Source organism: Chelmon rostratus, chromosome 17, assembly GCF_017976325.1.
Source record: "Chelmon rostratus isolate fCheRos1 chromosome 17, fCheRos1.pri, whole genome shotgun sequence".
NCBI lineage: Eukaryota > Metazoa > Chordata > Actinopteri > Chaetodontiformes > Chaetodontidae > Chelmon > Chelmon rostratus.
In genome coordinates, this window is record NC_055674.1 from 17,798,843 (window position 1) to 17,902,853 (window position 104,011).

At 45.3% G+C, this 104,011-nt stretch overlaps 1 protein-coding gene across 1 annotated transcript; it reads right to left on the bottom strand.

The window, feature by feature from the left end:
* Positions 1-13,561: 13,561 nt before the first annotated feature.
* On the bottom strand, positions 13,562-58,140 carry LOC121621004 (glutamate receptor ionotropic, NMDA 2B). The gene is made up of 14 exons (XM_041957293.1): positions 58,009-58,140; positions 57,229-57,499; positions 49,860-50,052; positions 39,385-39,499; positions 35,478-35,686; positions 34,931-35,102; positions 30,129-30,282; positions 28,694-28,819; positions 24,822-25,051; positions 24,535-24,695; positions 23,714-23,901; positions 19,990-20,228; positions 13,806-15,853; positions 13,562-13,754 (listed from the first exon to the last, which is right to left on the bottom strand). Exons 1-14 carry the CDS (start codon positions 58,138-58,140, stop codon positions 13,562-13,564), a joined length of 4,431 nt encoding a protein of 1,476 aa, XP_041813227.1.
* Positions 58,141-104,011: the final 45,871 nt, after the last annotated feature.

The following is a 104,011-nucleotide window of genomic DNA, read 5'->3' on the forward strand; positions in this document are numbered from 1 at the left end:
ATGGAAAAATATCCCTCATGTTATTTTGCCTGAAATCGCAGTTAATCAACCGCTTTGAAATGTAGGCTTCTGAAGTTATGCTTTAGGACAATTTCACAGTCTTTGATCCTTTTTCATCTGGAGCGTTCTACACTATCACAATTACTGTCCCACAGACATGAAGTATTATGGCAGGAGAATGGGCCCAGCTTTGATAAAACATGGTTGAAAACATAATTCTGAGGACAGAGAGAAATGAGATGTTGAACTTTGATTGCTACTAGGTGTGGTGCCCCTCTTACAATCTCAGTGAAGCTCTTCTTGATCAAAGAGCATGATGCAGTGTAGTTGTAATACACTTGCAAAAACTCTAAAACCTGTGACCTTAACGAAGCCTGATTATGCAAAGAGGTATGTCCCTCAAAAGGACATGAGTGCCACATAATCAGTATTCCCTCTTTCCACCACCATTAAAGTTCCCATCGAACGAATGGCACTTATCAAATCTGTGATAGCAAAACATAAACTGCAGACACTCCACCTAAACACACAAACACACATATAAAGTCACTGCTGTGTGATCCCTTTGCTTGTTCACCAAACACAAGCCTATTGATCCACTGTAGCTAGCAGTGGCTGCTGGGGGCCAGCAGGGGGCGCTCTCTTTCTCCTGATGTCCCTCGCAGCTCCCACGTATCTCTCTCTCACACTGAGGCTGGCTGCCACACTCTCCTCGTCTCCTAGCAACCCCAGAACCCTGCCTCCAATCACTACGGATACCGGGAGGGATGGAGGGAGGGTGGGAGGGTGTGAAAGAGGCAGAGAGGGGAGAGGGGAGAGGGGGAGGAGGAGGAGGAGAGGCTGGCGAGGCATCAGCATCCCAAGCATGAAAACTGAAAGTGTGCTAAGGTAAAAGAAAAAAAAAAAAAAAAAGTTGATGTCAGGCTTTTCAGAGGTGGAGCATGTTGGGTGGGGGGACCTGAGAGGGAGAGGTGAATCATGAAGCCAAGGTTCTCTGGGACATATTGAGATCATAATTCAAATCAGCCATATTACAGAATGTGAAGCAGAGGAGAGTGATTGCCCCAATTAAGCCTGTTTGTCTTGAGGGTACCCTTTGCTTTGCCTCCACAGCTCACGCTCACAGCAGCTCCTCCCGTCCTCTCTTCTTCCACTCTCAGCCACCCATTAAATTTGATGGTGCCATCATCATCATCTCCGGTCTGTCCTCGTGACTCTTGGCGGGCGTCTGTGCCTTATTACACCACTCTTCCTCAGGGGGTCCGTACTCTTCTCTCCGGTGATCTATGTTTCTGTCACACACGAGGCGTGCGAGCATGCATGTACACACAGGCACACACAAAAATAACACACTCACACACAAACAGACGTGTTTACATCATTTTTTGGGGACTTGCATTAATTTCCTGGAGACTTAACTGAACCCTAACCTAGACCTAAACCTAACCCTACCCTGACCTTAACCCAAGTCTTCACCCTAAAATGTAATGATGTATGTTATGGGGACTTCATTTTGTCCCCATAAGAAGGGCAAGTACCCACAATGTGACTATGGGTACTATCACACACACCGGTATTCCTGGGCATACCACACACTCACACGCCACATATCAAGCCCATATAACATTCTGTGTATGTCATGCATAAAGAGCAGAAAGAAAACACACACACGCACACACACACAAACACACACGCGCACACATGCTTGTCACTCACAGTCACAACACACAGCCTTTCACACAATCCTCGTGTGATGCGACAGTGACCTTAGATACTGGATTCCCCCCCCCCCCCCCCCCCCCCCCCCCCCCCGTGGCGGCTGTCATGTGGGGAAGCGCCACACAGATACACGCATGACAGGGTTCAGTCGGGAAGACTGAGCCATGTTCAACGTCAGGCTGATACACGACAGGAGCCGCCGGAGTGAAAGCAGACAGGTTGTGTGCGGCTCCTAACAAATGCAACATCATGTTTAAAAGTAATCTGAACAGTGTAGATACAATATAACCATTTATTGTGCAATATTATTGCACATGTGAGCTATTTCAGATGTCAGGACTCAGTATATGAGTTGCAGCAGAGTGGAAATATTTACCAAATGTGAGCAATATTAAACTGCTATAATGTTAAAGTGCTGATAAGAATGGATATGGATGATACAGGTACAGGCATGTAGGTAGAAAGGTATCAGGCTAAACAAATATATGTTACCATGTTATGATATATGATATGAAATGTGATGATTTGATGCACGATATGATACATGATGTGATATGAAATTATGACATATGATGTGATATATGATATGAAGTCATGATATACATGATATATAATATATGATGTGCTATGATATGAAATTATATGATATGATAGAAACTCACTGGCTGACCACACAGTCCAGCACCATTCATTGCACAGTACATCCTGTGCTTCCGAGTGCTGCCACAGCATCAGACAAACACATCATCCTTTGAAGAAATCTGTTCCAGGAAGAGCAACACATTAATATACGCCTGCAAAAACTTTAACTCTGAACCACAGAGGAGAGGAGAGAGAGGAGGGGAGGGGAAGGAGGGGGAAAGGATGTGTATGTGTGCTGTATGTGTGTGTGTGTGTGTCTGTGTGTGCAACAGAGATTGAGAAAGAAAGAGAGAGAGAAAATGCTGGCTGCTGTTGCCGAGGCAACCATCTCTCTCTCTCTCTCCCTCCTCTCCTCTTTAACCCTTTTTTCTCCTCAGCGCTTCCTTTTCACGTTCTGTCCTTTCCCATTGCAGCGATCTCTCACTTGTTGATGTCCTATCACTCCATCTGCCCGTCTCTTTATCTCCACGCAGCTCCACCGCTCTCCATCTCGCGCCCTCCCCGTGTCTGTTCCTCCCTCTGCAGCGCAGCATCTCGACGCGTGAGCCATTCAGTCTCACCTTCATCCTGATTATTCACCCTCATGTCGGCACACCTGTCATTTCGTCTGCACACATGTGCTTTGCTAGCTCTGAATCACTCCGCGCTACAGTAGAGTGATTCAGCAACAGTTTGTGCTAAATTGTGTTTTGGGAAGCAATTGTTTGGCTGCAGGTGTGATTGATGATTTGAAAACTTTAACACACTGTGCAACAACATGGCTGCGGGCGTGCAGGAGAGCGACTACCCTGAAGGGATAAATGCTGACAAAATATTGTGAGGTCAAATTGTAGGATGCAAATGTTCATATATTTGGGGTTTTGAGCAAATGTTGAACTTTTCTTTTGGACATTTTCTAACATTTTATTTTCTGATGATATAGTTTTATAGTTTGACTTCTTGGAAAATACACATATTTGTTTGCTTAGTGAGAGTAAGATGAGAAGATTGACACCACTCTATTGTCTGTACACTAAATATGAAGCTACAGCCAGCAGCAGGTTAGCTTAGCTTAGCACAAAGACTGGAAATAGGGGGAAACGGAACTGTCATGTTTAAACTTTGGGGTTTTTTTTGCGTGTGTACGGATTAAATAAACTCAGCCAAAGCTATTTAGATCTTATTTCCAGTCTTTTTGCTATGCTAAGCTAAGCTAGCCAGTTGAAAGTGAGTAGTGTGAAAAGTGGAAAGTGTATTTCCCAAATTCAAACTATTCCTTTAAAGTATGCATTTCCCTTATCGCCATTCAATTCCAGCCCTGAATTTGCAACTTAAGCCAAAATCAAAGTAAAATTCACAAAGTTCATTCCTGCGTAACCATGTGATATGATGGGCGTCTACCAGCGCACGCCCGGACATTTAGAGGTCAGGAAAATAAAATGCCAGCGTCAACAACCTTCCTCGGCTCTTGCCAGTGCCCAGCGCTCACTCTCCAAATGCTGCATCGTGTCATCTGCTGCTCAATTCTATATGCTCCCGTGTGCATTGATCACAGTCTCCCTCCACTGTATAGATCATGAAAGCTGCCCAGCTGCTGTGTGAAATCAGAGGCTGGTGTTCCTCCACGAGGATCTCGACGCCCACACACACACACACAACAATCGGTGTCCAGCCAAATCAAATCTCAAGGAACAGTTTGCTCACAGTGTGCAGAGTCAGTGTAGCCAGTGTGTGTCACACACATGCATCTGCCTTCTATCACCACGCTAATGCCTGAATTAAGTTGAATTTAACAGCTCGGCTGCTCTTATTCAATCTCCCAGATCCTCTGTCTTATATTTACTGAAAGATGAGCTTCAAATGCATTATCGGTATGTAACAATATTACTGTAAATAATATACTTTATATCACACTGCTGCCTCAGACCCTCCTGCTCTCTGCTTTTTGAAATAATATATCCTGTTGCTAGGTAACTGTTAATTGTTAAAATGTAGGTACTTTCTGAAGAGCAGAAAGAGAAAGGAGAGGCAATGATAGAAAAAAAAGAGAGCAAGAGAACGACAGAGCAGTGCGCCACGCGCACAAAAACAGCTGATCAATATTCTGCAAACAAATGAGTCTTCTAAGGTCACAAGTTTCAAGGATAAAGTGAGCTGTATCATTGAAATGGAAGCTTGCTTTATGGCACTCTCCACCACAGTCATCTGTCCTTTCTACCCCTCTTCTCCCTCCATCCTGCTCCCTCTCTCATTTCTCCATAATCCAGTGAACTCTCATCCATAACTCACAGGCAAGTCTTCCTTTTATTACCGCGATGCTCCCACCACCTCCACCACCACCTCTCCCTCCGTGCCAATAATTCAAACTGACGCACAATAGAAGGGGGCGTCGGAGAGAGAGGGAGCGAGAGTGGGAAGAAGGGAGTGAGAGAGGGGAGGAGAGAGACGGAGAAGTGGGGAAGCAAAAGGGAGGAAGGAGGGAAAAGAGTGCCGGAGAGTGTCAGGTGAGGGAAAGGAGGATTGGAAGTGACAGGGCAAAGCAATGCTGAGAGCAAGGTTTCGCCTCCGACTGGCTGTTGAATTAGAGCTGTGGAAGGTTTCGGCCTTCAAATACGCTCCTGTCGGACTTCTGTTCAGACACTCGGACTGTCCAGCGCTCCGAACCACAAAAATGTCTTCCATCTTCACCTTGACAGCAGCAGGAATAACAAAATGCAGCGCAGCTAGCGATATTTCACACTTAAGGTGGTGTGCAACCTCACACGTGAATCTCTATCTCACTAATATATCTCATCCTTTTCCCCTCACACCTCACTCCCACCATCAATAATTTAATAAGTCTTGCTTGCCGGTGTGACTGAAAAATTAATGTGAACTAGGAGTGATGGGGGGTGTGCTGTTTCAGGGATGATGGATGAGGAGGTGGGTGTCATCGTAGCTTGGTGGGGGACAGGCTGTGTGCAGGTATGGGCAAAACGCTCAGAGGGAAGAGGTGGGGTCAGATATGAAGCATGCATAGCGGAGATCAAGTCCGTTCTAGCATAGTCCAGCAGGTAGCCTCGCTCCCAGCATGCTTTGCATCGTTCACCACTGCAGAGCCTGACTGCCCTTGTCAGCAAGTTTACCGTCATGTCTCTGGACTTGCAGGTTTCTTGGCAGACAGCTTTCCCCCAGCTGTGGCGTGCAGTGTGAGCACAGGTGAGGGAGTGATGGGAGAAACTGCGCAGAGACGCAGTTCAGCTACCTCGTCTCGTCCTCACTATTTTGGGAGGAGGTTGAAGTGGCCTGAGTTTCTAAATGTCTCTCTCCCTTCACCTCACCTGCTCTCTTTCTGCAAACCTCCATACCCCTCAGTCTATCACTCTTTTCTTCACCCCCTCCCTCATTTTTAGCCATGCTAGTGTCGTGGCTCTGTGGGTGACAATGTCGATCGAGCAGTTGGTCTGGACACTTTTGTCTGGAAACCTCAACACTATTGGATGGACTGTCAGAAGATTTTGTACAGACTAGGGTTGCAACAGTATGAGATTTCACAGTATTACACGATTAGTATTGGTAACATTATCAGTTACAAGGACCCTTAAAGGAGTGAAAATGGAAGGGTTTCTTGGCTGAACAAAAGCTTTATTTTAATTCCACAAAATATTATGTCCTGATAGACATTAAACTTGACTTGAATTTTTTTTTTTTTTTCCTAATACTATAAAGTTCAATACCATAGATAAGCAAATGTACATGGTATGATAACCATCAACTTTCATACTGCAGTAAAACTGCTGCAACCCTCGTCTAAACATCCAGACGATGAACCCATGTGACTTTGGTGATCCCTTCCTCTTCTTCCACCAGTCACATGAGCCTCACACGGGCTTCCACTAAAACAGCTCCACAACTGCTGAATGGATACTTGGTGTTTAGAGCTAATTAGCAAATGTTAGCATGCTAAATGCTTAAAAGGCAACTTTGCAACTTGTAACTTCTGCCTTTTCAACCCTCAGTAATGTCTGACAGGTGGAATTCCATGAACGCCGGCAGGTGTGAGGCAGAGACTGAGCTGCTCTTACACTCGTGCACTAATCTCATTCTTACACTTGAAGAACAGAAAGCTATCTAATGAGAGCAGAAATGCCACGGACATGTTGAGTGAAGACATGATGCATCACGGAGCAAAACAACACTATTTTGCTTTTTTGGCTCCAGCACGAAACGTGTTCGTGGTGCTGGTTTACTCACGCACCGCACCCGCACTCCATCTCTGACGGGCTGAGAGGCAGTCAGCGGGGAGGAAAGTCCAAGAAGGCTACCTGGCAAAGTAATAGTCGAGTCATTGGTATTGATCAACAACCCAATCAAACCCTCAAAGATATATCATTTGGTACTGCGGGGCAATAAAAAATCTTAATGCATCTTTAAGTCACTCTTGATCAGATCTGCTTGTTAAAATGTCAAAATGTAAAATTTACAGACTGCAAAGCCCAGCTTGGTACAGTAGTGAAAGGTTTTTTTTTTTTTTTTTTTTTTTTGAGGTGGCTTTGTAACGAGGGAGGTCAAAACAGTATCATGACAACAGCTAATCACCCTTCAGTAAGGTATGTTGAATCTGGCTTTCCGTCTCCATGATGCATCATAAACTGTGATTGTACAACTAAATACACACTAGAGTCTTTAATGCATAGTGCTGAAAAATCGCTTATATATCTGAGGACATGAGCCTAAATGCACATGATATAAGCTCTGCTTTTCTCTGGGATGTTTTGGATGTGTCCCCCTCTGCAGAACGCCCTGCTTATTATTCATACATTTAAATACATTTGCTCAGTCCAAGCACAATATTGCACTATTGGCAGCTGAACAGCATTGGAGATTGCTGGAAGATAAATGCCCTTCTCAATGTCAGTTTGATGGCAACTCCTGAGACAGGGGTGGGTTTTCGTCATTTACTTTCACCGTCCAGATTTTCCAATCTGTCCCGCTTCCCTGGCCTCAGATAATTATTATGCAATTTGAACGACGAATATTGATCTCTCTCGGAAAAATAAAGGTTCAGTCTGAGTCTCTTTTTAAATCTGAGGACACACATCAGTTGTCTCACTTTGGCAAGGACTCCGGCAGGTCTACTGTACTGCTGCACAGTCCAGCAGGAGCAGGGGGAGAGGAGAGAGCAGCCTGGGAGAACCCTGAGGGGGCTGGACGGCAGCGTGGGTTGTTGAGGGGACAGACCCAGACCCAACCACTCCACCATACAGTCACCATATGGCCCTCGTTTCTCAGGCAGGCCTGCTTCTCTTCTCCCTGGAAATTCCTGTCATTGGGAGAGCCAGCTCGTGAGCGAACGGCAGATCATGTATTTGAGAGAACCGCAATGAAGGCAGGTGGCAGACAGAACACAAGAGAAGGCGAGGGGAGGGAGGAAGCAGGTAGAGAGCCGGATGGATTATCTCTGTGTCCACTGCAGTGGGCAGGACCATGCACAACAGGCGCAAGAATGGGGGACTTCTCTGGCACATGAATGCACCATTCAAATGAAGTGAATCAAGAGGATGCAGAGGTGTGTGTGAAAGAAGATGAGGTGTCAAAATAGGTAGGAGGTAAACACAAAAAAGCTTAAAAAGACTCAGTGCCATATGCGTGAAACTTATAGTATTTTATTATTAATACTCAACACTTCATTTTGTTCATCATGTACAAAGAGAAAGAATAGTCTTATTTGAGCACTTATAATTATAGATATCAGTATTATCCTTATTAGAAGTACCTTAATGATGTTTTTTTTGCAATTTTGTCATGATGTGGTTAATTTCGCTATTGAGATTACTTCGATCGTTTTCATACAAAAAAAAGAAGGTAAATGTTTCCCCCAATATTCAGTATTTACACAACCTGTACATTTATTTGTTTTTGTGTCGTTTTCTGTTCGTATGGTGTAAAAATTTGGGGATTATTTCAAAGAAAAGGGCCACAAAAAGAGAAAAGAATGGCCAAGAATAATATTATGTATATCATTATGTGTACAATTGATGCAATTCATATGTTACATTTTTTGTCAACCCACAGTAAATTTAATCAGGTTATGTAGTTTCAGTGAAGATGTGTGTGTTCATCAACCTGATCGCCTCGCGAAATACATTTAGTAGCAACCCCTTACGTCATGTTATCATCAGTTTTCATTCAGGTAATGCAAACCATTCTCAAGTATGAATGACGAAGATGGAAAATAGCAATATTAACAAGCAAAACTGTACACAATTTAATAGAAAAATTTGTATGCATCAATATAAAGCAATATCAATACATATTAATACACGTACGCACAAGGTACAACTTTAAAATAGTAGTAAACAAGTTCTGCAATGAATTCAGGTGAAAATTATAAGCAGCTAAATTACATGGACCTTCACAACAAATCAGTCATATAATATCACAGTAGAATTCTTCCTATCTGTGTGAGGAGTGACTCACTGATTAAAAAAACAAAACACGATTAGCAGTTTTAACTCAATATGTTAGAAATACTGATATGAAACAAACAATATCTTTCCTTCAAAACACAAAACGCAAAATCACATTTTCACAAGTCAGTTTAACCGGTGCGTCGATCCCTGCGGCTGACCGTGTCATGCTGTTATTTGGTCCCATGCGTCAGTATTCCTGACAGAAAAACACACGTCAGCTGAGGTGATATTTACATCCTCCACCTTCAGGATGTTCCAGCCCACTAACTTGCCACAGCCGTTTTCTTGCGATGTAAAAAAAAAAAAAAAAAAAAAAAAAGTGACACAGTGTTTTGCTCAACATGAAGCGTTTGAACAAATGTGTTGTGGCACGCTCGTGTGCAGAGAAGTGAGGCTGGGACCAATTTGGCCGCGAGGGAAATAAAGACTTCTGACGAGCCGTGCTTTCTCTGCATCGCCAGCCGACCTGCGCACGCTGGAGGTGGCGAAGGCCCGATGATGGCATGTTTACCACAGTGTCAGGTGCACCATGACTTCCCAACCAGCAGCTGTAAACTGGCCCTATAGCTCTCCGTCCGATAAAGCAGGAACTGGTAACAGTGTACAGTAAGAGCGCTTTCTGTTGGTCATGCAGTTTATTGCAAATGAAGAGGCAAAAGAGAAGCGGTGGCTTGTATGAAAAATACTCAAACCTGACAGAGTTTACATGCACACTGATACATTTTTCACTTTTCAATCAACCCTCCAGACATGTAAGCAGCTGAGGAGAAAAACAGAAGAGAGATGAGTTTCTTCTCTCAGGGCTGGAGAGAAAATTATAGAGACTTATTGGAATCAGTACCATACAGAAGAAGAGCGGGGGAAATAATTTCTGACTGCATGGGGACAGAACTGTACACAGCAAATTGCAAATTTCCCGTCTCATACAGAGAAACAAGCGGTGCACAAAGTTGCACAAACTAAATTAGAATACAAAGCATTTAACTGTTTTCAGCTGTCAAATTATGCGGTTTAGTAATATGTGAGCTAAAATATAGCAACAGTTGATTCCCCTGAAGCAAAACTCCACATAAAACGAGACATGACAGAACAAATGTTGCACCTTTTAATAAGGGGTTGCACAAATGCATTTCAGCTTCAACTGGATTCTCCATCAGATGAAACTACACTCGTTTCTGGTTTGCCGCCATATTGTGCTGAACTCCTCAGCGCGTCAACAAAACGCCAGCGCTGGGAAACATCCAGCGCGCGTCTGTGTGCGCACATGTGTTTATACATGTATGCGTGTGCATGTGCGTGTACGCATACGCGCACATGCGTTTTCCTTTTACCACAGTGATGTCTATCCCACACGTAGAGAGGGAGCAGGATAGGCCGGGCCGAAGATGGCTCTAAATTCTGTGTGCAATCACCATTAGAGCCCAGGTCAAAAAAACGGGCAACAAAAAACACAAATATCGTCTAAGTTTTTAACAAGGATTGCTGCTTAGAAATGAAGGATCACAATATACTGCCTCTAAATGCAAATATCATCTATGAATACATGTAATATTGTATTACATAAATGTGTAGATAATTGACTTTATCTCAAAAAGCATGAAGAAGAGCTTACCTTAAAAAGAGAGAATCTAACACAATTCAAGGGAAACTTAGCAAAGACTCCTAAAACTAAACTTTCCCCTTTTATCACCAAACGTCTACACCTACAGTAAATTATCCTCGATTTCCAACACTTTAGTGAAAATATGAAAAAGCAGAATTCTTAACATAATCAGTATACTGATTGGTAAACTATCATAATTAAGTAAACATGAGATTGAAAGAAAAAGAGGTTCAATTATATCACTTATGATTAGTAATATTTGTGTCTTAACTATATTTTGCATATTTTTGTTCATGTGTTTTTTTGTTTTTATGCGTTTTTATTATTGTTTTGTTTATTTCGTAAATTGCTGTAAAACATATTGAAAGTTACATCCTGTCTGTCTGTTTACTGTACAAAGTGAAAAGAGTTTTAAATATATTATTTACAAGGAAAAGATCGAACATACAAATGCTGACGCTGACTGATGCCTGCTCCGAAGGCTTTCTTCTGCTCCGTCTTATTTCCCCGTGCTCCTGTCTCCTTCTTATACCGTCTTGCTGATAATGGTTTGACCTGAACTTTCAAAAGGTGTGCGTATAAAAATTCCAGAGATCCCAATCTATTTATTAGGAGAGTGATGGGGGGATGGGTGGATGGACGTGGTTGATTTAAGGCTAACTCGATCAGTCTCACTTTACCGCTGTTGTCTGTGGAGCGAGGGAGGAGAGGCTGTTGGATTTAGGAAAAGTTATTGGCAGGATAGTGTTGGGGGGGGCAAACAGCTGGTATCACTCAGTCGTGATTTGCTTCCCTCGACACACACACACACACATTCACACACACACACACACCCGCACGCCAACCTATTACATTGGTGCATTTAGATTAGGGTATAAGATAGAAGTCCGCAATGACACTTGTTCACACTCTACACACTCCAGCAGCTTCAATCTCAGGCCAGCACTCCGGTGCAATCTCCCGCAAGCCCTTGAACTTCTGAACCACCGGCTAATCGAAGATCAAACCCTTAAATAACTAATAGAGGCTTCTTTATTCTGTACAGTAAAATGATGAGTCATCATCAGACAGCTCGTGGGTGGTGGTGGGGGGGGGCAGGGGGTGATGGGACGATAAGGCATGTCTACTGAGTGCCTGAACCTACACTGAGTAAAAGGTCCTGTGCAATAAACGAGGCCTCTCCTGCTAAAAAGACTATCTACATCAGTCAAAGTAAAAAGCCGCAGAGCTTTCGCAACATGGCCGCCCCCCGGACGCCTCGGGTCGGCGTTTGAGAGGCCTCTCTCGAACAGACCCCCTCCTCGGCTTGTCGTGCGGCAGCGACACCTCTCCTACGCACTCTGTAGCGTTCCGCCTCGAGCGAGCGACAGTGCATATATTCATCATACGCAACGTCCAAACAAAGCTTCGCGTGTGCTCTCGGGCTGCTGACGCGAGCGAAAAGCGACGCCGTTGGCGAGATACTAGTGAGAGGCCAAAAAAAGTAAGTGCCTGGTGACTGTCGTCGTGTAACCTGAATAAAAGAAGTGGTCTAAAGGCTGCCGTGTTGTGAAGCGAGACGTCTGGCCGTGACTGTGGGACATCCTGAATACAGCTGCTTCTTAAAGCTCTGCCCATAATTGACATATGAAATCATTTTACGGAGTTATAAAACATCTCCGGCGGCATTCTCGCACCCAAACCATCAGCAGCGGCGCCTCGAGCCCGCCGTAAACCTTTACTGCGGTTTTTGGCTCATAAACGTGAGGAGACCGCCGGGCAGCCTCGGAGCACGCCGGTCCGTCCCGGCGCTGCCGCGTGACGGCCGCATGCCAACTGGAGGACACATCCACTGGAGACCGTTAAGGCACGTCCTTCCTCTCAGTATCTTCAGCTTCGGCTTGTTCACAGTAGCACAAGTTCAGGCCGACAAAAGCTCTGCGTGTTGCAGTGTGTGTGTGTGCGCTTGATCTGCAATGTCTCGCAACATCAAATCAGGATCTGTCCGCTCTAAACGTGTCGTCGAGATCCTGTTTTTCCACGAGGAGCAAATAAGTGTATGAGCATGGAGTAAAATATTCTACAGAGGACAGAAAAAACGGGAGTCGAGGACTCAGTCTCTCTGGCTTGTTGGTTGAACTAAAAACAACTTTCCTGCCGCCGCCAGGGGCAGACAGGAAACAACTACAGCTACTAAAACAGTCGTGAAATATTATACCAACAGAACATAAAACAAGAAAAACTTAATGATATCATAAGCAGTGTTATCATAATCAGTACTAACAGCTTTGTTATTCACAATGTTATCAATATTATTGTTGTTCTTATACCCTGTTTTTTTCTATAAGAATATCTTATTATCATTCATGATTGTATTTCTCATAGCAAACAAGATCAGCTCTTTTGGCGTCAGGGATGAGGAGGAGGAAGGGGAGAGAGGGGGGAGAAACAGAGGGGCCGAGGAGAGAGATGGACAGGCTCTCCTTCCGGAGAGAGGGGGAGAGAGGGGGGAGAGAGGGGGAGAGAGGAGCACCAGTCATCTCCGGTGTAAACGTGACAATGTCTCCTTTCTGCAGTGACAAGGGGGGGGGGGGGGGGGGGGGGGCAGATGGGCAGTTCGCTCCTCTCTCCGCTCTCGCAGCCGTTCTTCGCGAGCGCTCAGTGGGAGCTCGCGGGCAGCCGTCAAATCGCACCAGGCTCACATGTCCGATAACTAAGATGAGGTGTCGCCTCTTTTGCGATAATGACCGAGTGCATTGACTTCTGCCTCGCTGCCGGGTGACACGATGGGCTTGGAGTTGAGTGCGTTTGTGATGCGGAGGGAAATTGACTGTGTTTGGGCATAAAAGTAGAGTAGCTTTGGCCATTTCTGAGAGAGGGTTAACATCCCACACCTCCTCAGGGAGTCCTGATTTTTTTTTTTTTTTTTTTACCCAGATTTTTCTCGCAAAAATTAAAGATTTTCTTCCTCCTTACTCTTAGTTTTCACAGTCTCTACCTTACAGTCTTGTCCTCCTCCAGCTCTCTAGTCTCTTATTTCTACTCATCTTGCTGTCCCAATATGGGCTCGGGTTGCAGTGTGTGGACAGTGTCTTTAAAATCATCCCTGATCTCCTAACACTACAGGCCTGTATTCCTCCCCTCCTCCTCCCTCGCCATCGTGCGCTCCTCCTCCCCCTGTTCTCTCTCACACGTCAGACTCAATGCTGGAGAGTTTCTCGTACACATGGCCATTGCTTCCGTTGAAGGGACGCGGGGGGCCGACCCCCAGCATGGAGCCGTGGTGGTTCATTCCACCGAGGCTGAGCTCTTTCGGGAACCGGGGGGCCACGTTGGACATCACCCCGGCCGTGGCGGACGCCGGCAGATACGATGCCGTGCTCATCTGGCTCCTGAAGTCACTTCGGCTGTTTTTGGCAACTTGTTGCTGCTGCTGTTGCTTTTTCATGTAATATTGTTTGGCTCCGTGCATCAGACACTGGTCATCGCCAAAGGTGGGTATAAAGGGGTTTTGGTTTACCCGGTCAGGGTAAAGAGATTTGGATAAAGAGAACGCTGCCCCACCTCCGCCTTCCATCAAAGACCTATCCCTGTCTCTCATGTCTCTCTCTCCGATGGAGCGGCGGTGGAGGCCCTCGCCGCCTCTGAACAGGCCGAACGGCGAGCCGGGTCCTTTACGCCCCTCACCTCCGTAAAACAATGGGTCCCTGTCTCTTTCCCTTTCTCTCTCCGAGCCCCCGTGGCGCTCGAATATGTGTGCGAAGGGGCTGGTGCCCTCCATGTAGCGCTCTTTCTCCTTCAAGCTAACACTCCTGGGCGGGGGCAGCATCCCTCCCATACCCGCACCACTCATCCCTCCACCTCCTCCTAGACCCATCAGACTTCCCATCCCACCTGACTCCTCTTTCTGAAGGTCGACAAATGTGTCATACGAGTGCTGCCGTCTAAGTGGTTTGCCTAACCCTCCACCCTTCCTCCTCTGCTGACCCTGAAGTTGTGGCTGAGGGCCTGCACCCATACCTCCTCCTCCACCCCCACCTTGCCCTCCCCCCATTTGTTCCAAGAGGTGATTGTTGTCCTCGCTGATATCGTAGAGGTTTCCTGTCTTTTTACAGCTCTCGCAGCGCATGCAGGTCGCAGAGCTGGGGCGGCTGTTTCCTCCGCCTGATGACCCGCAGCTCATACCACCATACCCACCTCCTCCTCCATGGATGGACATCTGCTTGCCACCTCCTCCCCCACTAGCCCGACAGTTCCTGCACTCCCACTCTCCCCCTGCCAGCCCAGATCCTCCCCCACTCTTTGAATCTGACTTTTTGGGTTTGCTCTTAAGAAAGTCATCCACTGGAACCAGGGAGGTGCAGGTCCCCACTCCTCCATCTCTACTCCCAGGGCCCTCGGTCAGGTCCACATGTTCCCACTGAGGGACGCCCTCTTTGGGCCGAAACTGGTCCAAATAAAAATCCCTAACGCTCTCCTTTTCTCTGAAGAGATAGTTCCCATCATTGTTCCCTCCTCCTCCACCTCCTCCTCCTCCTCCTCTCTTCCGTTCAGAGGGCAAAAGTGGTGGGGAGGTAGAGCGGTGGCCATGGTAGTGGTGGTGGCTGATGTGGTACGGTTTCCTCCTGTAGCCCAGCTCAATCTCGTCCAGCTCCCGTCTGGACTTGGCAGAGGCCGGCCTCTTTTTCAGGCTATCACGGTATTGTTTGCGCTTCTTGGCGTTACCCTCCAGGTTGCCATAGGTTACAGTGTGCGTGGAAATGTCCGAGACATCTGAACGTATATTCCCATCGTCGTCTCCTCTCCCGCCACAGTAGTTATGCCCGGGGATGTACGTGGAGCTGGAGGCACCTCCCTTAAAGGAGAACTTCCCGTACAGGTCCGGCAGGCCTCCCTTGAAGCCCTGGCTCGAGGGAGGAGTCTGTCCGGACAGCAGGTCGAACTTGCTCATGTTCCTATGGGTCAGCGCTGAGCACGGCTGGGTGGTGAAAATAGGGGCCACGCCTCCGCCCAGGCTGTCACAGTCGAACATGCCACCCTCCAGAGAACTAGCGCTGCCCAAACTATGGGGCCTGTTGGGAGGAGGTCCGCTGAGCCCTAGTGTTGAGCCATGGTGGTGCAGGTAGTGGTCCTGGTACAGATTACTGTCCTTCAGGTGGATGTTGCCAAACGTCCTCTCCACCTCACTGATGTAGTCGCTGAACATGTTGTCTTCGGGCAGGTACGGTGGCTTGCAGTCTGAGTGGCCCGCCAAGCTGCGCCGGTGTTCAGAGATGTCATAGACGGAGGATTCGCGGCGGATGAAGTCCAGAGCGCTGTGTGGAGAGCCGTTCACCCCTGACAGGGAGGCCATGTTCTTGGCGGTGCGTAAGAGGCGCATGATGTTGGAATGGGTGTTGTTCATGGTGGCCGACGGGGAGTTCAGTGCCGAGCTGCTCTTCTCCTCGATCTGCACCCCGTGGATACAGCTGTAGATGCCCTGTGAGGGGGAAAGACAGGCGAGAGGCAGCATTAACAAGTGAACATTTTCAACGTTTGGTACATTTAACCATTATTACTCACCAATATTGTATTCTAGGTTGAAAAAAACAGACTGCAGCTGCACATAGTTCATGACTCGGTGCAGCTTTTTCTGCCGATGCTGTCAGTACCTTGCTTAATAAATACAGCATATAGTACATAAAAACGCTTGTATACTTGTATTATAGACAGCAACGTGCAGCTGGGGTGATACAGTGAGACAGTGCAAGTGAGCATAGCATATGAAGATTCAGAGAGGACAGTGTACAGTAGCTGGGTGATGGATAAAGGCAAGGGGGCTGTAAAAACCCCTGGGTCCCAGTGGTCAATACCCTTAATCAATGTGATTAGAATTCAGCTGAACAATATCCTCCGGCAGTTATTAAACACCTCGGTTCCACTATCCCTCCACGCCACAGGCCACAGCACAATCCCCTCCGAAGAGAAAGGCCGAGCCAAGGAGACAGAGGCTGAGCGTCACAGTGACAGAAAGATAAACTGCCCCATTTGCATTCAGTGATGTACGATACAATACTCAGATAAAAATGGATATACAGAGCAGAGCGGACCAGGCATGACAGATGGGGACGGTAAAGGATCAGATCAATTCCAAACAATGATTTTCCTCAGTTTTTCTGGACGTCCGCAGATGACTGACGCAATAAAGGGATGCTGTGGATGCTGTTAAGAGATCAGAGGTCAGCTGACCTCCATCCCGCTCACCACTGCAGAGGTCGGGACTCTGCTGAGAGGTCAGGGGTCAGCCGGCTGTCAAATGTTCTCTGCTGTTAAACTACGACTCTTCCCAAGCCCCTCCTTTTATCCACTAATGTGACTCGTTGACCCTCACTTCTCCTTTCCCTAACCACTTGTTTCTGCTAGTTAATTAGCTACATGGACAGTGCCTGCATTGCAGCAAAAAAAAAGCTGTCATCCTCATTCCGGTTTTATAGATAATGTTATTACTTCTTTCAATTTCACAGTCTGTTAACAGCCAAGTATGTAAAGCTTGACAGTGGCTGAAAGCGAGAGAGGTTAGCATAAATGACTCAACAGTATTGGAGAAATATGGGATTTGGATGGAGCCTTGAAGTGGAGGATAAACGTATACACCCACCTGCGAGATTTTCAAGTTGTTGTTTTTTTCCAATTAGAACCATCTTTCAATGTTTATCTGGTCCTTCTCTGTCTCATCTGTGTTTCTTTTTTCCATCTGCCTGTTTATATAAATTGTCATCACTTCGTCTCTTTTGTTTTTCTTCCTTTATTGTCCCGATTACACCGCACCTGCTGCCAAATCTGTCACAACCTCCCTCCCATGACATCCATGACATCCTCCCGTCTTGGGCTGAATTTCATGGAAGCGTCCACCCTAATCTTAGGATGATCTCTCCCCAATAGGTTTTCACCTGTATAGACAGAGGCGCTGTGCTGTATTGAGCTATGATGAATGTCTGCACAATTTTTCACTCAAACACACACACAACCATGACCGGGAACAACAACTTAATACTGTAGTGCATCAAATCTTGGACACTTAACAAAGTGATTGCTGCTTCGTATTCAACAGCAGATTTTGTCTACTCCACATGCCCACATAATGTAACAGTTGGCAGATTGCTGCCGGCCCAGTGCTACAGTAGCTGATTATTTGGGCAGGATGTGTGAATAGCAATAACTGTGGCCTGAGGGCTCCGAAGAATTTTCAATCCACCAGGGGATCAGAGCAAAATCTATAAGTGATTACACTGGTACAGAGGGGCAGGAAATCAGCAAATAACTAGCAGCCGCCTATGCGCAATTGCATATAGGGCGCTTTCTGTACGTGCAGCAGCTCATAATTAAATACTGCCTGTGTGTGGTGTAAGTATATGGCGCTAAATGCAAATGAACTTAGCCATGATGTGATGTGAGGGCTGCGAAAAGAGGAGTGATTAAGCCTCTAATAAGTTTACTGTTCTAAAGTAATTAGAGGCTTTTTAAATCGATATAATTAATTCGTTTCAGTGTTGCAGGTGGGACCCGGAGGAGCAGGTAGCCAGGGGAGCGCCGCTCACAAAGCTACCGAGGCCCCTCCGACGGAGGCGACGCTAACCGACCGTGAAGCCGTGACCGAAGCCACGTGACCCACGCCAGCCGTGACAGATGTCTCATTTTTTACACCGCCGAGCTTAAATGTTAATTGCGGCAATAACAATAAAGTTTATTGGATTATGCTGTGAAATTAAAAAAGCGGAATCAATCTGAGTGGCAGAGCAAGAGGAAAAAAGAAAGGGAGAAATGGCTTGAGAGCCAACACTTGAGCAAATGAGACAATGTGAGGCTGTGGCCGAGGATCGTGGAGCGATAACAAACTGTAATTTCCACTGTTGTTGTTTAGCAATGCCCGAGCTCTGTGCTACATATGCAAATGAACCGTCTCAATGAATATTTCCCCTGAATATTTTAACATACTGAATCATCTGGCTGTATTTGTGGACACGCAGGGTTCATTTATGCTGTCACATTGCAGCAAAGACAGAGGTAATTTCTGTAAATGAGAGCAATCACTGAATGTTATACAAAGCATAATTGCTTTCAGACCGAGTTCCCATACAATTTATAATGATGTAATAATCAAAAACAACCCCGAGCAGCCTGTCTTTGGAAATGAGAAGTCAACTGACATTTTAACAACCGATATTTTATGCTCCCTCTACACAAACAGACGCGGACACGCACACACAACCATAAACAAGGCGACAGCAACAACGTAAAATTAACACCATACAAAACAATCAAAGTTGGGCACTGGAGCGTAATATTAGAGCAGAGAGGGGAAAATGTTCTGTTTTTTTTCTGTTTCTTTTTTTCTTCGCAGCCTTGCTTTCTTGGCACAAGCAGCTCCGGCACCACAGCAGCATATCAAATGCAGGGAGAGCGCAGCAATGTGTGGCTCTCCGCTGTAAATTAGCCACGTGGTTCAGCCTGCAGCGGTTCACCTTCAGAGGCAGTGAATTACACCGAAGCCATGTCAAAACAATTGGAATGCAAATCAAATACCTCGGGGGTGACTTTGGTCTCCCGGGATCCAGTAATCTACCCTCTCCGGGTCTGTGGCTCATTTTTGTTGAGTGAAATATTGATTTGGGCTCAACATTTTGTAAATATTTACCCCGTGGATGTCAGGAAGGCCCAAGCACCACAACAAAAGGAAATAGCTCCTGTGCCCGTTTATGCTTTGGAAGCGAGCATTTGGTTCGGTAACGTAGGATCCATGCTCATTTATAATTTCAGCATCTTGAAAGCCTCTGAGAATAAAGTGCTTTCACTTGAGAGATATTACAGAGTGAAGCTGATGATGCAGGGCTGAATGAACGAGTCATAAAGGTGACTTCACAGACGAGGACGCGTCAGTGTCGCAGTAACAGGAAATTGGAGAATTACAACCTCCCTGGTTGTTTTGCTATCATGCTAGCATCTCTCTTTGATTATCTGCCTGCCTATCGATCCTTTAATTCTTCATAGCTTTCTCTACACCCGCAACACATTCTGTCCCATTTACCACCAACCCCCATCTCCTGTCCTCCATCCCCACTGAGAAAAGACCAAACAGAGTACAAACAATCTATCTCTTGCTTATCTCTTGTTAACCACCATTATGAAAAACTATTAAATGCTAAAATGTGTGTAATTCATTCATGGGAGGATGAATCTTTCCAGATGTTGTCACCTCTTGTATTTGTGAGAGGCAAAGATGGCAGATTAGTTGCCTGGAAGTTGGCGTTCATTCATGTCATGCACGGCGGACATTTCTTCCGCGATTTTGACGCTTGAAAACACAGCCGTGGTGTGAAATGTGTCAGCTCCAGTGTGCCTTGAAAAGCATTTATTGGCAATCTGAATCTGTCAATCAGGATATTTGTAGGAAAAGCACAAGGCACGACAAGCTGATGGACATTTGAAGTGGACGGTGTCTCCAACAGGGAGGAAATATGCTAGTTTCTCTGCTTTAGCATACTGATGCATATATTCATGATTTATTAATTGTGACAACATTTTGGACATCAGATCACACACTGTCGTGCCTGTCGTCCCTCCCCCGCCCTGCCTCACCCTGCTGATGGAGAAGACGAAGCCAGGCTGGCCGGAGCAGACGCCCATGAAGCAGAAGCGCAGCTGCCAGTAGAACCAGTGTTCGCAGATGAAGGTGATGAGCGACAGAGCCATGGCGGCTCCCAGCATGTAGAAGACGCCGGCCATGTTGTCCACATCCAGCTGGCTGGACATCACCTCATTCTTCTCGTGGTGGCAGATCCCCGTCAGCCACAGGGACTCCAGCTCCTCCATCTCACCTGGATGGAGGAAATGCGATGGGCAGAAGAGGGGAAGGGCAGAGGGAGGGAGTGGAAGGGCGAAGGGAGAGACAGATGGCATGAAGAGGGAAGGAGGCAGGGAGAGGTGGATGAGAGGGTCGGAAGGAGGGATGGTAAAGGGTGGATGTGGCGGCAACGAGAAGGAAGCAGGCAAGGAAGGAGGGAGGTAGACGGACAGAAGAAGACAAGGAGACGAGACGGAGGATAGGGACGTGACGACGATGTGCAGAAGTGTTTTTACAATTCATACGGGAGTTGAAATAAAGAAAGGGGTGCGAAAAAAGTGGGAAGGAATGTAGAATACAAAGGAGAGAGGAGGGATATGATGTAATAACAGGATGGGTATTGGAGGACACGAGGGATGGAGAGATGATGCAACAGAAGAAGAGAGGAGGGAAGATGGCGGGCAGGCGGGGTGGGGGGGGGGTCAGGGGAGTTAGAAGTGAAACACAGCCTTGAATTTTGCAGCAGACTCACGCTGATCTTTTTTGCACTCATTTCTTTTTGCGTATGTAAAAGATTTTGCGCCCACACGTGCATGCATCTCTGCAAGCTAAAAAACAAGCGTTTGCTATGTATGCATGTGTGTGTGTGTGTGTGTGTGTGTGTGTGAGTGTGTCTGAAGCTGGTCCCTGAGCTTCTGGTCTCTTTTGTGGGTCACCTTCTGTTTCATCACGAGCTGTTCTCTATCAAAGCCGACCGTGGCGGGAGAGGCGTCGCTTAATTAATCATACAATCAGCCGCTGACTCCTGCACCGGAGCAGTGGTCGGCCTCCGAGCGTCAACGAGATGCTCCGCGGCATACAAAGTCACGCTAATTTTATTCTCTACACCTGCGCTCCTCCTGCCGTGACACGTCAAAATATCTGTAAAAACAAAAGGCCTATCAGAACAAAACTAAGACCAAGTGACTGAACACGAACTGACTGAGGAAAATGAACTCAAGGGCGCCCCTTTGGCTTTTCCAGAGCTTTCAACTGCATTTAACAATCTTTGTAATCTGAAGTTGCACACTCAGAGCAGGTCACATGATGACAACTGAGCTCTTTCCATGACAAGCGAACAACTTTTTAAAGTAAAGCTGCAGTTAAACATTTTGGGAAATGCGCTTTCTGGCAGAGAGCTGGTCATGTCTGTGTGCTAAATATGAAACTAATGCCTGCAGCCTTTTAGCTTAGCTTAGCATAATGACTGGAAAGGTGAAACAGCCAGCAGGGCTAAGTTAAGCTAACAAAACCTGCCTACTGTACCAGCACCTCAAAATTCACCAATTAACACGTCATATCTTGCTTCATTAATTAAAGCTTATCATTGATGGCTGGCATCTCTGACATAACGCAACAGGTCTTCTATTGGTTTTGAGGGCGAAAGGTCATGAAACTCAATGCACGGTACATGGCTTCAAACTTTGCGTCCAATCACCAATCAGGACTGCTGTTTCTTTTTTCACGACAGCTGTGATATATTTTTTGCTCCGGCCTGCGTCAAACCACCCAGACTCCCTTCCAGCCTTCGCACCAGGCCACTGGGCTCTCCACGTGAGTCTGACGGCTTTCTAGGCCACCAGGAGGGGAGTGGATGGCGAGGCGTGGCAAAGTGACATTGGTTTCCTGAGAGGGGGGAGACGGGGCCGCCTGGCTCCTGTATGAATGCTTGTGCAGCGGCACAGAGGGATGTTACTGCGAGCCGACCCATATTCACGAACACGCACACATGTGGAGTGTGCTCGTACAAAACGCGTGCAGACATGTGCAAATCAGTGTTTGAAAAATATCATTTGGAAGTGAAACATATAGTAAATAATCAATTTAAGGTCAATGAGTCAGAAACAATACACACTTGAATTGTATGTAGGTTGATAAAAATAAACCTGTGTCATAAATAGTCAGAATCTCTGAACCACTCTCTCTTTATCTCTCTAACACACACACACACACACACACACAGTCCTCGCTTACACACATAGGCCCTCTCATTTTCAGAGGCCTGACCCATATTCACATGTGCACGCGCCATACACACACACACAAACACAAACCCGCGCACCCATGCACACACGGTGTTGAAATACACCAGGAGCTATGCTGGCACCCCTAACTGGGACGCACTATAGTGGACCCCGGAGGGCCCTTGGTTCAGGATGCTCACAACACGCTGGACCATGCCCAAGTAAACACACACACACACACACACACGCACACACACCAAACTTCCATTACATCTCCCAATCCGGAATTGAGCTGTATATCAAAACAGGACATTGTGAAATTAGACTGTTAAAGTCGATAAACTCGGCGAGCAGCCGTTGTCTGTGACATTCTGACTTGTTTATGACGAAGAGTTTTTGCTTGAAAACCATAAAGCATGTACTACACGGGTTAGGAGTGGACGCGCTGAGCACATTTCATTTCATTCCCTGCCCGTTCTGAGGCCTATTAATGCTCCGGCTAGAGCTGACAGGAATGAAGTGTTTCAAAAGAACAAGCCCTGGAGAGCTTGGACAGTCTCCCATAAAAGGCGAGCGTGATCATAAAGCACGGAGCCGTGCTGGAGCTAAATCTCAACATATATTCCTAGCAGCTCTGTCTTACCTCCTCTGTCTGCTTTCATTATATATGAGAGTGGAATTACTGTTCATTACTGCGCAGGTCGCAGGCGCACATATTCTTTAGAAAAACAACGTTTGTCGCCTCCTTCTACCCGTTCTTCCCTGAACAGATGGGAGCAGGTGAAACCCTAAAATCTCACTGTCTGAGGAGACTATTTTTGCCTGAGTTTAGAGGACACATTCTTGAAAATGGTGTGTTTTACACTAATAAACATGAGAATAAACTTCGCCACTGTTATTTGTCCCTACAGCATGGCCCGAGGCAAGATTTGTTCACAGCATATTGGTGGGTAAATCAAGCATCCCGAATTAGCTCTTAAAGGATCATTCAGGTTTATTACAAACCGGATCTTACTTTTCCAGGACTGACCATCATTTCTAATGGCTGATGTAACGCTGTACTCACCAAGTTCATTGCTGAGGTCTGGGAATTGGGGTCATGATGAGACAGGTTTTGAACAAACCCTCAGGTTAGCCAGACTTGTTTAGGCCACTGGTAAAATTCTGACCAAAACTGTCTTTTGTGTAGTTCAAGGCCTGATTTCAAACTCTGACCTACCACACAGAACTTACTGTAGCACGCACACACGATCTCCCTGTGCAATGAGATTATTACCACATTTCAGGTGCCTACAAATAAAGTGGTTTAAATAAAGCAACTACCTTGGTGAGAACAAAGTCCTTAACATGTTTAAAGAAGCCAAACCTATCCTTCAACGTTTGCTGCAAGGCCGTCAGTTATGGCATTATCTCAGTGACTATATGAGGCACTCAAAGAACAACTCATCACATGAGCACAGCTGTGCCTCTGTTGGCGTGGCGCGCATCAGACTGAAGAGACGGCGTGCTGCCTCACCGTCTCCAAAGAGCTGCAGGATGGCCAGGTCCACGTGCCTCTTCCAGAGCGACTCCTTCTGGATGGCGATGCCGTAACCCGTGGTGGCGAAGATGTAGCCGCTGCCGATGGTCACCAGCTTGCAGCCCTCGTCCCTGCCGGCCATGTAGTTCAGCACGGCCGCATCGTAAATGAAAGCGTCTAGTTTGCTAATGAAAAAGAGAGCGAGGGAGACAGAGAGGGAGAGATAGGTTACAATTAATTAGCACTTCGGAGTCAGACATCACAGCTACAACATTCCAATTAACCTGCTAAATAGCACTAAGCTGCTGATAAGTGTAATAGACTTCCACTTGGTTTGCCAAAGGCTGGAGCTGGCACACAGACTGGTGAAAAGGCTCACTTGATGAAAACTGAAGAGTGGGAGTGAAAGTATTATTGGACTTATTCAGACACAATATGTTTACATGAAGACAAGCAGGAAAGACATAAACAGGGGTCTTTCTCACTATTTCCCCCACGATTTACACTGTCTGTTACAATATGTGACCACAATGGACGGCCATCATTTAACGTTTGTCGTTACTGCTGCACTAAAACTGACTTTAAGTCTTTAAATTCAACAGAATGAATAGAAATACGATATGACGTTCACATGCCTAAAGTCAAGACATAAACACCTGCCAAAACACAATATCTTGAGATGAAAGTTTTTCAAACAGGGATCTCAAACATTAAGGACGTCATACTTTGAATTCATTTTGCTATAAAAACCTTCTTGCTTGGAGTGTAACTGTACATTTGGTTTTAAAGTGAAGCCACTTCAGTGTGCAGTTTCTCACCCGGCCTTCAGACTCTGCAGAGCCTCGTTGACGTTTCTCTGGTGGAACTTTGTCATGTAGGAGTGCATTTCCGGATAGTTGTTCCTAATGTTTCTCTCGGTGCTCCCGTTTGGGACGGTGCCAAACCGAAACGGAGGCGAGAAGTCGTTAGGGCTCTGGAACTGCATGGGGAGGGGGGAGCACGAACAGAAGAGGCACGTAAAAACGTCTGCTTTACCAAATTGAGGGTGCAGATGAGAAAAAGAGGACGGGGCGGCACGGCGTCAGACAGACGCCTTTCATCTTACCTTCTTGTCTGAGAGACCAGTTACCTGGTCCACATATTCCTCCTGGATCATGAAAGCAGCCAGGTTGGCAGTGTAGGAGGCCAGGAAGATGACAGCAAAGAAGGCCCACACTGACACCATGATCTTACTGGTGGTGCCTTTGGGGTTCTGCACCGGCACGGAGTTGTTGAAGACCAGACCCCACAGCAGCCAGATGGCCTTTCCGATGGTGAATGACGGGCCGTGAGGCTCTGAAAGAAGCACAGCCGCGCTTAAATAATGCGTGACAGATCCGTCTAAACCAGCGCGTGGGACACACGGTTGGTCTGCTTTTACTGGTGAGTCTCCAGCTGAGCAGTGATTGTGTTTATTAGAATGTGACTGAATGGAAAAGTTCCAGTGGTTTTGACAGGGAAATGGGCTGTTTGAGTTCCATGAAAGCTACCCTGCTCTGACAGCCATTCAGTCTTAATGTGGTTTCAACGCCGTGCTCGCTGTCAGCCGGTCCGTCCAACCGCTGGATGAATTTGCGTGAAACTTGGCTCGCACATTCATGTCCTCCTCGGGAGAGATTGCAATAACTTTGATGATCACTTAACTTTTTCTCCAGCACCATCGTCGGGTCAAACATTCAATCCCTCCCGTATTTTGGTTAATGAAATACAGCACTCGACTAATAACATTCCCATCAGCCTCGGCCCTACATTGTGTCTAGCGCTCATTAGCAAATGTTAGCACGCCAACAAGCTAAACAAAGCTGATGAACATGGCAGACATCACACCTGCCAAACATCGCCATGTTAGCGTGATCTATGCTAGCGTTAGCATTTAGCATTTATTACAGCCTTAGAGCTGCTAACATGGCTGCAGACTCCTGTTTTATGTAACTTATATCAGCTCGATACATTTTTCACACATGCAAATGTGATTCATATCTTTTTTTGTCTTTAGGTTATGAACTGTGTAGGTTCGATTCATGCATGCAGCAGACTGGTTCATTCCAGCCATTATTCTGTGTTTAGCAGTTGGTTCATAAAGCTTGTGTGGGTATGTGTGAGTGTGTGAGAGAGAAAGAGAGTGTGTGTGTATGTGTGTGTGTGTGTGTGCAAGCATGTGGGCATGTATTGTTGTATGGGGGCTTTTGTTCACGGACAAACTGACTTTATCGTGCCAAATATCTCCTTTGTCAAGTTTGAAAGAAAGTTGGTTAAATGAATCGGGCAGAGACTTCACAAATCTGCAGTCATGCCATTGATGCGTTATTGCGTCCAGTCCTTTGAGTCCAAGCTTCGATCTGCACTCTTCATGATACCAAACTCCCACAGCGCTACAAGCAGATAAAACAAGGAGGCACACAGAACAGAGCAGCGCTTTAGGGAGGAGTACATCTTCTCCAGAACATGATGAAGGATGAGAGGAATGAAAAAAAGATAGCCACTGTCTATATATAGCCACATCAGAGATAGAGTTGTGGGAAGACATTGATTTTTTTTTTTTTTCTTATCTTTTTTGGCTGGGGAGATCTAACACGAAACTAGCCCCTTGCTGTCAGGGCTGACACGTGATTCGGGGAAATATGGAAATGAATGCAAATGGCTTGTTCGGTGTGAAGGAAGCAGCGCTGGAGGTGTGCTGAAACCCATGCAGTGAGGCACACCTGTAAATGATAAGAAGAGAGCAGCGTGGAGGAGGAGGAGGAGGAGGAGGAAGAGAGCAGAATGAAGTCATTGGGTCAGCGAGGACGGCTGGTCTATATGTGGAGGCGGCCCGCGGTGTGTTTGTGCGTGTCTGTGTCTCTGTCAGTCTTTGTGCACAGCAAAAGACAATGCGTGCACGGCGATCCGTGCTGGCATTGTTACAGAGAGAATGCATTAACCTGCGAAGCTGTACCTGCGCTTGCTTGTTTGGTGCAAATTACTAGTTGGAGCATTACTCATCGAGCACTCTTCCTCTGGAGGACCAAATTGCTCGCCGCCATGTTCTTGGCTTACTTTGGATGCTCTCTCGCAGACTTCACCAGCAGAGATGAAAGCAATTTATGTTTTCGTCTCTCTTTGAATGCTGAAATTTGGTGGACAGATAGCACTTGGCTTGATTTCGATGCACAATTGCGCCGTCAGATTGTTTTTTTTCTTTGCCAAAGCTACTACACTGCTTCCATGTGCTGGCGGTGGTCTCACATCCAGGACTTTCAAGTTGGCTGCCGAGCGTTCTCTCATTCAAACGCTATTCAGATAATCAGAGACGCAGAAAATGCCAGAAAATTAAACACGACGGGCGACCGAACACTGGGGAGTGCTGGTGCTGGAGTGCGTACGACCCAGCAGCAGTCAGGTTTATCATTTCTTTAATCGATTCATCAGCGCAAATGGTGGGAAGTAGCTTGGGAAAAGGTGATGCTACAAGAACGGGACAAAGCATTGTTCCTGGAATCTGCTCTGTTAGCATGTGTGTTAGCATGTCGTCCACTAAAACCTCATCACTGCTCATCAAAACACAACCCTGTCTTCTACAAAATGTCTTCATATACCATATATTCATATGCCTGCGTTAAAGTCACAGTTTTCCAATCCAGGGAATGCAATGAGTTATTGTGCTGTTGTAATGTTAATGTACTTTTAACAAACTAATAATGTAATATAACAAGAATATTTTCTTTTGATAGTATGCATTTTGCTAAGAATTTTTCTTGTAATAAAGTTGTTTTTTTTTACAATACTGCACATGCACTATCTATACTTTCACATAGCAATGCATATGATACCATAGTCCAGGCATGTCAAACTGATTCCATAAAGGGCCGTGTGGCTGCAGGTTTTCGTTCCAACCAAGGAGGAGCACACCAGGCTGGAATCAATTAATCAGCTGATCTCAGTCTTCAGCTGATAACTAAGTGATCCCATGATGTTGATTGGTTGGCTTGGTGTGTTCCTCCTTGGTTGGAACGAAAACCTGCAGCCACACGGCCCTTTATGGAATCAGTTTGACATGCCTGCCATAGTCCATTCTGCATATATCTATCTATCCCTATAGTGTATTCATAATCATATTGCTGTTTACTATACATATCTGACCTATAGTGCATACACATCCAGCTGTTTACTCCGTGCATAATGTCTACTGACATTACTCCTTCTTACACCTCTCTGTATATTTAAACTTATACCTGCACATGCCGACTGTAACTGCTGCACATGCTGCATGTATCTTAGTGTTTTCATTTCACGTTCATGTTTATATTGTTAATACTGTTCATTTATATTGGCGTATTCATATATACCCCTCACTATTATTTACATATATCTCAGTACATGTGGACATTACTCTGCACCTTACTGCTTTTTGCACTTCTGGTTAGATGCTAAACTGCATGTGTTTAGTGCTTGTAGTCTGTGCACTGACATTATCTAATCGAATCTAATCTAGCTGTATTGGTGCTTTTGGAAAAGAGGAGGAGAAGAGTTGGAGGTGGCCGGCTGTGGCATACAAAGCACAGGCATGTTGGCAGTGAACTCTTTGCATGTGCGCTCACTGTAATGAGTAAAGAGTAGCCTCACATTTCCTACAAAACAGATTCACTGTGGAGCGCTGGAAAGTCCAACTGTAATTCCAAAGTAATGCGTCGCTTTCAGCAGATGCTGCAAACGTATAATTTCACTGGTAAATTCAACCTCAGCATGCCCTCCCGTGTGGTGTGTTCGGAGCAAAAAAAACGAGAGATGAGGGAGGCAACAGGGCTGGAAGACTGGAAGAGAACTGTCGGCATCAATTTACATCTATATCCTCAAACAACAGTGCAGTTCGCCCCCAACAGGTACCATGCCTGTGTCTATATGCTTGCGTGTGTGTGTGTGTGTGTGTGTGTTTGTGTGTGTTGAGCCGAGGCCTCTCACCTTTGCCGTCAGCCAGACAGCGGTTGTAGCCCACAGGGCTGAAGTACTCGAATATAAACACAGCCATTGCTGACACCAGCAACAGCATCACGAACATCATCACCCACACATCCGCACTGAAGGGCTCTGGAGGGGAGAGAGAGGGAAGAGAGGAGAAGGAGAGATGAAGGGAGACAAGGGAGATGGGGAATTGAAGGAGGGAGCGTGGACGGACAGATTAGGAAAAAGAGAAGAGAGCGGGGGAAAAAAAGGGTTGTGAGGAGGCAGAAGATGGGGACGAGATCGAGAGACATTAGGAGAGAGAGAGGAAGAGAGAAAAAAAGAGCGAGGGCGGCGGAGAGAAAGGGGGAGGGAAAATGAGGAGAGCGAGGGAGCGGGCGAAGAGAGATATGCAAATGTGGAGCGGCAGATTGAGAAGAGGAAGGAAGAGTCAGAGAAATGGAGTAGGAGTGGGAAATGTAAGAGGGCAAAGAGACAGGGAGTGAAAGAGAGAATAAATAAACAGTTAGCCATATTATCATGCACTCCGGTCTGCCTCCTCATCACACAGATGTATTCAAACTTGGCTCTAATCACTCTGTGTGTCCACTAAATCACTGTTAGCTCAGCTTCTAAAGGCGGAAAAATGGATGTCAACCGAAAGTGACCTGACTGAGATCCAAACTAACGCTCTCAGTCTCGCAGGTGGCGAAAAGACGGCTGCATCAGCCTGAAACAACTGCTCAACTCATTCAAAAGACTCTTTGAGACCGGTCTGGTGCCTCTGAGTCAGAAAAATCAGCACTAAAGTAAAGTAAAGAAAGATTTATCGGTGGAAACGGGCGTGGCCCACGCAACATGATGGAGTTCAATGTGCCGAACATGCAGATATAACAATTTGAAAATGCGATTCATTGGATTTATGATGGAAACTGATCATCCGCGTTTGACTGGATCTCCACTCATACTACCTATCTTGCAAATTTTGCCTTTGCACCTTGCAAAACCAATTTTTTGCTAAATCTGGCAGAATAATAACATGAAAGTCAGATCAAACTGTGAAACTAGGCATTGGGGATCAAATATGAATCAAGATCCTCTTACTGCACTGTCTATTTCTGGCTTCAAATGTTTTCAGAAACTTATTTCTCTGTCTTAGCTGTAACATGAGTTTGTGACCTGGCCAGCAGGGCTTGAAACCAAGCACCGCCCAACTCGCAGCACGTTGACCACCGGTGTGAGCCAGTGTATTCTGGTTGTTGTTGGTTAGCTTAGCACAGCTGTTTTTCTCCATTTTCTTGGGTCATGTAGCAGCAACTTCATAAATATTTGTGTCTCTAGTTTTATGAAAGGACCATCTGTCCATCAAACAGGGCTTAACTAGTGATTTCTTATCTGGAGCCTGCAGAGAAGATGACAATCCTACAAGACTGAGCAATGCCGCTGCGCTCCTCACCTAAGAAGGCAGAGGGTGAAACGGTGCCGTTGCTACGGGAGACCATGACGCTGATGCCTGTCTCGATGAAGGGGACGGAAAAGTCGATGACCTCTGACCTCTCCTCGTTGATGGTCAGGGAGCCGACGGCCATGTGGGCGTTTTTTAACACCACCTAGCAGAGACGGCGGAGAGCAGAAACACAAAAAGCACCCTTTAGTCAAACATCCATCATCCAGTAAAAATCCACTGGAGCACCGTGCGCTAATGAACGGAGCGCACTTTAAAGGAGAAATCTGTTTTAAAACTTCAGCTTTTCCCTGAGGGGGAACGTCTGGTGCGCTGCAGCAACAAAAACATTCAGAAAACAAATTCAATCAAGATAGCTAAGAATAGCTTACAGTCAAATAAACAGCGTTAAGACGCACGCACAAAAATAGCATATCACACCATCAGCTCAGTCGAAGGTGATGTGCTCAGAGTCTTTCCAAATGTAGGTGATTCTTGTTAATTCTAGCAATTCTAAAGGACATCGTGCAAATATCCTAGCATGGCTGAAAAACAGTTTTTGATAATGTCCCTTGAATTTCTTTGTCCACTTTGTTGTTGGACCCGTTCTTATTTCACTGGATGAATGAATAAATGTGACCGGGCCTCTTAGCGGGAAATGCTTTTCAGCAATCTAATACATCAACAGTAAATATTAGGTTTTAGTGTCGGGCCTTATAATCCAAGAGCAATAACCTCCGTCTAGACTCTAGACGCTTCGCTGTACACTGCTGCTCTGCGATCATACAGAATCCATCGCAGAAGAGGTCCAAATATCAATTTTTCAACCGACCAGCGTGCACTTCAGCAACCGGTTTGTTCTGAGTGGAGAGGGAAACTCGTCGCGCTCTCGCAGTTGCCTGCCTGCCTTCTCTATTAACGTGTATAAAGCATGCAGCAGACACGAGCACCCTCTCTGTTAGCTGTCAAAAGGTATTTCGGGAAAAGCAGGAAATCAAATCTGACATAACAGAAGATGGGCCAGGTTGAGGGAGAGAGGATGCATTCACAAAAACAGTGGAGGGAGAGTAACAACGAGGCGAAGGAGCGCTTGAGAATGGAGACAAACACGGAGACAGGAGGCCAACGCACACGCAGCGCTCGGGGTGGACACTCGTGATGTGCACCCGGGGAGGGAGAAAGACAGAAAGCGGGAGGGAGAAAGTGGGTTACCACAGTGGGTCATGGCTGCTTGAAATAGCCACCCCAATGCCTCTCCTTCCTCTACCTGCCTCCCTCCCGTCAGTACCTCCGCACAGGTATATTTAGCCCCAAATTTCAGAGCCCTACAGCACAGGGGTAAAGTGGGACGAGACTGTCTTACTGAGTTAATAAGGCGTTTGTGACTGTGTGAGTCAAAGCTCCAGTATGTGCTTCAGCGTTACAGAGTGTGTGTGTGTGTGTGTGTGTGTGTGTGAGTGAGTGCATATGAGTGAGTCATAAAGGGAAAAAGACAAGAGAGAAAGCGAAGGGAGCGAACCTTTGTTCTCTACCTGTGAAGTGGACCTTTACAGGCAGGGAGAATATTACACATCTACTCTGCACATTATCTGCAAGTGTTTGTGTCTGCTGGCGAGCGGGCGCGCACGTACGTGTGTGCATCTGCAACTTCTCAGTCCTGTTTGTTCCGTCGGCACGCAGGCCCGGACGCGCACGCTCAGCGCCTGAATGTGCGAATGCCTCCCCGGGGACGAGAGAGCGAGTCCATCCAGCAGTGTACTCACTTCCTCTCTCTCCATTCGCTCTCTCCATCTCCCTCCTACGACTTGTTCTCTCCGTGTTATGAAAGTGACCCATGTGGGTGTTATTGAGAATGAGTGAGCGAGGATCCGCGTTTGTGTGTGTGTGTCTCAGCTGGTGGACGTGTGTGTGTGTGTGTGTGTGTGTGCGCCAGTGTCTTTATGTGACTCTGCCAGCGAGGCCAAACTCATGTAATCAAGTGTATTGGCTCTAATATTTTAGATTAGCAGTATTAGGGGCAGCACAAGTCAATGCAGCCCATGAAATCTGACACTGAGTGCTGGAATCGAGTTAGGACAAAATGTAGGCCTTCTTCAAGCGTTCATAGATTTTTATTTTTTTTTTCTTTTTGATCTTTTGTCTTTCCAAGCTGGGGAAATTGCATAAAGGCCCTCAGTGATCTCGGTGAGTGTCCAAGAGTGTGCAGAAGCACGTCCTAGTGTGTGTGTGTGTGTGTGTGTGTCATCATCAGTGTAGATGTCGGTCCATTAAGGGTGTGAGATATACTGTAGCTTTGGCTGTGCTCCAACTGGAGAAGGACACAGGTTGGTATTGTTAGATACAGCAGATATGGCAGAACTACAGTGGTGTGTGTGTGTGTGTGTGTGTGTGTGTGTGTGTGTGTGTGTCCTCTATGTGCACATATGCAAACAGTCTGGATGTGTCCACGTGTCCGCATTCATGCATGTATTCTCTTATTTCTGTGATCATTCACGCATAAGTGTCCCCTGTCTGCATGTGCGTCTGTGTGGGGAAGGGGTGCCGAGACGAATGCGCCCCCTCCCTCCTCCTAACGACCATTCATCTGTGGAGGTGAGAAGGAGACACTACGGCGCTTTTAGTCAGGGTGATCGGGTTTATTACAGGTGACCACGCTTACAGCTCCGTGCCCGCTAAACACAGCGGCTGACTGGCGGGATGACTTAAATGGTATTATATAATGAAATGGGTCAACTTAATGTAAATTAAACAGCAAAAGTTTGGACCAAATGGACACATCGTCCTGTCGGTGACTTCTGAAGGTCCCTCAGACTCAAACTCAAAGACGTGTCGCGGCGTGTTTACGACCTGCGACCTTTGGGCTGCGATCGATCTGTTTGCCTTTTTCCTTTCATCAACAAACAGCCAAAGTCAGTCACCACCAGCACAGCGCGTTCTTACAGGCTGAAGTATGAGAACTGACAACGACCTTACCTTGGGAGCAGTGTCGATTAGGGAATGTTTAGAGCCCAAAGTGAATTAATGCAGCTGACTGATCTGTCCGCACCCTCGGGTGAGGTGCGCAGCCCGTCTGACATAAGTGTTAGGTCTGTTGGGCAGAGGGTTGACCCGGAAAGCAAAGCTCATAATTCAAGGTATGAAAGCACACTTCAAAGAGGAAATGAACCCTTGAGGCTGCTCCGACGGAAGCTAAATATAGCACAGGGGTGAACACAGACTGTAACTCTGTGTCCCCTTTGATCTCTCTTCACCTTCAGCATCACTTGGGATGTCAATCCAAGAGTCTTGATGAACTCTTGGCGGGACTGCACACACTGACTGCATGTTGATGGACTCATTATTTTGTGGCCATGATGTCTCAAGCCTGCAGTGTCTCAGCAGAAAGGGATCTAATTGTGAACTCAAGTGTGAATGTTGGGTTGAAATGTGTTTCATTTGCAGATGATACGCATTTATTTCAGTGCTGAGAATTTGAAACAACTTTTGCATATTGTGAAAACAGTTGCAACTTCTGAAGTTAAACTGGCGATAGGCAAGTTTTTTGTTTTAATGTATCATTATATAGTAAATGTTGATTGCACAGTGTAATGGCTATAGAATAAAGGCACCATCTGTGTTTAAATTGGTTCACTATAAGGCTCACTTTCTGTCTGCCATCGGGCACGATCTCCTGGGTAAATGAAGGCTGGCTGCTGATCCAGTCCGGCTGGCACATTTCTGTCTGCTTTCATGTCTCCATTATAGATTAAATGCATGAATTAACTCATGTTTTTTTCTCCTGATGTTTTCGTCTACCTCTCCTTATGTAAGAAACCATTGTATTCCTATTGAAGGGGTGAATTTATGGAACTGTTGCTGTGAAAATGCGTGGCATACTTTGTTTCGGCCTACACCATTTTCAGTCAGTAGGAAAATAAAGTCTTCCTTGTTTTCTGCTGTATTGTTTTGTAGTGCTACACCGATCGGCCGATCAGCTAAGAAGAGCAATAGTAGAATAAATAACTATGGAAATAAAATGACTATATGTTAAACTTGTTGTACAAGTCCTAATTGTTATCTGGATGCTGCCCAGTAGATATATAAATAATGACCGAATGGTTTACATCGTTTAAACAAGACTGCCTGCATCACACACAATGCTTCAGTCAGTTTGATTGACAGTTGCTTAACCCGCCTGCCTGATGACATCTGAACTTGTGCGTGATCGTGGAATAAGATGTGCTGTGATTGGTTGGTTTGATCCTGGCATTAAGTTATTATCTCATGTCTCATTTGTTATTATTATTAAATTGTTGGGATTTGTCATCAACATCAGCCACTGAAATAACCCACATTGGTCAACCGCTATAGTTCTGTTGGGAGTCATTTTCAATATCAGTTTCAACTTCTGCACCAAAGCTGAGTCCTCTGTGGCCAAAGCCTGTTTGTAATTGGATCATTTTATGTTTAGTCCTCAATAGGGAGGGAAAGAAGTCATTCTCCTCTCCTTGCTTGAACGTCTTTCTGCAATTAACGGCCAAATGTCTTTACACCACTGCTGCAAAAGCAGGAACATGAATAATGATGCGATGGTGTTGTAAAGTGTGAATTAGGTGAAATCTTCATTTGCAAGCTTTGGCAACAAACTGCCGTATAACTGACACATGCATGATCACGACCGGCACAAAGAGGCTTTCAGATTTGGCCGCTTCGGGTATCTGTATCTGACCGATATGTTACACACAGTTAGTGACAGAGCAGGCTGCGAATATAAAAGTAAGAGACCGACGTCTCCACGGAAAGCTAAGCACAGAGACGCAAAGTTATCTCCTCACCTCTCCCACCATGCCGTTCCACGTGCCATTGATCTTCTTGCCATGTTTGCCATTCGTCACCAGGTAAAGGTCGTAGGTGAACTTGACCGTCTTGGCGATCTTCTTCAGGATGTCAATGCAGAAACCCTTACAGCAGCGCTTTATGTAGATCCCGGACTCCTTTGTCTGATTACTGCGTAGACAGATAGACGGACAGATAATCACTGAATCAAATATGTACTTCTGTCTGACTTTTTAATTGTAGTCGTGATTTGGTGTTTCTGGCACTGTCACACAGATGAAGTGTGAACTGATTGTACCTCTGGCTCTGTGCAGCTGCCATAGGAAATTAACATCATTCACAAGCAAAACTTAGCCACTTGCCAGGTTTTTTCTTTCCAGTGCTGCAGAAGGTCTGCAATAGATCTGCGAGCCACTGTGGCAGAGGGACAGTAAAAACTACTCTCTATCTAAGTGTGCAGAGCTGAAGTTTTCTTCTTGTTTCTTGTTTTACATTTTTACCCCTGATTCTGACACCGGTTTGATCTATCTGAGCTTTGAGTCTCACAGTGTTTTGATCTGTTTCCGGCAGGGTACGGTGTTCCTCATGCAGGTCCCGCTCAGCGGATCCACGTCTTCCACAATGACGAACGGAGCCTCCTCCAAAGTCACGATGGACAGGTGGTCATCCTCCCTGGTCGCTGCCCCTCCGTATAGTTCATAGCGAGGCCACACGTGGTACTTCATAGACAAGGAACCATTCTCCCATTTACCCACCTGCAGAGACATGCAGCAAACAAAAGACATTCAGACTGCCTTAAAATTGTCATACACAGATTGTGTTCCTTGTTTTTACCAGTAACCATCCGGCCTTTGTCCAACTGGCAGTGATGAAAGCATGACACCCAGGTGCTAAATTACAAATCCTACCATGGCAAAGGGACGACCTGCCCTCCTCTGCCTCTGGTTGGCTAGTGCTTGTTGCCTTCGTTGGTCGGGTTGGTTCGGTTTAGGCATGAGGAGTCATGATTGATACTGTCAACTCGTTAAACTCTGCTTCCACCTCATCATCATCGTCACATCAAAGATAGAAAAAAGAAACCACCATAACATTGGCACTGGCCTCCATGCTGTCTACTGGCAACGGAAAAGTAGCCGATTAAAAAAACGACAAATACGCATTCATGTTGGTGTAAAATGGAATTAGCCTTCAGTCTGGACAAGTAGCTCATCAACTCAATGATAAAGTGTAACTGCAAAATACACACATGAAATGAATCACTGGGCAGGAATCGAATTCCATCATCATCAAAAATAACTTCGGCTCTGCTTGTCTGAGTTGAAACACGCCAACAAAAAGAAATGAGGTGTTTGCATGCTTGTTATGCAAAAACATCTCACTCTGATCAGGACTTAATAGCCTAATTTCCTGTTTTCTGAATTTAATTGTGATGAGTCCATCTGCCAATAAAAGGACATATGAACAGGAGAGTTTTATGACTGATAATAAAATATGTAAGTGTGAGACAGTGAGAGAGAAAGTTAGTGAGAGGAGAGGAGAGGACTGGGACCCAGAGTGGAGAATGAGAGCAAGGTTAAAATGAAGGACGAGACTGGAACGGGGGAAAGAGCAGAATTCAGATCAAGAGGAGAGGGTGGGGAGAGGAACAGTGAGACGGAGGAGGTGGATGGAGAGATTAAAGAGAGAGAAAGAAATAACAAAGAGTGGTGGTGGCGGCAGGCGCACTGGGACATGGACAAACACGGACATGCATGAGGTGAGACAGAAAATAGCGAGCTGCATTTGCAGAGAGAAACTGGACTATGGACGGAGCGAAAGAGTCGAGTGTCTGTGCGACGGAGACAGAAAGCCGGAGATGGAGCTCATTCAGATGCAAAATGCCGGCTCTTCTGTGGAGGAGCATCCAGCTGTACGTCTCGAGGGCCCTCCAGCCCTTGTGGCTCTACTCCACCGAATAAGCGTCATCAATTAGTCAATTTCCCCCAGATGGCGGTCACATGAAACCATACCTGGAGACTCTGCCTGCGGCCTCTCCTGTAGAAGTGCCCAGCAGGGTACTCTCACTGAGGGGAAAGATGTGGGTGGAAATGGATGCGGACCATCAGCTAAGTGGACACACGACAATGGGAAAGAGGGCAGGACGGGGAGCTGAGGTGCGAGTGTGTGGAATCAGGTTTGTACACTCGTTAAATATGTAAATGTCCACACAGACACACACAGTGCACTCCAGGGAACACAAACCAGGAGTGGACAAGCTAAGGCACAGCCTTCTCCTATGTGGAGAAGACAAAGAGCAAGCGAAGGTAAGTGATAGAGACAGACAGGGATGGAGGGAAAGAGAGAAAGGGGGGCGAAGGTGGAGAGAAAAGGGTTAAAATCAGCCTGGAGGGGAGTAAACTGGGCTGGACACTACAGAGTCTTCACACTACTTCAAAGGTGCGGTGGAAGGATGGTTGCAGGAGCTGGAACTCATTAAGAACCAAGAAAAGTGGTTCAGCTGGAAGTCAAGCTAAGAATTAAACATGAGTGAGGGAGCGGGGGGGAGGAGGAGGAGGGGGAGGAAAGAGAAGGGGTTGTGCAGGCTGCAAGGGGAGAAAGAGATGGGACGGGAGGGGCGGCGGGAGGGGAGCGATTCACCTTGTTCTCTGATCAGAGGACAGAATATAGATTAGAGAGGCAGAAGAAAGAGAGGAACACTGAGAATAAAGAATAGGGAGAGTCAAAGGAGTCAGACGACAGGACACAGAAACAATGGAGGGGGAGCATCAGGAAACACAGATGCATGCTGGTGACTTTGCAGGTGGCGAGGAGCATCGGGTTCATTTGAGGTTGGTGGTTCAGAGTTTGACTCAGGGTTTTTGGTTGCCCTATCAGCTCCACCGCCTTCTCTTCCAGACGCACTTGGAGAAGTTCTAGCGGCTTCACCAGCTGCTTTCACCTTCAGAGAAAGCCGACTGAGTGCGCACAAAGTTTGACTGAAGTTCGGTTTCCATGCATTCGCATGGAGAAGCTGCTTTGGTCATGGGGCACAGTTTTGCACTTAAATCGAGCATGTGCTTATTTGTTTGCGCAGAATCCAATAAGCGATTTTCTCTTGCGTTTGTTACGTTTATTACACATTACAGACACACAAATTAACTGTTGTTTTAGGGGATTTGTGTTTTCTATTCATTCGGTAATCATCTCTGTCGGAATGAATCCCTGCCATTAATGCCTCTGCTTCGTGATGATACTTCTTTGTAATCAATCTGCATTAATAATGTTGAGACTGAAGGTGCCAATTTAACTCAGGATTAAAACAAAAAGGGAAAATTGAAAATTAAAAGAGAAAATGCTTCACTGTTATTGTTGATAATGATATTATGAAATTGCCACAATATCAATTTATCATTTCAATATCAACTTTCCTTTTTTAGTTTCCTAGTTTAACACTTAATTATGCCCTGATTATTCTGAAAAGTTAAATTAAATAATTTGCCATATTTTCTTTTAATTTTGATTCTGGGTAAAACAATCCTCCCTATTTCTTTACCATAATTTTAGTTGACTGAACTAAATCGGGTATTTTCTGTCACACAGAAACTGTTTAAAATTCAAAAATTTAAAAGCTAATTAGAAGCCAATTTATCTCAGCGACCACACGGGGTCCTATAACGATAACTGGCCACTGGTCTCACTGGACTACAAGTTCTCTAAAAAGCGCACCACCCCTTGTCAACACTACAGCCCATATGCTGTTTTCTAAAAGTCACAGTTAAAACAAATCCAAGCACAAGTTCTGTCCTCGTTGCACTGTCTGAGCAGCTGCAGGTCCGACTATTACAGACCTTACTTTTATTTTTCCTGTCTTTTAAGCATGTCTTTTTGCTGCAACACTTACTTGGTACAGGATGATCCTCGGACCTACCTTTGTTCGAATACTAAAAAGAATACTGAAATGTAACCACAATTACACAGACACTGGTGGTATTTTGATAAGCACTTGCTCCACATTAGTTGTGACACTTTCCGTATAAACTAGTAAAAAAAATTTTTTTTTTTGGCATACATGCTCTGAGTGCGGCATCAGCGAACTGAAGGATGACTTTGCAAAGAAATACTAGATAAATGATAGCTAGTATCTAATAGCTTCCCAAACTTTTAAAATGAACAGATGCAGACATTGCTCCTACGTCTCCACTTTGGAGCCTGTGCTGCAGTGTATTGCTCAAAGGCACCTTCGCCGAGTTGATAATATCTAATCAGAGCAGCGCCCATAAAGCTTAAGGCTTGAAATGCTTAAAAAGTGAAAATCAGATGATAAGAGGTTCAGATAGAAAGACAGGCAGATGTGCCAAGCAGGTACTGTACTTACATACATACAGCTAACTCACTGGCATTGCTACCAGCCTGACACGGCTGCTTTACGCCACTCATGGACACTCTCTCCTTTTCTCCCCCATGCCTCTCTCACCCTGTCCCACTGTCTCTCCTTGTTGAGCAGAATGATGACCAGCTTGGGGTGCATCTGGTATCCGTCCTCGCTGAACGACAGATTACGCCCCTCAAACGTCACATTCATCAGGTACCTGTGCAGGGAAACATTGAGGAGAGAGACAGAGAAAGAGACTTATGGAGGCACCTGAAAAACATCTTTGTCAGTGACGGCTGCTCGACATATCTCTATCACGTGTTGTTTGCTGACTCAATTACCACCAAAGTTCCATTGAGCATGAATTTGTTTTTACGAATACAAATAGATGAATACACGTCACTCATCAGTTACGGATGGTGTAAAACAGCAGCGACGATTTTAAGGCAAGACTGAGTAAAACTAACGTCAGCAATCATCTCTTAAGTCGTCTCAGTTTCAATGTGCTCATGCTCAATGATGTGACAGCAAAGGAATAGTTTGACATTTCAGTAGAGTTGATACAGCCCTTATGTCTGTCCTCTGAATATGAAGCTACAGCCAGCAGCATGTTAGCTTAGCTTAGCACAGAGACTGGAAATAGGGGGAAACAGATAGCCTGGATCTGTCTAAGGGAAGCAAAATTCAACAACTGGTACTTCTAAGGCTTGGATATACTTGCTTTTTAACTGCAACCGACTGCGTTGTGATTGGAACCTTGCCTGCGTTCTATGTGCGTTACTGGAGGATACCACTAGAGGGCACTCCAGAAAACTCAGTGTTTCTCTCATCCTGCCAACGTGACAAACCGATGTTGAGAAATGGCACCATTATTTCCGAATATCAGTTCAGTAGTGGGGCTTGCCGTCACCCTCTGCTTTCTAGCAACCCATATTGTACATGTGCGTACTGCATCTTTTGTACGTGTCGCGTTAATATCTGAGGACAGGGTACGTGAGACAGACATCCTGTGCACACAGACACACAGCTAAATGCAAGTATATCTCCGGCCTACAGCTCACTAGCTGTTATATCTTGTTTGCTTAAGGTGCACAAAAATTGAAGAGTAAAAATCACAATTGGCATTATTACTGGGGATTATGTGCCAGACTTCTTCGTGTCCGGGAGCAGTTGCCAGGCAACCAGTGGAGATTCCAGGAAGTTATCTGTCAGCCAAGAAAGAGTACATAACCCTTTGAAAGATGGCAAATTGTCATTTTTACACTTGGGTTTTGCACAGATTAAATAAACTATATACAATGTGTTTATCAGTGAGCTTTAGAGGTGTTGGTAGGTGGATTTTGGACAGAACCAGGTTAGCTGTTTCCAATCTTTGTGCTAAGCTAAAGTAACTGCCCTCTGTTTGCCTGGCTGGATGGAGATTTTTTTGCTTGACTGATTATAGCCAATCAAAGAAGTGAAAACACAAACAATAAAGTCACCCACCCTCCTCATCGCCACATCATCATATCAGCAAAAAAAATGTGAAAATGTTTTTTTTTAATTAATAAATTGACACTTTAAATGTTTGTTTTTCTTAAATCAAATACAAATTGACATGTATGTATTCTTCTAACACAGAACAACTTAATTAATTTGGCAACAGGTACCAATTTTACACTAGAATGCAATTATCAGTGAGGTAGCAATAGGATGGAGCACCACAACAAATGATCTAGCCAGACACAACAGCTGAAACTTACATCACTTTAAGAATAAACTGACCAGTTTTTACACTAATCTTGTTGTGTCCCATTGACAAATTATACAGCGAGCTCTGGGGAGAGGGACAAAGACAGGAGGCACAAAAATGACTAATGCACTTTGTGTCTAAATGGAACAAAAAGTATTATATGAGACACCAGCAGCAGCTTGTCAGATCACTGTGTGTTGGTGTGTGTGTTTGCGTCTGGCTCTGCGTGTCTGCTTCAGTCGGTGTGTTTGTGTGGCGAAGGAGAAACCGAGAGAAAGCAGCATTGTTTCTGTCAAGTGAAATCATTTCACCTCCCATCAGCTATACACAACATACATACACACACACACACACACACACAAGGAGACACTCAACACTATTCTCTTGCAGTGATTATGGTGAATGTGAGTGGGAGTGTATAAGTGTGTGTATATGAGAACAGGAATGTTTATGTCAGGTGAACTCAAATCACTTCACTGTCATCCCACACACACACATATACACACACTCACACACACACACACACACAGACACACACACAGAATCTGTAACTCTTTCACTCCCTCACCCCTTACTCTCTCTCTATCTATCTCTCTGTTTCCATGGAAACACTCTGCCTCAAAACCGCGCACACCATATATATGTAGATGAATATATAAATGACAAAAGAAGGTGCATGTGTGTGTATGCGGCTGTGTGTGTGTGTGTGGGACTGGCTCGGTGCCCGTGCGCTGATGGGTTCTGTAAACACTGGACTACACGATCAGCAGCAGAATCAGTGCGTCTTCAGCCATCGTTTCCTCAGAAGCGAGCGGCGAAGCTCGGCCTCACTGCAGCTCTACATCAACGTCACACACCGCCTCGCTGCTGCACTCAAAGTTCAAACTGCTTCAACTTTAACCCGGCTGACATTTTAGCTGGAGCAGATCAAGAAACCTAAACACAAAGGAAGCTGATTTTCTTTCTGTGTTTCTATCTATCTATCTATCTATCTATCTATCTATCTATCTATCTATCTATCTATCTATCTATCTATCTATCTATGCAGGTCCTATGTACAGAGGGGATTGATTTACGTAATAATCCAGCAATTACTCTAATGCCAGCTTCCTCATTCTATTTCCTGTATTAAATATTGATATTTCCAATGGGTTGTGATGAGTGAAATCACCCAGCATCATACCATCTCATGCAGCCCCATGTGTCCAGCTAACCGGCCCATCCTGTTGAGCCTTGGCACTGATACAAAGTGCATAGAATCTACTGCATAAATCATAAGCCATTTACAAAATGACTTGACGCGCTGTCCCGTTTAATCTTTACTGAGCGAGGCATTGTTACGTGCAACGACGTGGGGCCTTGGCACGGGTCTACAGCATGTGTGTGTGTGCTTGTGTGTGTGTGTGTGTGTGTGTGCATCCTACACACGTTGACAGCAGTAACAGAGCGAGACACAAGCATACGTGTGTTGCCATGGCAGCCACAACCACTGTGACTTCCAAGCCAATCTGCTGTGTTACTATGGTAACGGTAATCTCGCAGAGGGTGGGAGGGATGGAGACAGAGAGGGGGAGAGAGAGAGAGAGAGAGAGAGAGAGAGAGAGAGAGAGAGAGAGAGAGAGGTGGAATTCAAAGAAGAGGGAGGGGATGGGACATATTACTACAAGACTGCAGCGCTCTCTCCCCTCACCTCCCATCACACTGTGACTACTGTGGTTACAGGAAATCACTTTGACTTTGTGTTCCATCCATCAGCCCATTTACACCTGCTAATAAAATGGAATCTGTATCCGGGCGGCATCTGGATAATAAATGATGCGATCCTGCCTTTGCATTTTCACCTGGTATTTTCAATGCGCTCTCGTTTTGCTCGTTGAGATCGGATCTCTGTCCTCCAGAGCGAAACCTGCGCGTAATCTGAGAGTTACTGTGTGAGTCGTTGGGTTCGGGGAAACTTCATAAACTTTGAGAAACAAGACAAATTCTTAATTATTTGTCCCTACATTCGGAAAATGCAATACATTAATTTGTTCCTTTCTGTGTATAAAAAGTGTTGTGTCATCTTGTCGCGGTGTGTTGCACAACTGTGACTATATAAACTGCACAGGTGAGATTAAGTCACACACAGTTATTTCTTAGTGCATAGCCTTCATTCATTTCCAGCCTGTATCGCTTTAATTTTTCACACAGTTCTGTTGAAACATTATGGCCTCTTTCATGACACAGAATAGACATTCTGTATGATGAGCGATCAGCGGTGTGTCTCTTACAGCCTTTTTGTTTGCCCGCTCTCTTAACTTGAACACTGAATATTTCTATCAACGCTATGGTGTGTACAGATGCCAGCATGTCCGGATTGCGTTTACACCTACCTAAGATCAGAACACAATGCGAGCCACTCCACCTTCTGATGTGGTCAGTCAGATCATGACCATGACGCATTCACACCTGTATATTCTTATTTAACACCAAATGTAAATGGGGTGCATGTGATCTTATCCGCTTATGTCAGCTCCTCTGAACTTCCTGGATCGCTACCATTAAAACTGGACACAAAAGCCCTCCACACTTTAAGCCGTGAGGGTTTACTCAGCATTCACAGGGGTACATACATCACATCTACAACTGGAAGCTGTCCAGAAAGTCGTCTTAAGGTCCACTGGGGCAAAGCTGGATGACAGACAATCACCTTCACTGCCTTCCTTACCAAGTCAGAGACACAAAATACACATGTGGACACAAACTTACACGCCGATCTCCTCCATCTGTTGTGTAACTGTATTGTATGTGTCATGAGGTGACATTAAGCATGCTAAGAACACAATGGACACCATAAAAACACACACCCACTAAACCTCTTGTTATGATATCCTGTTGAACCTGTCAGTTTCCAGCTCCTGCTAGAGGAGAGCATCTCATCCACACTGTACAGCAGGTGAATTAAAATTCAAACAGCGGCAGCAGCTGTCTCCACCTGCCGAAGGAAAGCGAGTGACAGCGACTCGGACTCCAGCAGGCAGAGCTCCAATCAGATCTACAGCGAAACATTCCTTCACTAACTGCCTCGCATTTTCTCAGTCGTTCCTTTCTACCGTTTTCTTCATTTGAGGCAAATTCTTACCGCTGTAAATCAGAACAACTTGGTGCCCCACACACACACACACACACACACACGCACAGACAAATACTTGCCATGCTAACTCCATGGCCTGACACAGATACGTTTTAGCGCATGTTCTGGTGTGAATAATGGAGGAGTTGTGTGAAATATTGATAAGTCATTTTTAATAAATTAACCCTGGCATGAATTAGTCATGAATTACACTCCTTAGCAATTACTGTGGCGCAATGTACTTATTGGATTTCCAGAGGATGAATCTATGTATATGGAGAATGATAACATGCCCCATATGGCACTGGGGCAGACAAAAATAATCTTTGCTGCGTGTGTGGTGGGGGTGTGAATTTGGTTTGTGTACATGCGTTTGCACAAGTACGCATCTAGTGGTATCCATATGTGTGTTCAGACACGGGAACTGAATGTGTAAACAGTGTAATAAATTGTGCTAATGGGAAGAGAGCGGCGAGATGACAAGACGGGAACAGAGCTCCAGAAAGGACGGGAGGAGGGAGGGCGGCAAAGCAGCAAAGGGCCCTTGATATGTGCTTTGATTTGACTCATTTTTGACAAATGATGGACAGCATTTAATTAACAGTAACCACAATATTGAAATATTTGAGGAAATATTCTTCTTTGCTTGTTTTTTTGCGAATTTCTGAGCATTTCAGAATAAAACTTAAGCTTTAAAAGACATTTTAAGAATCAAAAGTAGCCTCCAGATGAAGGAATTTGGGGGGTAATGTAATGTTATTAAAAAGTGGGGGGAGAGGCAATGATTATGTGAGAACAGAAAAGTAAAGAAGTGAAAAAAGCCGGCAGGGAAAAGGAGATTTAGTGACAGATGAAAAGATTTAGGTGGAGAAAGAGAGACGGCAATAAAAACGAAGAGGAGGGAGAGGGAAGAAAGATGGGAGAGAAAGCAGGAGCATCCTGACCTACTTCCAATCAAGTCCCATCACAAACAGGTACCTTTTTAACGCCTCTCACTGGCCTGGCCCATAAACACACACTCCACTGGCCTTTATAGACTCGGCCTGAAACAGCTAGAAGCACGCACACACAGCTCAGGTGGACACTCTGTCCGTCGAGCTGGCGCACACTCATCCCTCAGCTCAATAGGGTCAAAATGCTGCTTCAGAGTGTGCTGCACGCGCGCGGCGGAACACGCACACACATGCAAACAGGCGTACACTCTACTGAAAGCCTCGCCGGGGCCGCAGAAGTTCAAAAATGTCCACAGAGCTTAAAAGCACTTGACACCTTTCCAACTCCAAGCTCATTTGGAACCTGTCCACGCCGAGCAAGGTCAGGGCCACTGTTGTCAAACTCATGATTCTCACACTGTTGTGTATTGCTCAGCAGCGGCCTCTCTCCGCCTCCCCCCGTCTCTCCCTCGCTGTGTCTTTTTCCCTCTCTGTGCTTCGCTCTCTTCTTCCTCTTTCTGCTATCTTCATTTGTCAGGCTCATACTGTAGCATTAGCTGGAATGTCACAGCGCTGGCTACAGTGGACTTAATTTACTTAGCGGAGTGACGCGTCCTTCTCTTGTGGTATTCTATGAAGCTCTGAGGGCCGGACAAGGGACTGCATCGGCATAATGTATGGCTTATACAGTCGAGCAGATGACTGTGACCATACAGCAATTCTCCATCACTCAACCGCTCACCAAAATGTAAACTAGACATGATTTACATATTTCCATGCAGCTCTTACGAACCCGTTTGTAATCTGCAAGACTGGAAAACATGTGATCATCTCCAATAGTCACAATCCCTGCTGGAATGAAGTATCAGACTGGGATACGCGGCTGAACACTCAGTCCCAAAGCCGCCCCACAAGTGTTGCTTCATTCATTGCGGTTTGGCGTGACAGCATTTCACTCGGCTGCGGAATGAATGATTGACAAGCGCCGTCTCTTTTTCCTTCGCCACTCGCTGTGCTGCCTCAGATTACAATTTGATTTTTCAACTTCAAGTTTGCAAATACGATGGCCGCTCTGGAAAAAGAATTTAAAAAACTGGAATAAATCTGAAAAGATTAATAGGCCACGCAGTCCTCGAGTCATGCTGACCCTTCTCTGACAGTGGTCTTCCTCATGAGTTGGTGATTTGTTTTGAGGGGGAGAGCCCATGGAACGGCCAGCTTTTGTGTAACAGCGCGACTGCAAACCTGACCAAACCGAACTGAACAATGACAGTTAAACTGTATGAAAATATTGAAACGTCCACTCCTATATCCATGTGTATATGATCAACAGCTAAAAAGCATCCAGCTTGAAAAGGTCTCCATGAAAATTTACAAACAATGTTTGAATTCACCGGAGAGTGTCACTAAATAGAAGGTTTCCTACCCGCCAAAAGAGCCTTTTGATTGAGTTGCTTCCCTTTCCACCCATCTTTCATCCGTTCATCCATTGATGCACTAAGGAATAAACCAACCAGGCAGCGGGGCCTCCATCCAGCCAACCAAGCAGCCAGCAAGCCGGGCAAGCCAGCCGTTCATTCAGTTTCTAGTATATAGACTATAGGCCAAATGCTAATCTCTTGATTGAACACTTGAAGACAAAGGTTATCACCAAACAAATTTAGTTAAGGCAGCGAGGGGCGAAGGATCTTAGCAGCACTCGCAACTGATCTAATCAACGACACAGCTAAGTTGATTATAAAACTGCAGGTCTGGAGCGCAGACAATGGCTGGAGAGGAGAGAAGAGAGGAGGAGAGGAGAAAACAGAGGGGAGGAGAAAACAGAGCAGAGCAGCGCTCGACAGAAGAGAATAAAGTGGAACAAAGCAGAGCGGAGGCGAGCAGATGCATAAAAGCAGACCAGGGCAGAACAAAGGGGAAGACTATAGGGCAAGAGAGGACAGAGAGGAACATGACGGAGTTAAGAGGGAGCTGAGCAGAGAGCAGCACAGGATGTGGCAGAAAAGACCACAGCAGAGTTGAGAAGAACAGAGCGGTGCACGGCAGACCGCGGCGAGGAACAACACGGCAGAACAGGGGAATTGCATTCTGGGGCGGCGGCAGCTGCCACAAACTCCAGCGTTATCTCAAAGCAGTAAGCAGCGGTGAAACAAATGCAAAGCTTCGGAGAGGAACGAACAAGCAGACAGGGGTTGAAATGACATCTAAAGAGTTTACTGGAACGGACAACAAAGCCGCGCTGCCTTAGTGCAGGATGCAGTTAAGCTCGCAGCGGCGGCGGAAAAAATTATCCCTCGTGCACAGTGCAGTCCAAAAAAAGGTGAGCACGTGTTTGTCCAGGAGGCTCCTGCTTTCTCCTGCCGCGGCATGAGGCTGAACGGGTCTGCTGTGGCATGAATGTGTGATTGTAGTCAGCCTTTACAATACCTGCACATGCTCACACACACACACACACACATATGTGGCCTTCACTGACAGCCTGCCCCTCTTTAGCACAATAAAAACACACATACAGCTGCAGCAGACACGCAGAACGGCAGAGGGGTGAATCTGGCCCCGAAAATAACGCTGTGCTGAGCTCTGGAGCACAGCGCGACAGGGGCTAGTGTTCGTCGACTGAAACGCCATTGGGACCAATTAGGCAGTGCGCAGAGCAAAGCGCCGCCGAACGCTGCGCTTCACAACCAGTTCAAAAGGCCTGCTGCTGAGACGGACAGCTGAGGGGGTGGGGTTGGATTTTCCTGAGGAAGGGGCATGCGAAGGGGGTGTTTGTGTGCATAGGGTATTATTATGGGGTGGGGGGGGGGGGGTAATCACAGTATGCAGGGGATGTGTGTGCGCAGGCATCTGTTCCATGGTTGTGCTGATCTCCGCCAGGATGCTCGTGTTGATGTCGCACCACCTGAACCCGTGCACCTTTTAAAGCTGCTGCGTGGAGCTTTTCAGCATCCATAAATCATTGCCACATTAATTTGGAGACATTAGAGTAATTGCAAATAAACGACTGTAAACAAATGAGACCACTGCTGGGACGTGCGGCCTCCATACTTTGTTATAGAGCACTCTGTACATCATAGGGCTAGTTTTCACGGGATACGTGCTGGATTGCTTTAGGGCAAAAAGTTAGCTTGTTTTACTGCACAGAAGGCAGGAGAAAGAACAGTGCCCCTGCAGTGCAGACTCAGACTTTGTCACAGTGAAGTGGCGACATTCAACAGGAAGCTGAACGTCTGACGATTAACTGTCAGCAAATCCTAAACAGACATTTCAAGATGCAAAACTGGCGTCTCCCTTGTTGCCCTCAGCATCTCAAACCCAACTGAACCAGTTACGTCTCGATTCAGGCAGCCCTCAAAGAACTCATACACTTTGAAATTGTCATGTGATCATGGTGTATTTCACAGGTATTGGTAGGGTTTGTTTTCCTGCTTTGTTTGCTTTTTGAAGGAAATGGTAGGGTTTGCTGCTTCTTGAAGGAAATGTTAGAAGAGGCTGTTAAATCTAGTCGGTGGTTTAGGCCTCCACCTTCAGCACCCTCTAAATTTTCCACCCCCTACCCGAACAAGGGTCTGTATCCAATCCCTACTTTCATCTTTTGACTCTACCTCTTTATTTTCTATCCCCTACCCGAACCAGGGTTTGTATTCCCACCCCGCTTTTTCTTGGTGCAGTTGGTGAGAGGCAGGGGTAGATGATGGTAGTGTGGCAATCGGCAGTTACATGTGGCATCTAGGCCTGTGGTAGCATTGTAGCAGCTAACAATAGCTAAAGCGGTGAGAGTATGATAGTATCTTAGCAGTTAGTATTGGTAGCTAGCAATTAACATTAACAGTATAGGTGAATCTAGCTTTATTGTCTTCTTCTGTTCTCTTAGCAGGTAGCGGTTAGCACGTAACATTAGCTAAATGGTAGCATCGGAACTGTATTGTCTTCTTCTGTTCTTCCTAGCGGTTAGCATTAGCATTAGCAATAGTTAAATGGTAGCATCGGTACTGGCCACTACCTGGAGCATCTCTGGGTCAGTTGAACGTGGCGGTGCTGTTTGGATTGTGTAGGAGCAGTGTGAACTGGCACTAGGGGGGGTGACTCTGGGACGCCGGAGTTCACTGCCTAACCTCCTGGAGGTGTAGTGGGACTAAGTAGGCGAAACACTGTTGAAGGGAGGTTTCCACCTGATGACCCCCAGAGACGTGTTAGGAATCACTGCTCTTTGGCAGGTATAGAGGCAGATTAGAGCTCCAAGGTTCTTCACTGAGAATGAATCCTCTTTTTGAGCACAAGTATCTTGTGTTTAAATTAACTGTGTTCAGAAGGTCAACAAACACCAGTAAATATAGTGTATTAAAGGAAGAGTTCCTAACAGTTGACGTGCACGCTGCATAAGTGCCAGACTGGAAACAGCTAGCCGGTCAGAAGGTAATAAAATCTGTCTGGTAGCACTTCTAAAGCTCACTGATTAACACATAATTTCTGCTTTGCGTAAAAAAAAAATCACTGTTTTCAAGAGGTTTGTGTGTGGGACTATTTATTGGCTGGGAGCAGCAACTTCCTGGAGACCTCGTTTTTTGTTCCAGTTAAAATTACTAGAAATGTTAATTCGTGAGCTATAGAGATGCTGATAGGCAGGTTTGGTTAACGCTGGACAAAGCCAGGCTAGTTGTTTTACCCTGTTTGTAGCCTTTGTGCGAAGCTAACCAGCTGCTACCAGCAGCACTATTCCCTTAACCAAATAATTAAACTGAATGTAAAGCCAGTGTAATGTGTGGGTGAAGCACACAGTCCAGCCTTCGCCTTCACTCACCTGAGCACTTCGTTGGGGTTGCCTGAGATGGGAGTCTTCTTGTCGGGGGCTCCGTGGCACTCGGACTTCAGCAGGGTGTGAGGCCCGCGGTCCATCATCATGGTGGAGGTCGCCATAGTGATGATGGCCACGCCGTCCCGGACGCGTGCCTCGAGGCCGTAGTCCCACTCGTCGTAGGACACGGAGAGCAGACCTGCGTGGGCAGAGCCAGAAGAGGAGAGGCGAGGATCAGAGGAGGCGCGGACAGAACAAAGAAAAGATGGCGAGAAGGAAGGGGACAGATGGATTAGTAAAAATAGAGAGGTGTGTAGGGAAGGATTCAGGAATCTAAGGCAAATAAAGCATGAAAATAAGAGAGGTGAACTATATTATAATGGTAAAAGTGAAGCGACAGAGAGACAAAGGAGAGAGAGACAGATGGAGGAAACTAAAGCGGGTAGAGACAGGGATAACTCTGTTAGGGTATACAGAGTGTATGTTTTGAACACACTCCAAGTGACAGAGCACACACTACGTGATGACTCAGAGAGCAGTCCCATCCTGCCTGACTACCGTCTATCACCTTGCTGTGTTTGTCCATCTGTCTGTCTAAAGCACTGTCTGTCTCTGTTTGCTGGCCTTTGCACTGTCTGTACGTCTGTTTATCTGTCCTTCTGTCTGCCTGAGTCCTGTTCTCTTTTGACAATCTGTCTGTTTATGAACAGTCATTTGTAGATCTCTCTCTCCCCCGGTCTGTCTCCATGCCCATCTCTCCCGATGCCCTTCCAACCATCCATCAGCCCATTCAGCTGTTTGCCAGGATGCCCGTCCTTCCTCCACACCGCAGTCCCTGTCTGCTATTGATTATCGTGGAAAGAGTAGTGAGTAGATGGATGTGTGGATATTTTCAAGTAGTTTCAGGTTTCCCACTTGTTTTACCTGCAGCTATCCAGGAGAGGCTGGCTGAAGATGTTCATGCTTGGATTCACACTACTAACACAAATGTGTAGCCAGGTGAAAGCCAACTGATCACAAATGACACTGTTTTACCTGTGTGCTCGCAGAGGGCCTGGCTTAGTTTATTAATATGTTTCTTAATAATTTTTTGCTATATTACCAATCAAAAATAAAGACAGGCCAACACAGAGAAAAACTATGCGAAGAGTCTCATTATGAAACTAAGGCTATTATGCGTCAATTAAAACAGTGCTGACATTTTGATAATGAGTTTCATTGATATTAAACTGCTGTTATTGATAATATGATTAACTCGTGACAAATAGTCGCCATCAATTGATGACACAGTGTGTTCTGCCCGGCACTGAGCCTAGTGCATAATGTGCAATCTCTTTTTAATGACCAGTCATTTAGCTCTCTTGTTCACCGTTGTCAGGATTCTATCAGGTTGGAGCTCAGGTTGGAGCTTACAGGTGGGACCGTCCTTGAGCTCAGCTGTTAAAAAATGTAAACAATGAAGCTTGACTCTCGCCACTGTGCCCTTGTCAAAGTCTTTCAAACCATTTATTACATTTCTTTAGCAGAAACGTATATCTGACACATCTTTCAATAAGCATATTCAACCATGTGGATACAACCCAAAACAAGTCACTGACTTTTGGTGTTCGCATTTGCCTACATTATATCGCTCCAGCTGATGAAATCTGTGAGGGGTAATCCACAGCTATCAGCCAGTCAAGGCTGCTTTTGTTTACTTCTGTGTGAAATCAAGCCTTATTGAGAATTTCAAGTAGAAAATGCCCCTGCTATCATGTAAACTGCATATGTGTTGTGCTGAGGCTTTAAAGCTTGATGGTAGTGACAACACTAAGGAGGGTGGATTTAGTGAATGGTCGATTTAATGTGGAAACCTTCCAGATCAAAAGCCTGGTTTTATCTCGACTCTCAGCATCAAGTGCCCTCATGACTTCTGAAAATGGGCAATAAGTGATCTTTCCGTTTGGGGCGGATTGGACGCCTCTGGGTTCAGGTCACGCGGCTCTCAGCGAAGCGCGGACTGCCTTCAAGTCAATTTATCTGGCTATCTGTCTCTCTGTCTGCCTTTTAATCCACCCCTCTCTGTGTCCATCAGTCGCTCCGCGTCTATCTGACAGAGTATGACCACATGTCAGCCAGTCCACTACCATGTCAGTGGGCAGAAATAGACAAGCGGCCTGGCAACCTGCCTTCCCAATGGGGCCTCAGCACTGACAGCTCCAGCCCTCCAGGACCACATCTAATGTCACACACTGTTGACACTTTATCAACACCCACTCACCCGCTCCCATCGCTTGTTCCTTTTTGCACATTTCACATTTATTGTTTTATGGGGAAGATCCCTTCATAGGAAGATGCATGCGTGCAGGCGTTGGCAGCATCTATGTGCTGCACATGTGCATGCACCGTGAGGTGTACTCCTCTGCACATCTTGGAGACTGCTGCGTATATGTTCATACATCTCCCAGGACATGTTTAACTGTCACAACACAGTCATGTCAACTGGCAAAGTTATAGCTGAACAGCAATATGGCAACCGGAAAGCCTTTTTTTTCTGGCCTGCAAGCTGGTTACTGCCTCTGTTTGAAGGCAAAAGTTGTCTCCCTGTCACAGATACGCACAAATACAAAGAAAATCACAGAGACTGCAGACAGAGAGTATCCACAAGTAGCCAAATTGATTGCAGAACGTAACAGCAGAACTACCGTATCACTGGGTATTTTTGGAAACTGCTTATTATTGTCAGTGATGTCAGATGGGGTGGTTACGTTAGCACAGTCTGTGCAGCAGTGGTGTGTGTGACTCTGATCAGGAAGAACAGAGAAAGGAAAGCTGTTAGTAAGAGAGGGAGAGAGCTGAGAGCGACGAGGAGGAAAAAGAGGGACGGAACGAGCAGAGAGAAAAAGTCAGACGGCAGCCGAGACGCAAAGATGAAGAACCAAGAGAAACAGGAAAAAAAACTGACGGCAGGAGAGCGTTAGCAGAGAGTCAGAGGAGGCTGAAATAGTGAGAGAGAAAACAGGGATGGGAGGGAACAACAGCATGAAATCAGGAGGAAAGGAAAGGAAAGGAAAGGAAAGGAAAGGAAAGGAAAGGAAAGGAAAGGAAAGGAAAGGAAGGAGGAGGGTGGGAGGAGAGATGGTTCCCCAGAGCGCCACTTAAAGGAAGCATCAGTGGAATTACCCATGAGAATTGGAGGCCCTTCATCACATATGGTGCAAATTATTAAGTGTGCCTAGTAAGCAACTTCACCCCACAGCTAGCATGCACCTTCTGCTGAACCATGAACTGCTGGATTCACCCAGAGCAACACACCATCAGTCACATGCTGTGCCATGGTGTCATATCGTTCAGAGGCGCAGGTTTCATGTGGCTCTCATGATGTTGAGGTTAAAACTCAGATAAAAGGCTTGGTTGAATCACTGAGTTCGACTGTTTGAATACCTAAAATCCACAAATATCAAGCCACTGTGGAGTCTTCATCCTGGTGAATTCAGGCAAGTATTTTGTTATTATCTAACCTTTTTCATGGCAAAAAAATGCTACCGTCAGGATATCAATGTATCTGCAATAATACAGCTAAAAACATCAAATCGCTCGTCGTTCAGATGCTTTAGCAATTGGTTATGAAGGTGAGGCTGCTCTCAGTGCATGTTTTACAGACTATCACTGCTGAAGCTGTTAAGTAACATCCTTGTATTCATTGTATTGGCAGTGGACAGAGCCGACACGCACAGATCCTGCAGCAACAGTGCTGTGAGCAGAAGCTTAGCCATCTGCATAAGCACTTATAGAGCCATTTACACCTGGTGTTAAAATGTGACATACACCTTATCTGGATAAGGAAAAATTCATCTTAATGTGTGTGATCTGCCTGTGCACATTTGGAGGTTTGCATTGTGTTCAGATTTTAAAAGAGACAGGTTGTTGTTCAAATTTAAAGAGCAATTAAGCAAGAAGGCTAAAAGAGACAGGCCTCTCATTACTGATTACATCTATTATGTGGCAAAAAGCGACCGAAAGATGCAAGCAAGACAGGTGAGAATGAGTGATGGCTGTACAGTAAGAAATGACCTCCACTGGATCAATATTCGGATCTCTGTATGGATCTGATCATTGAGATCAAATCATCAACATATAAATGATCTACTCTATCTTACATCTGTCAGTTTGTTGTTCACATTAGACTATAGGCACATCCTCTTCATCGTGCATTCGGTGAGTAGATGACATTTGGCCCACTATCTGTCATTGTGTCCCATATGATTAATCCCATGATACGACACTGTTAACTGAAAGAGGTTTGTGTGTGTCCATCAACACAGCCGCTCCGGCAGCCCCGCTTTGTAATCATCCAGGCAGTACATGAGCAAGTCACGATTATCTCTGTGGCAACATAAATCACGAGGGAAGTTGTGTGATTTACATAACTGATGTGGTGATACATCAAACTTTATAGAGTGGAACCCTAATTTGGAACAGACAATCCGATAGAAACACACACACGCACACACACACACACACACCATAGTTCGTTCACCCTGGCCTACATGTAAACACTCTGGCCCTCTGCCATATGAGGTGCACACAAAAGCGAAAACACACAACCCATTTGATTACACTCACCCATTATTTTCTCATGCAAATTAAACCATGAACCAATCGCACATTTCACACACAAATGCACACAGACATTACACAAAAAACAGGTACAAAACACACACTCACTGGCACACACGCCCAGGCTCGCAAACACACTCCTAACTCCCATTTAGAGTAAATCATCCATGGATGCCAATAAGGGGGAAGGCAGAGGTAAAAAGTCTGAGTTACGGTGCTTGAGCGGCACAACGATCCCAGGTTCCGCCTGGCAACCATTTCCCAGAAACTGCTGAGGAGAGGCGGCAGTGTAATATCTCCCATTTACTGTAAATCAACGAGTCAAACACCAACAAATTATCACACTTATCTCCAGTGTAAATACACTACCTGCTCTAAAGTTCACTGTCCTGCAGTGAGTAAAACAGACTAGACTTCCACTGTCGTGCAAAGTTAGTTTTCATGCTGGCAACATCATTAACAGTTAAAGGTTTGATTCCCACTGAGAGCTGGCCTTTCTATAACCGTCTGTCCACCCCCAAGTACTGAAAGCCGAGTTACATGAAGGCAGTCTGACAGCTGTGCCCGACAGATTGCGTGAGCAGGTCGTGTGGTTAATGCACCCCAACTTAGATGTCACTCTGGTTCCACATTTGACCTTAAAAGGTTAGAATGACCTCCAGTGGTGTTGTGGGGGGAGCGCAGAGGAGAAACGCTCGCTCACTTCTTATCAGGAAAGGTCAGTTTGTTTCTCGTCTTGCAGGGAAAATCCAAACAGCTGACTGAAAATAAAATTTGGAAAGTAACATTTCAAAAGCTCTGTGTTCATTCTGTGGTGTCAAGTATGCAACTGTAAGACTAAGATGATGGACTGGATGAGGGTACGTGCCTTTGTCTTTGTTCTCATGAGCATTTACGGGAATTTTAACATTTTGGCTTTCTCCTCATGATGGCCAAAGTTATCATTTTTAGGGAAAAGTATAAGGATAGTGTATAGCAGGCTAACATCACTAGAGTGACCAGCTACAGCACCAACATGACATCGCTGCTTCGAGCTAGCTGTCGGTGCTCGGTCGTTAGTGACCCAATAAACACCTTCCTGAGTGTGAAAGCTCATTCTTGACCTTGGGGTAGCAATTTGACAAAATAAGGTCAACTTAGCCTTTTCCACAGCTTTTAACTCCAACTCACATTTCCCCTTAGCTGATGATAAAAACTGCGAAACAAAGGCCATAAAACTGAACGTTTTTGCTCACAAGACGACCACATTCTTCATCTAACACCGTGAAAGCTTCTTAAGCAATAAAACTGCTCAGGTTGAAGCGCTAAGGAGTTTGCTGTTACAGCCTCACTTGGTCTGCTACGACTCGAGGCTTATGGTTAGCTAATGTTAGCTAACGTTTGGCAAACTCAAGATAAAAACAGCTTTGAACCCGACATTACTCTTGCGCTACTACTGTTCAGCATTTACCTTGATCCACACAAGTAATTGGCACATTTTTCTCAAATGTAAATAGCTAGTTGAGTATATGTCGATTAATGATTTTTTAATACCGCTGCTGACCTCCTTAGCTGGGTAGTCATCCTGTGGAGAACAGCTTGGTGGAATCAAGGAACAGTGTGAGGGTTAGGGATTTGATTCAGACCGGGGCCACCGAGAAAATGTAATTGTTGCTCTTACAAAGGGTTTAGGATTTGAGCTTAAGGCAAGCAAGCGTCTTTCCACACTGAGATTATGTCAGATAAAAACGGGATCAAATTTTAATTCCTAATTCCGATTCAGCACCCACACACTCAGCCAGACTTTTGGCCGAATCCGGACAGACAATTTAAATGTCGGACCTTTAACAAAATTTTAAAGCAACCTGACCTGGGCTGCAAGTGACACGTCGCTATTATGTCACCTCACCTGTCATGAAGGGTAGTAGCGCCTAGCATTTAGCAGATCTGTTGTCAGATGTAGGAGTCAAGGTGAAAAAAGTGGAGGCCATCTTTAAAACTAGTTAAGCAAACAAAAGAGAGGTTAATGGTGGAAACGTGCACTTGAGGATTAGTAGACTGAGAAATACTTGTTCATTGTAGCAAAGAAAAGGGCAAGACCGGTGTGCACAATTCGCCCTGAAACAGTTTGTACTGCCCTTCACAAAGGCAACACCGCCCATGCCCATTTCAGCCCAAAGCGTCCTCAGAGTACGGAGGTAAGAACCACAAAACTGAACCATCTGAAAACATCATATCAAGCCACCAGCAGTATTGTAGAATTAATTTCACAACAAGACTGAGCTGTCAGCATTTTTAACAGTAAAAGAGTCAGCCGTGGCCTGGATTAGATCTCCTAGGTTGGAGAAGCGGCTTGTGATTGGAAGGTCGCCGGTTCGATTCTCCCACTGGACTGGCAGAAAAATTTGGGTGGAGTAGCCCCACCCACACCCCCCCCCCCCCCCCTCCATGAGCCGGCTGGTGTGCCCTTGAGCAAGGCACTTAACCCCCCCAATATGCTCCCTGGGTGCTTGAATGCAGCCCACTGCTCCTGTGTGTTTCACTGCATGTTGAGTCAAATGCAGAGAAGTAATTTCCCAGTTCGGGATTAATAAAGTAAATTTTAAAAAAAGCACAGCAAACTCACCAATGAACCCTTCCATCAGTGTGTCCGCCTGGCCATCACGCCTTTTGTGCCCAGTGTTTAAGGACTTGGTTACACAACAAAAGTTTATGTATGCAGCTTTTACCCATTTATTTGCAAGTGGACACCTCCACCACTCATATTTGAGTAGCTCTGCTATTGAAGATTTCCTACCTGTGGGGAACTCTGCAGGCACTACGACAGTGTCTCCAGCAACCAGCGAGGGCACTATCCATGTGTAGCCATAGCCAGTGATCCCAACAGAGTGGGCCACCTCGAAGATGGTGTTGGCCTCTTCTTTTGTGCAGTAGAGAAGAATGACGGGGCTCTGGAGCTTCTTCAGCTGGTTTTGGATCTTGGAATCTCCGTCATCTACGGACATGTCAAGCAGTAAAACTTCTTCCAGTTCCCAGCCCACAAAGCTGTTCTCGATGGTGCTACGGATCTGGATGGGGCAGAGGAAGAAGAGGCTGATCATAAGGCCGTGGTCTGCTTGATTATGTACAATTCCTAAAGACTTTTGTTAGTTGCCAACCAAATCTTGAAAGCTTTCCAGGTGTATGTCAATCCTGTCATTCATGGAGTTGTACAAGAGACTTTTACTGACTTTATTTGACACTTGTTTAACAGTAGCTTTTGCATTGTTGGGTGAGGATGTTGTTACGGGCATCATTTTAACATTACAGAACTGTTGATGAAAATCCTCCAAATTTGGATTATTAAAAAGGTTGAGATGTTCAATCCTTGGGTTCATACCGACCATCGATTGCTTTGCAAACTCACCTCTAACCAGAATGAATAAAAAATATGTATTTATACAGTACATTTCCCAGTAAAGGGCTGCAATATTTCTATTGTGACACTGATGAGAGATGGAAGCTAATACATCTGTTCTGTATATTCTGCCTTTACGTCCTGATTTTTGTGCATGCCATCTCGGCTGAGGGCGGCTACCTTGGTGACGAAGTCCTGGTAACCCGGGTAGTACGTGGTGACGATGGAAAAGATGTACCAGTCGTATTCCTCCATGATGTTTAGTATGACCGAAGCCTGCTGCTCGATGGAGGGGCCAAATTGAAAGAACATGGAGTTGTCATCCTGAAATGACAGAAGCACACGGAGGAACAAAGAAGCAGAGTGTAAATGGTTATGTAACAATATTGGCCTGAACTTTAATTTAGTTGGTTTTACACACAGAGGAGAACAGATACTACTTAAAGGACAGTGGTGGTTTTGTAACAGTATTGGTGTGAACATTAATTTAGCTGCCTTTATTCTCTCGCTCACAGAGGAGAAAGGCGAGAGGACACCGGTGGGCTTGTAATGATACTAGTCATGATTTTCATTAGTTGCCTTTATGACTCCTTTAATGAGTTTGCACACGGGGGCGGCTGGAGCAAATTCTGGGGACTCAAAGCTGCTGTCCTTAATCTCATCGATCATTTTCATTAATTTGTTATATTACAGCCGTGTCGGAACAATGCAATTTCAACATAACCTACAAGGTGGTAGATATTAGGCCATAAATACACTAGAAAGGGCGCCTAGAATGGGCACACTGTGCATAAAACATTCACTAAGTCCCTTCCCTTGGAGAGGCGAAATCTGAATACGAGAGATACAGAATGTACAGCAAACCAAACAGCAGTACAGTCAGAGCCAGACTCCAGTAAACATCGCTCACAGACTGATCCAAGCCTGCGTCTTGCCACCAGTGTTGAAATGGAATATTGAGCTGGACAGAAGAAGAGGAGGAGGTGAGAAACGCGAGTCTAGACAAGACTGCAGTTCTGCGACATGAGCTTGTTACTGTGCATGGGTGAGTCAGTGTGTGAGCTCCTGTAACACAATGTACAGCAGCGCGTTCATGTGCTTGGATATTCAAACTTCAAATGTGGAAAGTGATATTAATGACAACGAGTTTGATGTGCGTCTCATGTTTGATTGTGGCAGCCAGAACAGACAGACAGACAGACAGACAGAGAGAGAGGCAGGCAGAGAGGCAGGCAGGCAGGCATGGTGTTGAAATCCCCCTGGCTTCTCAGGGTACAGAAATCACAGAATCCGAACGCACTGAAATCTCCGGCTGGTGGGTGACATGCTGCGAGTTGGAGGGTGCTTGGTTTTGGCTCATCTGTTTTCAACATGGCGGCCAGGGTCACAAACTTTCTTACATTACGACTAAACAGCACACTAAAACGTGTTTCTGAAAATCTTAATTTATATTTTATCAGCTCTGCATAGTTTGACAGTTGGATCTGCTTTTCACGAGACTGGTGTCCTTTGCATTAACCGGTCCGGCTTGCAAAAAGGTTCCCAGGTGTGTGTTGAATATGCACAAACCGACATTAGAGGAATGCATGCGCGATTCGGCTGCATTGTGGATTAAAGCGGCATGATGCAAATTCGCGACAATCGGCGTTAAGGGGCTAAGTAGCGGTCAAGTCAACTCAGATATGGCGACCGGTCCATCCACTTGCCGTGTCGTATCCATCATGCGCCGTGCAGCCGCGTCACCTGCTCCCCATAGAAAATGAATTGAATCCATTGACCTGGCGTCCGGCAACGAACCCAGTGTGTCTGTACCATTAGGACTCTCTCTGTGCTTCAACATCAAAGGCTAGCCTGCCCCGTCCCAGGGGATGCACATGGGTTGATCCGTTACCTTGTTTCTGCATTGATGAGATCAGGGCTGTACCATTCAGGTGGCATGTTTAGAACATGCGCATGTGAAACACGTGCTGAACACTCTTTCAAATAACGAATGTAATGTGCTGCGTCTGTGAGTGTCAAAACATTATCATTCTGTGCTGCGTGAAATATAAATTGTGCGCATCCAGTGCTGAGTTCAATGCAGCAGCTGCGTTTCAAAGTCATGAAATAAAGATGTGCACGCTGATGTTGTACTCCTGTTTCGCGGCCAACTTGGATCCATTCGTTCCTCAACTTATCTATCTATCTATCTATCTCTTCTCTGCCTCTTTCCCTCTCATCCTTCATCTACCTCCATCCATCTCTCCTCTCTCTCTGCCATCCCATTTATACCAGTGGAATTACTGCCAGGGCACAGTTATAATTGAATTTCCCGAATCGCGCACTCCCGCTACCCCCCTTTATCCTCTACGCAGCACCTCGCTACCCTGTTTGCCCCCCATTTCCTCTGGCTTCCTCTCTCTATCGCTCTCTTCTTAAGAGCAGTATTAATGTACTGTCCAACGCACTCATTCAGAGTGCCAGAGGTCTGCAGGATTTTCATTAGCCTTTGAGAAAAATACATGCTAAAAGAAGAGCGAGGCAGACGCAGAGGCCAGTAAAGAGGCAGGGTGAGAGATACGGTGGTAAAATAAAATAAAATAAAAAAATCACTGGAGGGAGCAGGTTGAATGATAAGAGACCTTGAATAAAATGAAGTGCTGCAAAACACCGCTTCATTTACAGCGACAATAATTAGGCTCTGGCCACATTATCACCTCTGTTGGCACAAGGTGATCGATTAGTGAGTATTAAAATTCCCAGAGGGGGTAGCAAGGCCAGCGAGTCAGTCAGCCAGACGCAGGAAGCCAGCCAGCAAGGCTTTGAAAACGCTTCTGAGCCGGTCACTGTCTTCTCTGTGGATCCATGGCTGACGTCAGCGCTGGCTACTGTACACAGACAACAATACACTACACCACACAATACGGCAGGATGAATGGCCGGTGGAGGCAGGGGAGGGAGAGATGGAGAGATACGACGGGAGATGGGAAAAGAGCAGATAAAAACCGTAGGGGAGGGAACGGATAAGAGAAAGGAGAAAAACAGAGTGAAACTGAAGGGAGGGAAAGGAATTAAGCAAGCGAGAATAAAGGATAGAGATGTACAAAAAGCAGCGAGGATGTAGCTGAGATTTGAAGCCTCCGGAGGGACAGAGGAAGAGGACAATGTGGTGACAATAGGATGAATGGAGAGGAAGAGGGCAGGCTGGCAGACGGCTGTGATCCTGTGTGTAGCGAGCGAGCGGTGAAGGGGCAGGAAGCCAGGAGTCAGTGAAGGAGCGGGCAGGCGGAGGTGTGTGTGTGTGTGTGTGTGTGTGTGTGTGTGTGTGTGTGTGTGCATGCACGTGGCCGTGCGCGTGTGTCACCCAGCCAGCCAGCCATTTAGGCAGGAGGAGGCTAAGCCTGAGCTGTTCAGCCACAGAGGACTGCTGCTGTCAGGGAGAGGAGGAGAGAGACGGGACACATGTGTGCCGTCGTCTACGGGAAGTGTGTGTGTGTGTGTGGAGATAGAGACATATCAGTACCTGTGTGCCCTTCAGTGTGTGTGCGTGCCAGTTTGTGCAGTTAGTATGTGTGTATCAATGCACATGTGCGTGTTCATGCCTCGAATTTTTGCCAAATACGTGCCTGCATGTCCGTATTTGTTTGGCCTCAGTGGGGCTCTGTTACATACGCGTGTTCTTGTGTGTGTGTGTGTGTGTGTGTGTGTCTAGTCTATGGCTGACAGGCCTTGGTCTGCCAGAATTGCCTGCTCTGCCCCAGAGCCTCCAAATGAGTGCACTCATACACTCCTGAAGCAGTTATTTGACTTGGAGGGGAGAGAGAGAGTCAATAACTCAGGTATTTCAATTACACACACAGGGGCACATCAGTGACTGCAAAAGAAATAGACCCACTTCCAATCTTGCTCTGGAATATGCACACACACACACACCTACAAGCATGCACACAAATTTGAAAGGTTTTACACGCAGACACTGACAGCCTCACACACACGTGTACACACATAAGTGTATGCAGGCACACGAGCTCACACACAAATAGCTGCATTCAAAACCCACTCTCAAATAGAAGGGAAACACACGGCACAACACATAAAATGACAAATCAACACAGCAGTCACAGACTAATACTGGGGTGTTGCTGTAGACCCACACAAGCACTCACACACACACACACACAAACACAACACGGTAAAACACCATGAGGCACACTGCTAAACTGCAAAGTGGACTGTAAAGTGATCAGATAAAACAAATAAAGGGGAATATGGGAACACACTCTCACAGGTCAAATGTACACACACACACACACACACACACACACACACAGATGTATGTACCTCACACACTAATGCTGTGGCATTGCACATAATCATAAGTGTTTATTGGATGCACAGACGCTGCAGTATCATCCAGCATTCATGTCAGAGAGTGACGTGAGAGGAGGGAAAACGCCAAAAATAGAATTTCAAGACTTTGCTCGTTTTTCTGTCGTCATCTATACGATGCGAGTATTGTTATCTCCCTCTCACCTTGTTAACATTACTCTCCTCCTGCTCCACACACATTTGCACTCATAGTCGCTGCATTCTGTCCAAGTTCAAATGCGACCACAGGAAACATCACAGTACAGCAGAACACACCGTGCCACTGTGGGAGCTACAGAAGTCACGTTTCCTGACTGACAGCTGACAGACGAGGTCGTTTACATCAAACTGTACAATAACAGCAGAGAACACATCATTTAGACACATAGTGCTCATGTCAGCTGGTACAGAACAGCAACACATTTTCCAAGGTGGACAAAAAGAGAGGCGAGATTTAAAGTGGGTGTATTGCCCCAGTAGAGAAAGAAATAACAAATATTTTAATTTTTACTGAGTAGTTATGTTTCTTGCTGTTGTAATCGAGCATTCTGATATTCACTGTGGGGCCAGTTTATACTCATGTTATTTGGATTTGAAAGATTTTATTGTTTTTTGTCTGTCTTGGAAAGTATGTTGAGAGTAAGCAGAGGCCAAATTCAACACAATAAAATACATGAATACATAAAAATATATATTTACAAATATATCTGTGTAGAAAAAAAGGACTACAGTGTATTTTTGGAATTAGATTCACACATAATAAATTGGTTAGAAAATTATTAACCTAATGGCCAGTTGCCTATATTTATGTTTTATTGGAGGTGAAAATAGGACTTTCAATTATTTCTACAAATTAGATTTTGAAGCATAAAAATTTCTAATTTTTTAAATTATAGTTTCTATGTCTTCACAATAGTTTTGTGCATGCCTGCATGTAACTGATGACACATGCTGCTGCTGTCGGTGTTCTCTCTCTATTAGGGTTTGTTTGGGTCGAATGCATTTTGGATCGGGTCTAATTATCCCCGGGTCGATTTGGATCCGGTAAACTTTTTGTTCTTTAAATGCTAATTGATGCACAGATTCAGGCTCATCTCAGATTGGGTATGACTTGGTGGACCTATGCAGATCTCTGCTTGGATCTGGGTGGATGACACCTTACATACATGCTATGTGACTACATATCCTGAAATACTGACATAAAATACAAGAACCACCACAGATAATGTGGGAGAACGTGCAATGGGGGCTTACATCTTAATTAGCCCTTTAAATTTACTGGATTGTCATTCCCTTAGTGACAATATTGATTTCAAAGCAGTTTTAATAAACCTTAAGTGCACTGTACACCATATAGGTATTTTGTCTTTGTGAGGAAGTAGTGAGGAGGAGGAGGAGGAGGAAGCAAAGACAGGAAGAGACAGTATGAGTGTGTGAGAGAGAGACAAAGACTGAGATAGAAAGGTAGAGCAAGCCAGAGAGAGATGATGGTGTCTGTTGCTGGGAGGTTTTTGGCAATGCATATTTCTATCCTTCCTATAAAGGCTCCTTTGAACTTGTGCGAGGGGGGGTGCTATTGACTGCTGCTGCACTGCCTGATGGAAAGAGAAGCCAGCCAGATAGAGAGAGAGAGAGAGAGAGGATGGAGGGATGAAAAAAGAGAGCTGGAGTGGGAGGCAGGAAGAAAGGGGGAACAGCTGGCCTTCACTTGAATATAGTGAATTTAAAAGACAGTGGGCTGGAGATATAAACTCACCACAGCCACAGGCGTTCTCTCTCTCACACACACAGTAGAGATGGATGCAGGGCTACACACACACTCACGCAGGCGCACACACACACACGCACACACACACACACACACGCAGCTGCTCAAGCGCGTTCATTTCTGATAAAGCCTGTGTGCACAAGCCGCCATCGCCAACGCGCGCTGAAATTACGTATTGATGACAAGCCCTCCCCTCTGCACCCCCTTCATTCCTCTCTGTCCCTTGTTCGCTCTCTGTCGCTTCACACACACACACACACACACACACACACACACACACACACACACACTTATCATCTCTGCCTCAATTAAACCTCCCCGCACCAGGCGTGTCTCTTTTTCCCTCTACTTTGCTCTTCTCGTGCCTCATCATCACATTTCTTATCATGGAAGCCTACTTATCTTTAATCAAACACATACTAGCTTAATTAGCTGGCACATTTGTCAGACCATCATCTAATTAACAGTGACCTTATTTTAAGTACTTTTTGAACCTTAATTAAGTAAACCACAGGTCTTCATTAAAATATTTGACTAATTTTGCCTCAACGTGATTTTGATTGCACCGCGCCCTTCCAGGAGGAAGGGAAGGTAAAAAGAGGAAGAGAAATGAAAGCAAAAATTCAAACAGGAACTGGAGGGAACAAATGAAACTGGGTGAGAAACTCAATGCTGGAGAGGGTGTTTCGTTTGACATCTCGACATAATCAGACAGCGTCTGAAAGGAAGCTAATACCACTTAACACTCAGACGCAGGCAGAGACACACGAATGCACAGATCGCTTCTCTCTGGCCCATTTCTGCTCTAAGTTTAGCAGACGACCCACCGAGGGGCCTCTGCAGTCTGATGCTTTTCCTGCTGCCGCTGCTCTTGTTTGTCCCCTGGTCCTTGTAGAATGGTAATAGTTCTTTCTCTCTGTGTGCGCCTGTGTCTGGTAGAGTTAGGCTAAGGAGGCTAAATAGGGTGGCTGCAGGGCAGGGTGAGTCTACAATATATGTGCACGTAGTCTGGCTTTCATATGTGTGTGTTTTTTCTCAGGAAATGTATAGCTGGGCGAGGCTAAGTGATTAATAATAATTTGGAAAGTGAGTCTTTAACCCATGCACGACTTTAAAGAATGTTTTAGACTAGAGAGAGACAGAAGTGTCCACATGGTGTTAAAACTTTATTTGATCATTAAGCCTAATGTTGCTCTATCCTTCTGTGGTTTATCAGTGTATAACTACACTATGAAACGTCCGGAAACTATGGTGGTGCCTCTCCCTCTTCATCTCCTTGCAGGCTTCGTGCTTCAGTCCGATGTGGTTGACAGCGGAGCCGCTGTGGCTGCTTCGACATGAGGCGTGTCGGTGTTCAAGTTCGCTGTTTGCTATCGTGTGAAATGTTTAAAATGCATGCGCGCTAGGCACGACGTGTCAGGCATACAAATCTGCTGCCGTGCATATCATTGCTCTTATGTTTTCGACCATGTAGAATTTCCGGCTGGAAACGTCTCAGATCGCTGTTTTCTTCAAAGACGGCCCTCTGTGTTATGGTTAATATGCTGATTATGCTCAGATTAGCAGCCCATGCATATAATAGCTTGAGAGCCACAACTCAGTAAACAGATCCAACTTGATGGTGCTTTGAAGTCGTTCTGGCTGATACCGGCTGTGGATGTGTAATGTGACATGTTGTTTTAAATGTTGCTGCCACAAGGAACTGCCGGACAGCATCACCTCCTTTCCTTTCGTAAAGGATGGCCCAGTGTATCCTGTGCTGAAGGGTATGAAAGGAAGTGCCTTTCTTCAACAGAATTCAAACAGCTCTCATCATGGCTGCCACTTAGATACTTCCTTTCACTCAGTTAGGAACGTTTCTAATCAAAAAAGCAACTGCAACACTTACTAAAATCATGTGTCCACAGCCACACCAGACCAAAGACCAAAGCAGAGATTTAAGAGACTCTTTCTTTTCTCAAAGGAGAATAAAGCCTCACAGTGCTAATGCAGGACATAGACACACGGATTTGAGAAGAATGATCGTAACCACTTGCAAAGCTTCCTGTTAAGATGGACTCCAAGGTTAAAATATCATATTGGTGAACTTTGAGTATTTTGTTGCCTCTCAGACGTCCTGTTTTCAACTAAGCCACTCTCACAGAGAGTTGTAAGTCTTTCCTCAGTCAGGACGGGGGATAAGTGTCTGGGTTGGGAGTGGAAGTGGGGACAGTGAATGTGCTGGGGTTCAGGAGGACCACACAGTGTCCCAAAGCGGCTGTAAAGTGGTTTAGGGAGTCAGGGAGGTGAGCACGCTTCTGTAGTCAGACATCTTCCTTCCTGTCCCTTGCCCCAAGCGGGTTGAGCGGGTGGGAAGAGAGACAGAAGTGGCGGGGAGTGAGGGAGTGGGGGACTGAAGGAGGGAGGGAGGGGGGGGCAGTAAGGTCCAGATGAGGGATGTTATTAATCCATTTATTCCCCTTCCACTCTCTCCGTCTGTCCTCCGCTATCTCCTCCACTCCTGTCATATCTGCTGATTTCAATCTCCTGCTCCGGCTTGCCCTCAACTCTCAGCTCTCCGTCTCCCCCCTGCTATCCCCCCTCTCTCCCTTCACTCCCTCCTTTCCTCCCTCCTCCACTCCATCCTTTGACAACCTCTGTAACTTTTCCCTTCCTTCTCGCCTCAGCCTCTTCTGCTAAGTCTCTCTCTCCTCCTCCCCTCTCTTCCTCCGTCTCCATCTATCATACGTACATCCCAGGGAGCACCTGGGCTGCGCTGTCAGTTGTAGGCCCGGAGCCATCATCACGCTGGGGCTGTTTCTCGCCACTTCACACTATGAAAACTGAATTCCATCTCACACACACACACTCATCCCACAGAAATCCACTACCAGGGTTTCATCACCTCATCCCCAATTTTACAGCTTGACTACGATACACCTGCGTATGCTACAGCAACAAAGCCAGGCATCTGCAGCCTGTATAAACAAGTGAAACACACAACCACCCGTTCTTCAGAGGGGAGAGGAAGAGCGAGGGGGAGGAGGAGGAGAGGTGAGCAGAGAGCAAAGGGAAATAGAGTGAGAGTACAGTTGATATGTGCTTCTGTGTTCTTTTCCTGGCTATGCGATAAAGGCTCGCTCTCAGTCACTGTCAGTGGCTAGACCACCCTCCCTATCTCCCATCTCCCTCCTCCTCCTCCTCGCCTCCCCAGTCCCATCCCTCCCAAAGCAAAGACTACCCTCTCTATCGCCCTCTGCTTTTATCTCCGCCGCTCTCGCCATCCCCTGCATTTTACATTTACATTTCAGGCATTTAGCCGGCGCTCTCATCCACAGTGACTTAACAAGTGGAGCTGCAGAACAAGCCTCGAGTCTTCGTTCTCCGACACCTCGAGGAGCGGGGGCGCGGAGGTCGACGCCGCGGCGGCTCCATGACAGATGTAACAAATGTTCTGTACCGCTGGACTGATGAGAAGGAGAAATTACTAGGAGGCACATGCTGAGGAGAAAGCTGAGAAAGGTTTATGTGTTCCTCCCCTCACAAACGCCTCAGTCTCTCTCTCATCTGTGATTCACGCAGACCACCCCGTCTCCCTCCCTGCTACCCCATCCCTCACTCGCGAGGCTCCCCCACTGAGCGCTCCTTTCAATTCACTGCGATGAAAATTAAAATTCAAATCTGCTTTATTGGCGTGACAGTGGCGGGGGGTTGTCTCCACAACAGAACATGTTAGAAGATGGGCTAAGACAATAAGCCAATCTGTATGCTCCTCTTCTCACACCTCACTCGTTCCAGCCTTTCCTCCCTGACTAACAAACCCTGTTTTTGCTGCGTAAAGCCGTGCACAAGCACTTAAAACCCTCCCCTCCTCCGCACGCCGCCCTCCCTCCTTTTCACAGTCTCTTAAGACACTAACACGTAGAGACACTCCCTCGTTATGTCACCATCAGATCCTTTCTTGGTGTGCGCTTGCGGTTACCTGTATCCATGTGTGTGTGTGTGTGTGCACCTGTGTGTGTTTGTGTGTGTTTGTCCTCATTAAAAGAAAGTGGAGCCAGTGAAGCTTCAAAAAAGACAAGAGAGCAGAGAGCCGGAGTTGCATGTACCAGAGACGTGAGGGGTTGTTTAGCTTTAGGACAGATGGAGTCAAAACTTGCCGCTGGACTTATAAATACTTCAGACTGTTTCACTCCTAATCCTTGGATTCACTCACAGCCTCTGCATCCTTCCACCTCTTTCTCTCGTCTCTCTTTCAAATTCAGAAGTGTTTTATTGGCATGGCCGTAATTTAAGTTACTTATAGTCTACTTATAGTCTGCTTTTTTTCAGCATGTACACTCTGTTGACCTCTACATGTAGTAGTTTGTTATTGTTAGCGGCGGAGTCCGCCATTCCAGCACAGCATTCAGATTCCCTTCAGACACGCGATGGATTCACAGGAAACCATGCAGCATGTAATCCAGCACTCCTTGTCCTGTTGACGGCCTCGCTGTTCACTCTCCTGCAGCCTTATCAGAGCTGCATTCAGTGGCTGCTATTGCAAACTGAACATTTCCTACTGCTGCTGTTTCAGACTGAAGTCATTCAACTGCCAAAACAAGGGGCGGCTTTTATAAAACCTTGGAAAATCATGGTTTCGGCCCAAATTCTGTATTAAAACGACGCAAGTTTGTTTGTCTACGCTGTAATCTGATACACCGTTCGCTCTTCTGCTGACAAAGTAGCTGCTCAAGGAGTGATTGCTGCTGTAGTGCTGCTGTTACCACGGTAACATTATATAGCTGGCTCTACACGCATGACAATGTCAGCTCTTTTTCCCAAGTAAATATTGCTTTTTGCTTTGGTCTAAGAGTGTGTCATATTATTTGGATTTTTGGTAGATTTTGCAAAAACAAAACAAAACCAAAAAAAAACACTGTTCTTTTGTTTGTATATATGCTGCAGTGTAGCTGGATGTACTCTTAGTACTGTCAGCACTGACACAGTTGGTTTTTCTTGGTTTGTCACGAGTCTCGATAGCCTGGTTGGGGTAACTCAAGCCGAGTTTTCATGCAAGTGTCAAGTGAATTTGACAGTTTCCTCAACTGGGTTGGAGTGAGTAAACTTGGTTTCATAAAGCAGAGCGTCTTCATAAGTTGGCAGTAAAGGCAACATTATGCTTGTCTGTAATAAACAAAGTAGAAGAAGAATAAAACAGCTGATCAGTCAGAGTTAAATGTTCACTACGTCAGAACTTATCTGAAAAAGGTTTTCCAAAAAGGCATAAACCTCCTCAAGCGAATGTAAAAACTTTTTTTTTAACTTCTGCCATTTGATGGAAACACGATTTCGGCCTATATTTAGTTCATGTCTTCCCTCTTTCTTGGATGCAGAATACACATAATCTGCCACTTGGTGTTGTCTGATCACTGCTAAATAGCGCTAAAGTTTACTTTGAGTAAACCATTTCTACCATAGCCCAGAACGGATAAACCAAACATTGGCTCTAGCGCTTTTGTGTTAGTTGTTTTTGTGGAGTTTGGCGACCACCGTATGTTTTCCCACACACTCAGAAACAGAGGGGTGAGGCAACGGGTATTCATTTGGTTGGAATCTGCAACCTCACTGCTATATATGACTAAATCCTACGTCCTGGTCCTTTACAATCATTTAAATGTGTGATTACACTTGAACCTCTTGCTGTGGCCGTCAGACTGGATACAGTCACTGTGATAAACGTTTTAGCATATTAAAAACAGTGTGCTTCACTGTGGCTGTGATAACATGCAGGTAGAGCGCGAACATGTACTCATAGAACCAGAGTTACATCCACTAACTACTATTTTCCTCGCTATGATGCCAAAGATATAGAAGGTGACATTATGAGCAATGCACGCCATTTTCTCTGTTGATGGCTGCAAGAACCAACACAAAAGTCTTCATTTGGTCCCACCATCTGAGGGAGTGAAGAGCCAGTGGATTAACAACTGGAAAACTCTATGTGTGCGCTGATCATTTTATCTCATACTGCTTTGAGAAAGCAGAACCTGCTTCAAAACCGAAGCTCAAGGATGGATCGATATCAACTTGGCGTATTGAACATTGAGGAACAGTCGTATTGCATCACTCATACTGCAAAGCAGGCTCAGCTGGCTTTGTTGTTACACTGAAGCTGACACTACATGTAGGCCTAAAGCTCATTTTCATTCCTTTTTGGAGACAAATGATATCAGTTTTAGGTCATATTGCCCACCTGTAGTCAGTCAGTTGACATATTGACACTAGTAACTCATCCTGAGAAATCAGTTCCCTCACTTTTCTCTATAATCACTTCATTTCAAAGATCTCTGGATCTAAAACCAGCTCATGTCAGGCAATTCCATTAACATTATTTCAATTTTAGGGTGACTTCAGATGTCCGGACAGTGGTTGCAGTGGTATCCAGGACATCTAATCTGATGCTTCCACTGTAACACTCAGTTTCATTTTCCCTTCTCCCACGCTCTTCAGGTGTACACGCACACATGTCCACACTTCACCTGGGAGCGACTCTTAACTTACTGTGCTCTATTCTACCTGTAGACGCTGTGGACATGTTTTATACAGAGGCTTTCTGATGTGTGGGCCCACGGGCGTACAAACCTGGATATGCATGCAAAAAGGTTGACTTCTCCTTTCGTCCGCAGATACTGTGAATGCAGAGATGCACAGTACACAGCATGTGTTCAGAGTGCTCTGGGGCATGTACAACCGTACGCATATGTAAGTATGTGTGGTATGTGATCTGCAGAGACTGAGAGATACATGTACCTGTTTACTATTCCATTATTATTAATGGTCTTGTCTGCTTTTTTTAGTTGTTGTTGGTTGTTGACGGTAGTTAAACATGTTTACATGGTGTGTTGAAGTGAAGTCTTAAGCACCCACCTGTGTATATATTCTCATGAAAACTAGAGAAATAATTGAAAAAAAGATGAAATAACTGTACTTTCTTCTTCTCACATTTGCCATTCTTGTCTCTTTGTTCTCTCTCTCTCTCAACACACACACACAGTTAGACACACGTGTGTGTGTGTGGCTCGTCTTCCCTCTTCCTCTGCGTGCTGCCGTGACAGGCATCCTCTGTGGCTGCCAAAGCTTTTTAACCACAACAATATCTAAATGGCACACAATGGCCCATTAGAGTCATCAAGCCGTTAAACCAGCAACCGGCAACCTTCAGCCTGGCAATTAGGAATATTTCATTCACCCTCCCACCAGTGCACGCACACACACACACACACATACAAACACACACACACACACACTCGCCCCATCCATTATTCTCTTCCTGTCTCTCGTCCACGTGCTCCCTCTCTCTTTCATCTCTTCCTCCTCTTCTGTTTCACCCGTCCTCTCACCCTCTCTTGTGCACGTGCACACTCTCACTCCATGCACTCTCGTGCTCCACCCCCCCCGGCCTCTCTTTCTCCCTCTCACTCTCGTCACCCTACAACAGTGGCCCACAATCGGTGTCACGATCGATAAACAGATTTCACACCGCTGGACACGGCATTTACAGAGAACCAGATGAATTGAAAAGAAGGAGCAGGCCAAGATAATAAGGAGAACACAGAGACAAGGTTCAGCACGCTGCCGTCGTGTGCCGTGTCAATAGAAAGTGGATACAGTCGCCACAAAAGCTCCTCTGACTTGTGGAGGTGCTGCAGGACATGAACACGAGGGAAGAGAAACGGGCTTGGAAATAAGAAGAGAGCCTGCTCTGTAGGATACACACTGCTGATCCAACAGTGGCTTTGCAAAGACCCCCGTCGTCTGTCACGCCAATAACGTTCACCTTTGAACCTTTGAACTGAGGGTGAAAAGGAAGGGGAGGGGGGCAGTGGACCACAACAAAGACTGGCTAAAAAACTGCTGAGATTCATACAGCCATTGACATTGACATTGACAGCCAAGTAAGAGGAGAGATCTTAATTCACTTATGTCAATTCATTGACATATCTGTACTTTGCAATTTCCAATTTCCTATGTTATTTGGTACTGTTACAGAGGAAATAGTTGCTCCATTTAAATAAAAAAACATTCAAAATGAATTATTGTGTTACTGGGAACTTAAATTCTTCATACATGTTGAATTGCATACTTGTTAGCAAATTACACATTCTGAATATTCAGCTGTCGCCTGTGAACTTACTTAAAACCTCTCCAGGTTCAGAGGGCTTGAGACGTTCAGGGGTTAACACGCCGACCATGAACAAGACTTTGTAGCATCTCTCTTTACCTATTTTCCAGGTACATGTAACAAAGGCTGAAAGTGTCCAAAAACTACAAAGCTCTTTAGATTATACTACAAAATAATTGCAATGATTTATTGTAATTGTCTTAATTACACACTGTGTCTGTTTCCATATAATTAGTATCAGATAGATCTTCCCAGGAGCTTTTTAATGAATTTATATTTTTGAGTTGCTTTGTAAGCGACTACAGGAGATTATGGGGACTGGAGCTTTTTCGTCTTTTTACATTGTGGTATTAGTTTTGGAGCTGAAAATTTGAGCCTGGTCTGACCGGAGCCGAAACACTTCTGGTCAGACGTATGCATTTTCAAAGTGAGTGAACTCAGCTAAAGCCTATTAACCAAATGATTTTTTTAAAAATGCCATTTTCTCTGTGTTTTTGATCCAAACTCAGCGGCATAAAACATGGAAAAAGTACCCAGCCTGACCTGACTTGAGCATTTCTGATCCACTTTGGTGTAAATATCAAGCTACACAGAGTTCACAGCTGAGAAATATTTGGATTTTACTCAGAAAAACAGTTAGGAATGTGGTGATGTTTGAGCCCAAAGCACCAGGGATGAGAATATTAACCACAGGTCCTGGGCATTGACTCAAACATTTTGATGAGGATGGTTTGATCATCCTGAATGATGATGGTTAAAAATAATCAATCCCAGCACGTCTTTCCAGCCACTGATGCACAGCTGGGTTTCTAACGAATGGAAGCTGCCTATAAACCCTTTACTGGCCGATTAACCCCCTTGGCTGTGATTTCATACACATAAGCACCTCTGATGTATGGTTTTCTACATCCATGAGCACTGGTTATGATTTCACACCTAGTCAGCCTGCTCCCATCCCCCTCCTTGTCTCCTCCCTCTCTCCTCTCTGCCTGACAGTTGGTTTCAACAGCAGCCACAGAATACACACTGTGGAGGTGCGAGCTATTCTTCCTCTCCCTCGCTGTGCCCCTGCGCGCATGCACACACGGATGAATGCGCATGTGTGGCTTCCGTGCTGCAACACGCGCATTTGGAAATGTACATACACATGCGGTGCACGCTGTGTACGTTCAGACACACGCGTGCACGCACACACACACCAGCTGTGGCACTAAAGCCAGCTTTTGGCAGTCGCATCCGCTCTCTCCTCGCCTCCCTGTGCGCTGTGTCACTGAACAGAAGTTGAATCCTGCATCTGGAGACTGAGCTGGTGACTCACACACACACACACAGATGTATGTACCTCACACACTAATGCTGTGGCATTGCACATAATCACAAGTGTTTATTGGATGCACAGACGCTGCAGTATCATCCAGCATTCATGTCAGAGAGTGACGTGAGAGGAGGGAAGACGCCCAAAAATAGAATTTCAAGACTTTGCTCGTTTTTCTGTCGTCATCTATACGATGCGAGTATTGTTATCTCCCTCTCACCTTGTTAACAATACTCTCCTCCTGCTCCCACGCGTCTCTGTTTGCTTCGTCATCTCTGTTCTGTATCTTTCTCCGTCCAAAGACTCTAAATTCTTAATTAAAAACTATTAATTTTGAAAAGATGCTAAAAATATCTGCCGAAACACGGTATCACTGTGGTGCCAGAAGACACACACGCAAACACGCACATACACACACACATTAGCAACTTAACCACTGGGTTTGTTTGTAACAGAGGAAAAAGCTATCAAACATAGAAAGCACATTATTTCCAGTACAGCAAACACTGCGCACTGAGATTAAAACTGTGGAGATTCATTGCACCTTGTTTCTCACCTAAAGCGTGAAACTACCAAAATAAACACATAGAACCGAAATGCAGGTAAGACACATGTGACCTGTTAAGCCAAGCAGCGCCTTCGACAACATGAATTAGATAGAGACAAGCAGGGCAGGCTACCTTCACCAGACAAATCCCTCAGCAGGTAATGGAGGTACAGTGCTGCGCTGTAAGGCGGCATGCTTTGCATTATAGTGAGTTTGCGTGATGAGTTACCTCGCCTCTGAGTGTACTTCAAGGGTATGAACTCGGAAAGCACGCATTATATATTGCACAATCACTGGCTGAGGGCGAGTGGAGTAACAGTATTTCCGGCACAGGTAAGCTGGCTTTCAGTCCAGCAAATGAAGTCCCATTACAGTAATAACACACTCGTGCACATATACACTACAGCACACACTCTGTTAACGACATAATTAGAACAACATGCAAAACACTTGCCCACCGTCCCATCATTGTTCAATGTTTTATTAAACAGAAAAAGTTGCAGTAAGCTAATAGGGTCATTAAACATGTTCATTAATGCCTTAATTAGCAAATTTGTCTATGTCAGAGAAACTTGTCCTCACATACTAAATGCATGCTATTAATATATAACCATGTTACAAATTATCAAAAAATCTGCATTAAAATGCAAGTACATGAAAATCTACACAAACCACCATGATTATTCTTGAGTTGTGAATAAAGACAAAGACAAACTAACTAAAATAATGAGAGTTTACAAACACTGCTACAAAGTTAGGTCATATTACACTCCATGCCAATTAGCAGCATTTGTCAGCTATGAAAGAGGGTCTGGCAACGTGCACTTTGATATGTGAGTTTTCAAAGCAACACGAGACAACTCGCGGAGCTTCAAAGAGGCCCAAACATCTGTGTCCAAACTGCAGGTGCACCGGCCGAAAAACTGCAAATCTATTTACAAAGCTGGAGCCGACCAGCTGGGACATGACGGACATTCACAGTACATGGACAGACACACGCGGGAGGGAAAACTACAATTAGATTGTCTCTTGTTGATGTTGTCTTCAACAGTGGTACTTTTATTTTACACTACTTTATGCCCTACCCTGTGTAAGACATGAATAAAACAGAATGTGATTATTTGCTGACCCTTTGTATGTCACTCACAGGCGCCATTCTGCTTGTAATACTTCTGCACTTTCACGATTTTGCAAGATTTTGAATGCAGGACTTTTCCTTGGAATGGAGCATTTGCACACTGTTGAATAGGCAGTTTCACTTAAACAAAGGATCTGAATACTTCTTCCACCCCTGGCCTCCAGACGGTAGATGCCAGTGTGTCGCCATGATCGAGGGACATGCTAACGTTTCTAAAGGTGAGGTCAGGAAAAACGGGGATTACCGAGAAATCAATGGAATTCTCGTGCCCACCGAAAAACTATAATCCGACATAACCTGAAAAATCCCCGTGCTGATGCGCCGCGTCCTGGCTCCACCTCTGCCTCCTCCTCCTCAGCGATATTAAATTATCACCTGACCGGGATTCTCATTAGACTAAAGAGGCAGGTGCTCCATCACTGGCATTTCGCTTCCACCAGGCCGCCGCCATGTCCTCCTCGGAGTAATGCACTCCGCATGCAGCGTAAAGCGTGACTTAACGTTTGCTTTATTTGTCTGGCCTGCGCAGTCAACAGGGGAGGGGGGTCACTCCTCTTCAATCCGGAGGAGGTAGAGGGAAGGAGGGACGAGAGGGGGGCGGGGCAGGAAAGGGTAACGGGTAAAGGAAAAGTCAGATCCCAGAGGGGCCGATGAGTGAAGGCAGGAGGGACAACACACAAATGCTCCACAGCTTGTTTAAGTTTGCATGACTTTCTCTTTTTTTTTTTGTGCCACTACACATTTTGTTCCTCCAGCTTTGTCGCTTCACATCCGTCTCCCTTCCTCCCATCTGCACTTTTCCTGCACACGTGTCACTCCCACCCCTCAGCTTCTATCAGCCTCTTTCTTCTTTGTGCGTTGTTATGCCCAGCACACACGCACACACACATACACACACACACACCCTCTCTCTTCCTCTTTTCCCACGCTCAACCTTCTTGTGTGTCCTTAACTGTCCTTTCCCTCCGTCTCTGCTGGTGATACAGCCGACACCGTTCCCCTTTTTGTCTGAACTTCATCCAAACCCATCTGTCCACTCTCGCTCCCCTGTGTTATCTTTTCCTCCTGTTCCTGATTGGATTATTATTATTCCCCAAATGGATTTTTGTTCTGACGATTCAGCATTTAGAATGAATATTTAAAGGGGAATTTCTGAAGTTATTATCCTCCAAATGGATTATTATGCACAGCACCCAGCTGGAATTTATAAAGTAGAGTTTAGCGTGTTGATTTTTTCAATTTGGCTCGTCTTGTGAGTCTTCTCAACCCTGAATGCTCTTTCTCCCTCTCTCACGCTTTTCCCTTTGTCTCTTGCCATCTCTCTCTCTGTCCTACTTTTGAACCCAGTTATTCTATCTATCTCTCTGTCCTCCCTCCAGACCCTCACTCTCCCTCTCTGTCTCCCTGCCAACCGGCCCCATCGCCCTCCCGCCCTCCTTCCATTTCCTTCTCTCACTTTTTCCCGCTATCTCTCCCTCGTCCCGCTTCTCCATTTTTCCCCCTCTAAATCACTCTCCCTGCAATGTTAATTCAAATTGCCTGGTTTGGGAGGACAGTACAGTTCCAATAATGCCGAAAGCACTTAGGAGAACATAATCAATCTCTCTCTCGCTAGCTCTCAGTTTCTCCCCTCCATCTCTTTCTCTCTGTTTTCTGACCCTATTTTATATTCCCTCCATATGTGGACTCGAACTCTCTGCCTCCTTTAAGTCTTGCTATCTCAACACTGCTCTAATCGACCCTTTCTCGTTCGAATATTTTATCCCCGCTCTCTAAATGTCTGTCTTCTGTTAACTTGAGCATGACATTACACACTATACGGCCCGGTTCGTCATGGTTTGGGGTCGGACCCTCTGTTCCAGCTGAAGGAAACCTTCAATTCACCACTCGCGGCAATACGGAGCCCTGTTTTTACATGTGGCTGCCAGTTTTGTTTGCATCGTGCACACGCAGGAGGATGCATGAGCACAAAGGCGACACAATCCACATTACTGCTGCCGGTTTCACATTGTTCCACTGATTGACAGTTTATGGCGATAACACGCCAAAAAAGAAGAATACAGAAGAACAGAAGAATGCTCCAACAAAAGGCAAGGAAGCGCCATGGATGTAAACAGTGCAGTGCAAAAATCGGCTTTGCAAATGCACTCAGCATGTTGTTTTTAGACCTCAAGGGTCCACATAATGCATTTTGGTGGGAAACACTGAACATAAAAATAGCTTTTGTTTGATAGTGAATTTCTCCACTGTGAGATCAATAAAGTCTTATCTAATCTACCTAATCTTTACAAGAAAACTTCTCAGGGCACCTTTAATGCTACAGCGTATGACATATTTTAAACAGTTGGGTGCTTCCAACTTCAACCATTTGGGAAGACCATTTCCTGTTTCATCACGACGGAGTCTCCCTGCACAGAGTCACAGCCATGACCTCCTGGTTTGGTGCTGAAGAACTTGTGCTGACCTCAACCCGATTCAACACCTGTTGGATGAACGGGAACATGGACCGCGAGCCAGGCTTTATCGCCCCATGTCATTGGCCGACCTCACTCAGGTTTTTGTGCCTTAATGGAAGCAAATTCCTGCAGCCAGGTTCCAAGATTTTGTGGAAAGCCTTCATAGGACAGAGGCTGTTACAGCAGCTTATTCCACGGCCACAGAAAATGCCAAATTCTGACTGACTATGGTGCAAGTGCGAGCTTGCTAAATTAGTGCACCAGTATTAAACTCTCTCAAAGACAGCAACAGTGAGGCTTATCTAAAAACCTTGGAGCTAGAGGTATTTGTGGCACCAACACCAACAACAACCATTAAAGATGAACAACTTCTGCCTGAGAACCACGCAGATTTCAGTTAAAATGCGCTTTGTATTCGTGTGAACCTGGAAATCCAGATCAGCAAATATTAGGAGGTAATGTTATTGTTTTGTGTGTGTGACAGTTGTTGTTGCGTGTAAAACAAATTCACATATAAAAAATAAGGCTCAGAAATGCATTTCTGATGCACACACACATCTTTCTTCTTTCTTTAAATAAATGTGGTAGAAATCCACAAAAATTGGCAATGCGTTGTGAACTTCACTGCATTTGTGTGTAGGCTCCCCTGACATGGCTTGACGCCTTTTTTTTCAACAGGGATCATCTGTAGCCAATCGGATGGCTCCTTCCGTTTCATCATTTAATGTGATCACATGGTCTTACATCCGTATACACGACACACAATATTGTAGAACAACTTCTCAGCTGTGAAATGCTATTCTCTGTTCTATGAGACTTTATTTACACATAAAAATATTTATGTAGAAAGAGTCACTTCTATATAAATCCCAAAATACATTAGCGAACCCTTCTGCGTGCATTCATTAATACTGAGACTGTTAGCAGAAAGCAGAGCTGTATTCTTAAAGGTTGAGTTGGTTCAAGATTTGAAAGCAGTCAGTAAAATGTGTCTTTCTCTCTCGATTTCAAAGCTTGTCACGATCTTAAAGCTCTGACTTCGGCCCTGTGAGGTGCTTCTTGTTCAGCTTGCAGGACACACTGTAATAAATGATTCTGTGGTCATGTAGGTTTTAACTGATGAATTTGGTAAAGTATATTCAATATTAATGTGTCCTTGATTTTGTCGTGATTATTTAAGTAAAATTCAAATAAAAATGTCTTGAATAAAACCAGCGTATTTTGGATTAATTAAATATAAGCTTTCTGTTTATGCAATTCTAAACGGAGAGAAAATTGAATAAATCCAACTTAATTGAACCTGTCAATTTTTAATTGAAAAGCACTTCCTGTTAACCGCGCTTTTTGAATTTGGCAGGCAAAACATGCAGATGGGCAGTTACCCTCCTCCACTTCGTGTGGTGTGTGTGTGTGTGTGTGTGTGGTGGGGGTGGGGTAGGGGGCGTGTCAGGACATGCTGCTGTGATCTGTTTGTTTGTTCTACCTTTGCATAAAACTCAGTAAACATTTAGTCAATCACTTATTATATGATAGTAATTATGTGTTCAAGTGTACAACAATTAGGTTTTGCAATTCATTTAAAATATGAAATATTGAAATAAAGTTAAATTAACAAGGTTTGTTTTTGGAGTAACTCTCACATCTAGAATGTAGGCTATAATTGTTTAAAATTTAATTTCTTGCTAGACTGGATGTCATCAGTGTACATATATGTTGACAATAAAGGGATGCAAATATTGATATACCAACCAGCCCTACAATACACCATATGCATGTGATTGATACATGGATGGTTTTTATTTTATCTGCAATTAAACAGAAAGGCACATTTTGTAATTAACATGACTGTGTTTCTCTTATGTGCCCCCAGATGAGATGGCAGTGTAAAACCTGTGGATACAGAGCAACGACAAGAGGTGATCTTCTGACCCATTACAGGCTACAGCACAGGACATTTGAAACTGGAAATTCGGTACCTTGTCTTGTCCATGATAGGACAGTGTAGCCATGCCCTAATGTTTCTTAGTTCTTCTCGACAGGTACTCTGGCAACTGTACACATTTTTGTTTTCACAAAATAGTGTTCAAGGTCATAATTTGTAAAAGTTTGCAATGAAATGCTATAACTTTTATAATAAAAAATGTTAATTTTGGCAAGCATTTTATGTGTGATTTGTTAATTTCTGAGTTTTATTTCCTCTGTTCTTCCTGGTACCCAGTGTAATCTCACCTTAAAATGTAGATCATGAGATAAACACAATATATCTAAGTAAGAATAATATTTCGATTTAATTAAATCCACTGAGTAAATTCAAATAAATTAACTGATTAAGATATTTCATTATTACTCAATTACATGGTACTTGTATGTAGAATTTAATTATGTTTTATTAATACTTTTTACTAATTTAGACATTTCTCTTTTTGATATATACTCAATATTTTTGTTTAGGTTTTAATTATTGCCTTTTTGTATTTTAATTAAATCTACTTATATTAAATGGTTAACTCCAAAGGGTCTCATTTAATTAAAATTTACTCAATTACAAATCTGATAATATTTAATTAATAATATTGCGTGCAATCTGTTGCCTCAATTTTATTGAGTAAATATGGTATATCTTTCTTTACAGTGCATGTGAGTCGCATGACCCATAGTTCATTGTCATTAAAACAGAAAAGCAAGATGAAAATTCATTATAGAAGTATATGAACAAATTAGATTTCTAATTTGACTACATATGGAATTCTGTTGGCAGCAGCCAGGCATAGTGACTGTAATGAATGACACTGTGGCTAAGAAACACCTGATGACATGCTTGTCAGGTATTATCTTTTACACATTGAAGCAGATGGCTTTGGAATGGCATATTCATGTTTGTGTGTCCACTTACTTTTGGCAGTTTACTGTCTCTTGCCTTACTGTTCTTTTACTTGAACATTTGCCCCACTTACATTCTCCTCCTTCCTATGGCCAAACCCCTCCGTCACATCCCTCTATTTGTCCCTCCACCCACCTTTCCTTCACGCTCAGAGAGTTTTTACCCGCACAGAAAAATTCCACTCCCACTCCCCTTTTCACTCTCTCTGACTCTTCCTCTCTTTTCCTTGTCAGTCTGTCCCTCGCTCTTTCATGTACATGCACACCTCTCCTCAGGCGTCAGCTGCTGCCCTGTCAGGTTTAGGGGGAGACAGGTGGAGAAGAGAAACGGAGATGAAGAGAGAGAGGGGAATGGGGACAGGGAAAGATGACAGAGTGGGTGAGGGAGGGAGAAAGAGAGGGTGAGGGAGGGAGAAAGAGAGAGACAGAGAGTGTGACAGAAAGTGAGAGAGAGGTGGAGAGAGGGAGTGGAATACTTGTAATTCACAGAGACAGGCTGCGTTTCCGTGGCAACGTGGTTTCCATCGTAACAGCCCTGCTAAGGATGCCATTAGTGGGGAACAAAAAGAGAATGCCACTCACCGCTCGTATGGCGCGCACACATGCACGCACATGCACGCACGCACACACACACACACACACAGTCACCGACGTGCATTTAGACGTCCTACTACACTGACACACACAAGCACTCAAGATAAGCTGCATACACACACACACAAATGCATCCACCCACACAGCGCTCTATTCCCCCCATTCAACTCACAACTCAACACACATCCTGCTGCCACTTCCCCACTGCCCACACAGAAACTCAAACTAATACATACATATTCTACTCTGTCTCACACCTGCGATTAATCCCGCCGTGGCTCCTATATAACACGAGCGTCAAATTATTTCACACTTGGCGGCTAGAGGCTCCGAGGAGCCGCGTCCATATTCTGCTGATGCCATCCGCACCGTGCACTTGTTGGACACGACGTGCTGGAGGGGGTGTTAAGACTTTGCCACACATTTCGGACTGCTGACCCATTTACATTTCAGGAGTCGGCTGCTGCTCTTATCAAATGGAACGCACAAAAACATCCATGAGAGGAAGAGATTAAATTTGTAAATCACCAGCGCATAAAGCAGACAACAGTGAGGAGCGTGAAGGTCAAAGCAGAAACACAGACACTGCAGAAGTAACCCATCCCTTCAAACAATTCACGCTTTATAGAGAGAGGGAGGAATAACAGTCAGATTTTCTTTAGTATTCAGAAGACCTGTCAATAGTTTGTTATACAGACGCCATGCTGCTGACCCTTTGCATCCACTCAGCGATGCTCAACAGCATCTTGATAGTTCTGGCAGGACAAAGGGGCAGAGAAGAGGAGGCAAAGAAAATGCTTTTGTACCTGCTGTCTATGTGCAAAACTAACAATAATAACATCAGTTATTGCTAATTTAGAACAAATACAAGTCAGGAGGTCATATTATCATCTCATCTAAATTAAAGAACCAACGATATGTGGTGTAATGCTGTGATATGAGCTGATAAAATGTGCACTGTGCACAATTGCACTCTCTAAGTCCTGATACTAGACAGCATGTTGATATTACTATAGGCAGCAGGCATGTTGCTCGCTCTCTGCTTTGCTCCAGGGCATCAGAGACAATAACCTAGTTTCCACTGCAGGGCCGAATAGCCAAACAGAGATTGTTCATAACCTACTGCGTGTCACAGAGAAATTTCATCTCAAAATAAAATGTGATTTGTTTTGTTCCTTATTGCCAAAAGAGATCAAACAAACAAATGTTTAAAATGGTTTCATTCCAAAATGAAAAAAAAATGGCTTTTAAGGTAATGGTATGAAGGCAAAACATATCAGGGGTTACAAAAGCATTTTGAAATCAAATCCTCGCCTTGTAAATCTTGTTGCACCGTGACATTTATATTTAATCACGAGCCCTTCGACCCTGTGATGGAAAAGCGGTTGAAGTTACACTCCTTGCAGCCTTCATCACCTGTGAGGATGTGCTTGAACTCCATTGCCAGAACACACAGCGACTCACTTGTGTAATGATATGCTATAAGGTCATCCGCAGAGGGTTTAATGTAATCGGGCCTCTGAACTGAGAATCATAATGTTGATACCAGCATAGGAAGCAGCACGTTGCCAACCCTCGGCACTGCTCTGGGGCATGGAGGAGTGAGAGAGTTGTTCCTCCACACAGGAACAGACTGTTATTCTCATACAGAACTGTAGTGCTGCAACGCTGCTTGCAGCCATATGGGTCAGGTGCAACCCTATGGACGAAATGCACAGCGCATACAAAGAGAGGATTGCGTGTGCTTGTGTTAACGGGGTGGGTCGGGGATTTATCGTGTGTTTCTGTGTGAACTGCATGTTTCATGACTCTATCCGTCATCAGCACAAACAATTCTGCTGACGCTGTTGATGCTCCCATACACGTCAGCAAGAAGACGCGGGAGAAATTATGTTAAAATATATGTAGTGCTAAAACAGGCTCGGGTGAAGGGTCTCCTTGATAACAGAAACTCCTGCGGGGTGCAACGCAGAGAAAAGTGATGCTTGTGCCCAGAGATAGCTGAGTGTATAAGTCGGCCACCCCTGGAGTCTTTTTGTGTCCCCCTACTGACCTTGGATCAAATGCTGCCAAAATTTCTCTGTTTAACTCTCTCAATGAAACATGGAAGTTGATGCCCATTTAATGATTTTCAAATGCTACTGAATAGCAATGTTCAGTATTTAAATAAATGTGCAGGGGGTGAACATAACAGAATCACTGTGTTCCAAAAATCCCAAACAGAGAGGCAAGTATAACGACACACGAGAACCACATCAACTTGAAGGGCCACCAGTAAAATGTGAATTCTGAATAGCTGTGCGAGCTCATCTGTCCACAAGACATTTACTCCACTGGAGGCTACCTGATGGACAGTAACAGACCTAATGTGGTAGTTAGCTCTGCTGGCCAACAGCTGGCACACACGATGGATTTAGCAAAACTTCCAGCAATATTTAGACATAATGGGATTTTTACTATATTTAGAAGCGACTAAAATACACTAGAGGTGCAACAAAAGTCAGACGGCAACACAACTCCACCAAACCACTAGGCTGACATCCATATCCTTTACTTTTGGCCTTGCTAAAATGAGAGCACAATACTTCTTGCGTTGGCACTGACTGTACAGTAAATCGTGACGTCCATCCGATACAGATGGATTTCCGACAATACAGTACGATACTTGGCTCTGCGTTTGTACCTTGATTCCTGAAAACAAGGCTAAGGGTTTACTGCCAGCCGTGGATCTATTGTGCACAGGCAGCCATCTTTAGGGAGTCATTTATTCCAACGATTGCTCAGCATGGACACATAACGGCCCAGGTATATGGCTGCATGGCTGTTGCGCCTTACCCCAAGGTGAAAGCACCCCTTCTTTAATGATGCCGCCAAAATTTCAAGAAGATAACGGCCCTCACACGAGCGGTTTCACGAGCAGGGGATAAAATCAGACACCGTCAGTGGTCTCTCGAGAAAAAGAGATTTTCACCTTCTTCATTTCTCAAAGAACTAGGACCTTTTTTCCTTAACAATTCACTGCAGCAATTCAAGATCAACTGAGACTATTCATTTACTCTCAGTTTCTTGCTAATCTTGTGGAAGTTTCTTTTATTTGGTCCACCCGAGGCAGTGTGCACTCAGTATTTTGTTCTGTGTGGTCACATAAATCACACCTAACACAGCGTGAGATCTAATCGTACGACGGGATATAAATTTAGATACAAATTCCCTTATTGCTTTTGGACACTTATCTTTGTTGCTGGCATCACTTAACAAAGATAAAAGTTTAGCTGCAGTGCGCTGCAGAATCTGCTTGATCAAACGCGATGCACAGCTCACTTGTAGGTAGGTGCTGCTATCAACCGGCCCTTATCCAGAACAAGGTGAGGATACAACACGGGTCTGCTCTATTCCTTCCACATTCTTATCTAACAAAATAACCTTGGCATAAGTTGTAAGAGCTACACAAAGACTCTGCTGCGACTGTATCAGCCGAGTCTCTGTGGCGAAGTTGACACTGTGCTGAGATGCACCACAAATTTTAACCATGGTTAATGGTCTGAGGTAAATGCCGCCTTTAATGATAGTTGTTTTAAAAACACCAGCAGAATTATGTTTCACACTGACGTAAAAATACAAAAAAGGCAAATGGTTTTATTGAAGCAGACGTGCAGGTTGGTTACTTGCATGTGTATGGGATTGGGTTTTTTTTTTTTGTTGTTGTTGTGTTAGTTGTTGTCCCAGTACACGGCGTTCTGTTTATTAGCATATGGCATTGTTTAAAAGTCCCCCTCAGCGCCCGGCCGCCTCATGCCAATAAAAGTCTATTAAGCCTGTTTGACTTTGCTAATGCAAATCAGTCTTTGGTGGAGGCCAGGCCAATCAGAGCTCCAGTCTACTAAACAAGTGCCTGACACAGGACTGATGTGACTGAGAGCAAACACAGGAACTAATGCCAACAGCTAAACGCCCAGTGGGGGTTGTTTTATTGAAGATAATGATGATGATGATGATGATGATGGTGATGACTGATGATGCTAAACATGGTAATGATGATAAAGATAACGGGATGACAAATAATAAAATGTCCAGTGGCGAGATAATAATGGTGATGAGTAAACCTCACAAAACTGACCTTTTCATGCTTTATGTCAGTCAGTCAGTCCACCACTTTGGTCCATACAGATCTCATCAATAATTCAATGGATTGCCATGAAATTTGGTTCATGCATTAATGGTGTACAGAGAGTAGATCCTACTGACTTTGCCTTGACCTTTCAGGTAGCACCACCAGCAGGTCAAGGTTTACACTTATCCTGTGAAATATGTTGGCATCTACCAGATACACTGACAGATTTTGTACAGACAGACGATGAATCCTAATGACTCGAGATCCTCTGACTTCCCCTCACTACTGTGGCTTTGAGTGAAATGTCTCAATTATTGGATGGATTACCATGAAATCTGGAATTCTCCAAACATACCTTTGCAGCCAAAAAGTTCTGCTGCATGGATCTGGCTTGTTCACCTTTAAAAGCGTCTGATGCTGATTTTTGTGGTGAGGATGCAGGACAGGTTTTCTTCTGATGACTCTTCCGTGAAGGTCATATTTGTGCATTTGTGCTGCTGCAGAGTAGGACAGAGCACCACCACTCCAAAGTCTGCTGAATCTTCCTGAAGGTCTTTTTGCAGTTAAATGGGGGGTTTGATTTGCTTTTCCACCAATACAACAAGCAGTTCACTTGGAACGTTTTCTTGGTCTTCCAGACCTCAGCTTGACCTGCAATGTTCCTGTTAGCTGCTATGTCTTAATTTCCGCCAGTAGATCCCTCTAAATCCTACACACCGGACCTTTGAAAAGAACATCTTTTGCGATCTCCTTTAAGTTGGTTTAATACGTCACTCTGCAGTGATAAACATGGGGATGCTGGGAGCAGTACATTCAGTGAATGGGACTCAAAGTTCATTCAGTGGCTAATGGCCAATGTTGTTCTTAAAGCTGTGTTGTGTGCTGCTCACTGGAGAAAACATCACAAGCTGTCACTGAATAGTCAAGTCATGCATGTACTCTATACTGTATGTCAGTGTGTCATTCTCTGTATGCAGCTTAGAGTCACAACCAGCGTATCACAAAGTGTTTTTATCCCCAGAGAAAAGAATGGTGAGACTAGTTTGGTCTTATCTAATTGTCTCATCCTCAGGGTGACTTCAGTGAACTGTCCACTGGTTTTACAAGTGTAACTACTTTTCAATAAACGCCTTTTTACTGCTGCATCTATAAGCCTGATCTGCGCCAACAATAATTTAACGTTTCAGAAAAATCCGGCCCCCGAGAGTGCTGCAGTGCATTAAATCACATTTGCAATTTCGGTCCTGCAGAAGTGACATCCGCGAAAAGTAAGTACTGATGTACAGTTTGTATTCACAGGCATAAATGTAAAATCCTGCCTGTTTCTGATGGTGATTAATGCAAGGATGAGGACGATGAGCCAAGTGTATTTAGGCTGTGTTGGCAGCCTGGGCCTTCATATTGTACTGAAAGTATCCGCACAGAGTGAGCATCATACATGCTGGAGGTGTAGTTTTCGTCTCGCAGCATTGTCTGTTTGTCATGTCTGACTCATACATCTGTGTACTGTACCTCTAACCGTGTTTATACGGATGCTGAGGGCTGGGCAGAGTGCCCGCCGGTCGACGTGTGAGGACGAACTGCAGGCTTGTGGGTAAATGCAGACAGACAGAGGGAGTGAACACTAAAGAGGAGGTGGTGTTTGCTGTAATTTGGGAGAACAAGGGACGGGAGGGGCAACATTTACATTCATCACAGGAGCTCGCCTCGCCTCAACTCACATGACGTGAGAAAGAGAGGGAGAGGCGAAGGAGAGCGCCAGAGCAGCCGAGATAAAAAACGGAGAAACGTAACGAGACAGAATGGGGTTGAGCAAAGAGATCGTTTCTGTGTTTCTTGTTTTGTTTAGCTTTTTTTTCTTAATTTTTTATTCAACCCCAGGAATGCTTTTGTAGCGATGAATCTATAAACACAAGCCTCGAAACAGAGATAAAAATAAAAAAATGTTTGAGACAAAAAGGGCATTTTTATTTCTACCTAAAAAGTAAAGACAAATTAATGCTACGTCTAAATAATGCACTCTGGGCAATTCTAAATAAAATGACCAAAAAAAAAGAGAAAACACCACAGGGAAAGTGTGTTTGCTCCTGTGCTCGTTTTATAGGACAATCCAGCCGTGTGTGGTAGTGCATACACCGTGTCTGTGCCTGTTTTCCCACCTGACATCGATCTCAGGGGGAAAACCCTGCGCGCTAACTAGGGTCAGCTCAGATGGAAACAGCCTCTGACATCTGAAGAGATTGGGTTGTCACCTGGAATGCGCACCCTTGTGTGTTTGTCCTCACATTCAAGATATATTTTTCTATACATGTGTTTGGATTCCTGCGAACACGCAGGAGGGGGAGTGGGGTTTATGTAAGCGTCCGCAAGTGTGTGTGTGTGTGTGTGTGGACATGCATTACTCACACTGTGGGGACATAAGTCTGTTTACGCAGCAACAGAGACTCGCTTTCTTTATGGGGACAAAACACAAGTGCCCATAAAGTGAGTCATTAAAATTTAGTGTGAAGTCTTGGGTTCAGGTTAGGTTCAGGTTAAGGTAAGGGTTAGGCAAGTAGTGGTTATGCATATGGTTAGGTTAGTCTGCAAGAAATGAATCAAATGTGATGGAAACATAACTGTGTGTGTGTGTGTGTGTGTGTGTGTGTGTGTGTCCCTACTCAGCACAGAGAGTGTCCAGGTTGAATAATTTTTATGCTGCAGGTCAGCAGGAAAACATCTGAACATATTGGTCTGATGTATAGGCTGCTGCGTGTGTGTGTGTGTGTGTGTGTGTGTGTGTGTGTGTGTGTGTGTGTGTGTGTGCCACAGCATGTGGCTCTGACAGGAGCCAGCTTGGCACAGCACTGGTGAGTAATTGAGCAAGCACATTGTGGTCTTCACTCACGCCTTTCTTCTTCCACATCCCTGCCTCCTTCCCTCTCTCTTCTTCTTCTCCTCCTATGCCTCTGTCCATCTTTCTTTCCCTCTCTCCTTTCTTTCCCTCCTTCCTTCTATTGCCCCGCTTTTTCTTGTCTCTCTTTCAGCCTCGCCTTCCTTTGCTCTCTTTCCTCCATTGATACAGGACTTGTAACAGTTGCTCGACACAGGAGGCCACGGGTGAGGCAGAGCATGGACAAAGCAAGGGCAAACAGGGAGAAGGCGAAAAGAAGAAAAGGATGAAATTAGACAAGGGGTCTAAAAGAAAATGTTAACGAAGTAAAGCGTTAGAAGAGAGAGAGAAGGGGGAAATAAACTTGGACTAAAATTCAAATGTGTGTTTGCACAGGTAAATGAGCCATAATTAAATATTTTAATTTATCAACATTCAGAGCAGTCGGATGTTGATTATACAATCATTTTCATTATACTTTCACATCGCACTGTTTTAACTAATGAATCCAAGCAAACTGTAATTTTAAATGTGAAAAGTTTTGTCCAATTAATGACCAATTCAAAACAGTTATTAAATTAGATTTTTACGAAATGTTTATATGTGAACATTTATTTGCAACTATGTGATATGTACCAACATTGGAAAAATGGTTTGCAGCTTAAGTGGTGACTCACTAGTCTTAAGTTTAGTCTAGGCTTTTTTCACACCTGCTACTGGTTAAGAGAGTGTCATCATTACTGGGATTTTCTAGTTGTGTCCTTTGGCCTACTTCCTTCCGCTGTCTTCCCTTTATTTACACAGCACTGTATTCTCACCTTGAGGAGAGACCTGCCGATAGGACCAGACAAGCAGGTGACTCAAACAGAGTGATCCTCCTTTGTCAACCTCTGCTTCCCCCTTTTTGCACGCTCTGGGCCGAGTGACACTGAACAAACCGACCTCATGTCTTAGTGAGTATACAGGTGTCTCCCCTCAGAACCATATTCAAAAGCAGATTGATTTTGTTCGAGTGTGCTGACACGTTGTCATGAGCCTTGTGATGAGACGGTGGCAGAAAAGGATGCACAATATAATAGTGGTGAGTATTAACAACTGTTCTCGTGGATTATGAGTTTCAGTCTAGCAAATGTGAATAACTTTAAGAAGTGGAGCCTTCCAATCACATAATTATTTTGTTGGCATTTATGTAATGTGTGCAATGGCAATGTAAAATCAATATCTCATGAATGAATCATTGTGATAAACTGGTATAATTAACCTAAATAAAAGGTTTGATCAAGAAACATGCTCTCTACCTGAATCTTCTTTTAAAATAAACAGGGAGAAACTAATGAATGTATATAAAGATGGATAACGTGACAGCTCTCCAAAAGTGAAGTCAAAACATTTGGGTCGCCCCCTGGTGGCTGGCTGCGGCGTGTGTCATAAACCCCGCCCCCTCCATGTTAGCGGATGCTTTCTGTCATTTTAGGTACTTCTCATCAAGCTGATGTACATTAAAGTGTACATACTTCTGCTAAATTAGTTATTTGATGCTTGGATGATTAAAAAAATTATGATTGACAGCTGACCCTAGCCCACGACTGACCCTGACAGACTGCAAGCGACATGGCAGCGCCTGCGTGCGGGATATTTTGGTTTCACTTGTACTGTGGGAGGAAGTGGAGACCATCCTTCTGTACAGCTATTGGGAGAAACGTGTTCTTTCATTGGTCTTTCACTGTATAAAAACAAAAAGAAATTTGCACTGGAAGAACAGCAGCCTCTGTGCCATAAAGCCGAGCCAAATCTGACCCAGTAGCACAAACTATAAAATCCGATGCAGAGGCTGCCAAGCTTGTCAGCAACGGTCTCATTTGTTTACAGTGATTATACTGATGAAAGAAAATGAAGGCGCCACTGATTTATGGATGTTAAAGCACTACTCCCATCACCTTTCAATGACACTCTGATCGAGAGTGAGTTACAGTGAAGACGGAGCGCAGTTACAACACAACAGGTGTGGTGAGGGCTGAATCTGTGACCGTGAGAGACCGAGGTCTGTAACAGGGCAGGCGCAAACAGTTGGAGGGAAAATGGTTGTGTTACAGGTTAAAGAAGGGGGTGTCCGGGTCAGGCAGTTTGGGACAGCAAGCCTTTGATCCTTTCATGGTCAGAGCTGACAGTAATTAACCAGACTCTTAAATTTGTACTTTTTCCATCCATATCTCCCCTCCTCTGCTCTCTGTATATACGGTATGCTTTATGGAGAAGCACTGACTCATCTCAGCCTATGAATAGATAGAGGTCCATTCCCTCTCCACCTCTGAATCAGGGCGGGGGCAGGCGGAGATAAGGCTAATAAGGGTCCCAGCAAAGGGCTGGTGTGAGGCCCACGAGGGGATAAGAGGGGAGGGTGGGTGTCAGTGAAGGAGGGGAAAAAGGGGGAGGAGTTGCTTATAGATCTAGGTGGTGGTGATGGTGGTGTATGGAGAAGTGGGAAAAGGCTGGTCTAGACTGTTTGCGTCTAGAGGGAAGCGAGGCAAGGGAAGATGAGGCTGGTGCCAGCTGCAATGTAATAAGAGGAGGAGGAAGGGAAGAGGAGGTTTTGGGGTTGTAAGGGCATGTCTGGAGGGAGTCAGGAGATGTGAGTGGAGGGCCGGGATGGAGGGGAAGGTGTGGCTGGTCCCGTACCTGGGGGACAGAGAGTGAGAATGAAGGAAAGGAGGCCAAGCTCCTGCCTGGAAACGAGAGGGAGTGGAGTGAGTGAGCTGGCGCCTGATCCAGAGAGGAGGTAGACCAAAAAGGAGGCGAGGATACATTGGCAGAATATGGAGGGACAGATGAACTGTTGCTGTTTAGTGAGCTCTTCTGACGAATCCTGTTCTATTCTGCTGACTTCTACCAGCACCTGAGCATGAGGAGAGCCACAGAGAAGGATGGGAGTGAGTGGGTCAGACAACAGGGTGGAATCATTTGTCCTAAAATCACAGCTATCTCATCCTTTTACCAATCATTTCACCTGTCCTCCACTTAACCTCTGTAACTGCTAGTGTTAACGTAGTGTATGGGATTAATCTGCCTACAACGTAAAACAACAGAGCAGAGGAGAGAAACAATGCGAGATGGAAAGAGTGAAAGTGAGACAGTTGAGGGAGGGTGAGGTGCAGAAAAAAGTTATGGGGTGAGTTTAAAAATGGCCACATTCTAAATGGCCGGAGTAAATTAAGACCAACGGGGTTGGAAAATAGGACACATAAATTTAGGACTCTCGATATTTTTCACTACCTCTTCCTATCATCCCCGTTCTCTCCCTCGCCCTCTCTCTTTCTCTCTCTTTCTTTCTCCAGAAAAGGGGAACACACACAGTGGGCTGTCACATTTTCTAAACCAGGACAATGAGAAGGTAAAAAGAGACCAGTAGTGGGACATTTCCATCCTAAGAAATCGGGCATTACCAAGCCATGCTGCGGCTGGAGACCCAGTTCACAGGTTCTGAATATATTCCTATAGATGTGGATATATTCTCTGATCCTAAGATTTTCATTAAAGGACCTGTCCGTAAGGTTCAGGGGATCTATTGGCAGAATCATCATCAATAATCATAATGATGTTTTCATTAGTGTGTGATCACCTGGAAATGAGAATTGTGTTTTCCTCAGAATGAGTTCTTTATATCTTCTATATCTATATCTCTTTATGTCCATTAAGTGACCAGCTTGCAGGATTTAGTGGCATCTAGCGGTGAGGTTACACTACAAGCAACTGAACACCTGTAGAAATATGGCAGCCCAACGTGGCAGAGTCCGTGGAAGAGCACCTGCTCCCACTGTAGATATAAAGAGTTCATTCTAAGGTAATGAAAACACAATTCTTATTTTCACGTTATCCAATTAATCGCCTAAAAGCCTACACGCTGGCCCTTAAAAGACAACCCCCTTTTTGGTGCTATTCATGGTTGGCATTTTCATGAAACAGCCATTCGGTGTATTTACATTCTGTAATTCCCTCTCAGCATAGTAGTTTTAGTTGTTAGCGGCAGAGTCTGACAGTCCCACACTGGATTCAATTTGACTTCACGTGCACTTGGGATTCATCGAGAACTACATGTGCACGTAGTTTCAGGATTCTATCTAAGCGGAGGGTGGCTTTAACTGCGAAGAAGCCTCAAGAAACGCAGTGTGTTTGTCACTGAGGTTGGCGCTGACCGCGATCGTACATCAGAATGTGTCTAAAAATGGATGGAACAGATTGGGTCTTTAATATTGCAGCGCGTAATGTGTAATGTGTGGAAGGTGAAGGAGCAGCCAAAGTGCTGTTGTCAAGAAAACTACTGCGGTGTGCGATCAGATTGATGCTGCGTGATGAAAAAAGGCAAATGATTTACTGACTTCTACATAAAAACACTGTGAATTTGTTTGGCTGCACTAGAAACAGATACACCAGCTGCTCCTTTGTTGTATTTCTGACAAAGCAGCTGCTTGAGGAGTGTTTGCTGCCCCCACAAGACTATGGCCAGACTCACTGTTACCACCAGAAACCACAGGTGTCACCAAACCAACCAGGACTGAAATCTTGAGAATTACACATTGAAGTGGCGTGCGGCCAATCAGATTTGTGATCGCCACAGTGAGTGTGAGCTATTGCATTATCCTAAACTTTGAGAAACTGTGGCAAAAAAACAGCAAGTTAGTAGAAAATGGACATGCCAGCACTTATAGTGGTAAAAAAAATGTAACGCTTAATTTATCTACTTGGTTTATCTATTAGGGTTTTTAGCCTTTTCACAATATGTTCAATACTTTTTTTTGGATGTGCTGTGGTAAAAGAAACAAGATCTTTAATCTCAGGATGTCTTCAGGTGCTGAAGATTTCCAGATAAGGTAATTTCCAGATGAAAATGGCTATATGAGAAAGTGCTAGAGACATAGACAGAAAAAAAAACTAACAGAGAAACACCCCGGAGGAGGATGGGGGGGGGGGGACTAGACGGGAGCAGCTACAAAATAAAAAAAGGGAGAGAGAACATATCCAGGATGAAAGGAAAGATCAGAAAGCTGTTACAAGGGGTTTACTGTGCTTTACTGGACACAACAAAATCCATGAATGAACTAAACAATTAGGGGGGAGAGATGTAAGAGAGACAGGAACAGAGAGAGACAGACAGGGAAAATGGCAGAGAAATAAAAACAGACAAAGAGGAACGCTGAGAGAGACGATCAGGCACAGGAACACTCGCTTTTAATTCTCTTATCGTTTACAAATGCTCCTAATTGCGTCTATGTTTTAGCAAGGGCGCGGTGCTGCCAAGCTGAACAGCACATTACATTAATAGAGTACAGGACCTCAGTGATTACTGCAACAATAGGTGCTACTGTAGGACATTAATTGGGAATATAAATGCGGGCACATTTATGTTCAACCCACAGGACGAAAGAGGACGTGGTGAGTGTGCCTCAAACGGGAAATGGTGCCTTTACTTTGTGACCCAAAATTAAAAAGGGCGATTCCCCCTAAATGTTGGGTAAACATAAATACAGAGGACAGGGGGAACATGTTCCTCTGGAAAATGAGGTATGGACATTAACTGCTCCTCTGAATTCACCCCGGCACCGTGATTAAATGGTTCAACTGGCTGACTTCACACAAACACACACGCGGTCCACGACAACTATCCCCGGACACAGTTCAACGCCAACTCTACACCATCATCAGCCTGTTTCCTCCGGAGAATATGCACACACACACACACACACACACGCAAAATCGCTCTCTTTCTCTCTCCTTACAAAAGGCTTGGACACCCGCAGGCAAACGAGCACATTCGAAAACGATGAAAAGCCTGAATTATTTGGGCAAAAGTTAATTGATCGCATCCTGCTGTTTTGTTCCTGGAGAAGGCTGCCACTTACACAAAAGATGGCCACGGACAGACGTGCTGGTGTGTGGGAGCGCCTGTGAGTGCCTGCATCCCCACGTCAGCATTGTGGATCTAGCTTGGCTATTATCTACTTAATATTCATACATTAATTGCCCTTGTGACACATGTCTTGCATTATATTTATGAAAACACAAGTGTGTGTGTGGGCGTGAGCATGCCTGCCCTGTTTTTGTGTATCGCTAAGCGAGCAAACGATGGCCTGATTTCCAAGCGGCATGAAGTCAAAGATGACACATTTCTTTAGCATTACAAGTGAGGTTACTTTTTTACTTCCATCTTTTACGTTTTAAAATAATTAGGTCAATCCACAGATTTTCAGTGATGTTTAGGTCAGAGGACTGTGAGGGCCGTGGCAAAACCGGCAGCTTGATCCTCTTGAGGTAGTCCATCATGGATTTTGAGGTATGTTTCGGATTATTATCCTGTTGTTGAAGCCATCCTCTTTGTCAAACACAGGTTTTGATTTGATTTACATTACGAACTAAGGAAACGGCTTCCTGAAAATGCTTTGCTGTCTTCTTATCACCTTCTTCTGCTTTGTGGGAATCTTTTTTAATTTTTTAAGTCCTAAGCAGGTGTTTAGAGCAGCCCGTAGCTGCTGATTGTTAGGGCAAGGTCTGAGGAGTCACAGCATGTACATATCTTTGAAATTTGCATCAGCTGGCCTTTCCTAAGGATGAGTGTGATCAGAACATAGCCATGACAAGCTGATTAAGGTCTGAGGCCTTGGTAAAAGCTATCTGAGAGCTGCAATCTCTTGGGATGGCCAAACTTTTGCATGGTCCTCCTCTAAAATTGCACAAAACAAAAATAATACTCTAATGAGAACACATCTTTTGACCATGGATGCCCAAACTGTATGTGCAAATGTTATTCATATTACACCACACTTTCCCTCAGGTCATCAGGGTTGGCTGCTGTTCCTTCTTTCAGTAATTGCCGACGATCTTACATTTAAATCCTGTGCACAAGTGGATGCTATCTCTCTCCTAATCGACAGCAACAGCAGCCTCCACTTACAGATTAGCTCGCTGTTCGCATTATGCAGCGGCCCTGGGGTGATCAGCGACAACTACAGCTATTTGTACCACTACAAAGCCATACCTTCTAGACAAGCTGAGGAAAATGGCTCACCATGTCATGATAATATGAGCATTAGCCAGAGCTTTAGATCATGCTGATTACCGCAGCCCAACAGACACTGTAAAGGGACAACAAGCAGGGTGGTGCTGGAAACCACCACAGACAAAAGACTGGCAACTACAGCTATGTTGGCTTGGTAACAACACACACACACAGATGCACAAGGACGCACACGCCCTTAAACTCTTGGACGCTTTCCCTCTCTCCGTCTCCTCCTCCTTCTTTATCTTGTCCTGTCTTTCACAGATGTGGCTACAGCTGCGCTCTATCCATCTTTCTCTCCTCCTCCGCGCCTCCATCCAGGCTGTGATTTCCAGAGCAAAAAGGCAGGCTTCTCCTGTTCATGTAACACTGGCTGCGCTGGATAGATGGCGATACACCTGCTGCTGCACTCCCTGCAAACACACGCTCTATGTCACCCCGCCGCTCCCTCTCTCCGGCTCGCTCCTTCTCCTCTCAGTGGTGCGGCGGAGCACTCAGTGCACTCATCCTCTTACTTACCGCCCAACCCTCCCTCACTGATCTTATTCATTGATATAGATGTGAGTGCCCTTTGCCTCCATCCATCTCTCTCCTTTCCCCTCCTCCTCCGCCTTCCTCTTCATTCTTTGTTAATGCCAGATGCGGCCGGCTTCCTCCTTCCGTCCCTTCATCTATTTAACTCTCTTACTTTCCAGCTTATACACAAGTTTACTCTTTCTCTGCACCAGCAGGGACTGCACACAGTACATAGCCACTTCCCACTGGCAAGCTGTATGCACAGATGCAACCGCTGTGGAAGCCGTTAGTCCTGCTTTCTGTCGCTGAGCTACTGCTGCAGTTTTGCTCCCACCCCAAGAGGAATTGTTCTAAAAAATCCAGTTTTGTTCTTGTCACAGACGTCAGAGGACTGACGGAGTTGTCAGGCTGATTGGGAGGCAGTTGTGATGCAATGATGCAGGACTGGATGGGGGACTTCATCTCCCATTGGCACATAATGCTTTGCCTAGCTTTGTGTTTCATCACCACAAACACCGAGCGATACTCCTTGTAGATGCAAATGTGAGCAGAAAAATGTTCTCCTGATTCTGATTCGACCTGACTCTTCACGCGGCACTACAGCGGTCCACTCCAGTGGGTACGTTTTATGGAATTATCGTGTAACGTTCCTCCAAATTCTTTTCCTATTCAGCCCCGCACTAAAAATCAAAATGCTGTATTCCCCGCCTTCTGTGTCGCTCCCTGTTATCATCCTTCCTCGGATGTGTAATGAAAAAGGAGGGGTTGTCTTGCCAACTGTAATAGCAGCATTTGGCCTTCAGTTTTGATGGTGCACGCATCTGTGTGTGTATTTGTGTGTGCGTGAGCGAGGCTGTAAGATAAACACCTCATATTGCCATCCCTATTTCCCAGTCCTTGTCAGTCCATTTCCTTGAGACGCTCACTCACAATAAAGAATAAAAAAAACATCTTGCGGCCCAATTTTTCTTAAGCTCTATAAACTCTGCCTTTCATTCCACCATCCACAATTACTCTCTATTGCTTTTTCTCCATCTCTGCTGTCCATAAGCAAGAAAAGTTTCCTCCTTCCATACTCTTTCCTTCCCTTCCTCATCTCTCTTTATCTTTCTCCACTCACTTTCAGAGACATTTTTCCTGCCTTCTCCCTCCATCCCTTTTCTCCCAGTCTAATAGTGTCAAACTCTGTCCCTCATCTGTCCATCACCTCTATAGACCCTACCTGATCTGGCCCTAAACCCCTCAAATGACACCCGCCTCTCCTACCCCATCCGCTTCTGCTCAAAGTAGAATTTCTTCCACCCAATCTCATCCTCACTATCTCAATTTCTCACACTTTTCCCCATGTTTCTCTCTGTCTCTCCCTCCCTCTGATCCTTCTCTATCGTATTTTCGCCACTCCATTGTCTCAGCCCATTAGGCAGACACAAATCCGTTTGGAGACTGAGCCTTAGCGCAGCCCCGTCCTCGCTCTCCGGGGCCTTGTGCAGCCAGGAGGAAGCTCTCAGGAGAGGCAGGCTCTGGCTTGTGGCCGGGGGAAATCCATTTAAACCTCTGCCACAAAACACTGCTCTTTCCTGCTGCCTGGTGCACTTAGGGCACGTGTGCTTAATGAATGATACTGTCCCTGCGCGCACACACACACACACACACACACACACATATATCCAGGCACATGCATTCCTTAACTATCCCTCGACTACCTTCCATTTCCCTTCTCCTCCCACAACCCCTGAATCTTTCCACAAAATAAGACAGTCATAAATTTTCATATGTCATGCAGCCATCCATGCACAAGGAGGGCAGCTGGAGTGCTCTACAAGATTTATATGTTTTTAGGACATATAGTTAGTGGGGTCTGGGGTTAAAGACACATGTGGCCACAGTTCAGGGGCAGATGCTTTCATGTTCAAGTGGAGCAGGTGTGTGCATGTACAAGCATTACGCTGTGAGAAAATGTGTGTGCGGTAAAGCGGTTTTTGCATGTTCGCTTGGAAGAGCGCAGTTTTAAATGGGAGTGGACGGTTCCCTGCCATTTCTCTCCTTAGTGCTCTAATGAGAAGGAACAGAGAGAAGAGTTTCAGCGGTGGCCGCTGGCCCGGCCACGTCACCGCGACTCATGTCTCTCCCGGTACAAAGACCTGTTGACACCAGAGGGTCAGCAGACAAAACAGGAGGACGACGCCGTGGAGACAAGAATGGCTGAGATAAGAGACTCCATGAGGCGCCGAATCAAAACAGCGTCCAGCAAGTCTTCGACAGCAGCAGCAATTGTTGTCAGTGTCTTAATAAAGGTTTCACTTTCGCTGCATGGAAGCCATGTTAAGTTTTGTTTTATTATTTGATGAGGCTGGATTTATGCACAAAGTACCAAATGAATGAGCTGATTTTGTGGAAAGGGGTCCAAGCCCGGATCCCAGGCGAACACAGATAAAGCAGTAGCAGATTGCTTGATCCCATTAGGCAAGGCCTAGTAAATAGGCAGAGATCTAGCTCTCTGTTCTGGTGCAATCTCCAGCTGATCCTGTCACTGGCATCAGCACTGTTGGCAGTGTGTCTTTCAAGTCAGACAACCCAGCTTACCCTGCCTGTATGTCTGTCTGTCTGCCTGTCTGTCTGTCTGCACTCAGAGTTAATACTGATGCAATATGGCGGAAGGGGAAGAGATGAGGATGCAGTAGTGATAGCTTCAAGTTATGCAGGCTCCTGAGTCTGCACGAAGACAAGCCCTGCTGCACCTAACCAGGGTCTGTAACACAAGCAGACCTTTATGGCAGACATGCCACTGATACCATTTAAAAAAATAGCAAAACTTCTCCAGTTGTGTAAGCTGTGTAGTCAGAGCAAGAGTCTTTGATCGGTGGAAAAAAAAAATCTCTGTGTGGTGGTGTCATCTATCCATGACAAGATTTCACAGGAATAACTACAGTAAATAAAGCCATGATTGACAGCAATGATTGACAGCAATTAAAATGCAATCAAGGAGAGATTTGAGTCCACAGACGGGCCTCTCAGAACCAAAGAGCATTGTATGCTGCAGCGTCAGCTTGGTTTGGCATCATTTTGGAAGTATTTTTGTGAATAACAACATTAAACTTTTTGTGCAGTGGCGGCAGTCAAAGTTAAGTGCAGGATGCTGCATTTAACAGCGCTGACCAGCACTTTCCATTCACTGTTTCCAAGGTGAGCCGCTCTTTATATTTTAACACTCCAACCACCCACACGTACTTCCTCATACAATTACTGTTAACGGGGAACTTTTTGTTTTAACACAACCCGCGCTGTTTGTAAATCAGTGCAGGTTTACTGAAGGAAGGCTCCGAGTCCTACCTTGGCAGCCATGATCATGGACGAGCCCCCGCGGACTCCGAGGATGGGGATATGGGTCTGGGCTGAAATGAAGTCAAGGATTTGGGCAATGGCCTCCTGGTCGGTGTCATCCCCAAACACCACGCCCTGCAGCCAGTGCTCCGTCATTAGGTCACAGATGCTCTTAATGATGCTTTTAGGGTCCGTCTCGTTCATGGTCAGCACCTCCACGTTGGGCGCCATGTGGAGGAAGTCCTCCTTCTCCCGAGCCCCGGCCAGCGCCACCTCGCTAGAGTTGCCCACCAGGACGACAGCGATGCTGAGGCCGCGCAGGATGTTGGGCAGGGCCATGTGGTGGGGAGGGGGCTGGGGGATGGGGATGTAGTGGCCGCCACCACCTCCCCCGCCCTTCTCTCTCCGTGAGTGGCAGGCCGGGGGCAGGTGGAGAAGGCAGAGCAGCAGGAGGAGGAGGGAGAGGCAGAGAGAGGCGCTGGTGCGGCGGTGGAGCGATGGAGGCGGGGGCGGATGTAGGGGTCGCACTCGCCTCTCTTGCTCCTGGGCGACCGAGGGGGCGGAGGAGGAGGCCCCGGCTTGGCCGCGAGGCGGGGAGGGGCTGCGGCAGCCGCAGACAGGCATGGTGGAGGAGTGGGAGAGTAATACCTGGAGAGGTAGAGGAAGAGGAGGGGAGGAGCAGAAAGAGATGGAGACAGAGAGAAAAGGAAAAGAAGTAGGGGGAGGCAGAGATTCGATAAAGCAAGACAATAAGAGAGAAAATAAAATGGAAGAAGAGAGAAGTGGGAGAAGGAGAGAAGGAGATCGAGGGTTAACATAGCACCATGCAACATTGATTGAATAAAGTGAATTGCCTAGAGGCTACATGCATCACATGAATCAGTGCATATCAATGTCAGTCCGCAGAAATGGGGCGTTGAGGGGGGAGAATGAAGGAGGAGAGGGAAACCTTGTGGAAAACAAGGCTTTAAAGACTCACAGAGAGATGAGAGAGGAGAGGTCACACTTGACACATAAATAGTGCATAAACACGCGCACACACACACATGCTACGATGGCGTATAGTTTACGTATAATCTCACACAAATCAATAATTCATGTGGAATGTTCGGAGGCAGCATTATGATATATATTATGGAGGATATAAACTCTCCCTCCAGATGAGATGCTGGCTTCTTGACAGGGGAGGAGGGCGGGAGAGGAGCAGGGAATGCGAACGGGAGAAAGGGCAGATGGAGGAAAAGACGGCTCCACGCCAAACTCCGGCTGACTGACAAACTGTCTGGAGCGAGATGAGTGACACCGCAGCCCGAGACGCAGGCAAACTGACGGACGCCGAAATTGATTAAGTGATTGACGGCAGAGGCGCTCGGAGCAACTCGCAAGACTTTGATATGATATCCGCCCTCCTCCCTCAACCCCTATTGGCCTAGTTTAGCACTCAGCCGTCTGCTGTCCATCCCTCCATCCTTCTACCTCCCTCCCACGTTCTACTTGACCGTATCTCTCCCCTCGTCTCTGTGCTTATTTATAGAGCTTTTCATTAACGGGGATGCAGAGGGGAGGAAGGGCCACGTGGGCCGGTGAAAAAGGCAAAAAATAAAGAGAGCGAGGGAGAGGGGAGCAAGATCCAGGGGAGACAAGAGGAGGGGAGGAGAGACGACGGCAGCAAGGTGGGACGGCAGCAGCACGGCTGGAAAACGAAGCTTTCCGAGGAAGATGTGTGTTGTCTGTATGTTTACATCTGAGCGAGTGGGAGGGCATGTGTCGCCTTGAGTTTCTCAGCGTACAGTCTGTGTAGGTGTACAGTCGGTGGGAATAGACGCTCACTTCAGTTTTGTGGGCAGAGATACCCGGGACAGTGGGGGCGCAGTCGCTCATGAACTCCTTCTGAGTGGTGTATTGTGTGTAAATCTCATACATGACTGCCTTTAACAAGGCAGACGGACGGTACAAAGAAAAACAAAAACACTAACACAATAACTTCCCTGTGAAGCTGACAGCTAATAAGGCAGGAAATGACAGGGAGGAAGACAAAGCAAGAAGGAGATTGAGAGAAGGATAAAGGGATGTATGCCGAGATGACAGAACAACTTCTTTAGGGAAAACTAATTGCTGGAGGTTCGTCAGCTCTAATTACAGGTCCCTGTGTTAATAGTCAATTGCACACCACTCTACAGGAAGGATGGAGAGGTGGGAGGAAAGGAGTGAGGCAGGGATGATAAGAGGCGCGAGGAGGCAGGAGAAGAGGGGGGGAGTGGGAGGGTGTAAACCGAGGAGGACCTTGGTGAGACGCAGCGAACATGAAAGACAGCGGAGAGGAGAGGAAGAAAGGCACGACAAGAGACAGATAGAGGCGAGAAAGAGAGATAGAAGAGGAGGAACAGGAAGAAAAATGGAGAGGAGGAGAGAGAGAGTATCACAGAGAGAAAGAGAGAGAGAGAGAGAGAGAGAGAGATGCCCTCTTTGAATCTGGACTTCTCTGGCAGCACTCTGTTTCCATGGCAACAATTAAAATAGGCCTACATGTGCACACATACAGACACAGTTGATGGACACAGAGATACACATGCACACACACACACACACAGACCAGCACACACACACACATTTTGCGATAAGCATTGATCATGTAAATGCGGCGACGTGGTCCACTGTAGCACACACTCCGCTGTGCATCCTTAAAGTGGGTTTATTTTACACACCAATTCCTCTCACGCGCAGATTAGCATAGGGACCTGTGACACATTCCACACGTGAACACACACACAAACACCCTAGCAAAGAAAACACACTCTTTTTCATGCATACACACACCAAACTCATCATCTCCCTCTCTCTCCCTGTCACACACAGTAGCCTGCAGCCCACTCTCACACACACACACACACACACTGGCACTCGACACATACACACACACACACCCTCTGGGTGCAGATTGTATTAGCCGACGTGCTGTGTAACTCCAATGATCATTCAGAAAGATGAGGCCATTATAAAGTCCCACAGTGAGTCAAAGCGTGTCTCGTAAAGAAGCACAAAAGCCTTGTATCAAACTGAAGATTACACAAGCGAGGTTATGACACTAAATGACCCCATTTCCCCGTCAGCCAGCCCTCGCGTCTCACCCACCATTTGCTCTGTTAGCCACACCAGCGCACACAGCATCCATATCAGTTACACACGGGTGGACCGCAGATAGCCTTTACCAGGCCGAGACCCCTGAGGTCCAAGCCCCCACACACTTCTGCTTGTCCTAAACCTGTTTTTTTTATGAAAAACGTTTGCTGCACGCACAAACACATTTAACGACGGAAATGTGTGTGTTTGCATGCATTTTGTTGTGTGTGTACATTTAATTACAAAGTGGGAGAAGAAAAATGAGAATGTCTTTTATTTGCCGCAAAACAGGTTTTATGTCTACAAAGTATTTAAAGGAGTCTGTGGGCACGTCTCACAGATCCTGAGCCTCACAAACTCCTGTAATTCAGATTTACTGCACAACACACGAAACACGATGTGTTGTCAAGTTACTGAAAGAATATAATGATTCTTCTTGTGTGTAGATTAGAGCTTAGAACAATTAGTTCATTCATCAACATATGTTGATCAACTATTAAGCATTTAGAAATTGTTTAAGCAAAAATTGCAAAAATTCACTGGTTTTACAGCTTTACAAAAGTCAATATTTTTCTCTCTGAGTATCTTAAAAAGCCACTCAAAACCTGGTTTGTCTCCTTAAAAAACAATTTGAGATAAAGTTTGGAAAAGGCGTCCTTAGGTATTATCTGTTTCCTGAGGTCTCTATGGCCTGGCTACACCATCAAACCACCACCGGCTGTAAAAATGTGCATCTGTCATCGGACTTTGATTCAAACGTTGCTAAATTCGGACGGGTGCGTGGAAGTGTATGACATCATCTCTGCGACTGAGCCCTGGTCACCTCAAACCAGTAAGAAACGCTCAGATAAAAACACAGATACAGAGGTGTCGGCATGAAATAACCGAGACGATTCTAAGAAAACGATGCGCTTGAGTCGGATCAATCCACCCAATACTGGGTGGATTGATTGAAAAGTCTTTTTTTGGAGCCCTTTGTTTTTTGTGCTTCGTGCTCCCTGTGTTTGTGAAAAAAAAGGATCTGCTTTGCAAGTGACTGCAAGACACTGTGCGACACACACATTCCTGCTAACACATCTTGAATGATTTTGAGGACTAACTGTCAAAACATATACAGTACTATATACAATAAATGATATGAAGCCACATTATTTTTCTCAAATGGAGAAAAGAGTCTTGCTATTACAGTAGAGTAAGGACAGTACATTGCTCTACTCTAGTCCCCATTGCCTGGTTAAGCCTGCTTCAGCCTCTGTTACTGTACAGATGCAACAAAGCATTGGCCAATTAGGTAAGAACACAGTGTTTCAGGTAGTTACCCACCCCAACCAAACAAAACCAGGTACTAAGTGGGCCCAAATGGACAATAAAAGGGGTAATAGTCATTAATGAATGTCGAGGCTAACATGGCTCATATTGCTGTAGTGGAAAGTTGACAGAGCGCGGATACGAGGCATGACGCGGATATCACAGCTTTGTAATTGGCTCCCTTCTCTCCATTTCCTTCTTTTCTCGCTTTTTGTCAGCTATAAATCACACAATTATAACTAGCAGGGAGTCCACAGCGGATCTCTGCATGTGTCAAATGCAGGCCGACTATTAGAGGGCAGGTCAAGCAAACACTACACACACACAGACACACACAATCAGGAAAAATTGGCTTTCCAGTCAATAAAAATAGGTTCGCCTCGCCGTACAGGTGAACAAACAGGCACCACAGTGTTCAGGTTTTGTATTTAATATATGTGACTGAACAGCACTCTGATCCAATCAGGACATATTCAGCTCTCACAGTAATAAATCCACACAGGACAGGAGGCATTACTGCCGAGAATGGTGTGTGTGTCCTCGCGGGCCGTGTGTGTGTGTGTGTGTGTGTGTGTGTGTGTGTGTGTCGTTGATGAAATTGGTTTGAAAGGTTGTGAACAGCGTTTGCAGTGGCTTGCTCTCCCTAATGCATTTTTAGAACTGACATTTATGTTTTCTGTTCAAATGAAAGCCGGCAGA

Bases quoted from the DNA above. Each gene is read 5' to 3' on its own strand.
- LOC121621004 (XM_041957293.1), bottom strand. From the start codon at position 58,140: ATGTTCTTTCAATTTGGCCCCTCCATCGAGCAGCAGGCTTCGGTCATA. The intron at 24,696-24,821 runs GTAAGATGAAAG...CTCCCCATGCAG, and splicing joins CTGGTCTCTCAGACAAGAAG to TTCCAGAGCCCTAACGACTT. The intron at 20,229-23,713 runs GTGAGGCAGCAC...TCCTCCATCCAG, and splicing joins CCTGCAGCTCTTTGGAGACG to GTGAGATGGAGGAGCTGGAG.